The sequence below is a fragment of the Xenopus laevis genome, chromosome 5L, assembly GCF_017654675.1.
Source record: "Xenopus laevis strain J_2021 chromosome 5L, Xenopus_laevis_v10.1, whole genome shotgun sequence".
NCBI classification, from domain to species: domain Eukaryota; kingdom Metazoa; phylum Chordata; class Amphibia; order Anura; family Pipidae; genus Xenopus; species Xenopus laevis.
This window is the reverse complement of record NC_054379.1, coordinates 19,078,777-19,222,955: the sequence shown is the minus strand read 5'-3', so window position 1 is coordinate 19,222,955 and position 144,179 is coordinate 19,078,777. Positions and strand designations below refer to the sequence as shown.

Genomic DNA, 144,179 nt, shown 5'->3' with positions numbered 1-144,179 from the left:
CACTTATCCACCTCTGCCTTAAAGGGTCACTGTAACCACATGCTTTATCGTAGCATTGTATTCATTTAAAATAATTTGAATGTATAATTATTTGCCTGTAGCATTCTTCTCTCTCTTACCCCTTCTCTTGCCTTCATATTATCACTGCTGACTTTATGATGCTTTTACTTCTGATTTGATGGTGTTGAGCGTTTAGCAGATCTTGCTGCGGATATTGTAAGTTGCATTAGTAGATCTTTATAGTCTAAAGGCCTCATACACTGGCCGAGAAAAGCTGAGCTGAGTCAACTGTTTATTGGCCCCTGTGTGGGGCCACCTGACAGGCTTCCCTGATCGATATCTGGACAATATCTATGCGCATATGCAGTCCCACAATCCGACCGCCTATATCAGATCCATTCTAATCCGATCGTTGGGCCCTAGAGCCCACGATCGGATCAGCCCGATATTGCATATCGGGGAGAGATCCTCTCGTTTGGCGACATCGCCAAACGAGTGGATCTCTACGTCTATGAGATCCCAAGCCACATCTCCTTTATATGAGTTCTAAAATCAGTTGATATTAGAAATTGAATTGGCATTGTATTTATCCCACCATGTGTTCTGAGGGTATTATACAGGTATAAGATCTGTTATCCAGAAATCTGTTATCCAGAAAGCTCCAGAATACGGAAAGGCCGTCTCCCATAGGCTCCATTTTATCCAAATAATCCAAATTTTTAAAAATTATTTCCTTTTTCTCTGTAATGAGCAAACAGTACTTTGTACTTCTAGATATAATTACCCCTTAATGGAAGCAAAAACAGCCTATTGGGTTTATTTAACGTTTAAATGATTTTCTAGTAGACTTAAGGTATGAAGTTCCAAATGACGGAAAGATCCGTTATCCGGAAAACTCAGGTCCCAAGCATTCTGGATAATAGGTCCCATACCTGTACATGGAATTAACACTGTTCTAGAGTATTTAACATAGAACTGGCACTGTATTTATCCTGCCATGTTTTCTGGGAAAATGGAATTGGCTCTAAATTTATTTTGCAGTTTTATTATACATGGAATTTCCACTGTATTCATCCTGCCATGTGTTCTTGGTTATTATACATGGAATTGGCGCTGAATTTTTCCCGCCGTGGGTTATTATACATGGAATGGGGCACAGTATTTATCCTGCCATGTGTTCTGGGATATTATTCTGGGATGGCAGTGGATGTGATTTACTTGTGTGAAACCACACAGAGTGATTTGTCTAAGTTGGGAAACTGGGCAGCAATGTTGCCATGTTTTCTGGGGAAATGGAATTGGTGTTGTATTTATCCTGCCGTGTGTTATGGGCTATTAAACATTTTGGTTATACTCCTCCATTATATTATAGTAGATTCACGGTATATAAAATTATGGCAATTAAGGCCCTGCTCCACATCATTGTTCCCCTGCCTTATCTATAAGACAATTCCGCTTTAGTGACCTTATGGTTTCTTAGACCTTGGGGAGCATGCTCAAATAGTCCCTGGCAGACATTCTCCTCTAGAGGTGCTGGTGCATTACCTCCCAATATTTTGTTTTAGGGTGTGCAGTAAATCTGGACTGGATAGGGCTCATGTAAAAAGTGCAGACACACTTATGCTCCTAACCAGCACTTCGTTGGTTAGTAGCACAGAGACCTGTGTTTCCCCCATTAATTCTGCATTGTATTCACTGATGCCCATTATTTTAGTTTCAGTGCTGACAGAAATGTATCATTAATTACTTTCACATTTCTATGACTCCAGTAGAAAGATAAACATGTTGTGTGTGCTGTTGATTCCAAGAAAACAGTGTATCAATACAGTAGTAAATAAGTCCATACATACAGACACAAAGGGATCGGATGAAGCCCACTCTGGGTGAGTAGGAGAATGTAACTGCCCCAGCATAAATCTCCATGCCTTTTCTCCTGTAGCGCATGCTCTAAGAAGGAATAGAAGCCATTAAATGAACATTTTAATGAAGTAGATAACTGACGTCAAGCCCACTCATTGATTGTGGTTTCCAGGTGGCCTAATGAAAATAAAGGCAGTCTTGTTTTCTGCCTGTGATTGAATGTTAATGAGCAGAGAGAGCAGTGTGCAAGCGTGTCTGAAGTCGGTGCTGCAGCGTGCAAATGAAGACACAGTGCATGGTGGATGTGATGCACGGACAAGAACCAATGCACATCTGTCTTCTCTGCCAAAATGGGAATTAATGTGTTCTCCTGCAAACCTGCGAATACTTTCCCCTGTCTGCAATAGCCTCACCCCATCAAATAAAGCTATTTTTATCTACCTGCTGTTGACATATTCACTGCATATAAGTGTATACGGGAAATTTGTTTGGTAGATGGGAAAATTACAGAAATAATTTAAAAAAAATTATTTTTTCTTTCCATTTTGTTTGTAATAATAAAACAGTACCTTGTACGTGACCCCAGCTAAGCTATAATTAATTTGTATTTGAGGCAAAACAATTCTATTGGGTTTATTTAATGTTTTGTTTTTTTTAGTAGACTTGAGGTTTAGAGATCCAGATTATGGAAAGACCTCGTATCCGGGGAAACCCTGGGTCCCAAGCATTCTGGATAACCGGTCCCATACCTGTAGAGAGAGAGCGAGAATGTAGTAATGTAGGAATGGAAATGTATTTAGTAAATGTGAACTTTTAGGCATCAGAATTTTGGAAAGGGTGAGGTGGCACTCTATAAGTTGGGTATATACAGGAAGATCCATTTGTTTGGTGAGGTTAGCAAATGAGCAGATCTTTGCCTGATTTGGCCATTCACATCCTTGTCCAAATACAGCTGTTTGGGTTTGGATCAGATAATAACAGGCCCATCAGAAGGGGCCATGTGAACATGCATGTTCGTTTCATTGTCCAACAGGAATTTCAAACATGACCTTTGGAGGCCAAAGAAGAGCCTAATGCATGGGGTGCCAACCCACATCTGGGTGCATCAGAGACGCATTGGCTTCATTCCTGCCCCGCACCTATCACCTACTGCCTTCTTTGAGTGGATATCAGAGAACTTTATGCAAGATTTTAGTGGAGCAGGTAGCCTAGGTTTCACAGATTTTGATGGACCTGTTGGATCAGCAATTCTCCAATAATCATTGTAGCTATTCTTGGTGCTTATGGTTGCTCTGTGGCCCTAAATACTTCATGTATCTTTAGACTCTAAGGAGTCACTGCCACACCGTCTCCTTGACTGACTGAGAAGAGACTGGCTTGAAATCCTAAGCCCATTACACGTTGCCTAATGCGCCATGAAGAGAATGTTATCCTACAGATTGGCACACACATTTCAGTGCCCCGCGGAGGAGAATGTTCCATCAGACCAATTAATGGCTTTGATATGTTCTGGTCTGACCGTGTGACGTGGAAGCCCTTTGGTGGCCTCAGAATATGTAGAGAAGGGCAGATGACGAAGCCTAAGGGAATAAATGTGTTTCTAGCAGATAATCGCCTACACAACCAACCTGGAGTGGAATTGTTCCTGGTAACAAACATTAACACCACTTGCTGACAGCAAAAGCAAAATGAAAATAAGTTCTGCAATTTAAAAGGAACCATGGGTCTGAAATTAAAATTGATCACTCATGGAAGTACAAATAGCTTCAGTCATGAATGTTTCATTGAGATTGGCTCTGTCTGGAGGACTCACTGGATACCTTGTGTCCCGTTTTGCCCACAGTTGGGCCAAGATTAAGCAAATAATTATATAGTGGGAAGTTTTGCTCTTAGCTTCAGGCCCTTCTGTATTATAGACCTCTGATATCTGGGGCTTAAATTACCATTAAAACCTTCTAGAAGTCCCACAGAGGTGGGTAGGGCCTCATAAACAATTCCATTACATAAAATGATTAGCCTTTGGGATTTTCTCATGCATGCCTGTGCAAGGTGATAGTGATACCATCAAGCTTTTCTCCTTACTGCCCTGCATGGGGGCAAACTAAATGCCTGTTGTTCTAGGCTGTATAAAGCCTGGAACATTATGGGGTAGATACATTAAGGTTCGAATTGGAAATTTGAATTTTCGAGTTGGATTTTTGGTCGAAACTCACATTTAAGCTGGGAATAATTAAAAATCAAATTAGAATTCAAGATTTACCATACTTGGACCCTGGAAACAATAAGCATTCAACTATTCACCACCTTAAACCTGCCAAGTTCATGTAGAAGTCAATGGCAGAGGTCCAGTGACCCATTTGAAGATGTACTAGAAATTAATGTAAATATTAAATAAACACAATAGGCTGGTTTTGCTTGGGGGGCTCTTGTCTTACACCCTAAAATGACGTAGGAGACTTGGCAATGTTATCCTTGGCACTGCATGTACCTTACGGACACCAGGCCCGGACTGGCAATCTGTGGGTTCTGGCAATTTCCAGAGGGGCTGCTATAAGTTGCCATAGACAGTCACTATTTATTGGGCTACCGGGGGCTGCTTGGGCCTCTGTGTACTTGGAATGCCAGGGCCTATTGTGAATCCCAGTCCGGACCTGACGGACACTGTTCAATATATAAATGTAATTACAGTTATGACCTGTTATATCCAGAATGCTCGGGACCTGGAGTTTTCTGGATAACAGATCTTTCCATAATTTGGATCTTCATACCTTAAATCTACTAGCAAAACATGTAAACATTAAATAAACCCAATAGTCTGGTGTTGCTTCCAATAAGGATTAATTATATCTAAGTTGGGATCAAGTACCAAATTGGTCTAAAATAATTTTCTTTTTTGGCATTTTGAGACAAATTAGGAGCAAGTCACGTCATTTTCAGAGTGTGGGTTGCTAGATGCAAGTCTGGTGCACCTACTGATGCATCCAACTGTGAGAACCATGAATCTACTGACAGATCCAGGATGGTGGTAGCTTCCCCAGTGTCAGTAAGCATCAGAAAAATAGCAGAATGGAAGGATTGGCATTATATGGAAGTGCAGAAACATGTTTGGACGCAAATACCTTAATGAATTGTATCAACATGTGCTCTCAGTTGTGTCTATAAAAGAGCACCTGCGTTTGTTGGTGCGTAAATTACCCCCTTTTATCTCTGATGAACATCAATACCAGAGAAGAGTTCTTGTTGGGATTAATCCCATGACCCCCCAGAACCACAATTGCACCACAGCAGTGTTAAGCAGGAAAGGCACTGCTTCTTTAAAGGGATCCTGTCATCGAGAAACATGTTTTTTTCAAAACGCATCAGTTAATAGTGCTACTCCAGCAGAATTCTTCACTGAAATCCATTTCTCAAAAGAGCAAACAGATTTTTTTATATTCAATTTTGAAATCTGACATGGGGATAGACATTTTGTCAATTTCCCAGCTGCCCCCAGTCATGTGACTTTGTGCCTGCACTTTAGGAGAGAAATGCTTTCTTGCAGGCTGCTGTTTTTCCTTCTCAATGTAACTGAATGTGTCTCAGTGAGACATGGGTTTTTACTATTGAGTGTTGTTCTTAGATCTACCAGGCAGCTGTTATCTTGTGTTAGGAAGCTGTTATCTTGTTACCTTCCCATTGTTCTTTTATTTGGCTGCTGGGGGGGAAAAGGGAGGGGGGTGGTATCACTCCAATTTGCAGTACAGCAGTAAAGAGTGATTGAAGTTTATCAGAGCACAAGTCACATGACTTGGGGCAGCTGGGAAATTGACAATATGTCTTTTGAGAAATGGATTTCAGTGCAGAATTCTGCTGGAGCAGCACTATTAACTGATTCATTTTAAAAAAAAAAATTTTCCCATGACAGTATCCCTTTAAGCTGATTATTAGTGAGGCGTTGAGCTAGAGGAGCGACCATAACAGCTCGTTGGCACAGGACACAATTTATAATAGTGCCCATCTTTCACCAAGACAAACAGCTCTGCAGCCATTTCCCAGGGCTATTCATAGCTGGCCGCTCGCTGTCTTGATTCCATTTACATCCCTGGGTCTAGCCACTTAACAAAGGCAATTTTCTGTCTTTGCACTTATGCCGAGTGGCTGCTTTGAAGATTTGCCTGCAATCTGGTTGAGCACGGGGAGGCCACCAGGTCCCCAGCGTCAGTCGTTCCAGGTAGAGGAGCAGATTCTTCTCTTTTCTTTTTTAGCTGTTTAACAGAAATTCCATTGCCCACTCCTCCTCCTCCCCGATGAATCCCTCTAGAGAGGGGAGAGAGGATTGAGAATTAAGTCACGTCGGGCCACTTTTACGTCATCCAGAGATGAACACCTTGATTAATGGCTGCCGGGTGGCAGGCTGAAGATGAACTCTGAATTGTGCTGGGGCCCCGCTGATGCTAAAGAGCAAATGCACATGCAGCGCATTGTTGGGTGTCAAGATTTGTTGTCCCCAAATTTCATACCTCAATAACATCAAAAATCTCAGTTTTTTTTTTATAGTTTAAAGCCACAGGGTACGTGCAATTACTGCACCATCTGACTGATATACAAGGTCTGTACCGAGCAGCAACACAATACATCTTCCGAGAATGTATGTAGTCCGGAGATCATGTTAACTTTAACCTTTAAAGGACATGATATCATTGTGTCATTGCAAATATCTCGACTACAATAATGAAGCCCCATTAACCTTTTGAGCTACTTGATCTGGTGTACCACACACTACTGTATAAACAGAGTACCACAGATCAAAGAGCTGGCTATAGAATGGGGTTGGCAAACGCCATCTTTGGCCACTTGACTTCCTATTCCTGGTTCTTTCATGGCCTGGAACACGTGAAAGTCAGGACCTGATTGGCATGTGATCCCCACTAGAGAGCCAGGGAGAGAAAGTCAAGTGGCTAAAGATGGTGTTTGCCAACCCCACTGCACTATTCTGCTTTTTATCATGATTTACAGAGAGAGGACCCTATTAGGGAGCATAGGTGATGCAGTTCAGGAAGTTTGGGGGGGGGGCTCTGCAGTGGACTGAAGTGGTAGAAACAAGATTTATTCTCCTTTAAAAATCCTCTAGTGATATGCGGGCCTGCCGTGAGTGTTTATTTGTGCCCTGGGTACCTCTGGAACTATAGCAGGGTGACTATTACTCCAGTGTTTCTATATATCTGTAACCTTGTTATGAGCTAAGGGGGCCCAGCCTAAAGGCCAGTTAGGGGGAGATTTGGGGTGAGTGCTTATTTGTGCCCTGGGTACCCCTGGAACTATAGCAGGGTGACTGTTACCCCAATGTTTCTATACTGTATAGCTGTAACCTTGTTATGAGCTAAGGGGACCCAGCCTGAAGGCCATTTAGGGTGAGATTTGGGGTTTATTTGTGCCCTGGGTACCCCTAGAACTATAGCAGTGGCTTTCTTTGGTTTGGAATATATATAGAATATATAACATAAGACATTGTTCTTGTATTAATGAGGACCTATTACTTTGACAGTGTCCCTTTAAACCTAAGAATAGAAGATGTCACTAAGGAAATAAATACAAAAGCTTTGACACAGCAGAACCTTTGTCAGTTCCAGTCCAGACTGGTAATCCATAGGTCTCTTGTTATGTGCCACTCGGATTGAACCTTGCCATATTACGCCCATTAATCATGAATTATCAATTCTTTCATTCCACTACCCGCAAAATATCAACTCTGGGCATTAACGTTTGGGCTTGATAATTGATTGGCTGTTGATGCTTTTAGCACAAATCAGGCACATAACAATGCAGAGATTGCCTCCGCTCAGTCTCTGTTTGACAGCCGCCATTGTAATCTGTTTAAATTAATGGGCTGCATCGAAAACGGTTTGCAGAACATTTTAAACCTATTAGTGCGACTGCAGAGATTGGATCCAGCGCATTGTAGTGCTGTAAATAATCATAAAAAAAAGAGATAAATTTAGCCTTTCAGCAGCCGGCGCACGGCTTGCCAGAGATGGGCCACTTTGATAATTTTTACTGAGAGAGATGAAATAGCCTTCATAGAATATTCGCATAGGGGTCTCATGCGGAGTATTACTGGGATTTACTAAGAAATGCCCCAAAGTCATGTACTCTCTGTGCAAATCATTCTCATTGTTCCTTTAGTTACGTTACTGCCTCCCTGGCGACATTGTATTTGTTTGATGTGAATATAATCTGATATTTCTAATGCACAACTGCTGTGTATTTTATAACAGACTACATAAAATGGTTTGTCATTATAATAGACAAATGCACTGATTGTTTGCTAGAACTGTGTCACTGGGACAGAATGCTCTGTTATACAGACAACTAGAATCTCAGCCATAAAGCAGGACAGGACTGCTGCTTACAATGGGGATCAGATAGGATCTGTGCAGCCACTGGGACAGAATGCTCAGTTATACAGATAGCTAGAATCTCAGCCATAAAGCAGGACAGGACCGCTGCTTACAATAGGGATCAGATAGGATCTGTGCAGCCACTGGGACAGAATGCTCTGTTATACAGATAGCTAGAATCTCAGCCATAAAGCAGGGCAGGACTGCTGCTTACAATGGGGATCAGATAGGATCTGTGCAGCCACTGGGATAGAATGTTCTGTTATACAGATAACTAGAATCTCAGCCATAAAGCAGGGTAGGACTGCTGCTTACAATGGGGATCGGATAGGATCTGTGCAGCCACTGGGACAGAATGTTCTGTTATACAGATAGCTAGAATCTCAGCCATAAAGCGGGGTAGGACTGCTGCTTACAATGGGGGATCGGATAGGATCTGTGCAGCCACTGGGACAGAATGCTCTGTTATACAGATAGCTAGAATCTCAGCCATAAAGCAGGGCATGACTGCTGCTTACGATAGATTTCTTTGACTTTTAGCATCTCATGTGTGCTTGGTGGGCACAGATGGTATGCTTAATGTTTGTATCACCAACTCTGCCGAGTGCTAATGGTGGTCAATGAATTTCCTAAAACTGTGTTTGACTAGATAAAATAGTAAAATATGCCCCCAGAAGGCAAGAACAATTTTATCTGAGCCCTTACACAGAACACATATACGGTAATAATTGCATGGTCCATGCCCAAATTATAACCCATGGGAATTTATTTTTGACTTAGTACATGATTGCCTCGAGGTGGAAGCAAACACCGCAACACTGCGTCATTAAATGGATTCAATGTATATAGAAGAAAGTAATTTTCCTGAGAATGGAACAGTAATTCTGCTGCTCTACTAAACTGCTGAACTTTTTATGAAGTGAAAACTATTTATTGCTCAATATAAAATACTTTTTATTGGAGGAAAAAGTAAAGGCATTGGATCTTCATCCAAATCAGCATCTGTTTTAAGTAAGCAAAATATTACTGGCCAGTAAAGTCCTTGACCTTGCAATGGCATCCAAATACATGTAGGCTGCAGGCCTGGGCTGCTTTAGAAAGTGCACAAAATACTATTTACATTCATGATTGTCCATGTTCATGGATACACACAGCTGAGATCTCCTAAGTATGAATATGGCCTCTACACCATCACATCTATTGGACAAACCAAATTCTACCAAAAACTGCACCCATCCCTTAAGATATCTTTCACTGACAAAATCCAAAATAAAATCATTTAATGATAGTCATTGTGGAGTTTGACCCAGGCTGATCAATATGGAAGACAGTTGAGTTGAGTGGTTCATTATATGATGTAGGATACATTGCAACAAGTAGTAGGATGACAGTGTCCTACTGCGTGTTGTTATGAGTTACCGTAAATGGCCAACAATTGATGTCCTGCTAGGGGGACTTAAGATGGCCATAGATGTAAAGATTTTTAAAAGATCCAATCGGTATCGTGAGACCACGATGATCTCGAAACGATCGTTTAAATGTACGATGTGTCCATCAACTAAAAAGACCATTTCAGGCTACATTGCCAGCAAAACTGAAGGGTAGCTGTCTGCTTGGCCCTGCAAACATAGATAGATTGCATTGGGACCGATAAAGATTTTTTTACCTGGCCTATCAATTTTCTGGCAGATGTCGGACGAAAAATTGTACGGGGTACGATTGTTCGAACCCCACTACCTTCACAATAATTTGACGGATTGGTTGGACTTAGCTAAAATCGGTCTTTGCGTCTATGGGGACCATTAAACTCATAGAGACTGAAGATGAGACCAGGTTTTCATCAAACCAGGGTTGCTGTGTACTCTTTTTTTTTTTTTTTTTTTAGTTCTTTGCTATCAAATCAAAGAGCCCTTTTGACTGAAATGCTTTCATGCTGTCAGACTGACTTGGATTTGGCAGAGTGAAATGGAAGTCTGTATTGAGATTGTGTTCTAATGGTCAATTCAATAGTCCCTAGAGCAATGCATCATTCAGATGTCACTCAAGTCAACACGTACTAAGAATGAAAATTACTCAAATTGGAAATGAGTGTATTCAGTTCTGAAGGAAGGGAATAGCTCATAGAGGCTTGTTTAGGTGACGCTAAAAGAAAGATTTCAATCAAGTACAAGTGCGCTTCTAAGACGTCGAGATTCCTAAAATAATAAAGAAAAAGCAGATGGTGTATTACCCCTTAATAAGAATGGTCTTAATTATAATAGACCTACTTGCATTTGGTAGGAGCAGTGGTCAGCATGTATATATGTCACTCGTATTGGGTGTCGGAATGATGTTACTACCTCTTAGTTAAAGAAGCCACAATGGCGAAATACTACGAGGACCTCCCTCCAATGGCCCAGATACTGGTTATATGCACAGGGCACAGATGGTTTGAAGCGTATCTTTAAATGCGTCAAGCGATCCGGCTGTTCTCCAAGAAGCAGCGTTTCCAGTGCTGATTCCGAAATTGCCGGGTTTTTCTGCTTGATTCTGTCTCTTTTCTTTCTCTTTGGTGGTTTAGAGCAGGGGTCCCCAACCTTTTTTTACCAGTGAGCCACATTAAAAAATAAAGAGAGGGGAGCAACACAGGCATGGAAAAACTTCATGGGGTGCCAAATAAGGGCTGTCAATGGCTATTTGGTGGCCCCTATGTGGACTGGCAGCCTGCAGGAGACTCTGTTTGGCAGTACAACTGGTTTTTATACAACCAAAACTTGTCTCCAAACCTGGAATTCAAAAATAAGCACCTGCTTTGAGGCCACTGGGAGCAACATCCAAGGGGTTGGAGAGCAACATGTTGCTCGCGAGCTACTGGTTGGGGATCACTGGTTTAGAGTCTCTCTGTGGTGGACATGAGTGTTCTCTGAACCCTGCAAAACTTTGGAAATCAATTTGTGCAAGTGGTGTAGGCTTGTTACGCAAAATTAAGAAGGGCGACTTTCCTTAATTTACAATAGTATATAGTATTTATTAGTACCAAAACAGCCCAACGTGTTTCGTATAAAATTTTACTTCATTAGGGACATGAGAAGCGCACTTGTACTTGATTGAATATTTTTCTTACAGATTAGAAAAATCAAAAAAGCTTGACTAAGGTTGCCACCGGAAGTAACATCCTCAGCTATGGCCAAACACTTCTTTTTTTCTTTAGCGTTGAAGAGGTATTAATATAGCAACCACCCCTTTATGAAACTTCACAGCATTCCTTTTTTGTGTCTAAAAGCATTAAAGGGATTTGTAGGAACTCAAATACAGAACTAGATACATTAGGGTAGTTACTGGGGCAACCGTGACCTCTGATCCGCTGACTGCACTTAAACTTCAAACTATAACTGGTTGCTCTGGGATACTGCACTGAGCCAGTTTTGCACAGCGTTAGTCCTAGTAAAGATGTTTGTTGGATTATAGAACCAGAAGAACTGAGGAAAGGAGGAGGGAATCACTGTTCGTTTCGTTTCTTTCCTTTTGGGGCTGATTTCCATAATATTTTTTGTGTGACACTTTGCACGATTCAGGCAAAACAAAAGGATATAAGGAGGATGCTAGGATTTGTAATCAGGGCTGGAGATCCTGAAAAGTAGGGCTGTGGTAATTTGGGAAGGCCGATGACCCCCATTTAAGGGAGATAGGCATGGCATGGCAAAAGTGCCATGCCTAGAATACACCTAGAATGCCTTTGAACCCATGCACTTTCTGCACTACGCTACGGTACACGGAGTAATAATTGAGCGTTTGGCAATTACATTTTTGGAGCACCATTTTCAGTATGTATTGGCTTCAATATACTTAGTGTGCCTTCAGTTACCTGCTGCCTATAAGCTTGTGGTGCAGACTTACTAACCAGATTTACTAATTCGCCATCGTCCGCTTCACACCCATCGCCAGGCGAAAATTCGCTTTTTATTCACGAACATGCAGAGTTTCGTCCTGGGCGCCGAACGCTGGCAAATTTTCGCTAACGTTACTTCGGCAATGCGAGCAAATCAAAGCGAAGATGCGCTAGCGTTCAATTCTGCCCAACGCAAATTCGTTAGAGGTCTTGCACTCAGGCTAATTTGCATTCGGCTGGAAAGTCTTTATGTTACATGTTGCATTTAATACATTACATTGACTTTGATAACTAGACATGTACAGGGAACCTTAATAAAGTCAATAGAGTTGTTTTAATGCCCTACACATGAGCCCACTGTAAAATAGTGTTCCATATGTTAGAAAATATATGGGGGAAACCGGGTACACAAAAAAAAATTTTAAAACTTTTGCGGCCTATCACCCTGAAAAAAGGAAAAGACACTAGCGTTTTTTTTTTAACTTCGAAGTTTTTCCACTCCACTCCACCAGAAAATATGTTGTAAGTAACTGAAGGTTGAGGAAGTTCTATGCACTCCATTGCACTTCGCCTGGTCTGAGCTGGCGAAGGCAAGTCAGGCGAAAGAGGGTAACGTTCAGTAAAATCTTAATTTTAGTGAATTTGCGGAGTAACGTCCATTTGTCAGAGTGAAAAGTCGCCAAGCGATAGTGTGCGAATGACCACTAGCGTCTATCTCTTTCGCTGGTGAAGTGATGTTAGTAAATCGGCAAAGTCCCTGCGGGCGGTAATAATGATGAATTGTCGCCAGCATTAGTCACTTCGCCCTTTAGTAAATCTGCCCCTATGTTCCAGGTGCATTTTGACTGATTATTAACTGAGCCTTTCTGTGAGTTCCCCTCACTGGCTCAACAGAAGAATATATACCAGTATCACATCACATAATAGCCAGCATCACATTGTACACCACATTCTTAGGGCTCTAATGACACTTAAAATACAAGCAGAATGTTAGATAAGATGGTTTAATGTGCCAGCAATGAAGCAAGTTATAGACATTTCAGTATAATAAATTTAGTAGGGATGCACCTAATCCATTATATTAGGATTCGGCCGAATCCCGAACCGAATCCTAATTTGCATAGGGAAATAAAGGGTCATGAGAACCGTGCGCTACGCATATGATTAGAACATTTTTTAATTCCTTGTTTGTGTGATGAAAAATCACGTAATTTTTTGGCTTCGGTTCAACCAGACACTTGGATTCTGGCAAATCCTGCTAAAAAACCCAGAATCTTTACCAAATCCTGGATTTGATGGATCCTTAAAATTTAGTAAAGCTTAGCTGTTTAATTACTACGAGTTTAAAGATATATTGAACATTACATTTATAGTGACATTTTTAATTTGTCAATATATATATATATATATATATATATATATATATGTATATATATATATAATTTTCTTTTTAAGGGTAATTTTTACAAGTTTCTTATAAATGACTAAGCCTTTTTCATTTGAAGTAGGATAATTTCTCATTTTAACTATTTTGAATTCACCTGAATGTGTTATTTTCAAAAATATATGGTTTACTGGGGACAACTTACTGTTAAGGGACTTTTACAATGCATTAAATGCAGACAGTTTATTGTGTTTGCAAAATATTTATAATATTTTGTCTTAGTATCTAAGAACATAAGTGAGATAACTTATTCAAGCTTTGAGGTGAATTCAAGAAGTTTTTACAATACTCTTATTGTCAGCAAAAACTTTCTTTGGTTGTTTCAAGTAGAAAGATATATTTAATAATTTTGAAACTGTTCCAAAACACGTTACTTTCTGGGGTCAACTTAGACATGGGGGCTTTTATCACACACAGAAAGCAAGCAATTTGTTGTTTTTGCAGCGGCAGAAATGTTTGCTGTGTTATTTGTATGAAAATAAAGTTTGGCCTCTGAATCTGAAATCTCAAATATGCGTATTTCTGGTGCTATGATTTGAACATTTGCCTTGTACCACAGGGTGTTTGTTTTCCCTAAGCCAGGAAGACTATACATAAACCTGCCAAATAAGGCCCCTGATCCACTCCAATCCTTGATCCCTTACAACACAACACCTGCCCAATCTGAATAAAAGCAAGCAACTCTAGAGCCAACCAAGGACTGCTCAATGATCACACTCCTAGGTATCACCCTTGAACACAGCTCTTTATCAAATAGAAGAAAGAGTAGATACTGACCCAAATTAAAAATTCAACATATCTGTTCTAATCTCTAGTGAAAATGACAATACAAAATCTGTTACGTTTCACAATGCTCCTTTCCCCAAAGTGGCCCATGGATAAACCAAATTTGTTTATGAATTTGTTTAATTTTATTTCCATTTCCCCTTTTAGGTAACAACCTGGATGCTATCCATGACATCACTGTGGCCTACCCCCACAACATTCCTCAGACCGAGAAACATATCCTAAATGGAAACTTCCCCAAGGAAATCCACTTCCATGTCTGCCGATACCCCGTCAGTAGCCTGCCTGTCTCTAAAGAGGAGCTGCAGCTCTGGTGCCAGCAAAGGTGGAAGGAAAAGGAAGATCGCCTACGTGCCTTCTACCAAGGAGAGCGATACTTTGATGCCACCAGGCGCAGTAGAATACCACCTTGCAAGTCTGAGCTCCGTGTGCACCTAATAAAGTTGGCGTCGCTGCTGTACTGGACGCTGTTTCCCATAGCTATGATTGTACTCTTGTACCTGTACAGCCTGGTGCGATGGTACTTCCTGGTGGTCATTGTCATTTTTGTCCTACAGCAGAAGATTTATGGTGGTCTTGAGCTGATCGAGCTGGCGTGCTACCGATATTACACCAGGAGGTATAAGAGAGTGTGAGCTCTGTGTCTGATGTCACAAGGGCTTTTGCATGGTAATCATGGAAAGTATTTCTGTATTATTCTTTTTTTCCCTAAGGAACACATTCAGCATAGAATTAAACAGACAGAACTATATTCGTACCACCCAGATCAAGAATGGATAACCCAACTCAGTGTTGTCATACTGTTATCACTAAGAAGCTTTTTATTTACACCTGAAATCATGAGGAACCACCATGTCACTAGATGAAGGTCAAGTTCTAGCCACTTTGTAGTCACATATATCTAATTTTATTTGTGTGCCCATCTAATTCATTCCAGCCTCTTGCTGAGTATATTGCTAGCACTAGCTGTTATTACTGTAGAAACTAGTTATGTGTGGGCAGGCCCGAAACCCACGGGTATACCTGCGGGTCTGGTGGGTTCTGGCCGACTCCTGCACAAAATCTTCGGGTCGTGGGCGGGTCCAGGTCAAGCTCTTCTCCTGCTCTCTCCGCCCACAACCTAGCAGTTCCGGCTTCCGGCACCGGAATTTATAGACTTCCACCTGCCCCTTTTGTGACATCACTGCAGAGCAGGCGCTGGTCTATAAATAGAGGGCAGCAGCGGGCCAGGTGCAGATTGGGAGGGGGCGGGTTAGGGTTGGGTGTGGGTCAGGAAATTCTCGACTCCTCACATCACTAGTAGAAACCCTACAGCCCCAAGAGATAAAGCGACTCTGCTCTCATGTTGCCCTTTTTTAAAAAAATTTCATATAATTTTGTATACACCATAAAATGGCTCTGTGTCGCTTCCCGGTGGGTAATCAAGTTTGTATTTATTAAGAAGAAAACCTCAATTGTTCTTTGTTTTCTTACAGTATGGCACCCAGGGGGCAGATTTATCAAAATGTGAATTTAGAGCTTAATAAATAAAAACTTCCCCACGTTCTATTTTTTTAAAGGGATTTTTAGAATTGTATTGTGAAAGTTAGAACTCACCATTTGATAAATACGGTTCTAAAAATCCCATTGGAATGAACAGAACGTGGATGAGTTTTTATTTATTAAGCTCTAAACTCACATTTTGATAAATCTGCCCCTAAGTGTCTGCCTCCTTAGCTGTCACAGCCTGGACTGGCAACTGCCTGTATCTGTGGTTCCAGGAGGATTCCAGGGAATGTGAGTGATAACCATTAGCTCAAGTAGAGACAGGCATTTTCACTGGAGGAGACATTTTATAGAATTCAGGATTGTGGGGGTTTTTTTCAGAAAACACGGTCTAGAATTTTTTCAAATTCTAATTTCCACGCTCCAGTTTTCATGATTTAGCAATCAAAAAAAAAATGAAACATTTCACATTTTCAAACTTTTTATTTAATATAGCTTGAATTTTGAAAAAACACATCCCACTGATTTCTACTGAAGCTCATCGGCTTTTAGATGCTGATGTGATCATTCGATTTTGTTTCGTTTGACAGATCTCAAATTTGAAAAAAATATTGCAATCAACTTTTTTTCACTGTGAAAAATAGAACGCAGAAAAAAAACACAATCTCAAATTGCGATCAATTAACTTCAGAGTGTGTCAATAGCTTGTGAGGATAAAGCGATTTCAGACCACTGACTCTCAGTAGTTAGTTAGATGAGACCGGTACAATCACAGGACTAGATGAAAATATATATGTTTTTTAAAAAAAAAAATTCACTAAACTGTTGACATTGCATTTAGATTTTTTTTTTTTTTTTTTAAATATATTTAAGGATAGTGTTGCTTTAAGCTGGCCATAGATGCAAAGATCCAATCGTTCGAATCCTGGAATGATCGGACTTCCCATCTCCCGACCTGCCACTAACCTTTCAGATCAAATAAAGTACAAAAGAACAGATCAGCCGATGTTCTGCCCCTGACAGCAATCGTACGAAAGTTATGTCCGACCAAAGCTAGTGACAGTCTCCCTCTGAAAATCGTACGATCGGCAATACATGCAGGGAAATTATAGAAATCTTTTAACCTGTCCAATCAACCCCCTCCGTGGGACGAAAAATGTCGGGATTCTCCACACATGGTCCTAAAATCGTACAAATCGAGGATTTGTACGATCGGATCTTTGCGTCTATGGCCAGCTTTAAACTCAAATTCCCAGCATGGGTGTGATGCTGGAAGAGCAATTGGGGGGTTGTAGGTTAAACATACCTTCTCCAAGGGAACCCTGAGATAGCTGTACTGCATCTGGCACTGCCCCAGAAGCAACACGTACAAGTATAATGGTGGGAGGGACTTCTAACAATCAGTTTGTGAGTGGTGTTCTGTGTATCTAGGTGTGTTGTGCCTTCACTGATTCAGTTCTACCACGTGACACCACGCATTACGGGTGGGTGAGTCATATAAAAAGTAGTTTGTATAATGTGTTCCCAGTATGTAGGTGTGTGTTTCTTTTGCAGTTTCATGCACAGAACAGAACTTTGCCTTTGAGGAGATACACACAGACCACTAGAACTGTTGACGACAAAACTTGTATTAGCAATTCACAAAAAAACTATCTTTGCGCATGGTGTTGGTTTATTTTGCCCTTAATACTGTCTTTTGGCTATAGATTAATTTCTACTGTTTTCCTTGTGAAAAATATGAATGTGTTTTAAACAGTTCAGTAGCCCCGTAGCAACCAATCAGAAGTGTGCTTTCAGACTGCATTAGATCAATAAAAGCAAGCTGCTGATTGGCTAGTAGGGGTTAAGCTGGCCATAGATGTTGAGATTTTTAAAAGATCCGATCCTCATCGCGAGACCACAATTTTCTCGGAACAATCGTACGAATTGACCATCAACTAAAAAGACCAATTCTCCAGGAAAACAAAAGGGAGCTGCCTGTTGGGCCCTGCAAACATAGATAGATTGCACTGGGACCGACAGATTTTTTTAACCTGGCCGATCAATTTCCTGATAGATGTCGGCCAAAAAATTATAAGATGTACGATCGTTGGAATCCAACTAACCACACAATAATTTCGAAGGATTGGTCGGACTTCGATAAAATCGGTCGTTCGGCAAGAAGAATCGTCGCATCTATGGGGAGCTTTACTGTTTGAGACAACTTTATCTTCATTCTATGTATATTAAGCTTGCAGCCCTGCACATTTTATGCCACTCTGTTATACACCTAGTCAGTCAATAATATTTCAGCTTCACCTTTTTATATAGTTTCTAATATCCTATATTTTGTGGCAGCATCAGTCACATACATGACAGTAAAGTAAGGCAAGGATGGGCAGTATTGTTCTGCTGGGAGAAACAGGATTCATATCCGCTAATACGTTGTTTCCCTACTTGTCATTTGGAAAAACAGAAATTTACTGTAACAATATTCCAATCTCTCCTTAAAGGGATACTGTCATGGGAAAACATGTTTTTTTCAAAACGCACCAGTTAAAAGTGCTGCTGCAGCAGAATTCTGCACTGAAAAACATTTTTCAAAAGAGCAAACAGATTTTGTTATATTAAATTTTGAAATCAGACATGGGGCTAGACATATTGTCAATTTCCCAGCTGCCTCCAATCATGTGACTTGTGCTCTGATAAACTTCAATCACTCTTTACTGCTGTACTGCAAGTTGGAGTGATATCACCCCCCCCCCCAGCAGCCTAACAACAGAACAATGGGAAGGTAACAAAGATAGCAGCTCCCTAACACAAGATAACAGCTCTCTGGAAGACCTAAGAACAACACTAACTAGTAAACGCTGTCACTGAGCCACATTCAGTTACATTAAGTAGGAGAAATAACAGCCTGCCAGAAAGTAATTCCATCGTAAAGTGCAGGCGCAAGTCACATGACTGGGGCAGCTGGGAAACTGACAAAATGTCTAGCCCCATGTCAGAATTCAAAATTGAATATAAAAAAATCTGTTTGCTCTTTTGAGAAATGGATTTCAGTGCAGAATGTTTTTTTGGAAAAAACATGTTTTTCCATGACAGTATCCCTTTAAGTGTATAGTCAATGCATAGAGAATGTTGCTTACTTTGCCTATTTGCATATAATTTGTGTATTGTCAAGAGTTGACCCAAATGACCCATCAGATACATTTTTAGTAGAGCTTTAATGATCGTTCCATCTTCTGTTCAGAAATACACAACCATTATGGTTGTCAACAACTTTGTGTGGATGCCCTAGGAAGCTATTCACCACCAATTGCAATTCATCTCTACCTATAATTTTACTTTAGTGCTGCTCCAATTAAGGTGTCCAAATAACCTTACAGCAGCAGCCAACTGTTCCACATCTCATGGTGTTCAGCAGAGCTGGCATCACTTAGCACTTTGCATTGCAGGACACCCTACTGTGCTTCCAAGGAATGAGTGAATGGGCCACCTTTCTCTTGTTTTTAAGGTGGCCAGTAAAAGCTCTGTCCATCCAGACTAAGTTGGCATCTTATTGGCCTGTATATGGGGCTATTTAGAAGGACAGTCTGCTCCAAACATTGTCCAGATATCTATCAGGAGGTTTTGAAAATCCCATTAGATCAGGACCACGTTGACATGGTGGTCCTCGTCTGATGGGTCTCCGCTGTGTGACCCATGCCAATGATCCTATCAGCCTAATTTGACTCCATCAGGTGTCAAATCAAGCCGAGATCTATTAATTTGGTGTCCTCACCAAATGAGCGATCTTTACATCTATAGCCAGCTTAGTCCAGGCATAGACCAGAGAGGATCTAAGGGGCTGCAATAAAAGTATAATCTTTAATGGTAGATATCTTTGTCCAAATGTAAGTCAGGCACCATATAGTATTTATAAAGGGTCACCTGATGAGAGAGATTATAAAGTACAGTATGTTCCCCTTTAACTAATGAGTTGCAAGGACAATCTAAGAATATGGTTAGAAATTCTCTCGTATTTCAATCTTTCCATCTTGTTGACAATCAACTTAAAAAGTGTTGCGTTAAAATGCGTGAAGATTTCACTATAAAATCAGTGAGAGAATATTTTTGTATTTGTGCAGGAGGCTGGCACCCTCCTTGAGTAGGGGTCAGTGTCAAGGTAGTAGCTTGACCTTCCCAAATATGTACTGTAAGCACCTGCTGTGGCTCAAGCTGTCCAATCTGAAATGTTCAGTAATGAAAAGGCGCAACTATTGAAACCTTTCCGTCCGTAGAACTAATTCAGACATGGTAGCCGTCTGTAGCAGCTGCGCTTTATTGGCAGAAAAGAAAGTTGTTGCTTTCAGTTTGTTACTTTATGTACCTGTTCGGATAAAGATGTACGCTGCTAAATTGCAATTGCTGTCTCTTTGATACAAATGCTTTTGTTATTCTGGATTGTCATCATTCTCTCTGATGTTCCTGGGCTAGTGCAACCTTGTAGTCATGATTTTAAAGGGATCAAATAAGTTGAAAGTCTTTGAAAGTGCATTATTTGCCTGTACAGTGGCACTGCCTCATAATAATTTGCATAATAAAGCTGGAAAATGTCAGTCTGGCAACATGTCCTCATCTGAAAGTTCTCCCATATAGATACCTCCGTAAAATCCATCTTCCTTAACCTTACAGGGTATTAAAGGTTCAGGGAATTCTATTTTAAAGAGATAATGCCGGCAACGTAAGAACTATGTGTGGAACGTGGCAGTAAAGAATACGTCTTTTTATAAAGACAGTGTTGTTTTGAGGGTAAAAACTTAGATGTGTGTGTTTCCTGGTTTTTGTTGGTCTATCCCTTTAGTAGTTGGCATAAGAGTAGATTAGGGCAAGATCGAGACAACATGGGTAAATGGAGACTGTAGGGTACTGGTTAGTAAACTATGGAGCTTAGGTTTAGTGGGCTCAGCCTGAAGACCTGTTAGAACACAATTTGAACCTTTTCTATCTCTCTTATCTCCTATATACATATGAAAGCCCTGCCTGAAGGTTGGAGTGATTCCATGTTTGATGGCATACGTGCTCGTGGATCCATGGATGAATGACAGATACCCCAATGTTTTCCTGTGATCTTGTTATGATCTAAAGGGGATGTTGCAGACAGGTGTAGACATAGGACTAGAGCCCTGCAGTGAGTTAGGGTATCTGCAGTGGTTCATACCTTAGTGCTATTAAGGGTGGTGCCTACAAAAGTCTATCTAGGTTGGCACAAGGAGATCTCTTTATAGGACTACAGTAGGGTGCTGCAAATTATTGGTAGCATTATTAGACTGGGATGTCAGGGGTTGCACTATAGGAAGGGAAATGGCCAGATATACATCCGCTCCTTAGCCAGGTCCCCAAACAAGAAGATCTTTGGCCACCAAAATGGACATATTAGGACATAGTATGTTGTGTAACTATTAGTGGATATTTTCAGTATAAACAACAATGATGTGAAACTTGCGGACCACCATCTCCTCCTAATTATTGTCTGATTAGGGCTTTTAGGGCCCACTGGATTACCCAATACCCAGGGCCCCCTGTAAGAACTGTATCTGTTTATGTTGGCAGTAGGTTGGTGGAAATAGTCCTACATTGTGGCCCTCCAAGAGATTCCATTGCATCTTGGCATGCCAGCCTGACTGCCTGTATGTTCGGGTGCAATTCATGATGCATATGTTTATTTCCCCTTGTTGTGGGGGCTAATCTACCCAAAAAGGGGCAGCTGTTGGTATGTTTTAGTGTGATGAAGTCAGTGGTATTTTAAGAAACATTGCAGTTGATTTATGTTCTACATTTAATATGTTCTTCAGCAGCTCTCAAATACAGAATTGAAACGATTACCTGGTTGCTAGACAAGACTACTCTAGCAACAGTACAATGGTATGAATGCTATCACTGTCTATGTATTGCTAAAACTATATTTTAATGGTAAACTACACCTTTAAGCTATAGCACCAGTTAAACTTTGTCCGCACACATTTGGATTCCGCAGGGACACACGCTCTCCGTCCAATCAACGGCCACAGAACCGTCCCTTAAATAAGTTCCACTATGGAATAACTACCTCTTTCCTTGCTTGGGTAGGGCAGGTATTCTGGCTTGTATTTACTGTGAGTCACTTGATCAGTGTAGTACTGTTCTTGTAGTGTCGGACTGGAGACCAAGGACCCACCGGAGGACCTGGCATCTCATTAAAGCCGGGGGCCCACCGGGATTTCTCTTGGTGTCCTGATGGACCAGTCCGATGCTGTATTCCTGAACCCCCTGGTGTATATTCTCTGCCAGAGATGCTAGAGGGGGAAACTATCACCAAAAACTTGCAAAACTGTCTTCAAACATTTATTATTATTTAATAAATATGTTTTATTCTCCTGGTCTCTAATTCATTTAATTACGTATGGATTCTTGCAGGGAATTTCTGCTGTGGCTTATGACAATATGAAGGTGGCACAGTGGGTAGCTTGCAGGAGTAGGGCTCAATGTTGGATTCTATCCAGGGCGCTCTCTGTAAGGTTTTTGCATGGGTTTCCTCCAGCTCCCAGGCCTCAAGCACACTTGATACAATATTGGTCACTCCATCAGCTCATAAATAAATCTGTATGTGAATCTTTGCTGGGGCCACAGAACATTTACACCTTACATTGAAATCACCCTGATGCCACATACACAAACACCCTATTTGGAGTCTACAATTTGGGACAATTCCATGGAAATAGAGACCATAGGACATTATGAACTCTAGAGGCCAAACCCATCAAGTTTAATGTAACATAATGAATATTCCTTGTTCTACTGACTCAGTACCTGAAATACTGTCTGTTATTCTCCTCTTATCCAACTATTTCATGAATAACTAATCCTTTGGTTATTGAGCCATTCCAGTCCCTGTTGCTCTGATTAATATCACCGCTGATCTAATTTCGGCATCTGACCCCCAAACCGCAAGTGTCTCCGGCTTCCGCCATTAGTCTCCATATGTAGTGAGAGAGACTTGTTTCTTAGCAATAAATACACAAAATAATGTTAGAATAACCAATATCTCAGCAATCTGTGCTTAATTATCTCTTCAGCCCTTTGTGCCCTCCTGTTCAGTGATTCTAGTTATTATCACGTAACGAAAATGGAAAAAAATATTGGGTAGAAACCTGCTGTTCCCACTGGGAAGGTAAATACGTTACTGGCCCCTAGCAAAATTTTGTTAGGCCCCCTAAACACTGGGAACAGAACCTTTTCGTGCACCTTTTAATAATAATGTGCAGCCAAATTGGTCTTTTGCCACCAACCTGATTCAAAGCTCACCCACTTTCTACCAATTCCCACCACTTTTTGGGTGCATGATTGATTGTGGGGTGAATGTATAGATGAATGTTGTTATTCAATACATAAATTTTATATTGGGCCATGACTGTGTCACACATCTTCTAGAAATAAATATGAGATTCAATAGAATCACACATAATATTCACTTCCCTCAATGCACATCAGAAACGTTTCCACTAACTAAAAAACATTTTTATGCCCCACCACTTTCTTCCTGGTCCCACCTCACCCTGAGTCTCATTCTATTCACCCCACCTAATCCAATGTGCTGCTCTCCAGAGACAGACCAAGGAGCTTTGGCACCAAAGGCAAGGGAGCTCTGTGCCCCCCACCCCATGATCCCACCACACATTTCTCCTGGTGGACACAGTCAAGGTTGAGGAAAGACAGGGAGGTGGTCTAATGATCAGCTGCTCAAATAGTGTGCCACTCAGCATTCCATAATAGATATAATTTTATGAATTGTGTCCCCCTGTTTTCCAAAATAGTTGCGCCATAGGCAGGTTCCTTCTTACCTATTGTTCCAGTCCTACTGCTCTCCCTCAGTCACTTCTTGGCCTAAGTGCCATTTTCCTCTAATCCATCCTTAATCTGATGCCACTCTCGCACCTACTCACCCCAAGTGCCGCTATAATCCATACCTCTTTGCGCTCCCTCCTTGTCTAAAGTACGACTTTTGTCTGATCCCAGTTGTTGCCCCTCAAATTCTGCTTTCCTAGACTGCTTATGTCACCCAAGCCCTTCTTGCCCACCCCAGTGTCTTCCCACATCTTTTCCTCATTGCTCTAAGTGCCACTTCTACTGATCCCTATTTGGCCTGGGTGCATTCTTGCAGAGTTCTTATTTGACTTCAGTGCTTATTTTCTTTGATCCCTATATTCCCCCTATTGAAGATCTCCAGCTAACCACTGTTTGTCCAATTGCCCCACTTTCCCACTCTCTGTGAAAACACTCTGTGAATGTGAGAATAAAGCAATGAGCCATTGTCAACTCTAACACTCACTTGCGCTCCAGTTCAGCTGACAGGTCAGTTTTGCATTAAAGTCCATTTAAACCTCTCTCCGTCTGAAAGAATTTCTGGAACTATTTCACATTTTCCCTAGTGTTCCAGAGTATGTTTTTATTGTTCATTTCATCCTGTTTTCTATTAATGGGATTGTTTTATTTAATTAATCCCACATCCCCCAAGACTCGTTCTACTTTCTATGGAATCACATTATGGATTTTGATATTAAAATCATTTTATATAATGAACACAATCTGGCAGCGCCTTTTGCTTGCGGTGATCTGCAATTGGGAGCACATGTTCTGTTATTTGCTGACTCATTCGCTTTCCACTGGTTTATATATTTAGTGGGAAAAGTTTATCCTTATTATAAATAACAGATTTTATTTATGGACTCCCAGGCTAATTTTAAAACACAAAGAAATACTTGGGGACCCAAGTGGCAAATCTTAGCAAAGTTTGTGGTACAAGATCTGGACACGGCTGTTTCCAGTTGGTGTCAGACAGGATCTGTGCAGCCAATGGGACAGAATGCTCTGTTATACAGATAGCTAGAATCTCAGCCATAAAGCAGGACAGGACTGCTGCTTACAATGGGGATCAGATAGGATCTGTGCAGCCACAGGGACAGAATCCTCTGTTATAAATATAGCTAGAATCTCAGGATGGGGTCTTCAGCCGGGGCAGCAGCAGAAGGACCCCTGATTCGGGAGGAGTCACCTTGGCTAATTCAATCATTATTCTGTTTGTTGCCCATTTTAATTGTATAGCTTATCATTGAGAAAAGTAAACATTAATAGCCCGAGGGAAACAGAGATTCTCTATAAAAATGCAAAGTTCTAACTAAGGTCAGTAACAAAATTAATTGTGTTTATGAGGGCACATCTGTTCCTAGAATCATCTCATTTAAAGAGAAAACATGATTAGATTTATTTAATAATCTTTCACACTTCTAAATCCCATGGAAATATTTCTGCTCTGTAATGCGTTCCCGTCCGTGGAAAACTCTCAGCACAGCAAATGTTTTGTGGAATGGAAAATCTATTAATGTTTCATGTAATATTACCTTGTTTTTTTTTTCTAACTTCTATGTTTTCACTTCCTTTCCGCCTTTCATACCTTCTTTTTGCCCCTTTCCCTTTTGCTTTTGTCCTGTCATTTACTGTGGGAGCCCCATTTCCTTTCTTTTGTATTTTCTCATTATTTCTCCTGTTCTATTTCTTATTTAGCCAGAGCAGGGCTTTAGTGTGTTAATGGGGCTTAACCCATCAAGAAAGATTGCCACCTTTTCTGAAAAATGATACCGGCCATTGGGGGGCAGGAACAAAAGGGGGCTGTCGGTGATGCAAAAAGGGCAGAGCAACATTGTGCAATGACCAGAAGGTAAGTTCTGACCGAATTGGGGACGGACTAAGGGCTTCTTTTTTTTTTAGGGTAGGACTACACAGACGTTTTCAATGACAAAACGCATGCAACAGAAGCAGGCCCGGACTGCCAATCTATGGGTTCTGGCAAATGCCAGAGTGCCTGCTATAAGGTCCCATAGAAAGTCACTATTTAGTGGGCTGATTGGGCCTCTGTGTACCTGAAATGCCAGGGCCTATTTTAATTCTCAGTCCGGACCTGGACGGAAGTAAGGGAGGAGATACCTACTTTTAAGTGCCACAGTTCGTAGAATCTACGATCTGCAGCACTTCCGGCTTGAGGGGAGGAGGATCGGCTCTTCATGCCATTTATTCTGTCCCCGCTCGTTCCCCTGCCCCTAGGCAACAAGCAGAGTGGGGGAACGAGTGGCCCCTGGAGGTGAAATTGCCCAGGGGCACCAAGGCAGCAGCATGTATGTGGAATCTACATGTCCTGCTGCTGTACAATCTTCTTGGACCCCCAGCATTCCCCCCCCCCGACCGAATCCTGGGTGAAGACTGCTTCGTCCTCTTCGTGGGACCCCCTCCAGCTCCTCCAGAGGATTTTCAGCCTCTACCCCTGGTCAGTATTACATTCACTCTTACACACACACGTGTTTTTGGGGATCGTGGGTCACACGCTTCACAACACTCACAAACACTTGCACATAATTGTACACATGCATATGTACTTTTTTCTTATCACATTGTCTTTTTAGCCGGAAAAATATGTTTTATTGCCATTGCGAATAGCGTATTATCTAACCATACTGCACAATATGTTATGTATGTTATTATGGTGATAATTTTGCAATTTTGGTGCTGATGCATTTTAACGATTTTATTGCATTTTCAGCGTTGCATAGTTGTTATACACTTGTTTCTGTCTATAAAATCTTTTTGGCAAAGCTAAAATATTCAAACCGTGATTCCTGTGGCCCAAGGGCCCCAAGACCAGACCCAGCATCTTCCCCCCCCCAACCAGATAAATAAATAAATGTAAAAAATATACGCATCAAAATAATTGAACCAATTACGTGCCACAGATTTTTAGAATTACGGCACTCAATGAGTTTTGAGGTCGTGCCCACCAAAAGTGTTAACCTAAAGAATGCAGAATACATATATTTGAAACCTTTAGGCTTTTGGTGCATAAAAATGATTGCTTTCTCTTCTTCTTCTTTATGGACCAGTTCAAGTCTCTAGTGTTGGAGATGGAATTTTTCCAGCCATGAGTTTGGCGGGAGTGGAGATCCGCACCCCACTGATTCTCTTCCTCAAATTATAATAATCCCTAGCTAGAAGAATAATAAAGAATGTTAATCACTTGGCTAATCGCTTTATCTTAATCCAGTGGAATTTGCCTTTCTCCCCCCGCCATAACTCCCAGGCACCCACAGGTCTAACTAATAACAAGTGCACAGAACAATCCGCCCCGTGACTTTACAAGCATTACAGAAATAGCTCCGGTGCCTAAAATAGTGATGCTAATCCCATGAGTCTATTAGCTCAGGATGATGAGTCTCGTTCAATAGGGGGGAATCAGGATGATCAAGTTTATGTTAATTGTTTTGTTGAATGAACTCTGTAAGGCAGAGATTCCTAGTAGGTGGGGTCTTGAAACAGTGGGAGAGAGTCCCAGCCACAGTTGCGGGTAGGGTTGCCACCTTTTCTAGAAAAAAATACCGACCTTCCTATGTATTTATCTTTTTTCCCTATTAATAACATTGGGATCAGCCATCATTTTTACCAGCCAGGCCGGTAAAATACCGGCCAGGTGGCAACCCTAGTTGAGGGTGAGGCTTGGGGAGAATGACCATCAACATGTATTTGCTGTGATATATATTCTTGAAGCTATGACTAAATGACTAGTACATCAATATCTTCCTATATATGTCCTTTTTGCATGAGCTAATTGGGGTTCTAATCAAAGGTTGGACCTTCAAGGGGAGACTTGGCCAAAGATTGGACCTTCTAGTGGGACTGTAAAGGGAAACCACTGCTGTAGGGATACATTAAACCTGATAGGTTCCAAAATATGCCCCCTATTTGGTAGGTTGCACCAACCTACCTGCAGGAGGGGTGTTTCCTTGGGACAGAAGTGGACAAATTGAGGATAGTTCCACTTACGACCACAACTGCAGGGTGTAAAGTGTACGTTTTGGACACAAATATCAATGGTTTTTACCCACATTGCAGCATTTTCTTGCACTATTGTCATTGTGGTCTCGTGCAAAGTTGCCTTTGCCGCAAATGTCAAAAATTTACACATGAGCAGTTGCTGTGGGAACCCTGAAATGACTTCCACATTTGGATACTGGTAGCTCCAGGGTTCCCTTGTGTCAACAGGCACACTTTCACACAAGTCTTCAGGCACACGTCAATGTTACATTTCAAAGTATGGCAGACTGTATCTGAAGGCGGTGAGTTATAGTTTAACCACGTATCAAAGGAGGCCAGTCCTTTTACTCAAGAGTTCTTTGTAAAAGCTGAAATTGAGTGCAAATGTTCTTTCGGGTTTCTTTGCTCTGTGATCTGAAATTCTCTTTGTGAAGATTTATCCTGCAAATTCCCTGATGACCGACTCGCTGTGCAAGTAAATAATGGTAGAAATAACAAAGATCTGATTAATTATACATGACGAGGAGATCTGAGCACCCCGGGACCTATAGATTTTTCTCTGATAGAACCAAATCAAATGCAAACCCAGAGCACCTACCTACATCATACTCCTATCTGATCATATGTGCTGTGTTTACACGGAGAGCATCGTATTCGTCTCTGTGATCTCAATGATTGTTTCCTTTAGCCATTGGTTTCTGGGAAACATTTACATTAAAATACTCCAAACGAACCAGATATTTATCTGAAATGTAAGCTCAGAGCAGGTAAAACACATTTAACCCTATGGAGCAAATCCAATATCTGTATATATCTCCAAATGGCATCAGACTGGACGGTCGGATGCCCACTGGGCCTTCCGCCACAGGGCCCCCCTGCTCCAGCCACAACCCCCCTACAGGCCCCCCACCACAGCCACAACCCCCTATAGGCGCCTGCACCAGCCACAACCCTCCTGCACCAGCCACAAAGCCCCTCCGAGCCCCCAAGTGTACCTGTCCTCTAGTTGCCACTGCAATCAGGGCCAGGGGGAGATCAGGGTCAGCGTAGGCCTGGGCCAAGCCAAAGGCAACCCAAGAAGCCACTTTGCCGATCCCTGAGCCAGATGTAGTGATGACTGCTTGGGGGGGAGCTCGCACACAGGAACATGCTGAGCGCCAGTGGGTGCCAGCGTATATTAAAGTGATTATATTGTATAATAAATCAATGGATTGTTGCACATACATACTTACACTTAGACTAAAACAATATTTACAATATTAAATTATACAAGTCTACATTGTTGTTACCACCATAGCTACGGAATAGAGGTTCCGTTTCATTATGGCTTCCCACTGGTCTGCAGTCCTCACATACTGTTTTGTCCCAGCCTCCTCTGTATCTTCCTCAGGCTTCTCTCTCCTCCAGCTCTTCTTCCTCTCCTGTCCAGGGTTCTTTTATCCTGGTTAGTGACACCCACAGCTCACCTTCCAATTGATAAGATGCCAAGATAAACCCCCCAATTTGCCCACATCCTGTTGAGGGAGTTTTGAATACAAAATCAGTTTAAGGGCAGAGACAGACGAGAAGATTTGGGGAGATTTAGTCACCCAGCGACAAATCACCTCTTCTTCGGGGACTAATCTCCCTGTACTGACTCCCCGCCGGCTAGAATCTAAATCGTCGGTGGGATGGCACTAAGAGCGCTGTATTTTCTGAAGTCGCCCGAAGTTGTCTCACAAGGAAACTTCGGAAAACAGATTGCTCCGACTGCCATCCCGCCGGCGGGGAGGCAGTTCGGGGAGATTAGTCGTCTGAAGAAGAGGCGATTTGTCACCGGGCAACTTATCTCCCCGAATCTTCTCGCCTGTCTCTGCCACACTACTGTAGAAACCAACTACAATTCCAAGGAAACCCTTTAATATGTTTGTGATTTGAAATTCAAGCTCCCCAGAAGACTCACTTTGCAGACAATGTATAACACAAGAATATGCACAAGGCCACAAACAAATGTATATGTAATAAAACATAATGGCATATGCAAACGACATCTTCTTCCACGCGATCTTCCTGCTTTGAACGGCGTTTTGGCGCATGCGGAGTAGGAGCATTTCGCCGGTATTGATCTAATGCGCATGCACCAAAAGTCACAATGTACTTTTGGCGCATGCGCAGTAGATCGTACCGGCGAAATGCTCCTACTGCGCATGCGCCGGTCAAAGCAGGAAGAAGATCGCGTGGAAGAAGATGTCGTCTGTGAACTCCCTGGACTGGACCTGCGCAGAAGGGTAAGTAACAAGTTAGGGGCATTTGCCCAGCGGAACGGGTAGGCCAGGGGGAGGAGGGAGGGTGGGCAACACACGGGAGGGGGGAGGGTTTTTGCGCCAACTAGGTTTCCTCCCCCTTTAAGGCAAGTTTATTTTTATCCCAAAATCTTGTGTATTTGCCAGAAAGATGGTCCATGCCCCTGCACAGGCTAGACAATTATAGAGCTTGTGAAGGGAGGGGAATATTTGAGGATGATGTGTAAAACCCAGACCTGGCCTCCCTCAACCCACCCAAGCCCGACTTCTGGGTCCCTTTTATAGATCCATGCCGACTGACCTGATGATGTCACAAAAGGGGCGGGGCGAGCAGACGTGAGGCTATAAAACCGTGCCACCCGCAAATTGTGGTGCGAGATTGGCCTGAACCCGACCCATGGGTCCTGCGGGTATTGGGATGGCCTACACACCACTAGAGAAGAATGTGATGGAAAAGCTAAATGGCAAGCGAAAGTAATTGCTGCTCCGCCTCTATGCTTAAGGGACAGACAATATATGATTGACAGCTCAAAATTTAAATACAATATAAAACAAAAAAAACACAAAATATAATAGAAAAGCACTTTTTGGGATTCTGCCAAATCCTTTGTGAAAGATTCGGCCGAATAATGAATCTAAATCCTAATTTGCATACGCAAATTAGGGACGGGAAAGAAAAACGTGGAAAAATTTGTTTTACGTCTTTGTTTTGGGACAAAAAAGTCATGTGCTTTCCCTCCCCGCCCCTAATTTACATATGCAAATTAGGATTCGGATTCAGTTCGGCCAGGCATAAGAATTCGGCCAAATTTGAATCCTGCTGAAAAAGGACGAATCCCGAACCGAATCCTGGATTCGGTGCATCCCTAATTTATTACGGGTATGGAAGTTTTAAGAAGAAAAAAAATTTGGGTCTCATGTTTAATTTGCAAAGGACTTTTATTGTACAGCTGTTTATGTGTGGGTGACAGGTCCCCTTTAATTCACATTACATTACATTTCCTGTACAGTTCATTGCTGGCAGCAGAAAATTACCTTTTTAACCCACAGAAATTATATACATTCAGATCCTCATTCAGCAATTAGGTGGAAACAATAAGGACTGTGAGCCAATTTGATGGCACCAATTTAGAAAAATAAGGTTTTGCACTAAATGAAACAATAGCAATCAAGATCATTTGCTGCCACATTCCTGCTGATTAAACTGCAAACTAGCAAAGCATTTCCTCCAGCATTAGGAGGTCCTTTTTATTCCAATCATCTTATGTATTATTCAATCATCATACTGTTTGTGCTGTACCATCAATTAAAGCATTGCTAATTGGTTCATTTTTCAAAAGGTGCAAACCCCAACATAGCAAACAAACACTGATTTTCAATAACAACCTTCCCATGAGCCAATTACAAATCACAAAATCGTCACTGATAATATGGCCTGATTAGAATAAACTCCTGCGCTGGTTCATGGAGAGCAAATAATATTTTTCCCATAGGTTGCTGATATCTTAAAGGGGTTGATCACCTTTAAATTAACTTTTAGTATGACGTAGAGAGTGATATTCTGAGACAATTTGCAATTAGTTTTCATTTTTTATTATTTGTATATTTTGAGTTATTTAGCTTTTTATTCAGCAGCTCTCCAGTTTGCAATTTCAGCAATCTGTTTGGAAGGGTCCAAATTCCCCTAGCAACCATGCACTGATATGAATAAGAGACTGGAACATGAATAGGAGAGGCCTGAATAGACAGATCAGTAATAAAAAGTAGCAATAACAATACATGTGTAGCCTTACAGAGCATTTATTTATTAGATGGGGTCACTGACCCCCATTTGAAAGCTGGAAAGGGTCAGAAGAAGAAGTCAAATAATTAAAAAACTCTAGAAAAGAAAAAATTAAGGCCCATTGAAAAGTTGTTTAGAATTGGTCATTCTATAACATAGTAAAAGTTCACTGAAAGGTGAACCACCCCTTTATTAAATTGCGCTACGGAATGTTTGGTCTGAATTTAAAGATTTACACCATTTAGATCAGAAATAGAAATGAAGGTTCTTGAGTTTAGGAACGCGACTGTGTTGATGGAAGTTGAAGTTCACAGCAGTTGTTGTCAAGGCTCGGCTTTCAGATGGGGTTGAAATGTGGGGAGTGTGGTGGCATATTGCTTAGAACTTCTTCCTTACAACATATGGTTTTAAGGGAATAATTGATTCTAAGGCCCACTGTGACGTTTGTGAGTCCTCCTTGTGTTTGGTGTGGGGGTCCTTGGCCTCCTGTTATACTCCAAATATACGATTAGGTCAGTTCATTCCTCTTTAATCTGGTATTTGAGGTGGATACTATTCTTAATTAAAGGGCATGTAAAGGCAAAAAAATAAAATCCCATTTTTAATTTCTTTAACGAAAAAGTATACTATCTCCAATATACTTTAATTAAAAATGTGTACTGTATTTATAAGAAACCTTACTGTATGCTGTGAAATTCTCCCTTCGTTTACTGCTATGGATAGGAATTGTCAGACGGTCCCTAACTGCTGAGCATGGAAACAATCATACTTATGAACAGCAGGGGGAGCCCCCGCCTTACTTCCCAGCCATGCAGAATTCAAGCAGCTTTGTTTGTTTCTCTGTAGAGCAGTCGGCGACTGTGAAGAGATTTGTATTGGATTTTATTTTTGCCTTTACATCCCCTTTACTGTTTTCAACTCCAGCTGCTGGGACAAAGATCATGGAGCCAGATTTAAACAGATTAACTGGGATTCTATTTGGAGGATTATTTTGCTGCAGCCACTGGTTTTGCAGAGTTGGAGAAAGTTTGCATTAAACAATACAAAAACTATAAAATCCACATTAGATTACATGACAACACAGGACCCAGTGCAGTCTGTATATTCTGATTATTAATCAGTGTTGCTGTATTGGCTACTGGAAGATCTTATTTGACTTGTGGTTTTTTGATCATTTATGACGATCCCTAAGCAGCCCAGACCACACTGAGCATGTGCACAGTCTTAGTCTTGCAAAGATGAATAACAAGATGGTGACCCCCTGTGGCCAACTTTGAAAGCATAAATTATTTGTTTTATTAGGCTTGTGGTGCAGTAAGTTCATGTTTATGTTTAGTATACAAAATACAGCATTTCTAGCATTATTCTATTTTAGACTTTACTTCCCCTTTAACATTGTAATCTATATGACCTGCTGTACTCATTTGAGTGATTGATCCTTCTGCACTGTGCCAATTGTAATTGATACATTTGCTGTTAATATGTGATTGCAATCAATGTCTTGTCTTGTATATCAAATAGGACTTCTAAATCTCATCCTTACATTAGGAGCATCTCCATAGTTAGATGCAGAACCAAGGATAAAGGTCCCCAGAACAAGGATAAAGGTCCCCATATACAGAACTGAACTGGTACTAAGTGCATAGTTAAGTCTAGCATAGAGTGAGATGCTTCCCAGTCACTGTCAATAGAGTAATGGCCCATACTGTACATATGAGTGCAGGGCACAATAAACATCATAATTTAATATTCAGGGCCACCATCAGGGATACAACTGTCCCTGGCCTGAAGGGGGGCCTAGCTGTGCTGCACTTTTCGAAAGAGCCAGGCCCCCCTTGAGAGCTCCGAAGTCGTGCCGCCCTTCAGAATTCTCGAACCGCTGAAAAGGCGAAGTTAAAGTCCTGAAGCCACGAGTTCAATTCTACTGAGCACTAATGTATGGTTTTTTTTATTTTTTTAATCCCCTGGCCACCAATGTATTATTTAATACTCTATAGGCCCCTATCACCAATGTTTTTTTAAAAAAATACGGGGCCCCAATTTTTTCTTAACTTGTAAGGGGGGCCCTGGCCCCAATGTTTTTTTAAAAAAAAATCTTCTCTGGGGCCCCAATTTTTTTTTTAACTTGTAAGGGGGGCCCTGTCACCAAAGTTTTTTTAAAAAAATCTAGGGTGGGGCTTGGGGGTTGCGGTGGGGTTTTTTGAATGGGGCCCCATGATTTCAGATTGCAGCCCTTTTTACAGTGCTTTTACACCCCCTGCTTCAATTTAAATCTAAAGTAGAATAGAAAAGGCTTAACATTAGTGTCAGACTGGAGCAGAGAACCTGACTTCCACCAGAGAACCTGACCTCAAGGACCCCCATATACTGAGCTTCTTTAGTTTGGACCATTTCTGTCCACACCTCCTCACATACCTCTCCTACCATGTGAAGGCCAGTCGGATAAGTGAGCACAACTTGAGTTGGTGTCAGGCCTGGCTGCTGCCTTCAGAATGTTCAGTGGCAAATCAGTTGGGCAGTGATGCACCAGTTCAAATAGGAAAGTTTATGGGGCCACAATGAACAGACGAGCCTGGGGCCCACCTGAATATTTCCCGTTATCCCGGTGGGCCAGTCAAACCCTGCAGTTCTATTATATTAAAAGGCATAATTTATCTAGTGATGAGTGATTTTTTGCACCAGCCATGGATTTGCAGCGAAATTCTGCGTTTCGCCCTCTGTGAATTTTGTCGTGCAACTGTGGCAAAAATTTGCCGTGGGAAAATTTGCCACAACAAAACAGTTACTGAAACAAATATGTCACCGAGACAAAAAAGTCGCCATAAGAAAAAACGTCCATTGACTTTAATGCATTAGGACAAAAAAGTTGACATAAGAAAAACACCACCATAAAAGTCGCCACAAGAAAAATGTCCATTGACTTTAATGTATTTGGAGCGAGAAAAATTTTCACACGCGTCGTGTGTCAAAAAAGTTGACGCCCTTTGACTTCAATGCGTTTTGCAATTTTTTTCGCAGTTTCGCTAATTTTTTTGTGAAGCAAAACGGGACAGATTCGCTCACCACTAAATAGGACTTGTCTTGGCCACAGCTAGTTATAGTCACAGTGACAACGTTCATTTGACTCTTTACAGTAACCTAAAATAAATCTGTAACCACTCAAACCTCAAATCTCTGTTCCTACTCTGAGAGAACCACAAGCAGTTCAAATTCTGGAAATAAGCAGCAAATTAACAAAAACATGATCTTGCTGCGGGGAGTTTATTTTTAATTCCATGAGTATCCCCCCCCCCCACACACACACATCTTGGCTTGGTCTATGGAGAAAGAAGCTGGAAATGCTGATCTAAATCTGCACATCATTATTATATGGTTACAAGTAGTGTATAACCCCACACCATTCTGCTCCGATATTCAAGGCCAACATTCTTGTGTTTTTTTGAAGTCCTAAATATCTGAGCTTGTTCTTTGTGACTCTTATTCTTGCTGTATGGCATTAAATAAATGGTAGAAGGTGGGTCGAGTCCCACAAAAATCACTTTCAGCTCTCAGAAGATATTTCCAGAGCCAGAGCTCGTCCTTTGAAGTGAATCCAGTGTTCCTCATCTGTTTGGAAGAAATTGGAAAGTACAGTTCCCACTTTAGTGCAATGAAGCTTCACAGTCTCATTCCAGAGACTTCTTACAGTCAGGGGGAGCGAACATCTGGAGGCAAGGAACCGGCTGATATATATAGACAGATATATATATATATATATATATATATATATATATATATATATATATATATATATATATATATATATATATATAGAGAAGAACGGTAGCGCACTCCAGGGACTTGAATAGAAATATATTTTATTTAGACATGGTACAAAATCGGGTCGATTTTGTACCATGTCTAACTAAAATATATTTCTATTCAAGTCCCTGGAGTGCGCTACCGTTCTTCTCTATATTTATCTGGATCCCAGGAGCGGCACCCGGGCGGACCACGGAAGGGTTAACTAAGTGAGTGCGGACCTGCTTGGCCTTTTTCTCCGTAAAAATAAAACAGTAGCTTGTACTTGATCCCAACTAAGATATAATTAATCCTTATTAGAGGCAAAACCAGCCTATTGGGTTTATTTAATGTTTACGTGATTTTCTAGTAGACTTATAGGGGCAGATTTACTAAAGGGCGAAGTGACAAATGCTGGCGACGATTCGTCAGCATTACCGCTTACAGGCACTTTGCCGATTTACTAACAAACGCAGGTGTAACGTCGCTAGCAAAAGAGACAGACGGTAGCGGTCATTCGCAGATTCACTAAACGCCGAATATGCGCTACCGTCCACTTACATCGCAACACTTCGCCAGACATAATTTCGCCAGGACAACGCTAATTCACTAAAATCCGAAGTTGCGTCCAAAGCACGGAACACTGGTGATGTAGCAATAGCGTTATTGCGGCAAGCAAAGTTTCGCTAGCTAGCGTATATGTTGCAGCCAATACATTACACTACACAAGTCTCTAAAATAAAATAGAGTTGTTATATTGCCCTACACATGAGCCCAGTGTATAGTTTATGTGCCGTATGTTAGGAAATGTAGGGGGGAAGCCGGGTACCCCCGAAAAAATGTACGATATTTTGCAGCCTATAAACCTTGAAAAATGAAAAGTCACCAGCGTTTTTTGGAAAAAAAATTCAACTATTTGTTTAGGAAGTCCTATCTACTCTATTGCACTTCGCCTGGTCTGAGGTGGCGAAGGCAAGTCTGGCGCAAGAGGTAACGTTCAGTAAAATCCGCATCTTATTGAATTTGCGCAGTTACATCCATTTGCCAGAGCGCAAATTCGCCAGGCTCCTTCGCTAGCGAAGTTACGCTTGCTCCCGTTAGTAAATCGGTGAAGTAACGAAATGACGTGACGCTGGGCGAATTGTAGTTACTTCGCACTTTAGTAAATCTGCCATGAAGTGCGCTGGAATGCATAGATCTTCCTCAATCTTCTGTCACTTACATCATATTTTTAGTGGAAAAAGTTTAGAGGTCCCAAAAAACCCTGGTGTTTTCAGAGTGATAGCCTGGAAAAGTCCTTAAATTATTTTTGGGTAACCGGGTTCCCCCATACATTTCCTAACATACGGCACCTAAACTATACTGTGGGCTCATGTGTAGGGAATTATAACAACTCTATTTTCTTTATTAAAGTTCCCTGGTAATGTATTTGCTGCAACATATAAGTCCATTCAACTTTATAATTTCCCGCTGTATGCAAATTAGCCTGAGCGAAGACCTCTAATGAAGTTACGCTAAGAATAATTGAACGCTAGCTTATCTTCACTTTGATTGTTGAAGTAACGCAAGTGAAAATTCGCCAGCGTTCGGTGCCCTGGACGCAACTTCGCATTTTAGTAAATTAGCGTTGTCTGAGCGAATTTTCGCCTGGCGAATTGTTGGCTGCGAAGCCTTCGCTGGTGAATTTTCGCCGCTTAGTTAATTTACCCCAAGGTATAAAGAATGGGACCTGGGGTTTTTCACGGATCTAGAATGAAACATTAAGGTTTGTAGACTCTACTTTACTCATGATTGATGTGAGGATGTTTTCGATGGGGGTCCTCAACCTTGGTGGAAGAAGATAAAGAACCATTGGTTCCTTTATCTCCTGTGCTTTGTTTTTTTACATTCCTCCATTACATTTACTGCCATTTCTTCACTGTTAATGAGATCCAGGGACCCCTCTTCCTCCTGTGTCTCTGAACATGTGGCACCTAATCCTGGTAACTATTTATTTTTTGCACTATTAATGTTCTGTACTATTAATGAATTGTACAAATATACAGAGCTGTGTATACAAGTCATGCTATATAAAGATATCCAACAATCCACACAAACACACACACACGTACTCATACACTGTCACTCACACAAATTGCAGGTCGCGGGGTCATTTGTTGGAATAATAAGTCGCATAATTAAGGTCATTTTCATGATTATCTCGTTTAATTGAACCTCATCAGTTTTGCACATAGAGATAATATATTATCATAGAGGTCTTCTCATGGCCAAGTTTGGCTCTCCTGGAAGGAATAATATACAGTATATATATAACATTTATTATTCAACATGAATACTTTCTGGTCACAACATAATCTGCCTCCTCTACTAAATTCCGTGCACTTTATTAGGGGCATTTGGTTATTTCTAATCTCAAAAGACAAGAGTCAAAACAAGGATCCATAATAGTAGTCATTGTGCTGGAATGGAAGGATAGAGAATGGCACTACAATTCTGCTGTGCTTAATGGCAGCTATTAAATGTGATTAGCAAAAAATGGACAGTGAATATGATGGGAAATGAAAACATCTTGGGTTGCCCATTCCTTAACTGTGTCCAGGAGATGCTGAATTCTGTATCACTGGTAGAGCTTGTGCTCCTTTTCCATTTATGCTTATGTTTAACACTTCCGACCTTTGGAACTACTAGAATGTCACATTTTAGCCTATTGGTTGAGTTACAGACTTCCTGTGTCCTTTCCCCTCTAAGCTGCCATCAGTGTGTTCTAGAGCCGCTCTCTGTACAGGAGCAAATGAGGGGCTCTTGGTCAGTGCTGGGAGTTATACTTCAATAACAAAGAATGGGCAGCACGTTGAGTAAAATTCAGTGATTGATGTGGCTCAAAAATGGTGCAGGAATGGTATGCAAGATATATAACACACAAGGGCTAATGAAATTTGCTGTGCACTATGGAAAGTTTCCTGAGGTCATGTCCACTTTTGAAGGCCACACCCACTTCTGCAAAAACCACTCCCACTTTTAATACACACGTGAATCACTTAAAATTGACAGTGATCACTTGACAGTGATCTCCCCGACTATCAAAAGGCTCAGTTACTCCCAACATAGGAGAGCATTGTGGCCCCTGCAGCACAGAACAACTCTGCAACTCTCTCTTGCAGTGGCCCCAGCATTTCATGACACGGTACTCCCAGCAATATACTTTCTTCTTTGTTACAGGACAGAGCAGATTATGTGATCGAAAATTGTATTTCCCCCGTTTCGTCACATGCTCTTGTCTGTCCAATGACAAGAAGGACATGCAGAGAAGAAGCTCTAGAATGCAAAATACAAAGCTCTGGGAACTATCACTGAATCCTGCCTGGTGGAATGCTGTGACCCTGAGAAAAATGTGGTGGGATGACAACCCTTCCTCCAAATCCTGCCCTTCTAACACTGGCAACACTGATGTAAAGAGTTGAACCTTGCCCAACGGTAACCATTAGTATTGCAATTCTCCACTTGTCCTGCTATCACCATTCAGCACTACAGTCCCCATCTTGTCCTACTGATTCCATGTCACCCTACTGTCACCATGTCAATATTTCTACTTTCCACATCTTGCCCTACTTTATTCACTTTATATTACTGTCTATAACTTTCTTTACATCTTGTCCTACTGTCCCCATGTTGTCCTGTCTTGAGCTTGCCTTGCTGCCTCCATCTTGACCTACTGTCTCCATCTGTCTCTACTATATCCATCTTGCCCTGCTGCCTCCATCTTGCCCTACTGGATCCACCTTGCCCTGCTGTCTCCATCTTACCCTACTGTCTCCACCTTACCCTACTGTCTCCATATTGCCTATTGTCATTATCTTACCTTATTGTCTTGATCTTGCCCTACTCTGTCCATCTTGCCCCATTGTCTTCATCTTACACTACTGCCTCCATCATGCTCTACTATACACATCCTTCACTTTTCCTACTTACAAACAATGCTCTCTGCGGGGCCCAGAGCTCTCCTATCTCCCTGATTTTTGAAAAAGTGAGTTTAGTGAGTAAAAATGTAAATTGTGGACATCCTAAAACCAATATTAATAAGAGATTACGTCAAACATTTGGGTTTCATTTTCCATTTGGGTATTGACTTGCTCAGAACACAAATTAACAGACATCAGCTTGTTCAACTCTGACAAGAGTCCAATCCTCTCCAGAAGGAAAGAGACTCCTCCTGCTCATTGAGCCATGGAATGAAGCAAGTCAGTGAGTGAGTGCTTAGGTGATGAGGTTATAACATCTGAAAATTCATTAACAGAAGCAGAAATATCACAATCTAAAAATACTTACTCGGTAATTGATGGAGAATCTCGTGTCATCTCTTTCAGGAACCTTTACACCAGTGTAATTAACGCGGGATTTATCAGAAATGCTTGTTTGCTCATCTACAAGTCATGATTGGCAGTTTTTATTCACATGCTCGTAACTGTGCTGGGTCTGGTGAAATAGGTCCTGTTGTCTTTTTATTCTACCCATAGTATGAAATTTAAAGGGAACCACGCCTTTGAGTTTAAGGGGATGATCTTTTAGCCCTATTTCGAGTAATAAGTGTGGCAAAAATCCTAAATTTGAATTATAATTTTCAGAACTCAAATTTTTGATTTATCAGCCAACAAAAACTCAAATATAAATGTTTGCCAACGATGTATATTATTAATTTATAAGCTATTTTATATTTGGAGTTTTTAAACTGTCAGTTTTTCCAATGAATTCAAGTGATGTTTCTCTTTTTTACACAATCAGTTTTTTGCTATTTGAATTTTTTCTTCAATAAGCTATCAATATTTTTAAGATATTGAGTTTTATCGGAAATATTTTCATAACACTCTTAAATACTTGATTTTGAATTTTTAGAAATCAGTCTCCAAGCCTATACAGGTATGGGACCTGTTGTCCAGAATGCTCGGGACCTGGAGTTTTCCGGATAACAGATCTTTCCATAATTTGGATCTTCACACCTTAAGTCTACTAGAAAATCTTGTAAACATTAAATAAACCCAATAGGCTGGTTTTTGCTTCCAATAAGGATTAATTATATCTTAGTTGGGATCAAGTACAAGCTACTGTTTTATGATTACAGAGAAAAGGGAAATCATTTTTAAAATGTTGGATTATTTGGATATAATGGAGTCTAGGGGAGAAGGCCTTAACGTAATTCAGAGCTTTCTGGATAACAGGTTTCCGGAGAATGGGTCCAATACCTGTACTAGGAAAAAGGAAATACAGGAACCCCAAAAATAAAATTCCTTCAGTACTTTTCTATTATTTGAAATTAATTTGTCATTTAAAAAATATTTTAATTTACTATTTTCCAAGAAAGACAAAGTAGATTATTTTTCACTTCTCATTCTCCCCTTTTCTGACCTGTTGTGATCCCATTAAATTTAGGGGAAAACAGTAAGTTTTAACATTTATTTTAAGATTTAACTGATATATTACATACAGTATTATAAAAGTGCTTATTTTATAAATATATAGCAGTAAAAATAAACAAAATAATTATAAACATTACATTTTTCAACCGTTTTTTTTAATGTATTTAAGATGCGCTATGCTATAGAAGAGATGAATTTCCATTCCTTAAAGGGATACTGTCATGGGAGAATTTTTTACCCCAAAATGCAACAGTTAATAGTGCTGCTCCAGCAGAATTCTGCACTGAAATCCATTTCTCAAAAGGGCAAACTGATTTTTTTTATATTTAATTTTGAAATCTGGCATTGGGTTAGACATATTGTCAGTTTCCCAGCTGCCCCCAGTCATGTGACTTGTGCTCTGATAAACTTCAGTCACTCTTTACTGCAAGTTGTAGTGATATCACTCCCTCCCTTCCCCCCCAGCAGCCAAACAACAGAACATTGGGAAGGTAACCAGATAACTGCTCCCTAACACAAGATAACAGCTGCCTGGTAGATATAAGAACAACACTCAATAGTAAAATCCAGGTCCTGCTGAGACACATTCAGTTACATTGAGAAGGAGAAACAACAGCCTGCCAGAAAGCAGTTCCATCCTAAAGTGCTGGCTCTTTCTGAAAGCACATGACCAGGCAAAATGACCTGAGATGCACCTACACACCAATATTACAACTAAAAAAAATACACTTGCTGGTTCAGGAATGAAATTTAAAAAATGAAAAAAAATGAAGCCCAATTGAAAAGTTGCTTAGAATGGGCCATTCTATAACTTATTAAAAGTTAAAGCAAAGATAAGCCACCCCTTAAACATATTCAACACATCTCAAACACCCCTTTACAGATCTACAGGTGCCTGCAAGCATTACTGTTTCACCCAGATATCCCCATAGAACTCTAATTGAAATGAATATTTTGGCAATTTAAATCTAATCCTTTGCAAAACTAGTGCTGAGAAACCCCTGTCTATTCTCTAAACTCAGTTAATGTCATGTTACACCCAGATTATCCACCAGAAACAGGGGTATAACTACAGAGAAAGCAGACCCTGCGGCTGCAAGGGGCCCCAGTCAAGGGCGATCCTGGCCATTTTGCTGCCCGAGGTGGCCTTCATTCTGCTGCCCCCCCTCCCCACGGCACTCACATTTTCAGCACTAGAGGGGGTCGGGGGCATCTGCACAATTGCGATCTATGCAATAGAAGAGCCGAATTCCCGGGTTTAAAAAATGGAAATTCAGCTCTTAGTTACCAGGAGCTGAGTTTCTGAACTCGCCTCATTGGCGACGCGCCCCTGGCCCCAAGAGGTATAGGGGGCCCCATGATGCCCTAATAAATGAGCAATTTCAAAATATATTGGTAAATCAGGACAACCTCTGGATATGTTGGGGGCTTTAAAATTAATTTGCTGTGGGGCCCAGTGTGATTTATCCTATCACTGTAGCCTTGTCTGCTACGTATGGTCTAAATGCCGTGACTGTTCACCTACTGGGAGGAAAAAGGGACAGGCAAGGGCATTTTCCTGGGTGAAGAGAGCAGCATCTGCAAACAGGGCCGGATTCGGATCGCGGGGCCCCTATTGCCTGACTGCGGGCCCGCTCCTCAGCAAGTGGCCAGGCGGAATTCTGCCCCTAATAATTTGCCGCCCTAAACCCGGGCCTTTGTGGCCTCTCCACAAATCCAGGCCTGTCTGCAAATGCCTATTGTCAGGCTACTCACCATGAATTCCGCAGATAACCTATAGAGGAGTAATAAGACTCACGGGAAATGTATTTTTCCTTGTAATATTTGCATTGAGTGTATTTTCTGTTTCTAACTCCTGAGGAATCTTCATGATCAGCAATATTTATAGTGACCCCACCACCAGGCCGTGGCATTGAATGCAAAGAGAAGATATTTGGCAAAAGAATCCGGCCAGAAAGTTGCTGCCAAGGCTCCCATCCCTATAACAGCTGCCGGCTGCCGGAATGAAAATACAAACAGACAGCTTTCATAGCTTCTTATTGTGTTGCTTGACTGATTTCTCAAGGTTTCCTATCGGCCGTGCATATGATTATTTGTAAAGAGGAGTAAACTCATTCAGACTGGTGCTTCGGTCTGCTGACTTTTATTTGGGCTGCGGAATTATGGAGTCTGGCCGCCCGCTGCTCCGAGTACATTGAGATGGGTAAAAGCTTTTTCTCTCACAAGGTCCCTTCACTGTCACTGGCAAATAAATAGATATTTTAAAATCAAATTGTAACAGTCACAGCTGCCTCTCTTCTCTATAGGAATATATCATATGGGGAGTCAGACTCTGTATGGGAAAGCTCTCCTGGAAGATACATCCCCAATTAGAAATAGAAAGAAAAGTTTGTTGGCACAAAGGGAAATTCTGCGCAGGAGAATAAGCCCAAACGTGTCCGGAAATTCTTTCACCAAAACATTAAGTTCAGTGTTCGTAACGTTTGAGTTTTTGGGGCCTGTTAATTATTGTTTTGCAAAGGAACATTTTCAAATACATGATGATGTCCAGACACAGTATCAGGCCTCAGCAGGGAAGGGATGCAGAACATCAATGGGAAGAAGAGGAGAAAGGGTGGGAGTAAAAACTGCCTGCTAGGTTTTCCAATTTAGGGAAACTGGTCAGGATTCCCTATGATTGATGTGACAATTGGCCAATTACAGAAATTTATTTTGCATTCCCCTAAAGTTTAGCCACTGAAGGGCCCCTTAGAAGGGAGCAATACTTCTCTTCCTGGGTCAAAGCATGACCCCAAGCTTTCCCTAGTTTAGCCACAAGGTGGCAGTGTGTAATAAAATATAATCTGAGCACCCATGTGTTCAGGGCCCATTTTGCCAGTCCCTTTACCTGAGTAGGCAGAAAGGGTGCAGTGGAACCTAGAGAGGTCAGGTCTAGCTAATGATAGGCTACTCACCTTAATAGATCATTCTAGGATTGATGGATAGTCAGGGCTATTTAGCCAAGCAGCACGTTGTGGGGCAACGTCCCAGAGTACCAGGAAGTTGGAAACCTGAAGACTGGGTAACCCCGGGTGTAACCATACACAGCATTACGGAAATCAGAATCCATGATAATGGTGAAGGAATATTTTAATAAATTCAGAGAAGTGATAACAACTCATGGTGCTCACAATGTATGTACAAACTTGAATTTGTAGAAAGCAGCAGGCAGAGACACGGTCCAGAATCAGGCCAAAGAGTCAAGGCAGGCAGCAGACAAACAAAGTCGAGGTACAAGCCAGGAATCAGAACTGGGGAATCCAAAAGCAGAGCAAGCAGCCTAACAACAAAACAATGGGAAGGTAACCAGATAACAGCTCCCTAACACAAGATAACAGCTGCCTGGTAGATCTAAGACCAACACTCAATAGTAAAATCCAGGTCCCACTGTGACACATTCAGTTACATTGAGTAGGAGAAACAACAGCCTGCCAGAAAGCAGTTCCATCCTAAAGTTCTGGCTCTTTCTGAAAGCACATGACCAGGCAAAATGACCTGAGATGCACCTACACACTAATATTACAACTAAAAAATATACACTTGCTGGTTCAGGAATGACATTTTATATTGTAGAGTGAATTATTTGCAGTGTAAACAGTGTAATTTAGAAATAAAAAATACATCATAAAAATCATGACAGAATCCCGTTAAGGTATGAAGATCCAAATTATGGAAAGACGTGTTATCCGGAAAACCCCAGGTTCCAAGAATTTCGGAAGACAGGTCTCATACCTGTATAAACCAACTTGTTTAATATGCTTCTTAGAACAATTAACAAAACTCTTACAGTTCTTCCAACTGCCTTTATTTATTATTCAGTGTCTTTCTGATCTTCTGCATTGTTCAACCATAACACCAGCAAATGTACCAGATCCAATCTGGGCTTCTGTGAATTGCTGTCGGTTTATGTGAAATTTGTGTGAACTTCCAAGAAGGAAAAATATATATATTTTCTGACTAATCAGAATGTATAGATTTCAGAACAGAGGGCATGTTACTTATATATAACTATGGCCGGAAGCTACTATTAAAGCTATATGAGCCCTCAAGGGTTTTGCTGTCCCTAGTGATTAGCTCTCGTATCTCTTTGTTTCAGATAAATAATGGCAGGAAACGATTTTCTTTATTCACATATTTATGCTTCTATTTGAGTGAAATATTTGCCTTTTTATAAATATTTGTTTGTTTTAGTGACTCATAGTGTGTAGCAAAGAAGAGAAATCTCTAGATAGTGTCTAGATGCTATTGATTAGGGAGGATGAGCTACTTTTTAGAGTTAATCTCTTTACAACATGAAATTACAAAACAAAGTTTTACCAGAGACCTATGTATTTAATAAGGGACAATTTTTGTGTTTTTTTTTTATTTTTTTTATATATATATTTACAGGAATGGGATCTGTTATCCAGAAACCTGTTATCCAGAAAGTTCCGAAATTCAGAATGGCCATCTCCCATAGACTTCATTTTATTTAATTAATCCAAGTGTTTAAAAATGATTTCCCTTTTCTCTGTAATAATAAAACAGTAGCTTGTACTTGATCCCAACTAAGATATAATTAATCCTTATTGGAAGCAAAACCAGCCTATTGGGTTTATTTAATGTTTTATAGTAGACTTGAGGTATGTAGATTCATATTACAGAGAGATCTGTTATCCAGATAACCTCGGGTCCCGAGCATTCTGGATAATGGGTCCCATAGTTGTAACATTTTTTTTTATTACATACTGCTGTCATTTGCCTTAATACAACAGGTAGCAATGCAGAGGTATATGCTATTTATTGTTTTTTATTTTATTTATTTGTTTTACCTTGAGCTGCTGAGCATTAATAACTACATAGCATATTCATTGGGAGTTATTTACTAAAATCCCACTTTATCTCATATTTCATTAAAAAAAACATGACCGAACCTGCATGCTCGATATGACCTGATATATTAATAAAATAACCAGAAATAATCAGATCGTGGAAAACTCAATAAAATCAAGTGAAAATACAAAGCTCGAGTTTTTTCCCTGAAAACCCTGAAAAAGTCGGATTTTCAGGCTAAAACCACTGAAGACCCTGGTAACTTTAATTTGGGATAGGTGCCCATTGACTTTAGGGATGCACCGAATCCAGGATTCAGTTTGGGATTTTGGCCAGGATTTGGCCTTTTTCAGCAGGATTCAGATTTGGCCAAATCTGAATTTGCATATGCAAATTAGGGGTGGGGGTTCGAATTTGGGGGTTTGGCCGAATCCAAAATAGTTGGTGCGTCCCTAATTGACTTATACAGGACCTTGACTGTTCTGAGACGGCGAATTTTCTGATTCAAGCTTTTTGCAGCATTGGGGTATAATAAATGTTGAAAAAAAAATTTCCTCTAAAAATTCTAGTTTTCTAGTGAAATATATCTAAAATTTTTCAAGATTTTACTATTTGGACCCCCTAGATGTCTAATTTTGTGCATCCGCATTTTTTTATTTTAATTGTACCGATCTAATGCCTAGTTATGATCATTACAATGGTTTGTTCAGTGGCTGAAGCCGTGAAGCAGAGAATCAAGGCCTTATTTTATAATTAATTCTCATGTAATTGTCAAAGGGAGCTGCCATTTGTATTCCTGCGAGCTTCTCCGTATCAGAGCTCCTCTGGCTTGTCATTCCCGTGCAAATGTTTTGTGCCTCGGTACGTGGACAGCAATTAATCACAAGGAATCATAATCTCTCTGTGTCGCGAGCTCTTATTAAGCAGAGTCAGAGCTGTTTGTTAGAGTTCTGCCAGCTTCACTGAATATCAGAATAAAAGCAATAAAAGCCGAGCCTTGTTAGATAATCACATCTCACCCAGCGACACTATTACAGTTGTCACAGAGATAGACTGGGCTAATATACAGAGAGATTTGTAATGAAGACATTTTATTACTATAGGGGGGACAAAAACCCATAGCTGCGGGAGGGGGAGCCATGGAGAGACCACTTAGACAACTGTGTCTGCAGACCCCCTACACCCCAAATGCAGCCCAAGAGGGACTGAGGATGAAATTTTATACCTCTTTTTTCAATTGAAGCCTCTATTGAAGGTCCAACTTTTGGTGGAGGCCCCTTTTAGACTGTGACATGTACAGATATAGAAATATATCAGCCTTCAGCCATAATTTGGAAATGATGTAGTGCAGCAAATACATATTTACTCAATGTGCCCTTTAAACAGGATTTTTGGAGTGTATCTAGAAGATCAAATGGCCATTCTCCCTAGTTCTTAAAGTGGTTGTTCACCTTTGAGTTAACTTTTAGTACGATGTAGACAGGGTCGGACTGGGGGCCCAGGCCCAACGGGACCGATGTCCAGGGCCCCTTCTGCCCCCCCCCCACCCCCCTACTGCATGAATGCGCACCTGGCATGCACAGATGGCGCTGCGCGGCGCAAAAAACATTTTTTTTGTGGCATTCCTATATCGGAAGAGGATCGGGGGCCCACCAGGTTTTTTCCCGGTTTGCCGCCAGGCCAGTCCGACACTGGATGTAGAGAGTGATATTCTGAGACAATTTGCAATTGGTTTTTATTTTTTATTGTTTGTGGTTTTTGAGTCATTTAGCTTTTTATTCAGCAGCTCTCCAGTTTGCAATTTCAGCAATCTGGTTGCAATGGTCCAAATTACCCTAGCAACCATGCATTGAATTGAATGAGAATTGGGAATATTAATAAGGGAGAGTCGGAACAGAAAGACGAGTAACAAAAAGTAGCAATAACAATAGGTCAGTGACCCCCTTTTGAAAGCTGGAAAGAGTCAGGAGAAGAAGGCAAATAATTCATAAACTATAACAAATAAATAATGAAGACCAATGGAAAAGTTGCTTAGAATTGACCATTCTATAACATACTAAAAGTTAAATTTTATATAAATGATATATTACAGAGAAAGGGATGTTCTGGGTGCTCAGCAAATGATTCCTCTGACTTTATTTAAGGAAAACTAAATTATAATCCTTCTTGTTCTTCCTTTTCTTTCCCTGAAAGGTCAGAAGCCCAAGAAGGGTAAATGCCAGCGCTTCTCCGGTTTTGATTTCATTAAAGCTCCTACTCAGCACCCACCTGCAGTGAGAATGATCTTTCCGTTCTTCCCAGGCCTCTGCTTTTCATAAAATATTTAATGATAGCGGCTTGTGGCCTGGCCCCCGGGGGGCGCCAAATTGCTCCTGCTGGAAGATAAATGATACATCAGAAGTTAATAAAGTTGGGTCGTTTAGGTGAGCATATGGGCACAGTCTGGGCACAACAGGGTTTGGCAGCCTGTCCATCTATTATGGATGTAACTTGTTCAGAGCTCAGGAGGGGCTTCTGTCTCTTAATTAGTGAGAAGTCAGTCTACTGTAATTGTAATATATATCATGTTTTGCATTAATGAGAGATGCATTGAGCCAGGATCTTATCGCTGCTGATGGTATATTTATACAGGCTAAAATGGATAAAAATAATAGCAATGCACTGAATCCACTATTTTGGCGAAAGATACCAAACCAAATCTGCAAATTACAGGTGGGAAGGGGAAAACATTTTTTACTTCCTTGTTTTGTGACAAAAAGTCTCGCAATTTCCCTACGGCCCTTAATTTGCATTTGCATATGCAAATTAGGATTCAGATTCGATCCAGCCAAATCCTGCTGAAAAAGGGCCGATTCCTGGCCAAATCCCGAACCGAATCCTGGATTCAGAGCATCAGGGCTTAACTACAGAGGAAGCAGACCCTGCGGCTGCAGGGGGCCCAGGAAGTGTAGGGCCCCAAGTGACCCTAATAAGTATGGGACCTGTTATCCAGAATGCTCGGGACCTGGGGTTGTCTGCATAAGGGATCTTTCTGTAATTTGGATCTTCATTCACTCACCTTGGGTATACTAGAAAATCATGTAAACATTTAATAAATCCAATAGGCTGGTTCTTACTCCAATAATGATAAATGATATATTTTTTTGGATTTTTAGGATATTGCTATCTGCCATGTACTACAAAGTGAGGCTCTGGCCTCCACCCCTTCTGGAGGCCTAGATTTATAAGAAGAAGGCAAATAACTTATTAAAGAGTAACTTAAAGGTGAACCACTCCTTTAATATGTATAAATCCCTTTCTCTTTTGGTGTTACTGGCTTTTTACATGATTTCCTAACCCATGAGTCTAAGCCCCAATTCAGTGGCGTAACTAGATATTCCTGGGCCCCATAGCAAATTATTTTCCAGGCCCCCAAAATGGCTAGAGGTTGACCTGTTTTATCAGTATTTATTGAAATGATATAGTAATTAGGGTCATATTGGGCCCCTATATCTCCTGGCCCCCCTGCAGCCGCAGGGTCTGCTTCCTCTGTAGTTACGCCCCTGCCCCAATTCTATTTCTCTAATATTTTAACTCTGTAGTGGGAGTGGGAAAGACGTGCAAGAACCACACTGAGCACAAATATATCTGAATATTTTATTAAAACAAACTCGACCTAATGCCCATCCTCGATTTTAACTTATTTATCAATAAAATAACTCTAAAAATTCAGTGCGGGAAAAGATTTGATTGTACTAATTTTTTCGGATTTGCTAGGTTTTTTCTTGTTATTGCTCGAAAACCCCACATTTTTCGGATTATCTCACAAAGCCCAGCTCAAATCACGATATTTTCAAATTGTAAAAGGGAAATCTGCCATTGACTTGTACATGACCTCAACAGGTTTGAGATATTTTCAAATTCTGACTTTTAGCAGTTTGAACAATTTGAGTTTTTTTTTCCTTCTAAAAATTTGAATTTTCCCCTTTAAAAGTACGGGAGGGGGTCGCGGACCCTGTAAACTTTTCTAAATTGATACCTTTAGTTGATCCATTTCTTATCTTTATCTCTACTGAGCAGAATCTCCAGGTTTCATTACAGGCAGCTGTTAGAAATGATACAATAGTTACTAATACTCCAGAGATGCTGCTGAGAAATGGATCAACTAAATGTTGCAAAATTGTAACAGTTCAGAATCTGCACCTGAATTACTGAGCTGCCAGACTCAAACACCACAGACACGAACATTCAACTTTAAACTTAGATTTTGGGAAAACGATAAAAAAGAAATAATGGAAAGTAATTGAAAAAAGTCTTTATTTCTGGGGAACAATCTGAAAACAACTGAACTGAAAAAAGTGCTTGGATGGTGAAGAACCCCTTTAAAGGAGAACTAAAGCCTAACTAAAGAAGTAGCTAGAAATGTTGTACATTATGTTTTGTGCTTCTGTCCAAGGCAACCACAGCCCTTTAGCAGTAAAGATCTGTGTCTCCAAAGATGCCCCAGTAGCTCCCCATCTTCTTTTCTGCTGATTCACTGCACATGCTCTGTGCTGCTGTCACTTACTGAGCTTAGGGACCCACTCACAATATACAGTACACATAGAATAGAAATGTCACAATATAAGGCTGATTAGTAATTAATACAGATAATTACTACATGGCAGCACAGAAACCAGTGCAATTAGCATCAGAATTTAATAATCAGCCCTGTAGCATCAGCTTATATTACAGACCAACCTCATTTTCTGCTGGATAATTAGTGACGAGCCCTAAGCTTAGCTTCTCAACAGCCAATCAGAGCCCACTGAGCATGTGAGTGTCACAGACACTTTCCAAGATGGTGACCCCCTGTGACAAGTTTGAAGTCCTGGATCATTGCTGCTATTGACAAGCTGAAATTTTTGTTGGCAGACGTGGTCTTATTGATGATCACGCAGGGAATATACACTGGTGCAATAACTTAGTATATAAAATATGACATTTTTAGCCATATTCATATTTAGGTTTTAGATCTCCTTTAAAGGTGAACTATCCCATAACACATTTTTCCTGTTCTGGGGAAGTGATACTGGGATCGGCATTCCAGGTTTAGGCATTTGCAGATTATAAATAAATAAAGAATAGTACAACAGGGTTGTTAGGAAAACCCTGAAGCTAACATTCATTTGACGGCAGGAGCTGGTGTCCTCTTGCGACTATAAGTGCGTCACGCCCAATGGGATTGAAGAGATTGACTCACTTCACTGGGTGAGACCGTCCGTTCCAATTTAGCATCTCCCCAAGAGCCCGGACAGACGCACAGCTAGTGATGTCTCTGCCCTTGAATGCCAAATGCTGTCAGGGGATTTACATTGTCATACAAACCATCCCAAGCTGCCTACGTATTGTACATTCGCTACAGCAATGAGGCTGCTAACGGCTTTGCCTGCTAATTACTTACACTCAGTATGAAACCAGACACTTGTTCCCTAGTTATTTAATCAAATCACATAAAGCAAATAAATGAAATAATAACATGTCTTTTACTTCAGCATTGGCAAACAATGGATGCCAACGGAAAGGAAAAATCAGCCTATTTAGGGTTTGTCATCCAACGTACCCACAATGCAACATTCTGTCCTAGAATTCCAGCATTATTTCCCTCTTAAGGTGGCCATACACGGGCCGATAAAAGCTGCCGACAGACCAAGTCGGCAGCTTATTGGCCCGTGTATGGGGGCCCCCGACGGGCTTCCCCGATCGAGATCTGGCCGAAAGTCGGCCAGATCTCGATCGGATGGGATTAAAAATCCCGTCGGATCGCGGGTGCATCTGTTCGTTGATGCGGTCCCGCAATCCGACTGCCCGTTTGCGAATGCTAGGATCCGATCATTGGGCCCTAGGGCCCTTGATCGGATCTGCCCGATATTGCCCACCTCAAGGTGGGCATATCGGAGGGAGATCCGCTCGTTTGGCGACATCGGCAAATGAGCGGATCTATCCATGTATGGCCACCTTTACTTTGTATTCTCTAACTTCTGTGATGCCGTTATTGACTCTGTAGATTTATTCTGGCATAAGGCTCCATTATTTAAGGGCTGACAGGCAGACTATAATCGATTTTGTTCCTTCCATAGCCTTCCTGTCCTATTATCACCCTCTTCAAATAACTTTTCATTCCGAAAACACACCCCCTACTTCTGATCCAGTTTTTGGCCAAGGCCCCTGTTGTAACCTTACCCTCTGCTGTAGTTTTAACAATATCTAGGGCTGCAGGTAACTGTTGACATTAAATTTCACCTTAACTGACCTACAGACTGGATTTCCTAAAATATCTGCTTTATATGACCGGTCTGTCCAAAGTTCTCCTTAACCAGAATTCCAACCGGGTACAACTGATTTGCCCCAGCCTCCCCCTTTAAAGAAACAAACTTCATGACCTGGGGACCTCGGCCTCACAAGAAGCCAGGAGAAGGGGTGACCCTTCAGTCAATAGGGGTTCATCTGATGTAACCAGGAGGACATGGACAACTGATAGGACCATTTATGGAGATAACTTCCTAGGTTTTCTTCTAGACTGTACAGATAGATGCTATAAGCAGTTATTTTCTGTAGCCCTTTTAGAGCTGATGGTGAACCCTCCTACCCCATCCCCTTGTCTTCTACACTGTCTTATGGACAAAAGTTGCTGTTGAACCTCAGTTCCTTCTTCTGCTGACAGAAGAAGTGTTAATTACAGCTTACCTACAGCTCGGGGTGCAGACATGAAGGCCCCTAATAGCCATGATGTAGGCAGGACTTGACAGTGAGTAGGGTTCTAGGTTGATGGGGCATGTCCAAGCAAAACTACATGTGATCAGGAACATTGCCTAGAAATTAGAATCGACGGAGCACCAATTCTTATCCCACTGGTTGCCTATGTCCCTTGGGTTGTAGACCCTGCCCTGAGGTCCCAATTGAAAAAAAATACTCCTTACATGCATGGAGCTTGATAAAGGGCTGGAATAGCCCGAAACGTCGCTCTGCTAATGGCATGAATAAATAATCTTTGATTCACACATCGGAGTGCTGCTGGAATTATTGCTTTACAGTGGAATTTTTCCTCGGGCAGAGAGGAACACAGCTGTGCACCCGACGCTACAAAAGGCGGTTTAGTGTAAGTGTGGCACCTTATTGATTTGATTGGCCTTACATGCATGGACACACCTGAATTGCCCTGCTAAACTCAAACCTTGATCTCCCTGGCCACACCCCTTGGATTATACCAAACTCCACCTATGATCCTTCTAAATCCCACCCACTCATTGCAAGCCCTGTCCCCTTTGTGAACAGCTAATTAAGCTTTCAATCTTGAGGCCAGGCCAGGACTGGCAATCTGTGGGTTCTGGCAAATGCCAGAGGGGCTGCTATAAGGTGCCATAAAAAGTCAATATTTAGTGGGCTGGTGAGGCTGTTTGGGCCTCTGTGTGGGCTGATTGGGCCTCTGTGTACCTGAAATGCCAGGGCCTATTTAAATTCTCAGTCCGGACCTGCTTGAGGTCCCCTCACTGCCAAGGGGCCCCTGATAGTTGCAGGCTCATTCAAATATGCACATCAAGTTTTTGGAATCTTTGATGGATGTTTTGGAATTTGGCCAAATCCAAAAATGGTAAATTAAACAGTAAAATAGGGGTAATTTATCACCAGGGCCACAGTAACAGTCTCACAATAATGGACTTGTGTTCATAAATGACCCCCTATGTCTTCTCTACTTATATCTAACTTTTTCCTCTGCCAGGGACCCTTGGGATGTTGGGGGCATATGCTGTCTGCCTACCCTAATGTCTGTTGTAATGTGATATATGTTTATATGATTGGCACCAATAATAATGAAGCTATTTCATCAGATTACGGTTCTGTGCTGCTATTTATCCTCGCCCATTGGCCGAGGCCGTCAGAATAAAATGAGCTGCTTCTGATTTTATGTATTTGAAATCAGCAGAAACGGGGAACGTGAAAATATAAAAATGTAAAAATAATTTTGTGGCCCAACGTTTTGCTTTTGTCGTTTGCGGCGGCGGCGAGATAGGGCAAACGTAATTACAGGGACAGCGGCGACACTCACAGCTGAGCCACAATTTGGAGCAATGTTAAATTCAATAACACAAAGGGAGATGGGACTCGAGCGGCACCGCTGAAAGCTTCTTGTTCCCGAGGATTAGAATAATTCTGCACACAAATGCAATTATGAGAATGTTGCTCAGCAAATGAAATTGAATCTGAAACAGAGGATTAGGTGGGAGATTTAGGTAAATTCACGATAAATCAATTTTAGCCACTGTCAGGAGATTAGGGGAATTCTAAAGGTCTGGAGAAGGTCCAACACATGCTGACGGCGCAGAACCACTTCCAAACTATTTCCATGGGGTGTTTCTTAAAGGGGTTGTTTGCTTTTAAATGAACTTTTAGTATGATCTAGAGAGTGATATTCAGAGACAATTTGCAATTGGTTTTCATTTTTTATTATTAGTGTTTTTTGACAAATTTCGCTTTTTATTCAACAGCTCTCCAGTTTGCATTTTCAGTAATCTGGTTTCTGGAGTTCAAATTCCCCTAGCAACCATGCACTAATTTGAATACAAGACTGGAATATGAATAGGAGAGGCCTGAAAATAAAGATGAGTAATAAAAAGTAACAATAACAATACATTTGTAGCCTTACAGAGCATTTGTTTTTAAATAGGGTCAGTGACCCCCATTTTTGACAGCTGGAAAGAGTCAGAAGAAAAAGGCAAATAATGCAAAAGCTATGAAAAAGAATAAGTGAAGACCAAATGAAAAGTTGCTTAGAATTAGCCATTCTATAACAAACTAAAAGTTAATTTAAAGGTAAACAACCCCTTAAAAGTCTTCAAATACATCATACACCTAAACTGTATGGACATAATCCAACAGATCACTGGCATTTCCACTGCTGGTTCAAAAAAATGTGGCATAGTATCAATCAAGTATCAATCAAGTAAAGATGCCCATACTGGGGCATCGGACCCATCAGAACTGGGACTTCAAGAGCCCTCCATGAACTGAAGGGCAAGACGTCCAAACTTGCACAGTCCCCCACCCCCCCACATACATGCACTGCATGCTTCAATCCTTGCAGATGTGATCTGGGGAGAGGGGATGGTGTGGGCGGGGAAGTTGGCCTGGGTTTGGTGAAGTTCACCGGGGTTTTTCCCAGTGTCCCTCTGACCCAGTCTGGCATTGCCCATACATCAGCTGTTAATGGTGCTGACCCAGTCTTGGTCAGGTCCTGTGTATGGGTCCAAAATTATGTCCTTCCCTATTTATATCTGACTGGGACAGGTCATAGATTGGTGGGTCCAGGTGAAAACCCCTGCCAGCCAAGGAGCACATCAGACATAGTCAACTAAGAGGTCTACACTGGCTGCCCATGGGATCCAATCATTGGCTTGAGGACTGTATTGGTCTTCACGATGCTCAAATGGGGCAAATACCTCATTTACCTCTCAATATTGCTGATTTGACTCAACCCCAAAAAGCATCACATAGGAGTATAGCCTGTAGCAACCAATCCATAGTTAGTTTTTAATGGTCAGTCACATTTTGGATACAGAAAGCAAACATCTGATTGGTTACCATGAGTTACAGAACCAGGATAAACGTTGCTGTGAAATATAGGTAGTGCTGGTTAACGATACAGACTTTGTGCTGATTTACACTACAGATTTTCTGAATTTTTCTCCACCCCAAATTCCATTGGTCACTTGCAGTGCTGGACTCACCTCCTCTTCTCACAGCTCAGGTCTATAGGTTCCTACATTCCTCTATACGGCTCTGGTGTAAATACTGAGAGTAGGAGCCCATACTGACCCCCACGTGCATTTTCTCTTGATTTATGAAAGGAAGCTAATTTTGTGCCAGTGTTGATTAGCGAAGAGCAAAAAATTTGCAAAACTGCGGTAAAATTTTGAAACACATTGGATATTTGAGATTTGATGTTTATTCACTGCAGCTTTTTTATGTGCAAAATACACGTTTACCGACATTTGTTTCAGGCAAACTTTCCACTGGTCTCCTGAAAATATTTGACGATGGCAAAATGGGGAATTTCGATGCACATCCATCCATACATGCCAAAAATGTCACCAGTGTTGATACATAGCATGTAATAGCAGCAGGTACAACCCGCAGCCCCCATAGCACATTGAAAGCTGAAATAAACGTTAAATAGAAAATATCCAAACATTTATTTCTTTTCTACATCAATCAAAAGAAATTGAAATAAAAACCAGAAGTGGAGTTTTTATACTCGTCGCTGTGATTATAACATGAATGTGAGTTATAGAAAGCTCAGTATTAATTCTCTTACACACGGCCGTTTTTGCCTGCGTTCCCCTGCGTTGCGCTTTCTTCTGTTCAGCCGCAGGAGAGCGCAGGAGTAGACGCACTCAGTTATTGTGAAGGGGGCTGTATTCACACAGATGCATGTAAGCGGCAAATTCAAGTGAAATGCAACATGCTGCGTCCCAACCTGCGTTTGTAGCTTACATGCGTCTGTGTGAGTGCAGCCCCCTTCAAAATAATTGAGTGCGTCTACTCCTGCGCTCCCCTGCGGCTGAACAGAAGAAAGCGAAACGCAGGGGAGCGCAGGCAAAAACGGCCGTGTGTAAGAGCCCTTAGAGAAGACACTGCTTTGTGTTTCCATAGCTGAAGGCTGACATCTATTGGCCAAACAAATGCAGAGGCTACATATAAAAGCCTCAGATACAGCACATAATCAACATTTTAGCCATTAAACTATGTCCCCTGAATATATATATTTTTAACCCTTTATTTTAGGGTGGGTTAATAGTGTGATGTCTGCAATGCCACTCAAGGCTCACTCAAGGCTCACTCAAGGCTCACTCAATGCTCATTCAGGGCTCACTCAAGGCTCATTCAGGGCTCACTCAAGGCATAGACAGATCTGGTTGTCGGGTTCAATGCTGGGGGGGGCATGTAACTTGTTCACCATTTAATTGCACTGGGCATTCAGATAAAGGACAATAGGGTGTCATATGTTCCCCATAGACTTGGGGAATATGGGGAGTTCAATACCCCCAGACAAGGATGAACTGTTTGAGGACTGGCTTACTCCTCTACTGATCCATATTCTCTCTAAGCTCCAGCAAGTATGTAATCGACAAAAACATACTAAGGGGTCATTTACAAACACAGTTGCAGTTGTGCTATAATACACACAAATGTTGCACATACCATTCCCATAGAGCAGGGGTCCCCAATCTTTAAGGCTTCCCATCTAATACGACTAATATTAAAAATTAAAAAAAATATGCAAAAAAATCTTTGGTTTAATTAATCCACTGCAATCAAGGCAAGCAGGAAAGCAACCGTCCGGATAGTTGCTATGGGTTACTAGACCTGGTGCAAGTTGTATTATAGTTATTAAAAAATTTCACTGATTCCAAAACGACAGACAGACATGTCTCTGCATGGGATGTACGTACATGATATGATTGACAAACGTTTATAGTTAGTGCTTAAAAAAAGCTTTTCCAAGCAAATGAAATGGTCATTATTAAGATCGATTGACCTGGGGAATTCTGCCTGTGCTTCAATAGAGAATATGATCAGGTGCAGCAAGTGCTAATCAATGGCTCATTATCTAATTAAATTAAGCCGAGGGACCTCGTCTATTTCATTTGGTCAATAAAGACTTGGCCAGTGAAAGTAATGATTCTGAGTCTGATGGCAACACAAGGCGGTGTAGATCAATAGTATTCTAAGCATGTAGTATCATTGCAGGGGGCAATAGGCAGCAACGGGAATAACTTCAGACGATTTGGGGTACTTCATCATACAGAAGAGCAAACAAGCTACTGTCTGTTCATCTTTCTCATGTTCCACAGTCATGTTCCACAATCATGCAGAAAAAGGTAAAAGTACCAGAGTCTTCTACACCCATAGATCAATACCAGCTCAAGGGCAAGTTGACTGAAGTTATTGGTCTTTGGCTCCAGGTCTCAAAGGCACCATCCTGTCTACCTGGTGCCTATAGTAACAGTAGGATAATAGTATCTGGGAAGGGGAGTGTGACTGTGGGATAGCAGGTATAGTAGGGAGAGATGGTGCCTATAGTAACAGTGGATAATAGTATCTGGGAAGGGAGTGTGACTGTAGGATAGCAGGTATAGTAGGGAGAGATGGTGTCTATAGTAACAGTGGGATAATAGTCTCTGGGAAGGGAGTGTGACTGTGGGATAGCAGGTATAGTAGGGAGAGATGGTGCCTATAGTAACAGTGGATAATAGTATCTGGGAAGGGAGTGGTGACTGTGGATAGCAGGTATAGTAGGGAGAGATGGTGCCTATAGTAACAGTGGGATAATAGTCTCTGGGAAGGGACTGTGACTGTGGGATAGAAGGTATAGTAGGGAGAGATGGTGCCTATAGTACAGTGGGATAATAGTCTCTGGGAAGGAGTGTGACTGTGGATAGAGGTATAGTAGGGAGAGATGTGATAGTACAGTGGGATAATAGTCTCTGGGAAGTGTGACTGTGGGATAGAAGGTATAGTAGGGAGAGATGGGTAACAGTGGGATAATAGTCCTCTGGGAAGGGAGGTTGACTGTGGGATAGCAGATATAGTAGGGAGAGATGGTGTCTATAGTAACAGTGGATAATAGTCTCTGGGAAGGGAGTGTGACTGTGGATAGCAGGTATAGTAGGGAGAGATGGTGTCTATAGTAACAGTGATAATAGTCTCTGGGAAGGGAGTGTGACTGTGGGATAGCAGGTATAGAGATGGTGATATAGCTCATATATAGTAGGTGGGATGGTATCTGGTGCCTATAGTAACAGTGGATAATAGTCTCTGGGAAGGGAGTGTGACTGTGGGATAGCAGGTATAGTAGGGAGAGATGGTGCTATAGTAACAGTGGGATAATAGTCTCTGGAAGGGACTGTGACTGTGGGATAGAAGGTATAGTAGGGAGAGATGGTGCCTATAGTAACAGTGGGATAATAGTCTCTGGGAAGGGAGTGTGACTGGGGATAGAAAGGTATAGTAGGAGAGATGGTGCCTATAGTAACAGTGGGATAATAGTCTCTGGGAAGGGACTGTGACTGTGGGATGCAGGTATAGTAGGAGAGATGTCTATAGTACAGTGGATAATAGTCTCTGGGAGGGAGTGTGACTGTGGATATCAGCATATAGTAGGGAGAGATGGTTATAGTAACAGTGGATAATAGTCTCTGGGAAGGGAGTGTGACTGTGGGATAGCAGGATTAGTAGGAGAGATGGTGTCTATAGTAACAGTGGATAATAGTGAAGGAGTGTGACTGTGGGATAGCAGAGAATGGTAGTAACAGTGATAAAGTCCTCTGGTGTGTGGGATAGCAGGTATAGTAGGGATGGTGTCTAAGTAACATGGATAATAGTCTCTGGGAAGGGAGTGTGACTGTGGGATAGCAGGTATAGTAGGGAGAGATGGTGTCTATAGTAACAGTGAGATAAATAGTCTCTGGGAAGGGAGTGTGGCTGTGGGATAGCAGGTATAGTAGGGAGAGATGGTGCCTATAGTACAGTGGGATAATAGTCTCTGGGAAGGGAGTGTGGCTGTGGGATAGCAGGTATAGTAGGGAGATGTGGTGCTTATAGTAACATTTTGGTATTAAGAGCCTCTTGTGCTTAGATTCTACTCCATAAAAATATGCCGCAGCCCCTATAGACTGTAAATTCCATCACTATGAAACTCAGAGCCGACGCACAGATCAGACTGTTCAGCACACAGTTTGACTGGCAAATTCATGAAGTACAAGTCAGTGGATGAGATGTGCCTGTAATTTGCGCTAATGTTGGAACATGACACATAATTGCCGTTATCTTCCAGCCCTTCCTTGCGGGTTTTGTAAAGATAATGGACAGAAAAAGCTTCCAGAACCTGGAATAACTTTGACCTTTCCATTCTCGTGTGTTAAACACATGTTCTGCCTGCCATTATCCTGAATTAGCAAGTGAATGGAGCGGAGCTGACAATCAAACTCCTTTCATTGTGGAATAGAAAGGTTGACGCCTGCGATGAACAGGTTCTGTAAATACGTTATTGCTGCTGACATGAGAGCTGCCTTCAAACACTTTGTACAGCAAAATTAGCTGAAATGTTTTTTTTTTTAGCTCAGGTAATTTGTGGCCCAAAAATTGTCAGAAATAAAAAATTTCTAGAAATATACCATTGTGTTTATATCCAGTCAGTGGGAAGATCCTGTATGCACAGAGATGGCGGAACCAGCAGCAGGAGAATGAGCAGATAGTATTGAGAACTGTTATGAGGTTATTGAAACAGATGATTAGGCATGAGCGTTTTTTGTGCCGCGTTTCGCTGTGGAAATGATGCCTATAGACTTCAACGTGAGAAAAAACATGTTGCGCGTCAAAAAAATTCCCTGCGCGTCCAAAAAAAATTTGTCATCCTCAGATTTTAATGCATTTCAGTGAATTTTTGCCGGTGGTGAATTTTTGGCAAAAAGGGTTAAATTCGATGATGACATAAGAGTTCTGGGCAGGAGCATTGCTGTAGGTCCTACTTACAGTCCCAAATCCTTTGTGGCCAAAAAAAGAGACTCACCCCACTCAATGGAACAAGGATCAGGATTACTACTCTGTGTCTATAGAAGTCAGACGTGACCCACTTTGTTCCATTCTATTAATAGGGTTGTAGAGCTTAATATTTTGGGCACGTCAGAAGGGAATGGCAGTTGTGATAATAAAATAAAAATCCAAATAACTGCTGTGTTTTTCTAATATATATGTTTTCTATCTGATATACAATTTCCTCATGCAATCAACTCACCGTGGGATTCAGACTGATAGCAGAAACAAATCCCAATTCAAACAAAAGAATATAAAAGGGAGATAGAGAAAAGGTAGTCACCGAGGTACAGTAGATGTAGAGCTCTGCCCAGACCCTCCCTCTGCTGAGAGAAAGGCATGATGGGTGCACTATATTGTAAAATGTTGGGGTAAGTAGGGTCGTCTGTCATGAAATGTTGGGGCTGGGGTCACTGTGCCATGAAATGGAGGGTTAATGTGTCATATATTGCGAGGGGCTGGGGCCACTGTGTTATGAAATACTGGGATCATTGTGTCATACATTGCTAGGGGCTGGGGCCACTGTGATATTGCTGGGACCATTGTGTTATTATGACAACTGGGGCTATTGTGTCATATGTTGCTTGGGTCACTGTATTAATGCTGGGGCCACTGTGTCATAAAATTCAGGGGTAACTGTGTCATATATTGGTAGGTGCTGGGGCCATTGTGTTATTGCTGGGGCCACTCGGTCATAAAATACTGGGGTTAATATGTAATTTATTACTAGGGGCTGGGGCCACTGTGTTATGAAATACCTGGGACCATTGTGTCATATATAATATATGGGGCTGCGGCCTCTGTGTTATTATTGAAACTGGGACCATTGTGTTATATGTTGCTAGGGTATGGGGCCACTGTGTTATTGCTGGGGCCACTGTGTCATGAAATGCAGGTGTAAGTGTGTCATATATTGCTAGTGGCTGGGGCCATTGTGTTAGTGCTGGCGCAACTGTGACATGAAATGTTGGGCCAGTTACTATCACCTAATTAAAAAACGTTTCAATTCAAGTAGGGGTGACAGTTAGGGTTGCCACCTGGCCGGTATTTTACAGGCCTGGCCGTTAAAAATGATGGTTGGTCCCAATTTTCTTAAAGGACAAGGAAAGGCAAAAAAATAAAATCCCATTTTTACTTTCTTTCATGAAAAACAAACCTATCTCCAATATACTTTAATTGAAAAATGTGTACTGTTTTTATAAGAAACCTGACTGTATGCAGTGAAATTCTCCCTTCATTTACTGCTGTGGATAGGAATTGTCAGATGGTCCCTAACTACTGAGCAGGGAAACAATCATACTTATGAACAGCAGGGGGAGCCCCCGCCTTACTTCCCAGCCATGCAGAACTCAAGCAGCTTTGTTTATGACGATCCCTAAGCAGCCCAGACCACACTGAGCATGTGCACAGTCTTAGTCTTGCAAAGATGTATAACAAAGTTACAAGATGGTGACCCCCTGTGGCCAACTTTGAAAGCATAAGTCATTTGTTTGATTAGGCTTGTGGTGCAGTAAGTTCATGTTTATATTTAGTATACAAAATACAGCATTTCTAGCCTTATACTATTTTAGACTTTCCTTGTCCTTTAATAGGGAAAAAAGATAAATATATAGGAAGGCCGGTATTTTTTTCCAGAAAAGGTGGCAACCCTAGTGACAGTGGGAGGTGAGCCATGAGCGGAGTCTTGTGACTCTTTAGGCAGGACACATACATCGCTTGCTGTGACCACTGGACTCAGTACAGCTTTTATGTTACAGCTGCAACACTTCTAATTCAGAATTTCTCTAGCCTTCGCCATTGAGATATTTGCTTTATTGTTCTGTAAGGACCCTCTGCTCAGGGCACATAAGGTAAAGTACTTGAGTGCTCGTAGTCAGTCCGACAATCCCCCACCATTTCTGTGAGTCACACGGCTTTTATTTAAGTGCACAATGTTCTCATACAGCTCTGACTCCCATTAGCACCCGGGCTCAAGAGCTCGCACATAAGAGCCAACAATAGAGGCTGTGATTTGATGCAAAATAGACAACCCTGAAGGAGATGCGAAGTCATGTGATGAGTAGCAGCCATTCACTTGTTTGATTCTGATACTGTCTTTTTTAATTAGCTCTGGTTGATTAGCGACTGACATGGATTTGGCTAAATGGAAGCGCGACTGGAAATTTAGATTAATCTAAACCTATTCAAAGCCAGTCCTGGTGTTGGGAGGCTAATCAGCAGCGATTGTGACGGCGCCTCGGGGTGGGGAGACTGAATTTACCTTTCCCGACCTTGTGCTGCAACATTATTCATTCCTTGTAGGGCAGAGACACACGCTGCAATTTGGGGAGATAAGTCGCCCCACGACAAATCTCTTCTTCTCCCCGAACTGACTCCCCTGCCTTCCCGCCGGCTAGAATGTAAATCTCCGGTGGGATAAGACTTCCTAATAAGGCAACTTCGGGCGACTTCGGAAAACGAAGCACACCGTTTTATTCAAAAGTCATGTTAAAAAATAGGCAAACAGACCACATGGTATTCTGCCTTGCACATTTCATACCCCCAGGTACTTATTCACAGGCATGCCTATGAATAAGTACTAGGGGGTATGAAACGCGTATGGCGGAATACCATGTGGTCTGTTTGCCTATTTTTTAATATGATGTTTGAATAAAGAGTATATTTTTAATTTTAAGATTGAGTTTTGTTATAACTTTTCTTGTTTTGCATAAGTTATTTACACCCCTTTGATTTATTCACCTTACTAGTTTATATAGCAGCAATTGAGATTAAATATGGCGATAATTATTGACTTTACACCGCTGATCCACTCTGTGTATTTTTACTAACTGTTGTTTTATGGACACGGCCCAGCGCTACTCACGATGAGGCATTATAGTAGTGAGCCTCTTGTATTTGTCAGCGTGTTTTTTAGTGAAGTTTTATCATACTGAGTTTGTCTGCCATCTGAACTGGTTAACTTGAGGTGCACAAAGTGGATGCAAAAGCTACAACGTATTCAACTTTGTAACAATTCAGTTGTAATTATTATTGGATACATATACTTTAACCTGCAGGTGTTTGAATTGACATTAAATTGTTTAATTCGGGAGCTCCGGTGGTCCAGTTCAAGACTGTCCATGGCCCGGTACTGGGCCGCAACCCGGCAGTGGGGGACCCCTGGTTTAAAGCTCTGTTATACAGTAGATCCCCATTTTACATCCCGATTTAAAGGGATACTGTCATGGGAAAAAAATTTTTTCAAAATGAATCAGTTAATAGTGCTACTCCAGCAGAATTCTGCACTGAAATCCATTTCTCAAAAGAGCAGATTTTTTTATATTCATTTTTGAAATCTGACATGGGGCTAGACATATTGTCAATTTCCCAGCTGCCCCTGGTCATGTGACTTGTGCCTGCACTTCAGGAGAGAAATGCTTTCTGGCAGGCTGCTGTTTTTCCTTCTCAATGTAACTGAATGTGTCTCAGTGAGACATGGGTTTTTACTATTAGTGTTTTCTTAGATCTACCAGGCAGCTGTTATCTTGTGTTAGGGAGCTGCTACCTGGTTACCTTCCCATTGTTCTTTTGTTTGGCTGCTGGGGGGGGGGGAGGGAGGGGGTGATATCACTCCAACTTGCAGTACAGCAGTAAAGAGTAATTGAAGTTTATCAGAGAACAAGTCACATGACTTGGGACAGATTTCAAAATTGAATATAAAAAAATCTGTTTGCTCTTTTGAGAAATGGATTTCAGTGCAGAATTCTGCTGGAGCAGCACTATTAACTGATTCATTTGAAAAAAAAATGTTTTTCCCATGACAGTATCCCTGTTTTCCCTCATTTTACATTGTTGTTTTGTGACCCACCTATGTATTATGCGTAATACATTTCCCTGATTTTTCTGGACTTTACACCATTTTTTTCTGGTCCCTGAAAAACGTAAAATGGGCATTCTACTGTAGGTGAGTAAATATGGCCTTGCTCACAATATTCAGTATATATACAATATAACACTCACAATACAATGCTGATTAGGAATGAATTCATTCACATTACATGGCAACATAGAAACCAGTGCAGACTGCATCAGAATTGAATCATAATTCCTCTATGATTCTTCCTTTATTCTTTAATCCCCTAAACTTTGCTTCTCCCCAGCAGCCCAGAGCTCACTGAGCATGTGCAGTGTCACTGACACACAAAAGATGCCCAACAAGATCCAAGATGGGGAACTGCTGGGGGCAACATTAAAGTGCTGAATCATTATAAGGCTGCTGAATCTTTGGGCTGGTGCAGTACATTCTGGGGTAGATTTACATATGGTCGAATATCGATATTCGACTTCCGAATGTAAATCCTTCGACTTCGAATATCGTAGTCGAAGGATTTACCGCAAATAGTTTGATCGAACAAAAAATCAATTAAATCCTTCGATTCATAGGATTTTAATCCATCGATCGCACGATTTTTCTTTGACCCAAAAATTGTTAGAAAGCCTATCGGGACCTTCCCCATAAGCTAACATTGCACCTCAGTAGGTTTTAGGTGGCGAAGTAGGGGGTCAAAGTTTTTTTTAAAGAGACAGTACTTCGACTATCGAATGGTTGAATAGTCGAAGATTTTAAGTTCGAATTCAAATTCAAAGTCGTAGTCGAAGTAGCCAATTCGATGGTCGAAGTAGCCCAAAAAAAGTTCGAAATTCAACGTTTTTTTCTTCTATTCCTTCATTCGAGCAAAGTAAATGTGCCCCTCTGTTTTAGATGCTTTTCTTGCCACATTATTTTTAAAGGTTTTAGTTCCCCTTTAAAAAATTGCAGGGTATCTGCACATACTCTAATACAATGGCTGTAGTTGTGGGTTCCCAGCAAACAGCAGGGCCCAGGGTAGAAGCTCCGGTTCAAATATATCCCTTTAGACTGCTCTTTTTGCTTGTATATAAAAGGAAGAAAGGACAGATTGAGTGCCAGCCTCCCAAATTTCAGATATGGGAACATTTAAGGCAATTTTCAGATGCCTGTAATGAAACAATTTAATTCTTAGAAAAATGCAATTACAGGTACAGGATCCGTTATACGGAAACCCATTATCCAGAAAGCTCTGAATTACGTAAAGACTGTCTCCCATAGACTCCATTGTATCCAAATTATCCAAATGATTTCCCTTTTCTCTGTAATAATAAAACAGTAGCTTGTACTTGATCCCAACTAAGATATAATTCATCCTTATTGGAAGCAAAACCAGCCTATTGGGTTTATTTAATGTTGACATGATTTTCTAGTAGACTTAAGGTATGAAGATCCGAATTATGGAAAGAACTGTTATCCGGAAAACCCTTGAGCATTCTGGATAACAGGTCCCATACCTGTATTAGTATTATTACTTGAATTATCTGATGCTGGAGCTCACAGAGACCCAATGTTTGAGTGTCCAGCTTTTAACTGCAGGCTGTGTCCATACAGCTGGTCACTAGAGGGCAGTATTGCTCTATCACAGCTCTATGCAGTCTGAGCACAAACAGCTAAAAGACTGGACACCAATGTTCATCGGTTTCTAAAGGGTGTGAGTGAGTGGAAAGCAGTGAGTGTGCCCCAAGTGTGTGCAAAACAGTGAATTAGACTTATTTACAACCAACAAAATGATTTTGTGCCCACAGCAACTTCTCTTTTAGATATAACTAATGCAGAATCGGATTCAGTCTTCTCTTCCTTCTGTCAAGCTGAACTGGTGAACATTGCCATCTGCTGGCAGCTGGTGCTATTGCAGCAAATCTTTAATATTTACCTGAAATAGGGGGTCCATTACCCCTTATACAAATAACACACGATGGAGAGGCCCAGTGACTGATCCAGAGACCAAACTACAAAAGCAAACAGCAATTTTTTTAAATTGAATTTATAGTTTACAGTTAATTCCGTGTATTTAACCCTGCTCATTTAACCCTGAAATTGGCCCTGAAATTGACTTTCACAGTGAGCGCATATGTGCAGATAAAATGTCCAGCAAGCCAGGCACACGCTGTAATCTTAAGAACCCAACTATAATTGTCATGTTTCATCCTGACGCTGCACAGAACAAGGGGAAAAAATCCCCCCCAAGTATCTTTCCTAAAAATTCTCCGTCGTCCGTTGTTATGTGAGTGGATATGTGTCACCATGAGATCATCATAAATCTGTTCCAAATTCCAAAAATTCTAACCAGCTACAAGGGGCTTCGATTGATGTCAACTGGACATTATTATCTGCATCCACTGGAACATAAGAAAAGAGTAAAAATCAATAATAATCCCAACAATTCCCAAAATTCCAATGTATCCTCTGTACAGGCATAGTGAGACTTGAAATCACATTAGAATGAAAATTTACATAACGTTTCACTCATTTGCAAAAACAACCCTTACGCCTCCCATGGAACATTTAAATAAATATATATTTTACCAATATATATTTTAAATTAACATTTAAATAATCAGAAATTAAATAATGAAAACAGAAATGGTTCAAAACTGATGGAAATTAACCTTTTAGTATGATGTAGAGAGTGATATTCTGAGACAATTTGCAATTGGTTTTCATTTTTTATTATTTGTGGTTGTTGAGTTATTTCGCTTTTTATTCAGCAGCTCTCCAGTTTGCAAATTGCGGCAATCTGGTTGCTAGGGTCCAAATTACCCTAGCAACCATGTATTGATTTGAATAAGAGACTGGAATATGAATAGGAGAGGCCTGAATAGAACGCTGAGTAATAAAAAGAAGCAATAACAATACATTTGTAAACATACAGAACATTTGTTTTTTAGATGGGGTCAGTGACCCCCCATTTGAAAGCTGGAAAGAGTCAGAAGAAAAGGGCAAATAATTTTAAAAAAAACTATGAAATAAATAAATAATTAAGACCAACTGAAAGGATGCTTACAATTGGTCATTCTATAACATACTAAAAGTAAACTTAAAGGTGAAACACCCCTTTAAGAATTTTCATCCAAATAGGGTTTTTAGAAAGAGTCAAAGTGGAAAAAAAATAGAATCTGACCAAATTTTACAGAAAATCTGTGCATAGGACCTGCAGACAACCCAAGTGAACTGCCACGGTGAGATCTGATGGAGAAATGCTAATTTGCTGCCCAATGCAGAGGTTTACAGTATATGATAAACACTGACCATTGGTTTTGGTTGTTCCCATTGGCTGAACTACTGTAATGAATATCTGCCCAGGTAGGGTAAACACTGGCATGTTGTAGTGTAGAATTCTCTTCCCTCTCAGAGTTGTAACTTTAAAGTTCTTTCTACTCAAAGAAAAATGCCCACAGCATATTTGGGATAGAGACTGACACTAGTCCATATTAAAGAGATAAGTAAACCTTTAAAATAAGTGAATGTCCAATTGATGAGGGGGCTATTCTAATAAATTGTGTCATTTACATTCATAATTTTTTTTGTTTTTATACAAAGATATTAAAGGGATCCTGTCATCGGAAAACATGTTTTTTCCAAAACGCATCAGTAATAGTGCTACTCCAGCAGAATTCTGCACTGAAATCCATTTCTCAAAAGAGCAAACAGATTTTTTTATATTCATTTTGAAATCTGACATGGGGCTAGACATTTTGTGCCCAGCTGCCCCCAGTCATGTGACTTGTGCCTGCACTTTAGGAGAGAAATGCTTTCTGGCAGGCTGCTGTTTTTCCTTCTCAATGTAACTGAATGTGTCTCAGTGAGACATGGGTTTTTACTATTGAGTGTTGTTCTTAGATCTACCAGGCAGCTGTTATCTTGTGTTAGGGAGCTGCTATCTGGTTACCTTCCCATTGTTCTTTTGTTTGGCTGCTGGGGGGGGGGAAGGGAGGGGGGTGATATCACTAACTTGTAGTACAGCAGTAAAGAGTGATTGAAGTTTATCAGAGCACAAGTCACATGACATGGGGCAGCTGGGAAATTGACAATATGTCTAGCCCCATGTCAGATTTCAAAATTGAATATAAAAAATCTGTTTGCTCTTTTGAGAAATGGATTTCAGTGCAGAATTCTGCTGGAGCAGCACTATTAACTGATTCATTTTGAAAAAAATTTTTTTCCCAAGACAGTATCCCTTTAAGGGATACGTGTACTGTTAATATGAATGCATTTTGTTACAACAGCACCACCTGCTGGTCAATTTCCAACCAGTCTCACTACCAAATAGTCAAGGAAGTTGTCAGGACAAAGAAAGAGGTCTGGTTTGATGTTCTTTTTCTGTCAAGACCGCCGGGAGCGCGAGGAGTCGCGTCCGCTCCCGGCGGCGAAGAATTCAAGATGGCGGCGCCCAGTCAACCCACGTGGGTTCCGACGCCGGCGACGTGACGTCAGCGCGGCGCGACGGTCGCAGGCGCGCTGACGCTGGCGCAAGGGCGCCAAATTCAAACATAAAAGGACGCCTGAGACGCCAAGATGGCGCCCGAAAATAGGATTCTGTTCCCTGAGAGTTTCCTGGGTTCCCTTGCTGTTTTCCCTACTTATATCTGCCTGATTCCTTGTTGTGACCCTTTGCCTGGACCTGGACTTCGCTGATACTCTGCCTGCTATTGACCCCCTGCCTGGACTTTGGACTTTGATTATATTCTGCCTGCCTTGTGACCTGTTGCCTGAACCCGATTACCCTTTCTGCTTAATCCCTGTATACCACGATCCTGATCCCTCCTGAGGGGCTTCCTCCTAGATCCGGACTACTCCCCAGAGGGGGCTCCCGGCTCCCTGACATTATTTTCGGGCCATGGATCCTTCTGAGGAAGCCACACCTCATGTCGGACGAGCGCTCCGCGGACTGGCATCCCGCATGGAGGACTACGAAAACCAGCAGGTTCGCATTGGGCAAGCACTCGATGTCCTGCTAGCTCAAGTGCCTTCTGAGCCTTCCACTGCTCCACCTACTGGAGATCCCCCCATGGCGGCAGCCCCTACGAACGCAAGCTACCCGACAGGTGAGCCTCGCATTCCACCTCCCCCTCGCTTCAGTGGGGACCCACAAGCCTGCAGGGGGTTTGCCACGCAATGCCAAATTCAATTTGAGTTCCAACCCACACAGTTTCCAAGTGAGCTTTCCAAGGTGGGGTATGTGATGTCTCGATTGGAAGGCAAGCCACTAGAGTGGGCAACGTCTCTTTGGGAGAAGAATTCCCCGCTGACTTTTGATGTTAAAGACTTTCTCCAAGCTTTTCGTTTAATCTTTGATGCTCCAGGTCGGGTTACGAACGCCCCTGCCCGTCTCTTGCAGCTCCGGCAGGGAAGCCGCAGTGTCAATGACTATGCTATAGACTTCCGAACACTGATGGCGGAGACTTCCTGGTGTGATGACGCTTACAAGGCTGTATACTACCAAGGCCTATCCATCCGCATCAAAGATGATCTCGTCTCCAGAGAGACTCCTGACACCCTGGAAGGGCTGATCGCTCTATCCATTAAAGTGGACACTCGTCTCAGAGAGCACCAGGTGGAGAGAGAGCGCAGCAGACGATTTTCTCCCTTGTTGGCCCCTCGCTTTCAAAGGCCGATTCTGCAAACACCCGCTGTTCCTGTGACTCATGTGTCGACGTCCCCCTTGGAGGAACCTATGCAAGTAGGAAAGACTCGCCTCTCCGAGCAGGAAAGACTCCGAAGACGTATGGCAGGTCTCTGTTTATACTGTGGTGGGCATTCCCATTTTGCCAACGCCTGTCCTGCCAAAGCCAAGAGTTTTGTACCCCGAGGTATGTCTCAGGTTTCTCATGTAGGGGGCATCACTCGAGGTCCTCTGGAGAAGTATCAAGAAAGTTCACGCAGACTTCTTCTTCCTTTGCAGATTCACCTGGCAAGTAGGTCTATCTTCGAAAGGGCCTTCCTCGACTCCGGAGCGGATGGCAATTTCATGGATGCCTTTTTTGCCGAACGCATGAAGATTCCCCTGCTTCCATTATCTTCACCCCTGCGAATTACCGCCATAGATGACAAACCCCTGGAGTTTGAATTCGTCACAAAGTTCACGGCGGAACTATCTGTACAAGTTGGGGCGCTGCATCAAGAAAAACTTTCATTCTTCATCATCCCCTGTCCTTCTACTCCAGTAATATTGGGTCTTCCGTGGTTACGTCTGCATAACCCCACCATAGACTGGTCCACTGGGCAGATCTCTCGTTGGAGTTTATTTTGCCTGCAACATTGCCTTCCGTCAAAACCCCTCGAGAAGGTGAATGTCTCCTCTGCGGAATTAAAGACTTTGCCCTCCACTTACAAGGGATTTTCCGATGTGTTTTGTAAAAAGTCGGCAGAGTTCCTTCCCCCACATCGCTCCTACGATTGTCCGGTTGAACTCCTGCCAGGAGCTATGCCCCCCAGAGGGCGCACCTACCCTCTCTCTCCTGCAGAGACTACCGCTATGAAGGAGTACATCCAAGAAAATCTCCAGCGGGGGTTTATCCGCCCTTCTACCTCTCCTGCAGGGGCTGGGTTCTTCTTTGTGGAGAAGAAGGACGGAGGCCTTCGGCCTTGTATAGACTATCGGGGTCTGAATAAGATCACCGTGAAGAACAGGTACCCCCTGCCCCTGATTGCCGAGCTCTTTGACCAGCTGAAAGGGGCAAAGATTTTCTCCAAGTTGGATCTCCGGGGGGCCTACAACCTCATTCGCATCCGGGAGGGTGACGAATGGAAGACGGCATTCAACACTCGGGATGGGCACTATGAATATCTCGTTATGCCCTTCGGCCTATGCAATGCCCCTGCCGTCTTCCAGGAGTTTGTTAATGATGTGTTCCGAGATCTCCTAGGAAGGTTCGTAGTCGTATACTTGGACGACATCCTGATCTTTTCCAAGGACCTTGAAAGTCATCGCTCCCAGGTGAAGGAGGTACTCTCTCGTCTGAGGAAGAACTCTCTCTTCGCCAAGTTGGAGAAGTGTGTCTTCGAGGTATCCAAGATCCCCTTCCTAGGATACATTATCTCTCCAGAGGGATTTGAGATGGACCCCGTGAAGGTGTCGGCCATCCAGGAGTGGCCTCTCCCACTGAGTACCAAGGCAATCCAGAGGTTCATCGGATTTGCTAATTATTATCGACAGTTCATCCGGGGGTTCTCTTCCCGCATTTCACCTATCCTGGCCCTCATCCGGAAAGGGGGTAAACCCAGCCTGTGGCCTCAATCCGCCATAGAAGCCTTTCAGTCCTTGAAAGAGGCCTTCACGTCCGCTCCTGTTCTCCGACATCCCAATCCTGCACTTCCCTTCTGCATCGAAGTCGATGCTTCTGAAGTCGGAGCCGGAGCTATCCTGTCTCAGAGACACTCCACTGATGGAAAATTGCACCCCTGTGCGTTTTTCTCCAAGAAGTTCTCATCCGCAGAGCAGAACTATGATGTCGGAAATCGAGAACTCTTAGCAGTCAAGCTTGCCCTTGAAGAATGGCGTCACCTCCTGGAGGGCTCTGAAATTCCTGTCCAGATTTTCACTGATCACAAGAATCTGGAGTTTATACAGTCCCTCAAGAGGCTAAATCCCAGACAAGCCAGGTGGGCCCTTTTCTTTTCCCGTTTTAACTTTGTTTTGACTTATCGCCCAGGTTCCAAGAATCTGAAAGCCGATGCCTTGTCTCGTAGCTTCACTCCGGTGGATCGTGACCCTGAGAGGCAGGAGCCAATCATTCCACCAGTCAAGATCATTGCCTCTTTGTATCCCCAATTTGCCGACCAGATTCTGGCTGGGCAGTCCTCGGCTCCTCAAGATACTCCGATTGGCATGGCCTTCGTCCCTCCAGAACTTCGCCTGGCCATCCTGCAACAAACCCACTGCTCCAGACAAGCTGGACATCCTGGTCCGGCCAAGACCCTTGAACTCTTGAGGCGCCTAGTCTGGTGGCCTGATATCCGCAAGGATGTAAAGGACTTTGTGGCTGCTTGTAATGTCTGTGCCACTTCTAAGCCTAGCCATTCCCGCCCCAGCGGGTTGTTACAGCCTTTGCCGGTTCCCTCTCGTCCGTGGACGCACCTCTCTATGGACTTTATTGTCGAACTTCCTCCCTCCGGTGGGAATACTGTGATCTGGGTTGTCATTGACCGCTTCAGCAAAATGGCCCATTTCATCCCTTTGAAGAAGTTACCCTCTGCGGTGGAATTATCCCAACTCTTTATTAAGTACATCTTCCGCCTGCATGGTTTCCCGGTGGAGATCGTCTCCGACAGAGGCACCCAGTTTACCGCCAAGTTCTGGCGTTCTCTATGTAAAGACTTGGGAATAACACTTAAATTTTCATCTGCCTACCACCCGCAGACGAATGGGGCAGCTGAACGTGTGAACCAAGCCTTAGAACAGTTCCTGAGGAACCACGTGTCTCTTTGCCAGGACGATTGGTCTGACCTCCTCCCGTGGGCAGAGTTTGCTCATAATAATGCATGTCATTCCTCCACAGGAAGGTCTCCATTTATGGTGGTGTATGGACAGCACCCTCAAGCCTTTCCTCAGGACTTCGTGTTGTCGGACGTCCCGGCTGCAGATGATCTGACAGCCCATATGCTTGCTATTTGGGCTGCAACCAAGTCTAATCTGGAGAAGTGTGCTCTAGTCCACAAGACTTTCGCGGATCGCCGTAGAAGGCCCTCTCCTCCCTACAAGGTGGGTGATAATGTCTGGCTCTCTTCCAGGAATATTCGCTTGAAGGTGCCATCTCCCAAGTTGGGTCCGAAGTTCCTGGGTCCGTTCCCCATCTTAGAGATAATTAACCCCGTAGCCATCAGACTTCAACTCCCACCAGAGATGAGAATCCCCAACGTGTTCCACGTCTCCCTGGTGAAGCCCACCGTCTCCAACCGTTTCTCTGGTGTCCAATCTCCTCCTCCTGCTGTCTCTGTGGAGGGTCAACAAGAATTCGAGGTGGAGAGAATCCTTGATTCCAGAATCTCCAGAGGGTCCCTTCAGTACCTCATCCATTGGAAGGGCTTTGGCCCCGAAGAATGCTCTTGGGAGGGACATCGTGATGTGCATGCTCCTCGTTTGGTAAGAGACTTCCACTCCAAGTTTCCCCAGAAACCAAGTCCCGGTGGTCCTGAGGCCCCCCGTGAGGGGGGGGTACTGTCAAGACCGCCGGGAGCGCGAGGAGTCGCGTCCGCTCCCGGCGGCGAAGAATTCAAGATGGCGGCGCCCAGTCAACCCACGTGGGTTCCGACGCTGGCGACGTGACGTCAGCGCGGCGCGACGGTCGCAGGCGCGCTGACGCTGGCGCAAGGGCGCCAAATTCAAACATAAAAGGACGCCTGAGACGCCAAGATGGCGCCCGAAAATAGGATTCTGTTCCCTGAGAGTTTCCTGGGTTCCCTTGCTGTTTTCCCTACTTATATCTGCCTGATTCCTTGTTGTGACCCTTTGCCTGGACCTGGACTTCGCTGATACTCTGCCTGCTATTGACCCCCTGCCTGGACTTTGGACTTTGATTATATTCTGCCTGCCTTGTGACCTGTTGCCTGAACCCGATTACCCTTTCTGCTTAATCCCTGTATACCACGATCCTGATCCCTCCTGAGGGGCTTCCTCCTAGATCCGGACTACTCCCCAGAGGGGGCTCCCGGCTCCCTGACATTTTCTTAGGAAAGATGTTAGAAAGGTTGCTATTTTTTTTCCTAAGCAGAAGAACATCAGAGCAGCCTCTTTCTTTCTCCTGACAACTTCCTTGACTACTTGGTGGTCAGACTGGTGGGAAATTGACCAGCAGGTGGTGCTGTTGTAATAAAATTCATTAATATAAACAGTACATGTATCACTTAACATATTTGAATAAAAAAATATACATAATGAATGTAAATGACAAAAGTGCTTAGAATACCACCCTCATCAATTGTACATTCACTTATTTTAAAGGTTTACACTGTCCCGAGGGTGGTACATTTTCCCACCTCCCCCTGAACCTGTAGGCCACAGTCAGTCCACTGCGTCCATGAAGCACTGGGAGTTCGATATCTGCTCATTCTTATCTATGGGAACGTAGAGCATGCTGCCATCTTAAACCGCCTCTTATACAGTTTCATTTGTGTCAGTAGCCGTTTAAGAACTTGAAAGAAAAATGTAGTCTCTGAGTTATGGGCACATAGGTGAAGGGACCTGAAGCACTCGTTGGGATTCAATTACGTGGCAGAAAAAGTAATGTTTCAGGCGTTACACCAGCTCTGTATCAAGCCTGCCAGGCCAACTTTTTATTAAAGGAGCAGGTTTTGTGGTTGCACTTTGTGTTTAAACGGTAAAAACTGCCATACCCTACTGTAGATAATTCCATAATCAAGATGATAAAAATCCTCTCAAATGATGAACAAAGAAAAACTCATCACTATTAGTGATGGGCGAATTTGCGCCGTTTCGCTTCGGCGCCCGGTTTTTTTTTACGCCGGCGAATTTTTTCGGGTGAATTTTCACGGGCGTTTCGCAAATTTATTCGCTGGCGGCAAATCGCGCAAATTCGACGCGAATCCGCGTCGGCCGAATAAATTCGCCCATCACTCATCACTATACTTTTGTCTCAATAGACCATGCCAGTAGAAGGCAGGAGACCTGCTAGAGACTACATGGGGAACATTCCCTTTGCTATTGATACTCTATATTACTTTGTTCAAGAGTCTTTGATAATCTCTTACTCTGCAACCTACCACCACGACCCTGTTCCCTTTCTTCTATAGTTTCTGACCTCCCTGGGTGTTTAGATATATTTTGGGAACTTTATACAAATTACTGCCTTACCTCTTCTCCACTTAGGTAAACCCCTCTGCCATCCTTTGAAAGGTTCTTAAATACCTCTAGAAAATATGAAAACAACATTAAAGAACGGATATACACAGGGCCGGATTTACATAGCAGGCCCCCCTAGGCCCACTGCCGTTTGTCCCCCCTGTCCCCTCCCCTTTATTCATGCAAATTTTCATGGAGATTGTATCTCCTGCGCATCCCCAGTGTTTTTGAACCAATGTGGGTGTGGTTGGGCAGCATGCCGCCCCCCTAAAATCCTGTCACCCTAGGCCCTGGCCTAGGTGGCCTTCCCACAAATCCGGGCCTGGATATACAAATGCAGGGAAAGATCAGCTTCTCTAGGGGTAGTTATACACATTGGGGTTTAACTGCTCCCCTTTGTAGTTATCCAGTCCCATCAACATGATCAACACTCCCCAGTAATGACAGAACATCACATGTACCATAACAAATCGTAAATCTATATTATATATATATATAAAATATATATATACAGAACTAAAGAGACAATTAAATTCAAGGTGCCATTTATCCTCCCTAATGGTGTAGGTGCAGTGAACGAACTGCAAACACAGCATCTAGGTCTCCCTTATTGGCATTTTTCTGCCATAGACTATGGAGAAAATCTGATAGAAAGTATTGTAATTTATCTACAGGGACGTAACAAGAATTCTGGAATGAACAATGCAATTAAAAATGAAACTTTTTTTTAGTTGGATCCTGTTCAGAAAAATGATATTGTGTACTTAGCAATATTAGTTGATAAATAATAATTTTTTTAGAAAAATACATTTTCTTATTGTATTGTACGATAGGGCCCATAATCATTATCTATGTATATAAAAGAGATAGGAGCAGGGGCTTAACTATATAGGAAGCAGACCCTGCAGCTGCAGGGGGGCCCAGGAGGTATAGGGGCCCCATTAGGCCCTAATTCATAAACATATTTCAATAAATATTGGCAACCTCTAGACATTATTGGGGCCTGAAAAACTATTTGCTGTGGGCCCAGTAATATCTAGTTACACCACTGGATAGGAGACACCAGAATGTTATTATTTCTACAGGACAATGGAGATGTAGAGATAATGTGACACTTGGAGAACATACTTGTTACAGTTTCCAGGCGTATAATGCAGCAGACAAAATCGGCAAAGTTGAGCTTTTCTGAGGAGTTGGCGTATCTCAGGACCATGACGTTAATAACAGCGTTGCTGATTGGCAGCCCTGAAGGGTGAAAAGATTGGCCATGTTTAAGCTGAGATACAGTCACATTATGGGAGAGTTTATTTAACAGTGGTCCCCAACCAACGGCTCATGAGTAACATGTTGCTCTCCAACCCCTTGGATGTTGCTCCCAATGGCCTCAAAGCAGGAGCTTATTTTAGAATTCCAGTCTTGGAGGCAAGTTTAGTTGTATAAATATCAGATGTACTGACAAACAGTCTCCTGTAGCTGCCAGTCCATATAGGGGCTGCCAGATAGCCAATCTCTGCCCTTATTTTGCACCACCCAGGAAGATTTTTCATGCTTGTGTTGCTCCCCAACTCTTTTTACATCTGAATGTTGCTCCCGGGTATAAAAGTTTGGGGACCCCTGATCTACATACACAGCATCAAAGAGGAGCAACAAAAAAATGACTCTCCCAGTGTGTCCCCACCAATACTCTAATTGGAAATATATATTTGGTATTGATTGTAGCATCTTGCAGGGGTGTTAGTTTGAATCCCTCCATCACCCCTCTGGGGGTGCAGTTGGTCAAGTCCCCAGACTAAAGGTCAGTTAGTGGATAATTGTCCTGTAGATACTAATGGAAAACCAATTTTAAGGTGAAGACAAGTGAGATTTAGTCATGAAAACTTAGTTGCTGTCAGGTATTTGTGGAATTATGGCTGATACAGTGACGTGTCAATATGACTGTTACCTTTCTTGCTCACAAGCACATCTCCCTCCCTTCTTACTACTAGTCTAGTCCAACAATCACTCAGAATACCTTGTACTGTACCTGTAAGTTGAGCTGCTTTCCTCAAACCGGAGGCATCAACGAATCCTGTCTGGTTCAGATCTATGGATCTGAATATGTCCTGCAAAAATACATTTCGGTTTCATGAACAATGCTCCCCATATGAAATCAGCAAGGACAAGAACTGTAAATACTACTTTTTGTCTCTTAACCTATAATAAAGAGTCTCATGACATGAATGCAACAACCTGCAGTGCTCACTGATATCCAGTATTTTCCTTCTGTCTTCCTCTTACTTATGGGGGGATCTATTCTTCTCAGTCAGAGGGTGGGACCTGGCTAGGATATTGTTAGGTCTGACATGGAATATCATGGATTCTCATAGTTCGCTGGTTTCTACATTTACAACAGGAGAACAGGAGCCCATGTAGCACACAACAGGATTGACATTCAAAGTTTAGGGTGACAATCTTACAAAAATACTCCATGTGGGCTTGGTAAAATAGAATTTATGAGCAGGGCAGAAACGAATAAATAAATCATTGACTTACTTTGCACATACTGAGTCGTTTCCAGAGGCGCTCAAATTCTTGCAGATTAAGCCTGCCGTTGGCATTAAGCTGTGGGTATTTCTTAAGGTCATAAGTATCCAAGAGAATTATACTAGAATGGCTGCTCCATCAATACCCACAGATCCCAGCTTTATTGGTCTAACCCAGTGATCCCCAACCAGTAGCTCGTGAGCAACATGTTGCTCTCCAACCCCTTGGATGTTGCTCCCTGTAGCCTCAAAGCAGGGGCTTATTTTTGAATTCATGGCTTGGAGGCAAGTTTTGGTTGCATAAAAATCAGGTGTACTGCCAAACACAGCCTCAGGAGGTAGGTTGACAAAACACATGAGGCTACCAAATGGCCAATCACAGCACTTACTTGGCACCCCAAGAACATTTTTTCGTGCTAGTGTTGCTCCCCATCTCCTTTTACTTCGGGAATGTTGCTCACGGGTTCAAAAGGTTGGGGATCCCTGGTCTAACCCAATAAACATTCCAATGCAAGTTACCTATAAGTTGGTCTACTGTGGACATTCCATTGCTTATACTTGCTTCCACCCACCCAGTTGCTTCCTATAAGAGAAAACCCCATAAAGAGACATGTACAGCATATGTTACTATTGGTGTCCCTCTAATCCCCTCTCATATTAAAGAAGACATTCTGTAGTTATTATTGTAATTATTGATAAGTATTGATAAGTATTAAGGCCTCTTCATGAAATGTATTGCTTGGTGTTTAACATGCACCCAACGAGCAGAGAATGAGGCTGCTAAGGAGCCGCCCAGACAGATGGGAATTTCATTAAGAAAGATACATCCATCAACATTAGGATCCCCCGGCAGGCATCCAAGGTGAAGTCTCCTCTGCTGGCATTGAAAGTCTGATCTGTAAGTGAGAAGAAGGAAAGACATGCTTAATCAGTATACTCCATTTAAAGGGGAACTCTTCCCAATGACATGTTGTTGTCTAATGGAAGAAAAACAAATTATTTTATTCAGACTAGTACCCGACAAACTTACCTTTAATTAACACCTCATTCAGGAGTTTCTGTAGCTGTTCTGCGTATAATTCCGAGCTCTGATAACGACACAAGCAGAAAAGTGATATCTTATTGGCTGATGATGAAGGCCACAGAAACCCAATGGGAAATTAGCAGCTTTTTAGTAGTTTTACAGCCCCATCTAGGTCAAACTGTGTATAGGAGTATGAATGTGCCGTTTAATTTATATTATTATTGGGCTAAATACACCATAAAGGCTTCTGTCCTACAGGCTTCTGCTAAGTAGACAATAAGGTCTGTGCCCAAAATATATTGTGCGTGTATATGTCATTTCTGATTTTAAAGGGCATGTAAAGGAAAAAAAATAAAATACCATTTACTTTCTTTAATGAAAAAGAAACCTATCTCCAATATACTTTAATTAAAACATGTGTACCGTTTTTAGAAGAAACCTGACTGTATGCAGTGAAATTCCACCTTCATTTACTGCTGTGGATAGGAATTGTCAGATGGTCCATAACTGCTCTGGAAACAATCATATTTATGAACAGCAGGGGGAGCCCCCACCTTACTTCCCAGCCATGCAGAACTCAAGCAGCTTTGTTTGTTTCCCTGTAGAGCAGTCGGCGACTGTGTAGAGATTTGTATTGGATTTTATTTTTGCCTTTACATCCCCTTTAATGTTTCCAACTCCAGTTGCTGGGACAAAGATCATGGAGCCAGATTTAAACAGATAAACTGGAATTCTATTTGGAGGATTATTTTGCTGCAGCCACTGGTTCTGCAGAGTTGGAGAAGGTTTGTATTAAACAATAGAAAAACTATAAAATCCACATTAGATTACATGACAACACAGGACCCAGTGCAGTCTGTATATTCTGATTATTAATCAGTCTTTTTGTATCGGCTTCTGGCAGATATTATTTGACTTGTGCTGTTTTGATCATTTATGACGATCCCTAAGCAGCCCAGACCACACTGAGCATGTGCACAGTCTTAGTCTTGCAAAGATGTTTAACAAGGTTAGAAGATGGTGACCCCCTGTGGCCAACTTTGAAAGCATAAATCATTTGTTTGATTAGGCTTGTGGTGCAGTAAGTTCATGTTTATGTTTAGTATACAAAATACAGCATTTCTAGCCTTATTCTATTTTAGACGTTAAAAATGCACCCAAATCAGCTTGTTTTTACCATGCAGTATTTCCCACAAAATTCCACTGTAATAGCAGTGCAATAAATGCCATAGCGCTTAATTCAGGGACTGAGTACTGCACTAAATACAAGGATAAAAGATATGATAGAAGAATAAGGAGCTTGGGAAAATGGGCCCTAATAATGGGCCCTGATGGTGCCAGGCCCCCACACCAATCATTAATAGGTGTTTGCCAGCATCACTTTAACTGTCTGTCAACTTTCATAGAGCCTTAATATATCAATACATTCGTTTTAATAAAGTATTCATTTTTACCTTATTACAGTAACGGATAAAAACTTTTTCATAGCCGTCATCTTGATATTTCTTCAGCACAGCCTGGGGGGAACAATGATATTGGGGAGTATCCAGCAATTGGAAATATATTGAATACACAGTAACAAGGTCAATAACTGCCCCCACATTACGAGTGACTATCGCCTACACAATGTGATTGTCACCACCCATTAACCACCCTGAGATGAGAGGTGCTTGGAGGTTTCTCCCAAGTTGCTTATTGGCCTCTTAGTGTCAATCAGTTCATTCAAAAACAAAGAGGTACCAGATGTCCTGCCAAAGGCACCTTGTTCCCAAGGGTCTTGGGTTTAGTTGGGACAGTCCCAATTGGTTGACCTCAAAAGAGGTTGGGCTTACCACAAAGTGGGTGTGGTTTTGGCAAGGCTGGTTGGGGTATGACTAGGGTTACCAACTTCTATAAAGAATAAAAAAGGCTTACCCATCTATTAGATTTCTCTTCTATTAATAATGTTGGAATGAATGAAGCTTTTAGTTTATAAATATAGCTCCTTTGGCCGTAGCCTTATCGGGGTAATTGCCCTAAGCCTTCCATATTCAGTTAATATGTTAAATAATCGACAGTAGCGATCCTAGAGGGGGGCAGGCCCTGGTGCCCCACCCCCCTCCGTACGGCCACATTTGGCCGCATTTGTCAGTGACGCACAGACTGCAGGGGGGCCCTGAGGGGGTGCGGGCCCTGGCCCGCTCGCACCCCCTGCTCCCCCGGTAGTTCCGCGACTGATAATCAATGTTTTTGCCTTTTATTACAAAAAGGGCTAAAGAATAAATGATTAAATATGATTCTGCAATCATAAATGCTACTTATCTCATAGTAATTGATCACAGGGTGACGGACTAATGAAAGTTTCCTATTTCAGCATGATGAAGCGTATATTACATTTTCATTTTCTGGATAGTTCCCCTTAAAGTTAAACGTTAGTGACCGATACATGTTACATAAACTGAATAACCAAAAACATGTGTTTACCTTGGGAATCTGGGAGTTCATGCTGAGGCTGGAGCTAAACTCACTGAAAGACACAACAGATTTTATGCAAACAATGAAAAGTCTGTTTTATCTATATCTATTAATTCTTTCTTTTACCTCCTCCACCCCAAACATACACTGTGACATTCCGACCCATTCAGGTTCCAATTTTCACAAGTAATATTCCCGTACTATAACATACACACACCTTAACATTTCCAGGGTTGCTGGGAGTTCTTCAAAAAAGATCAGACTTTATGTAATTAGTGATGCCCACAGAAAGTCTTAAACCCCACAGCAATTAAAGAATACCCAGGTATCTATATGATATTTACCTTAAGCCGGCATCACTCGCATACTGGTACTGGTTCTCTTCTCTGGGGAGTGAACTGTTGCTCTGGTTCCTGCAATAAAAGCAAATGAACAGGAGGCTCAAGCTGCATTAGAGGAGATCCCATGTCCAGGGGTGGCCAGGGGAGAGGGGGCTGCTTTATGCTCTACTGGTAACGTAAGTTTGGGTCACTGTGCAGCTAGTTGTGTCAGACACTCCTGACCCCCAAAGTGGGGCCTAGGAAACTTTTCTGCTGTGGGGCCCGGCCTTCATTTATTATTCAACTGTAAGTGCCTACTGCCTCTCCCTGTATATAATGCCCTTGCAGTGCCAGTACCCACTTCGACTCACTGTAAATAATGTGTTTGGGGTGCCAGTACCCACTGACTCTTTATAAAGTTTATGGGGTGCCAATATCACCTTTTTCTCTCTGTATATAATGTGTTTGGGTTGTCTATATTTACTGCCTCTCACTGTTTACAACATGCTAGGCTTGTCTTTACCCAGTGTCTCTCACTGTACGTTATATATAATGGTTCAACCCATTTTGTTTTTGGGTGCCAGTACCCACTGACTGTTTATAAAGTATATGGGGTAATGACGTGCTTAGCTGTAGGCTGGCACAAACCAGACTTCACTCCAAAAACTTGATGCAATTAAAAAAGCAGTTTTATTTAACAAAAGAGAAACATCTCAAGCGATAGCCTTACGCGTTTCATGCCTTGTGGTCACATAGTCACAGCCTATGACTAAGTGGTCACAAGGCACAAACGCGTCAGTCTATCGCTTGAGATGTTCCTTTTTTATTAAATAAAACTACTTTTTTAATTGCATCAAGTTTTTGGAGTGAAGTCTGGTTTGTGCCAGCCTACAACTAAACACATCATTGCCAAATTGCCCCCCCCCGAGCTGAAGGTCTTGAGCACCTGGGCCCCCTGTTATTTATGGTAAGTGTACCTTACTATCCACCCCAAGAAAATACTGGATATTCACCCTTTTCCTCCCTCTCCTTATTTCCTTCCTTCCCACGAATAGACCAAAGTATATGGGATGCCAATATCAGCTTTTTCTCTCTGTATTTAATGTGTTTGGGTTGTCTATACTCACTGCCTCACTGTTAACAACACGATAGGCTTGTCTTTATATATATATATATATATATATATATATATATATATATATATATATATATAATTATATAATAAATTATAATTATAGTTTAGCTCAACTAAGTGCCTTGCCACAGAGCAGAATAGGGTTCACCCTTTGATTGGCTGACATGTATTTCGCTCACCTTGCTCTGATTTCATTAGGGTTAAATATTTGTTTTTCATCCCTGGGCTTAGGTTTTGTGTCTTGGTACCTGAAAAGGCAAATGCAATGAACAGATGTATAACAACAGCATTTGATTTATGCTAAAAAGAAATAAACCCACCTACAAGGGTCAGTGATCAATAAGATTACGCTAAGGTGTGTTTTTTGCATTCCTTTAAATAGGAAATCCAAGGTACCCACCTTAATCTAGAATCACTGGGGTACGTTTGGTTCCCTTCCCTTGGAACCAATGTAGTGTCTTGAAATCTAAAATGACATAATGAGAGACATTATAATAATTCTGATATTCAAATTCCAGCTGGTTTACTGTCTCAATCTCCCAATTAAAGGCAAGTGGTTGTCAGAAACAGCATACTTGAGGCCCACATTATATTGATATGATAATATAATGCTAAGCAATCTATGGAGCCCATAGGAGGCCTGTGGGCTCCTAGTTGGACAACTCTGCTTTAGGGTAAGGACCATCAAATTTGCCATTGAAGAATTATAGAATTACTTATAAGGCACAAGGGAACTGTTTTCTGTTATGTTTTTTTGAAATTCATTCCTCCATGTAGACTTGACCAGCAGAGACCCCCAGTGAGAACACGACTAAACTCCCAGAAAGTCAAGAGAAAGAGCCTTACTTATCAATCTCTTTTGTTTTCAAGAAGATCCGTAAGAGAAATTCGGACTCCAGGCCTTTACTTTGGGTGAAGGGGATAACAACATACGTCCCGGGAGGAGCCCTAAATGAGCGAGTGATTTCACGGCTTATTTGTATCTCTGTATTGATGACATCCACAGCTTGGTTTGGAGAATAATTCTGCTGAGATAAACTCTTCACACCCTATATAGATGTGCACAAATTAAATATGTATTACAGCAGTCTGGGGTAGCATTGCCCAAGCTGACTCAGATAAATGATCTTTATTCTATTGCATTTTTCACTTAAAAAGAAATTGTCATTTTTCGTACTTTTTTTTACCAGTCTGTATCCAGGTTCTGAATCCTGACACTAGAGTGTATCAACCTAGGGCCCCTCATGTTAATGACACGTATGATAGGGTTGGATAAGTAACTACTGTTTGTGTGGAGCTCAGGAGGATCAAGCAGAACATATTAGAAGCCTGCAGGTCTACACTGGGTCTACACACCTTGAAGTTCTTATTATTACTTCTTTATATATTTATGGGTTCTACTAATGAAGGTTTGAAAATGCAATTTTCCACCAAGGGTTCCTATGGGGTTGATATTGAATTTCCTTTATCTGCAAATATGTTTTCACATTTTCTGAAATACGTATTTAGTGAAGTCATCAAATTGGTATAAAGTACATTCTGTAGTGTGTTTGGATCTGGAAAATATAGGAAAATATGTCATGTCAACCTTATATACAGAGTCTTCTAGTTCCATTTGTGTGCTTCATTATGAATGAAGGTGTAATGAGGACATTTTATTGTATTTTATAGCACTGTGTTATACTGAGTTATTTTGCTCTATGAGTCCTAAACTGTTTAGATTATGGGATAAGAGGATGACTTTGCTTTAGTCTCCGCCTCAAGTCTATCAGCTGAAGACAGAACAGACAAGACTTACCTTGGATGCCACCTGTGTAAAGAAAAGAGACAGCGTTATTACATTTACCAATTATTATTAATTATTAATAAACCAAATAAGAGTGACAGAAGCTTAATTATCGTACAAAATCTAAAATAACATTGACATTGGACCTAGGTATCCTACAAAGAAAATGAAGAGGTTCAAGTAAAGAAAAGGAAGGAAGGCAGGAAGGGAAAGAAGATATAGAAAAAAGGAATTTAGGTATAAAAGGAAAAGAAGGAAGGAAGGAAGGAAAGAAGGAAGGAAGGAATGAAGGAAGGAAGGAAGGAAGGAAGGAAGGAAGGAAGGAAGGAAGGAAGGAAGGAAGGAAGGAAGGAAAATATAGAAAAAAGGAAGGTATAAAGGAAAAATATATAGAAAACTAAGAAGAAAGAAAGGTAGGTATAAAGAGAAAAAGGAAGATATAGAAAAAAGGAAATAAAGTATAAAGAAAAAGGAAGGAAGATATAGCGAAAGAAGGAAAGATAGAAAGAAAGAAAGAAAGAAAGAAAGAAAGAAAGAGAAAGAAAGAAAGAAAGAAAGAAAGAAAGAAAAAGAAAGAAAGAAAGAAAGAAAGAAAGAAAGAAAGAAAGAAAGAAAGAAAGAAAGAAAGAAAGAAAGAAAGAAAGAAAGAAAGAAAGGTAGTAAGGTATAAAGAGAAAGGAAAGAAGATGGATGGAAGAAGGGATGGAAGGAAGGAAGGTATAAAGATAAAGGAAGGAAGATATAGTTAATCTTAAAGAGGACAGAAAAAGAAAGCTAAAGAAAGAATGAAATATCATTACTGACCACAACTCTTTATAGGAATTAAATGTGGATCTCCAGTTAAATGCCCCTTTGCTGTGATACCCCACTGACTGTGCCACTGACTGCCCCTCAGATCTTTGCTATGAATCCCCTGCACCCCAATTTCTTCCACATTCTACTTACCTTGCAAAATGCAAAGCCAATGCCCATCCATTCCTGGTTGTACTTATTCTGATTCTCCAGGCTCTGCATTAGCGCCACAGTCACATTATACCCCCTATTCATCCCTTCAGAGTCCGACACTGATATCACAAATTGGGGGTTCCTCCACAGGTCCTCTGTGACAATCCAATGAGGGACACACAGGAATTAAAGAGGAAGTTACATAAGTTTCCTGTATTTCTGTCAATGACTTTCATTACAGCTTATGTTTAACTATGTCAAAGTTTCCTCTTGGGTCTGGTCTCTAGCAGCTTGAGCATCTCGTGAACCAACCCCACCTCTGGTATCTTCTCTATATCCTCATTAGAGATGCACCTAATCTATCACTCTTAATTCCAACAGCAAGTGCAATAACTTGGTTGGAATCTGAACTGGATTCTAATGAAATCGGCAAAACATTGGTCCTGGCATTGTCCCAAGTAGTGACCACAACCAGCAATATGGTTGACACTTGTGATTTGAGTGGTAAATTTGTGGTTCCTCAGTTACTCTGGCAGGGTTAGTTGCTTTGTAATTCAAAATACCACCAGTCAGAATGGTCTGGGTGAATAGGTTCTAGAATACACAGAGGTTCTCAAGTGCACTACTTGCCACTTGTGTATAGATTTGGCACAATGATACAGTAGAAACCAACACCAAGTATGTGAGTTTTTCCAAAAAGTATTCAGGCAGCAAGTAAAAAATACAAAAATTTAATAGGACATAATAAGACAGGCAAACAGGCCTGGGGTACCTTAAAGGGGGTTTTGACCTTTGCGTTAACTTAACGTATGATGTAGAGGGTGATATTCTGAGACAATTTGCAATTGGTTTTCATTTTTTATTATTTGTAGTTTTTTCATTATTTCACTTTTTTATTCAGAAGATCTCAAGATTGGAGTTTCAGCATCAATCTGGTTGCTACAGTCTAAATTATCTTAGCAACCAGGGAGTGGTTTGAATGAGAGACCGGTATATGAATAGGAGAGGACCTGAATATAAAAATAAGTTATAAAAAGTAAAAAGAACACTTAAATTGTATGCTCACAGAGTAATATTAATTTGGCTATTGTGGTCAGTGAAGACCAATTGAAACATTGCCTTGAATTGTCCATTTTTTTAACAAACTAAAAGTTAATTTCAACTTATCAAAATGAAAATAAAATCTACTAGTAACTAGTAAAATAAATGGGAATAAAGTAAAATGTACCTGAGGTGCTGCAGCCGGCGGCCGTGCTTCCTTTCACCCAGCGGTCAAAGTACGTGAGCTCCTGCCAAGCGCGTTTTGGGTTCTCAAAGTCAAAATACGCCGGAGTGTGATTACAAATACTCACAAAGCTGAAATTCTGCAGGAAATCTTGGCAGGAGATCCTGTTGGGACGGGACATGTGTCAGTGTTAAGGGTCAGTAGCTGTCTGGCTTCCCTACTCACAAGGGCTGGATAAATTGTCTCAGTCGCTCAGAACCAGTGCCCCCTAGAGTCCATAAGAAGGAGACTCAACTTGAGTGTTTCATCTTTGTGTTAAAGGAACAGTACCACCAAAAAATGAAAGTGTTAAAGTAATGAAAATATCATGTAGTGTTGCCCTGCACTGGTAAAACTGATCTGTTTGCTTCAAAAACACTATTGTTTATATAAACAAGCTGCTGTGTAGCAATGGTGGAAATTGAAAAAAGGCTATATGACACAGGTTAAATAGTGGATAACAGATAACACCTGCTGTGTAACCTGAGCCTTTTCTCCTTTGAATGGCTGCCCCCTTTGCTACACAGCATCTTATTAAAGGGATCCTGTCATCGGAAAACACATTTTTTCAAAACACATCAGTTAATAGTGCTACTCCAGCAGAATTCTGCACTGAAATCCATTTCTCAAAAGAGCAAACAGATTTTGTTTATATTCAATTTTGAAATCTGACATGGGGCTAGACATTTTGTCAACTTCCCAGCTGCCCCATGTCATGTGACTTGTGCCTGCACTTTAGGAGAGAAATGCTTTCTGGCAGGCTGCTGTTTTTCCTTCTCAATGTAACTGAATGTGTCTCAGTGGGACATGGGTTTTTACTATTGAGTGTTGTTCTTAGATCTACCAGGCAGCTGTTATCTTGTGTTAGGGAGCTGTTATCTGGTTACCTTCCCATTGTTCTTTTGTTTGGCTGCTGGGGGGGGGAAGGGAGGGGGGAGATATCACTCCAACTTGCAGTACAGCAGTAAAGAGTGATTGAAGTTTATCAGAGCACAAGTCACATGACTTGGGGCAACTGGGAAATTGACAATATATCTAGCCCCATGTCAGATTTCAAAATTGAATATAAAATAATCTGTTTGCTCTTTTGAGAAATGGATTTCAGTGCAGAATTCTGCTGGAGCAGCACTATTAACTGATTCATTTTGAAAAAAAAAAATTTCCCATGACAGTATCCCTTTAAGCAACTTTTCAATTGGCCTTTGTTTTTTTTCTTTTGTTTTTTTAGATTTTTGAGTTATTTGCCTTCTTTGTTCTTTTCACCCGCAGCAAACTGCCCACAAGATATTTGGGATAGAGTCTGACACCAGTTAAACCTCCATTTCAGTATTTAAGGTACTAAGGGTGGTACATTTTCCCATCTCTCCCTGAACTTGTAGGCCACAGTCAGTCCCCAGCGCCCATGAAGCACTGGGAATTAGATAGCTGCTCATTCTTATCTATGGGAACGTAGAGCATGCTGCGTTCTTAAATTGCCTCTTATACAGTTTCATTTGTGTCAGTGGCCCTTTAAGAACTTGAAAGAAACATTCAGTCTCTGAGTTATGGACACATAGGTGAAGAGACCGGAAGCACTGATTCAATTAAGTGCCAGAAAAGGTAATGTTTCAGATTTTACACCAGCTCTGTATCAAGCTTGTGGGTATCTTTATCTATAATATGTTATGTCCTGATAAAGTTACCTAGAGCAGGTTTTGTGGTTCTACTTTGTGCTTAAAAGTGTAGTTCACTTTTAAATTAAATTTTAGTACAGTGCTGTCCAACTTCTGTGGTTCCGAAGACCGGAATTGTTCTGGCCTACGTGGTTTCTCAGAATATCACTCTCTGTATCACACTCAAAGTTAACTCAAAGGTGAACAACCCCTTTAAATTGTACAAACTTCTTTATGACCAAGTACAACTTATAGCTGTTCATATTTACAGAGCGGTACCGATCTATAAAATAGGACTATGCTTTAGAATTAGCCATTTATTTTCTAAGCTGGAACTGTTCAAAAGGCTATTAATTTGTTGCTGTAGAAAAAGAAATGTTTTTAAAAAATATATGTAATTACCAAAATTCTCCGTCGTTCTTTTGAACATTTAGCTTGTGTCTTATATCGGCTCTGACCTGGTCCCACTGAGGTGAACTGAGACAAGAACAAGTCAAAGTGAGGATAATGGAAGTTTTTTTTTATAAACAATCCATGCGTCAAATCCTAACAATATGTTACTGATGCTGACAGGTGTAATGTCCCCTATAATGAAAGCTCTTTAAATATTGCCCTACTGTCTCCATCTTGCCGCACTGTCTATATCTTCCCCAGCTCTCTCCATCTTGCCATACTCTCTCCATCTTGCTCTAATGTCTCCATCTTCACCTACTGTCTCCATCTTCCCCAGCTGTGTCCATTTTCTCCAGCTGTCTCCATCTTGTCCTACTGCCTCCATCATCCCCAGCTGTCTACATCTTGCCCTACTGCCTCTATCTTCACCTACTGTCTCCATTTTGCCCTACAGTCTCCATCTTCCCCAGCTGTCTCCATCTTGCCCTGCTGTCTCCACCTTGCCCTACTTTCTCCATCGTTCTCTACTTTCTCCATCTTACTCTACTGTCTTCATCTTGACCAGCTGTCTCCATATTCACCTACTGTCTCCATCTTGCCCTACTGCCTCCATCTTCCCCAGCTGTCTCCATCTTCCCAAGCTGTCTCCATCTTCCTCAGCTGTCTCCATCTTCCTCAGCTGTCTCCATCTTGCCTTACTGTCTCGATCTTCCCCAGCTGTCTCCATCTTCACCTACTGTCTCCATCAAGCCACACTGTCTCCATCTTCCCCAGCTGTCTCCATCTTGCCCTACTTTCTCCATCTTCCTCAGCTGTCTCCATCTTCCTCAGCTGTCTCCATCTTGCCTTACTGTCTCGATCTTCCCCAGCTGTCTCCATCTTCACCTACTGTCTCCATCAAGCCACACTGTCTCCATCTTCCCCAGCTGTCTCCATCTTGCCCTACTTTCTCCATTTTCCCTACTGTCTCCATCTTGCCCAGCTGTCTCCATCTTTACCTACTTTCTCCATCTCTTCCTTGCCCTACAGCCCTAAATCCCATTGTCATAATTTGAGCCTGAAGCAGGTAAATAACTGTGTGTACAGAACTCCTCTGTCCATACTTATCGCTCCATCGTCCATTCCATTCTCCCTTCCCCCAGGGATTCCAAATACGGATCAAATCTTCTGTACCATTCTTGTACTCCACCTAAAAGTGCATTGAAAAAAACTGGATCATTTCATTCAGGGCCTTTCAACTCCATAGGATGGATGTTGCTTTTTGTGGTATAGGTTTATATAGCTTTTCAACACACCCAAGAACGCTGTATTATAATTCAAGGACAGATGTGTGCTCTTCCCATGTTTCCATCTATCTTTATATGGAACCCCATTTTCCTCAGGGCCAAGGTTAGTGTACTCTATTTGACCCACTCCTGTCAAAGACAGTGTTGCAAATAATTGAAGCAATGTGTCCCTGGCTCTGTATCGACACTGTGCCTCCCCATTCTCTTGCCTATAATGAGACCCTGGTACAGAGCAGAAAATATGGCACAGATGCGGACAAATCCAACATCTACTGGTTGGCTGCATTCTGTTTTATAACCAGTAGGTGTCAGCACAGGCACAATGTTAAAAAAGTGTTCCCTGCTGATTTCTAGGAAGCTGGAGGTTAACTATTTAACTGCCAACAACATATAACCCCTATTTTGTTGACACTAAGGTTACAGAATGCTGGGGAAATGATTTTATCCCAAGTGTCGCTATACAATGTGTCATCTTGTTTGTGGCTGACGAAAGATTAAACAGCAAGAAATATCAAATAACATTCAGGCATCAGGTATAGAAGGAATATCTGTTCCCCATAACTTTACTTCTATACTAATGGATCCGGTTGGCTGTGATCAGTCACAGTAAATGTAAATCCCTTACCTTTGTAGCATCAGTCACGGTGTAGGCATGACCCTGCACAAGCCCATTTTTCAACTCTGGATTTCCAGATCGTTTCTATTCAAGTTAAATGGAACACTTTAGATTTTAAAAAATTAGCTCAAGTCTGTAAATAACAAAACATTTTTGAGTACAACTCATTTAGAGTTACAGACTCCCTGCCCCACCCTCTGTAAGTTTCCATCAGAATGTTTAGCCCCGCCCAATACTTAATGACTCCTTGCTCCTCCCCCTTTAAGCTCCCATTAGAGTGTTCTAGTCCCACCCACTGCTTGAGTTACAAATTCCCTCCTCCTCCCCCATAAATTTCAGTGTGAGTGTTCTGGTCCAGTTGGGCACGTATCATACTTTTATACTTACATTGCCAGGAGTGATACAGCCCAAAAGTGAACCCGTTTTGGCAGCTGCTATAACAATGTCCCTCAGATCTTGTGGGGGCCTCATTAGATCAAACTCCACTTGCACCCCTCCTGAGAAATCTACCAGGGCTTCTGATATGTAACCCCAATGCAGGTTCTGGTAGGAGCCATGAAGTCTGCAATCAGTGTAACAATGGGTTAAGTCTCTGAGCCAGGAACACACTTTTTAGTTCAACTATTGCTTTTGTCCTTGCGTTTATATATCTATATCTATAATTTATCTTTCATCTATCTATCTTTGGTCTATCTATGTATCTATATCAGGGGTGTCCAAACTTTTTGCAACGAGAGCCAGATTTGATGAGGTGAAAATGTGTGGGGGCCAACCAGTCAGCCTGACATTCTTTGAACCATTAACACCATTTAACTCATTTAAACAAGGAATCGCGTAGCCATAGCAGTAATATTTGGGCACATTAGTGAAATGATCTGCCACTTGATCTATACTGCTGCCTGTGTGCTGAAGGTGTTATTAATAGACACGTACTGGCACGTAGTGACGCGCCGCTCTCTCACATACTTATTTAGTTTACTGTACTGGCACATCACTACGTCTATTGCACCTTCAGCCCTAAAGAAGTAGCGCGTCACATCATCTATCTATCAATCTATCTATCTATCTATCTATCATCTATCTATATTATCTGTCTCATGATGACACAGCCTGGAGTATAGGTTAGTTAGGGCTAGTGAGCAAGAGCAGCCTTGTGCGCCACCAAGGAGAAGCAGTGGGGTTAGTATTCCCCAGGCGACATCCACCATAGTGTAGGGACCACAGCTGGAAAGGACACAGATTCTTACATATCTCTGAGAATCTCCCACTGGAGGGGATCCCAAAGCATTGTGGCTCCCACCCGATTGGTGAAACTAAACTACCATCCTATCAATTCTCCAATTAGGCTGCAGAAACACCAACCAGTTCTATTATAAACCAGGTGCTTCTTAACCTTGCCCCCCCCCATCATTCCCGACCTGTCTGTTTCCCAGGCTTGTTGGTGTGGCCAATGATTTTATTATGGTGGGTAAGTGAGAGGGAGGCATATATGGGTGATTCATAGAATATTAGGATGACTTACCTGCATCTGTGGGTCTGAGTACTTTATACTGTCTGTTACTGTTCTCTTGGATCATTTTGTCTCATTTGTTAATATGCTACACTGCTCTGCAGCTGGATATTTTGCCTCTTGCCCCCCCATATTCCATCCTTCACTTTCACAGCCCATTGGGTGGGACACTTACTTGGCGTAGGCTTTCTCCAGCAGGCCGGGCCAGAATTCATTGCCACTGCGTGGCTGGACAGACAGGTACTTTCCATTCAGCATCGGCAGCCGGTCATCTATAACCACATCCACCCACTCACCAAACTGCCAGAACTGCAGGACAAATGGACCAGTCATTTCTGGAGGGGTTATATCTATCTATCTATATATATATATATATATATATATATATATATATATATATATATATATATATATATATATATATATATATATATATATATATATATATATATATATATATAAATATATTGGGTTGGAAACCTTAAGGGTTGGCCAATGGGCATCATGGGTGGGTATATTCCATGAATGGGATATATATATATTTTATATATATATATATATATATATATATACAGTATATATATATATATATATATATATATATTTATATATATATATATATATATATATATATATATATATATATATATATATATATATATATATATATATATATACATACAATTCCCATTCATGGAATATACCCACCCATGATGCCCATTGGCCAACCCTTAAGGTTTCCAACCCACTGGCACAAATATTATTGTACAGATCAGATCAGGACAAGGAAGCAAAATCGAACTCACCCTAAAGTGGAAGACACCTGCGTATTTGTAATTAAACTCCTGATCTTTGGGGATGACATTATCTAGAAATTTCTGGTGCAAAGTCAAAGACCCGACAGCAGACAGAACCCAGCAGTCACCTGTGTTATAGACAATAAAGTGAGCAATGAACATAGCATGTGGTGTATGTCACAGGTACCTGGAGATATTTGCCTCCTAGAAATTCTATTAAAAATGGCAATTATATTATAGAGAATACGGTCATGCAGTAATAACAATCAATAATTAAAAGTCATTCTAAGCAACTTCCCAATATTCATTCATTCATTCAGCATTTACACTAGATGTATATACTGTAATATAACAATAAAGCTACAGGCTCTATCAGTAGTGATGGGCGAATTTATTTGCCAGGTGTGAATTTGCAGCGAATTTGCTTGTTTCACCACCGACGAATAAATTTGCGAAATTGCTATGAAAATTCACCGGTGAAAATGCGTCTGTGTCAATTCTGACGCCGACGAGAACACCAACGCCAGCGACAATTATTAGGTGCCCATTGACTTTAATTTGCGTCTGAATTGCTGCCGGCATCAGAATTGTCGCCGGCGTCATATTAACTTTGACACAGGCATCAAAATTCGCCTTTCGTTAAGTTTACAATGTTTTCCGAATTTCGCAGGAAATTGCAAATTTTTCGGCGAAGCAAAACGGGAGAAATTCGCCCATCACTGTCTATCAGTTTATTTCTTGTAACAATGTAACAGAAGCCAGCTGATTAACAGACCTGGAGGAGAACTGACTACATTGTTTCAAGAAATGTAAGATAGTTGCAGTTTGGCATACATGGCTGATATAAAGAATTTGGACCAACAGTGTCCCCTGCTGTTCCTTTTGGCTGCAGTTGGCAGAAAATTAAGTTCACGAGAAGGGAAAAGCCTTGTGATGTTGCTCTGCTTAGAAGTGGGCAGGAAAATGTCAGAGGACTCTGTTCATAACCAAAAAGTCCACTCCACTTAATTTTGTGCACTTCCTTAGACTACCTCTAGTTCCAACATCCAATGTTCCAGAATGCATTGCAGATTCTAGATGAGCCCTTGCTAGCACTCTAGGAAGAGCCATATTTATGCTTTCAAGTACATTTTCTTACCTATTTGACCCTGGACAATATCAAAGATACTCGCCCCATCCACCAAGAGCCGGGCATCTCTCTGAATTTCCTAAAAGGAGAAGGAAAAGGCAATACACATATTAATTTTGGGACTCAAAAACATTTGTCTGTGAGGCCGAATATTTCAATAAATGTTATGTCAAGAAATTCTGTGTTTTATATACTGTACTTACTGTACCAGCCCAGAGAGTCAACAACCCTATAGCAGTAATGAGGTCTTCAAAGTTATCCCCAGCAGTTCCCCATCTTGGATCTTGTTAGGCATCTTTTATGTGTCAGTGACACTGCACATGCTCAGTGAGCTCTGGGCTGCTTGGGAGAAGCTAAGCTTCGGGATTTGGGAAAATCAGATTCATCTGAGGCAGATGCTTCTGATTATGAATCAATTCTGATGCAGACTGCACTGATTTCTATGAACCTTATTAATCAGCCTTGTATAGTGACTGTTATATTGTATATATACTGTATATTGTGAGTGGGTCCCTAAGCTCAGTAAGCGACAGCAGCACAGAGCATGTGCTGGGAATCAGCAGAAAAGGAGATCTTCCCTGCTAAAGGCTGTGAGGGCCTTGGTCTGATACAGAATAAAATGCAGTATTTCTGCCTTAATTCTTTGATGAGCTATAGTTCTCCTTTAAGAAGAGAGAGAGATTGCTGCACAGCTCATTTTAATGAGGAATATCATCCCATTACTGCCAGGGGTAATTATAGCACTTGAAATCAAGATCTATTATAGAATGAAAGAAATGCAGAAATAATAATATGTGTCAGTGGAGTTGCCCCTGCGTCTAATGACAGCGATCCTTCTTCTTCCATTAATTCCGTCTTCCATAATCTTCTGCTTTATGTTCCTTCCATAGATAAAGCCCTGTAATGTCGCTTTGATGCTGCCCTTACTAAAGATCTAATGTCTTCCATCTCTCTCTCTCTCAATTAAGGGAAAGCTGCTCATCACCGCTCTTTCAGACTTTCTGAAACTGTAATTATTTCGTTTTGATTCTCGCAAGATGATTCCAGTTAATCACGGAACAACATGGAACCAGTCCCTTCTATCTCTCTACAGGGAAACCAACTCTCTGATTATCTGCTTTACCAGTTTTCCTGCATCTGATGCAAGTACTTTAACAAACATACTATATATATAATTTGTGTGTATATGTATGCAATGCTCTGTTATACTGATAGCTAGAATCTCAGCCATAAAGCAGAGCAGGACTGCTGCTTCCAATGGGGATCAGATAGAATCTGTGCAGCCACTGGGACAGAATGTTCTGTTATACAGATAGCTAGAATCTCAGCTGCCATAAAGCAGGACAGGACTGCTGCTTATAATGGGGATCAGATAGAATCTGTGCAGCCACTGGGACAGAATGCTCTGTTATACAGATAGCTAGAATCTCAGCTGCCATAAAGCAGGGCAGGACTGCTGCTTACAATGGGGATCAGATAGAATCTGTGCAGCCACTGGGACAGAATGCTCTGTTATACAGATAGCTAGAATCTCAGCTGCCATAAAGCAGGGCAGAACTGCTGCTTACAATGGGGATCAGATAGAATCTGTGCAGCCACTGGGACAGAATGCTCTGTTATACAGATAGCTAGAATCTCAGCCATAAAGCAGGGCAGGACTGTTGCTTACAATGGGGATCAGATAGGATCTGTGCAGCCACTGGGGGGGGGGGGTGCTCTGTTATACAGATAGCTAGAATCTCAGCTGCCATAAAGCAGGGCAGGACTGCTGCTTACAATGGGGATCAGATAGGATCTGTGCAGCCACTGGGACAGAATGCTCTGTTATACAGACAGCTAGAATCTCAGCCATAAAGCAGGGCCTGATTCAGACCTATCAGAATCTAAAATGTATAAAAAATTCAGTTTCAGGCATATTTTTTCCCTTTAATACTGAGTGCAATCACTTTATTTCGCTAATCTCGTCTTTAAATCCAGGGAGATATTAACATTCAGTCGGCGCAGGAGTCTAAATCCCTGAAACTGTCAGTGTTTCATTATAACACAATCCCTCCCTGAAACTTAATGAACAGTTTCACTCGCTGCCGACTTCCGAACGGAAAACAAAACAATAAAAGCAGAATTCCGCACCTTATTTTTAAGAGCTCAATCGTGTCACACGGCATTAATTCTGCTGATTCGCTCCTGCCGCTTATATTGCATTTCATTCACTGAATATATCAGCTCTGAGTCTCGGCAGAGTGAATGGAAGATACACACACTATGGGGCCCATTTACTTAGCTTGAGTGAATGAATAGAATAAAAAAAACTTCGAACTTCGAATTATTTTTTTGGCTACTTCGACCATCGAATTGGCTACTTCGACCTTCGTCTACGACTTTGAATTGAACGATTCAAACTAAAAATCGTTCGACTATTCGACCATTCGATAGTCGAAGTACTACTAATGCTACTAATATTATATAATACTACTAATATTATGGCCACACCCCCTACTTACCATGTGCATTTTACATGGTAGTTTTAGTGCAATGTTTTATGAGTTATAATGTTTTATGAGTTATAATGGTTTTACTAATGAAATTGAATTGCCCTTTTAGCTGCTTATCTTAAATAGTTACAATTGTTTCTTTGCTTATCTGAAATTGTTACAAAAGTATCCAAGTGCAGCTGCTGAGTGTTCTGGGCTCTCTGCCAAAAGCCTCTCATTTTAATTAAGTTTCAGAAATTTGTGGGGCTTATTTATAAACACTGGGCAAATTTGCACCTGGGTAGTGACCCATAGCAACCGATCAGTGATTAGCTTTTTTCAGCCAACTGCAGGTTAAACAGTGAAAACAATCATCTGATCGTCATGGGTTACTGCCCAGGTGCAAATTTGCCCAGTGTTTATAAATGAGCCCCGGTATCTTTTTCTGGCGTCAGTGCAGGGGATTAAAGAGAAAGTCAGGACATTTCAGTAAGAAACCTGGGAGTGCGGCCTGAGCTGTCAAAATTTGGACTGTCCCACAAAAAAACAGTTGGGAGTAGTGATGGGCGAATTTATTCGGCAGGTGTGAATTGTGGTAAATTGCCGCCGGCGAATAAATTCACGAAATTGCAGCGAAAATTCATTCAAATTTTTTTTACGCCAGCGACAATTAAAGGCACCCATTGACTTTTAATGCACGTCAAATTGATGCTGGCGTGAAAAAAATTTGACGCCTCAAATTGCTGTTTGCGAATTTCGGGAGAAATTTTCCCATCACTAGTTGGGAGGTATGATAAGATGTTTTCTTTTAAACAGGTGACCAGAAAATGCTTCCTTTCTACTTGGGCCTCTCCTATTCATATTTCAGTCTCTTATTGAAAGCAATGCATGGTTGCTAGGGTAGGTTGGCCCTAGCAACCAGATTGTTGAAATTGCAAACTGGAGAGTAAATAGCGAAATAACTCAAAAACCTCAAATAAAAAATGAAAACCAATTGCAAATTGTTTCAGAATATCACTCTCTATATAATACTAAAAACGAATTTAAAGGAACAGTAACACCAAAAAATGTAAGTGTTTCAAAGTAATGAAAATATCATGTAGTGTTGCCCTGCACTGGTAAAACTGATGTGTTTGCTTCACAACCACTACTATAGTTCATATAAACAAGCTGCTGTGTAGCAATGGCGGAAATTGAAAAACGGCTTTGTGGCACAGGTTAACAAATGGATAACAGATAACAACGTTAGACAGACAGAGCTTATCTGCTGTGTAACTTGAGCTTTTTCTCCTTTGAATGGCTGACACCTTTGCTACACAGCAGCTTAATTATATAAACAATAGTAGTGTTTCTGAAGCAAACACACCAGTTTTACCAGTGCAGGGCAACACTTGCGTTATATTTTCATTACTTTAAAACACTTTTGACGTTACTGTTCCTTTAAAGGTGAACCAAGAGTAAACTAAACAGTCAGCTGACTCATGCTTCTAATCCCATTGTGGATTCTGTATTGTACGTATCCAGAAAATACATTTCTTTGAACTATAGAACCTTGGACAGGCCCTGTGTGCAAGTGATGAAGTGAGCCAAAGGCACAATACATATTACCGGTGTGTTTAACTTTGCCGTGATACTCCACCCGGGCAAACAGGAGTTCAGGTTACAGAGTGATATGCTGGTTACCTTCTTAAAGGGATTCTGTCATGATTTTTATGATGTAGTTTTTATTTCTAAATGACACTGTTTACACTGCAAATAATTCACTCTACAATATAAAATTTAATTCCTGAACCAACAAGTGTATTTTTTTAGTTGTAATATTGGTGTGTAGGTGCATCTCAGGTCATTTTGCCTGGTCATGTGATTTCAGAAAGAGCCAGCACTTTAGGATGGAACTGCTTTCTGGCAGGCTGTTGCAGTGGGACCTGGATTTTACTATTGAGCGTTGTTCCTAGATCTACCAGGCAGCTGTTATCTTGTGTTAGGGAGCTGCTATCTGGTTACCTTCCCATTGTTCTTTTGTTAGGGTGCTGGGGGGGGAAGGGAGGGGGTGATATCACTCCAACTTGCAGTACAGCAGTAAAGAGTGACTTAAGTTTATCAGAGCACAAGTCACATGACTGGGGGCAGCTGGGAAACTGGCAATATGTCCAGCCCCCCATGAAAATGTTTTCTTTTGTAACCTAAACATAATAAATATCTGAATGAAAAGAATGAAACAGGAGGGTGATATAGACAAGCTGTTTGCTGACAGTGTAAAGGTCTACTGGTAGATCCCAAATCTTTTGGGTATCCCTGATCTAGTCTGATAAAGGGTGTTCCACAAGACCCACCAACCCCTCTGATACAGTGCTGCCAAATGCAACAAGTGCAATATTTAGGTCTCAGGCTTTTACCATACGATCAGCACCCAAGCACTCCACCTCCGGACACAACTCATGATGAAATGTACAAGAAACCCATTGCTGTGTGTCCATTTTTTGCACTTTGCACCTTTGTATCTAAACCCATTAATCTTTAAGGCAGCCTGTAACATTAACTTTTATGATTCTACAGCACAAGCTGTGTAATAACCTGACTTTCCATCTCAATAATTACATCTGATTAGTGTGTGATGGCTGGAAAGTCAACAGTGTTGGAAGATAACAAATGAAAAGAATATTTACTTTTTTACAGATATGTGAACTATTATTCAGAATGCTCTGGACCTGGTGCTTTCTGAACAAGGGATCTTTTGTTTGTCTGATTTGCATAACCATACCTTATCTCTGCTGAAGATCATATAAACATTAAATAAACCCAATAGGCTGGTTTTGCCTCCAATAAGGATTAATTATATCTTAGTTTGGATCAAATACAACCTACTGTTTTATTATTACAGAGAGAAAGGAAATCACATTTCAAAAAGAAAAGTATTTGTTTCAAATAGAGTCTATCGGAGATGGCCATTCTGTAATTCAAAGCTTTCTGGATACAAGTATGGGACCTGGGGTATTCCAGATAAGGGATATTTCTGTAATTTGGATCTTCATACCTTAAGTCTACTAGAAAATCATGTAAACATTAAATAGGTCAGGTTTGCTTCCAATAAAGATTAAATATATCTTAGTTTGGATCAAATACAAAGTATTCGGAAACCCAATATCCAGAAAGCTCTGAAATACAGAAAGGCAGTCTCCCATAGACTCCATTTTATCCAAATAATCTAGATTTTTAAAATGATTTCCTTTTTATTTGTAATAATAAAACAGTAGCTTGTACTTGATCCCAACTAAGATATAATTAATCCTGATTGGAGGCAAAACCAGCCTATTGGTAATGTTTACTTGATTTAAGGTATGAAGATCCGAATTACAGAAACCATTATCTGGAAAAACCCCGGTCCCGAGTATTCTGGATGATGGGTCCCATACCTGTACTGTTTTATTATTACAGAGAAAATGCAAATATTTTTTTAAAAATGGGGATTATTTGGATAAAATTGAGTCTATAGGTGATGGCCTTTCTGTAATTCAGAGCTTTCCGGATGGCGGGTCCCATGGCTGTAATGGTTTTCCGAATAACAGATCCCATACCTGTATTATAAAGGATTTGCACCAGACAGCACACACCTCCCTTGACACTTTTGTATCACTGATCGATATCCCCCTTGCAACAAAGTCTATGAATTACTGTTATCAGGTCCCGACTGCTTGTAGCCCAAGTCTGTTTGTCACCTGCTGGTAAACAGGAGTCACTGATGCATAAACAACAAACAGTCCCTTTTAATCCTGACCATAGAATTCAGCTCACAAGACAAGTACAGTTCATATCACACCGGCCCCACCATTGTTCCCCGGGCAGAATGAAGCAGCTCCCTGTGTCAACTACAACATTCACAAGCAATGCGCCAGGGTGTCAGCGTGCAGCTAAATAAAACCCTGTGCATCACGGAGCAGAAACAACTCATGACTTTACTCACTCGTAACCATTCAAGCCATTTATGAGAGTTGATTTGAAGTATCAGGGATCAGGGCTTGTGTATTCACAAAGCAAAAGAGTATTTTTTGTTATTGTTTGATTTTTGTGAACCAAGAAGAGCACAAAGTGTTTTTCTATATTGTTTCGGAACAATGATTCCCAACCAGTGGCTCATGAGCAACATGTCCCAGTGGCCTCAAAGCAGGAGCTTTTTTTTGAATTCCAGGCTTGGAGGCAAGTTTTGGTTGTATAAAAACCAGGTGTAGGCTGCCAGTCCTCATCAAATTAACCAATCACAGCCCTTATTTAGCACTCTGTCCCAGGGACTATATGATGCTTGTGTTGCTCCCCAAATCCTTTTACATTTTACATTTTTTCAAAACACATCAGTTAATAGTGCTACTCCAGCAGAATTCTGCACTGAAATCCATTTCTCAAAAGAGCAAACAGAATTTTTTATATTCAATTTTGAAATCTGACATGGGGCTAGACATTTTGTCAATTTCCCAGCTGCCCCAGTCATGTGACTTGTGCCTGCATGTGACTTGTGCTTTTTGGCAGGCTGTTGTTTTTCCTTCTCAATGTAACTGAATGTGTCTCAGTGGGACATGGGTTTTTACTATTGAGTGTGTTCTTAGATCTACCAGGCAGCTGTTATCTTGTGTTAGGGAGCTGCTATCTGGTTACCTTCCCATTGTTCTTTTGTTTGGCTGCTGGGGGGGAAAAGGGAGGGGGATGATATCACTCCAACTTGCAGTACAGCAGTAAAGAGTAATTTAAGTTTATCAGAGCACAAGTCACATGACTGGGGCAGCTGGGAAATTGACAAAATGTCTAGCCCCATGTCAGATTTCAAAATTGAATATAAAAAAATCTGTTTGCTCTTTTGAGAAATGGATTTCAGTGCAGAATTCTGCTGGAGCAGCACTTTTAACTGATTCAGTTTGAAAAAAATGTTTTTTGCCATGACAGTATCCCTTTAACATGCCCTTTAAAGGGTTCGTTTACCTTTTAGTATGATGTAGAGAGTGCTATTCTGAAATAATTTGCAATTGATTTTTATTTGTGGTTTTTTAGCTTTTTATTCAGCAGCTCTCCAGTTTGCAATTTCAGCAGTCTGGTTGCTAGAGTTCAAATTACCCTAGAGACTGGAATATGAACAGGAGAGGACCTGAAGATTAGTAGTTAAAAGTAGCAATAACAATAAACGTGTAGCCTTACAGATCATTAGTTGGGGATCAGTGGCCCCCCCAAAATCTGGAAAGAGTCAGGAGAAGAAGGCAAATAATTTAAAAACTATAAAAAATAAAAAATATAAAGTCCAGTTGAAAAGCTGCTTAGAATTAGCCTTTCTATAACATACTAAAAGTTTACTAAAAGGTGAGCCAGCCCTTTAAGATGTTGTCAGCCACTCCTGGTCTGAGTTGGTGTCACAAATGCAGATCATAAAGTAAAACACAAGGAATTGCAGGGAAAGACCATGGCTACTCCCTTTATGGCTTACACTGGCAGAATTTGACTTGCTCTCCAGATCTTTACTTATACAAATATACCACAACTTTTCTATCTAAAATATATGCCTACTAAATAAATCAGTTCCATATATTTAGCTCTGGTTTCCCTGTAACTTACTTTTGGCCTCTCCCACTGTACGCTGAGCAGCTGGTCTTTGGGCAGCACTTTTTGGCCGATGGAGTTCATGTGCGCGGGAAACGTTTCATCCTCAAACAGTTGCCTCCTGCTGTAGCAGGTTTCCCTGATTGAGTCAAAGTCTTGCCCTTTAAATTTCTTGGGATTTTCCACTGTTCCAATCCTCCTTTGGACCTGCTGGCCTTCTGCTATCTTCTGGTACACCCCCGGCATTGGCATGGCCACGCTGTTCTGAGTAAGACAAAAAAACAATATTTAAATCACTTTGAGGTCAAATGAAAGATAACTGACAGTTAGGGCGAAGGCACATTGCATTATTTATAGTGTTTTTCTGCCTTTCCCCAGCTTCTAGTTTGGTGGGTGGGAGCAGAGCCGCCAGCAGGGGGGCACAGGGGGTTCTATTGTAATGGGCCCAGGCCTATAGGGGCTGTGCTCCACTTAATATAAAAATAGCAGGGCCCCCCTTGACAGCGCCAAAGCCTAGCCGCACCTACCGAAGTCCTGAAGAACCAAAGTCCCGAAGAGCCGAATTCCCGAAGAACCGAACTCCCAAAGAGTCGAAGTCAGGAAGAGTCGAAGTCACGAAGAGCCGAAGCTGCGAAAAAACCCGAATCGACAAAAGGAGCCGAAGTCCCGAAGCCGCAAAAACACCCGAAGCCACGAAAGCAGCCGAAGTCCAGAAGCCGCGAGTTCAGTTTTACTGAACACCAAAGCTGAAGTCCCAAAACTCCGAAAAGACCCGAACAGGGCCGGATTTACATAGTGGGCACCCCTAGGCCCACTCCCTTTCGTCACCCCTGTCCCCTCCAGGGGGACAAGAGCAATGGGGATTGGCGCATGGGAAATTTAAAAAATGATTGTATCTCTGGCGCATCCCCAGTGTTTTTGAACCAATGTGGGTGTGGTTGGGCAGCATGCCGCCCCCTAAAATCCTGCTGCCCTAGGCCTGGGCCTAGGTGGCCTTTCCACAAATCCGGGCCTGGACCCGAAGCCACAAACGAAGCCGAAATTGAAGTCCCAAAGCCGCGAAAAGACCCGAAGCCACAAAAGGAGCCGAAGTCCTGAAGCCGCGAGTTCAGTTTTACTGAACACCAATGTGTTTTTTTTTTTTATTTAATTAAAACCCCTGGCCACCAATGTATTATTTTAATACCCTTAATGCCCCTGCCACCAATGTTTTTTTTAAAAAATATTATTTGGGGCCCCAATGTTTCTTTAAAAAAATATTATTTGTGGCCCCAATTTTTCTTTTTAACTTATACGGGTGGGCTCTGGCGCCAATGTTTTTTTTAACTTGTAGGGGGGCCCTGGCACCACAATTTTTTTTTTAACTTATAAGGGGGCCCTCACCATCAATGGCTTTTTATAACTTGTGTGGGGGGTTACAGTTTTTAGAACTGATGTCTGTGTGGTCATTTAACTGTGGTGTGGGGTGGGCGGGATCTGGGGTGGGGCTTGGGTAGGCGGGGCCCAGGGCGCCCAGAAAATGTTGTTGTATCTGGCTCCATGATTTCCCTGGGTAGGAGGCAAAACATTTGAAATTGCCCCTACATTTACTTAACTGGTAATTGTGAGGGCGCTCCCAGTGCATTCATGGATCAGGCAGTTCAACACTATTAATAATCATCTGACCCATTTATGTCAATAGCGAAGATATTCCGAGCATTTTGCCTTCGACTCACTGAGCTGGAAATCACACGCAATCATCATCATCATCATCATTTATTTATATAGCGCTGTCAAGATACGCAGTGCTTCGCAATAGGGTGCAAACTGCCCCATGTGCCATTGCCCTGTTTATATATTGAATAAAGTACTCCATCTTGTAAAAAAAAAAGGCTATTCTTTGTGATGAGCGAATCGCATTAACATCAATGGGCGTCAAAATTATTTTATGTGCAACAATTTTTACGTGCGACAATTTTTTATGCGCACAACAATTTTTCTGCATTAAAGTCAATGGGAGTTTTTTCCTTATTTACTTTTTTCTTCATGTACTTTTTTTGTTGCGGTGAATTTTTGCTGCAGTTTTAAAAAAAAAATTTGGTGCCGAAATGCGGAATTCTGCAGCGAATCCATGGCTGGTGAAAAAATGTGCTCATCACTAGATATTATTAGTTACAGAGGAGTTCCATGACCATTTAAAAACACGAGGCCGAAGGCCCAATGTTTTTAAACAAGTCATGGCACTCCGAGGTAACTTCTAATATCCTTATATTTTGCAACAGGGGGTACTTTGTTTATTACAATACACAAGTTTCAATGAGTCATGTGATGGAAATTACATCACGAAGCTCCAATTACATCCAATGACATCACTGAGCACCGTTTATAAGGATATCATTTACAGGAAATTCATGGCTCTTGTGTATTATATTACAATTAATTATAATAAAAAACAGCAAACAATCTAGTAACCAAAAGCAACTAATCAGTTGATTGCTTTCAAACACTTACCATAAAATGCTCCCTGCTGATTAGCTATTATGGATTTCATGTTCTGCACTTTAATTAATAATTAACATATTTGCACTCAGGGTCGGACTGGGGGCCCAGGGCCCACCGGGGCTGCTGTCCAGGGCCCCCCTCCTTACTCACCTGCCCCCCCCCCCACTGCCATTGTGTGCTCTTGTTCACAGGCTGGCTCACACACACACAGCGTTTCCCGGGCGGCCGCAGCAGGAAGGAGCCTGGAGATTGCACATCTGGGTGCGGATCTGGGCAGGCGGGGCTCACAAGAGCCGAGAACCTACCGCGTTTTTTCCCGGTCCAGTCTGACCCTGTTTGCACTGAGGAAGTGCCGGGTATTTAGGCAAAAAATGCGTAAGTCCTGCACACCCACTGCACAATATTTGTACCACTTATTGTGTTTAAATAAAGCCGCTCTTATGAAGTAATATTGGTTCTCCATGGAGGTCCAGAACAGCGCCAGTGAATGTGGGAATCCTTTGTGCTAATGAACATATTTGCACTGGCCTGTAACATTTGGGATTATCTCTATTTTCAGTAAGGGGCTTAGTTGATTTGTTAATGGCACACAGGCACACAAAAAACACAATTTTTGAGACATAATGCTTCTGTTGTGTAGCATTCCACAAATAAACATTTCCCTCTCCTCCGCTGCAGAATACTATATTTGTAATGAGTGTCAATGCAGCTGAAGCTACCCTATAGTAGTACTCCTGGCTATGCCAAATAGAAATCTATTCAGCCATTTTCTGCATTGCATTCCTACTTGTATTAGAGATAAATTAGTATAAGGTCACTTACAGTAACCTCAGCGTTGAGCCTCATTTCTATAAACAAACAAGCACAGCACCAAATAACATTTCCATTAATGACGGATTAATTATTACTGCCTTGTATTGAGTCAATGTGTTGCTAATGATAAGGGAACGGCTCTGGAGTGTGACAGTCGACTGACAGATGAGGCTCAAGGCTAGACACTTATTGTAGGCTGATCTATGTATTTATTATAATCCAGATACACACCTATATAATAATCCTAGTTTGTTTGTGCTTAAATCTTTCCACTGATGCATATCGTTACCCACAATCCCTTAGTGCAGGTCAGGCATATCAGTCATTGTTGAAGGGTGCAGTTGGCATGTGGGAGCACTGGGTCATACATTCCTTCTGAAAGGAGTTACTTTGGGTATTTAGGGCATTATTATTAGGACCTATGTTATTGCACATGAAATTATATGGAAGGGGCTGCATTGTGCCACTATCTTATTATACTGTACCGCATGCAAAGCTGCCAAATTAAAGGAAACATATGAAAATGAGCCAAAATGGTGCATCCTCACTTTATTTGTTGCAATGAACATCCCATCATGCACAGGGCCACATATAAACATACTGATCAGGTGACCAAAATTGTGCCTAGGGTCCAAATTACCCTAGCAACCATGAGACTGGAATATGAATAGGAAAGGTCTGAATAGAAAGGTGAGTAATACAAAGTAGCAAGAACAATAAATGTGTAGCCTTAAAGAGCATTTGTTTTTAGATGGGGTCGGTGACCTCCATTTCCAATCTGGGAAGAGTCAGAAGAAGAAGGCAAATAATTCAAAAACTGCAGAAATTAAAAAATGAAGGCCAATTGAAAAGTTGCTCAGAATTAGCCATTCTATAACACTCAAAGTTTAAAGGTGAAACACTCCTTTAACCTAGGACAATCTAGTCATTTAGAACTACAACTCATTATTTTCCTCATTACAATGGACCGCCCTGTTTTCATGCTCACAAAATCAGCCAAATATGATTGGAATGGATCCGAGCCCTGTGGGGTGAGGAGCAGCAGGAACAATAGGATCGTGGCTCTAGGCACTTGTTTGTAAATACTTGTGTGTGTGCACTCAAACAGTAGCAGACTTTATTATGCAAATGAAATTGATATACTCTTACCCATATGTGATAAAATGCACCAAGTTTGCCCAGGAGCAGTAGCCCATAGCAACCAATAAGATATTTGCTTTAAAACAGGTGACCAGTACATAATTTCTTGCTATGAGTTACTGCTCCTGGGCAAACGTAGTGCCTTTTATTACATATCCCCAATAATGTTCAGAGGCAAAACATAAGGGAGAAGCTGCATTCTGCTTAATATAATGGGTGGAATTGCAGCAATGATGCCACATACATAGAAGGGGCACTAAACACACCCACCAATAAAAGTTGGCCATAATTTATAATTAATCTAGCTGGGTTCATGGGAAGGAATTCTACCCCACTGTTTCCTTTGATCCTTTGACTATTCAGACCCTAGTGCAGGGAACCCCAACCTTTTGAACCTGTGACCAACATTCAAAATTAAGAGGAGTTGGGGAGCAACACAAGCATGGAAAAATGTTCTTGGGGTGCCATATAAGGGCTGTGATTGCCCATTTGGTAGCACCTATGTGGATTGTCAACCTCCATTTAGACTCTGTTTGGCAGTACACCTGGTTTTTATACAACCAAAAATTGCCTCCAAGCCTGGAATTCAAAAATAAGCACCTGCTTTGAGGCCACTGGGAGCAACATCCAAGGGGTTGGAGAGCATCATGCTACTCACGAGCTACTGGTTGGGAAACACTGCCCTAGTGTGTCAGTCTGTCTCTGCACAAACCCTGACCTATGTGTTCTATCACTGCCTTATCTGCCTGTACTGTCTCTGTCCACTCTTTGTACCAACTCTGCCATGTCTGGTCTCACTATAACATCTCTCCCCTCTATGTACAATCTCTGTACTCTCTGTACAATCTCTGCCATGTCTGTCTGTACCCTCACCACTCTAGGTACAATTTCTACCCTCTTGGTGCCATGTCTGTCAGTGTAATCTCTGCCTTGTCTTGATGTACTATCTTTGCCCACTCTCTACCATCTCTGCCATGTTTGTCTGTACCATCTCTGCCCTTTTTACACCACTGCCTTGTCTGTTTGTACAGTTTCCACCACCTCAGTCTTCTCTGTACCATCTCTGCCTTGTCTGTCTCTGCCATCTCTGTACTGTTTCTGCATTCTCTGCCTGCTATCTCATCCTTTTTGCCCCTCTATCATCTTTGCCTTGACTTTTAAATATACTCTGTTGCTGATTTTGTTCATATAAGTGATATTTATCCAAGGGAAGCTGTTTCTACAAATTGCTCTACTTTGCACTCTGCATATAATTATTATAACATTTAAATTAGAGGCTCTAATCTTAGGTCCACTAGGCATAGAGCATAAACTATTATATTTGTCAATAAACATGTTAAACTTATTAAGTAAAGTTATGCAAGCTATAATCCATACCCCGTTATCAATAAAGCACAAATATACAGCATTGCTATTAAATTGCCATTATTTCTTATTGAGACCATTCTTCTCTGTGATAGTTGGAACCTTTCCTTGTTCTTTATTGTAACCCAGCTGCATCAAAGTTTTGGTGCAACAATTATATTTAGTTTCTACATGTTTTATTAGTCTTTAGTCATTGTAGTCCAAATTTAAGGACACCCCATGTTGAGAAAACCCAAGGTCCCAAATATTCCATACAGGGGCGTAACTATAGAGGAAGCAGACCCTGCGACTGCAGGGGGGCCCAGGAGGTATAGGGGCCCCATGAGGCCATAATTCATATACAATTTCAATAAATATTGGAGAAACAAGTCAACCTCTAAACATTTTGGGGGCCTGAAAAATAATTTGCTGTGGGGCCCAGTAATATCTAGTTACGCCACTGATTCCATATACTAAATCCCATACCTCTTACAATGAGAGTGTCACTAGTTCAGCTTACAGTTTCAGCCTTCAAAAACTTGCCTTTGCCTCTGGCTTTCTTGCTAACTATTTCTTTATCCCCTTCCAAAGCCCTTTTATTTGTGCTATATTCCTCTTAGCTTAGGAATCACTTGCCCAGGTTGTATCCTTGCAGTGCAAGTTACTTTACTGAAACATACTATAAAACTATGCCTATACAGGTGTTTCATAGTAATAAAGCAGAATTCTGTAGACGTTCACCTGTATTAAGCATAATTCAGCAGGGACAGCCATAAAGCTAATTGCTGGTTATGGTTTACTGCCTTGGCAAAAAGTTGCTCAGTGTTTTGTGCCTCTATCATATAATTAGGGACTGAACTATGCTCCTTAGGAAAAAGAAATAGGTGGTAACTACACTAAGCTAACATTTGCCATGTCTAGTAACCCAAATCAAAAATTCAGCAGGCACATTATCATTTTTAGCCATCTGTTTGAATGGAAAGATCTGCTTGGTATGTAAAGATTTAACAGTGACCCTTCTACAAATCCAGGGGTACCCGGGGCACAAATAATCACTCACTCCAAATCTCACCCTAACTGGCCTTCAAGCTGGGCCCCCTTAGCTCATAACAAGGTTACAGATATATAGAAACATTGGGGTAACAGTCACCCTGCTATAGTTCCAGGGGTATCCAGGGCACAAATAATCACTCACCCCAAATCTCACCCTAACTGGCCTTCAGGCTGGGTCCCCTTAGCTCATAACAAGGTTACAGATATATAGAAACATTGGGGTAACAGTCACCCTGCTATAGTTCCAGGGGTACCCAGGGCACAAATAAGCATTCACCCCAAATCTCCCCCTAGCTGGCCTTCAGGCTGGGCCCCCTTAGCTCATAACAAGGTTATAGATATATAGAAACATTGGGGTAACAATCACCCTGCTATATTTCCAGGGGTACCCAGGGAACAAATAAGTTCTCACCCCAAATATCAACCCAACCAGCATTCAGAAGGGCCCCATAACTGATAACAAGGTTACTGGTACATAGAATCATTGACGTATAACCCTGCTACAGTTGGGGAGGGGATGGCATATCCACAATTTGGGAACCTCTGCCTTAAATACTGTATATAGAATATTCCAGGGATTACAAAGACATATGGGTGAGCGGTCAGATCCTCCTCAATTACCATAGACATCTTGCAATATACAAACACTACAGGATGTCAATGGGACATGGCAATAAAGTTTAACATCCCTACATTTGTATTCTTGCCGTTATCATACTCATCTTTCTGCCCATTATGTTTTCTAATGTGTCTTGAAAGTTGGGCTTGTAGATCTATTCCCCTTTGCACTGTTCCTGCACAAATGATTTCTAATTAATTGAAATCTGATTAGAACTAACAGACCTTGAAGAGGAGAGAGCTGTCAAGAATCACTTTCCTGTTGCTTTAATTGGATTATTTAGAACATCAGAATAAATGGACTGTGTCTGCCATGGCAAAAATCAATGTGGGAAAGAGGTGTTTGGCCTCCAGAAGGAATCACTAGGTGACAGTATGAGGAGTTCACTGAGGGTGGGAACCATAAAGTACTTTGCCTAAATGCCATGTATGACTCTTGAGGTTATACACAATGAGTTTATGGTATGAGATGACATTTGATGACAAACAGACACTCGTGTTTATGCTGACTCACAGTATCTACACTGAGATGTTTGTTTTAAGCATTTCACTCTTTTGGATGTGAAAGCTTTAAAACATTCTTGAGGTGGCCAGGATGATGAATGATTTAGACATATTTTGAGAAGCTCTTTCACAATGAACCAGACGGGGGGGAAAAAACATCAGTTAACCATATTGGTAGAGACTCACCACAGTTGGGAGGGTCCCACCACACTGAGAGTCTGGAAGTGATTATCAGGGACTTGTTCAGAGGCAACTGCAGAGAAAACCCATGAGCTTCAGGAGGTGAAATTGAAAAATTCACAGCAAATGATAACTGACAAAAGAAAATCATCACAACAGGAATTCTTTGACAGGGCAGACTTGTAACCGTAGACTGCCTTTTTTTTACAATGATACTAAACACATTCCTATTGTTAGTCTCACCAGTATCACTAACTATAAACTGAGACTTTGTGATTTATTGCCCTTTAAACAAACTCCAGCCAAACATTACCCAACCTTCCTGGCAATCCAACACTGTGAACTGTGCAGGTAATGATAAGTCAGATATCGGTCATGTTGGCTATAGGTGGGAATTTTGATAAGTGATAAAATACTATAACAAAGTAACAAGAGCAAAACAAAATAAACATTGCACAGAACACGGGATAGTCAAAACTTAGAAATAACAGCAACAAAACAGATGGAATCAAATAAGTATCTGTAACCTTCAATATTATAATAAACGTTAATTTTCTATACATCAATTAATTTACTTTGAGTGCAGGGGTTGTACTTTAGCTGCTGATGTTCCATCTTTTTCTGATCTTTCCCCCTAAACCCCACTTGTTCCTGGGGATCCCTCATCCTCTTCTAGGACACTTTTGCCCCTGGCTTAAAACCTCCAACTTTCCCTTTCTTTTCTTCCCAGAATACTCTTCCAACTTCTTACAGTCACATGAGACCTGTTGTTTCGCATGGGGGATGTAAAGTGTCCCCAACGGCCCATCTTCCTTTCTTTCCTCCCCAGAAGCCCCCAGAAGGTTTCCCATTCTCTCTCCCCACTACTTATTTCCTCCTGTCCCTCCTGCACTTCCTCCTGAGCATTGGGCACTTGCTGTTGTGACTCCTTAGACTGTGTTGGTGGGACCCGTCTCTAGGTCAGAGTACTGATAACGTTGGGGAGATCTTTATTAGAAGTAAGAACCTAGAGGTTATACGTGATATTAATTCATCCCCTGTAAGTAAAAGGAATGTGTCAATATGTGACACTTACTAATTGCCTTGGCGAGGTTCTTGTCCTTCCTAATAACAATTCTGTTTAGCAAATAAGCAGCAGGTAGTACCAGAGTAACTGGAAATGTAGCCTATAGTAAGGATACTATGGATCTGTCCTATCGATAGTAGCAGCAGTGATCAGTACTATATTGTATGTGACTGAAGATTATATATGATAGAAGATGATATGTGCTCCCTACTCTCTAGAGGGATTTTCTACAGGCAACGTAGGCTTCTTGAGTGCACCTTGAGCCTCCATCTTACAGGCAGCCATCAAATCTCCAAAAATGGACAAGACTTGGGTAAAATGCAGTGGATATCCATGTAATACATTCACCCAGGGGTGCCTGAGGTTTATCTCCTGTTTTATGGATTTTTAGCACTAAATCAGTATTGAGGGACAAAGCAAGCAATTTCAGGATTTTTGAAGGCTTCACAAATTCCTGTGTCTGTGGTTGGTTTCCAGTGTGAGCTTAGGGGCCACAGGACTGTACATTGACTGGTTACAGATTATCAGCGATACAGTGATCATATATTTTACTACAAGATTAAATATCTATCCAGGCTACCTGTTTTTGGGAAATACCATATAAGGACATTTCTGTATAAAATTTTGAGTGCTCATGGGTGACTTTTGGCTTTTTTTTTTTTTTTTGATAAATTGTCACTTGAGACAAGGTTGTCACCTTAGCTCATTACTAATAGCCAAGCACAGTTTAGAATACACAAGATACGACCTAATGACCACAAAGACTGGAATTACCTGTCAAGCAAGACTTGACTTGCCCTATCAACATAATCAGCGTTGTCAACTATTCGGCTCCCATTATTCCCGTCAACATGTGAGGTCAAGTAAAAAGGAGACACATTTGGGAGTTATAACCATACAGAAGCAAATGACAGGTTAAAGGTTCTTTAGGTCCCTTTAAGAAAGCATGGTGAAAGCTAAAGGATCCAGATGAGTGGGTAGAGGACTGACCAGGCCAGGGATGACTATGGGCAGCTTTAATGCTGTATGTTGCAATATGTGGACTATATGTGTTTTTGTTTAAAAGGAGAGGGTGGATTTTTATAAACTTATTAAAAAACATTAACATTTCATTCCACAACTACAAAATAGAAAGCACAGGCATTAGTTGAAGTGCTATTATTATGTCTGAAGGATGCCTCTAAAAAAGCATGAAATAAAAGCATTAAATACCATAGAGATAGTCATTCAGAAGCCACAGAAAATTATGATTTACATTTCCCAGCAATGGAACAGGCGTCTATCCTTCTGGGCCTGTAGCTACAGAACCCTATGTACTGATCCAGAGAAATATGCAGAATCAGTGGTACTAAAAGCAAAATAACAAAGGTCCTGGTTTGATTCCTATTTAAGCTTCTTGGAAGCTTGGGACCATGGGAATGTCATTTTATATAAACAGACATGTGATTCCTTGGGATGTATTTGCTGATCCTGCCCAACTGAATAGGTGACACTATCCAATATGTTTTTATTATCAACCCCTAGGGTAATGTTACACCTGGTAGAGTCCTGCGCGGGTCCATTTTTGGGACCCGAACCCGACCCGTACCTGCAATCCGCAACCCGCATTCTTACCCACTTGGACCCGCAAGTACCTTATCCACAACCCGGACCCGCGACCCACTGACCATCAAGAATCAGGAAGTGCTGTCATTGTAAACCGGAAGTGACATCATCGGAAGTAGACGTGATCGGGGGGGGGAAGGTGTGAAACAGGAAGTGCTGTCATTGTAAACCGGAAGTGACGTCATCGGAAGTAGACGTGAGCAGAAGAGGGAGAGGGAATATCAATATTGAGAAGACCTGCGGCCCGACCCGCAAACCCACAGAACCGCCAACCCGCGGGTATACCCACACCTGGAACTTCTAAACGCAACCCGCAGGGTTTTTGCGGGTAACCCGTGGGTACCCGACCCGCTGCAGGACTCTAACACCTGGTGTTTGCTCCCCCACAAGCTGAGAATGTCTGCCTCCAGCCAGGCTGCCTACGATAGCACTCTTTGCTGACTGAGAATGCTCAAATGCCATTTACTTCTCTAACGAAGCATTGGCCTGGTGTGATAGTGGCTCAAACTTTGTGCCGATTAAAGTAATAACTTGGGTCCTTTGCAACAATCTGTCCATTGTGTTTGGTCTCTCTCAGCTGAGGCTGAATGTTAATGAAAAGAATATTCCCTGCTCACTATATGCAGGAAGGTTGGAATGGTGCTCTCTGGATGCTTGGCCGGCAGTTGGGTGCTTAACCCATATATTAGTTGCCACACACTGTGACTAAACTCTTAAAATTTAGGGGGAATTGCTCTGACAAAAGAGCAGAGACATATTTATCTAAAGCTGTTAATGGGATGAGATATTATCCTACACAGGCGATAATATTATAGTGTGTCACTAGTGATGGGCGAATCTGTCACATTACTCTTCCCCAAAAAAATTTGCAAAATTTTCGAAAAATTTGCAAAACACATTGAAATAAATGTACATCAAAATAATTTAGCGATTTTTATATTCCTTTAAATGTTTTATAGTGCTGTTCTTACTGTCCCTGGGTTTAGTGTTCTTTTCTGCCATACAAACTCTCCACTCCCCTCGCCATTTGTTTGTCTCGCAGACCCTTTACAAAAAACTATTTTCATTAAAATGCTCTGATTGGTACGTGATCAGTTAATTCAGTACATTTTCCACAACAGCTTCCATTTATCCTATGTTCCTTATAGTGATGCACCGAATCCAGGATTTGGTTCGGGATTCGGCCAGGATTCGAGCTTTTTCTGCAGGATTCAGATTCGGCCGAATACTTCTGCCCAGCCGGGTCGATGCCTAATTTGCATATGCAAATTAGGTGCAGGTGGGAAATCACGGAAGTAAAACATGTTTTCCCCTCATTTCCATATGCATATTTGCATATGGAAATTAGGATTCAATTCTGTATTTGGCTGAAAATTTTGCAAATCCAAAATCTTTTATGGCTGATAATGTTATAGGAGTTGACAACACTTTGTGAGATATTGTTAGTACTCATTCAGTTTGATGTCATTTTGATCTTTACTATTCTAGTCAAACAAACAAAGAATAAAAAAAGGGAAAATTACCTTTTAAAAACAATCTTTACAAGGTTTGGTACAAGTGTTAAGCTGGCCACAGACGCAAAGATCCGATCATACGAATCAATGTACGAACGGACTTTCCCATCTCGCGACCTGCCACTAACCATTCAGATCAAAGTCTTACCATTCAGATCAAATAAAGTAGTTAAAGAACAGATCAGCCGATGTTCTGCCCCTGACAGCAATTGTACGATAGACAAAGCTAGTGACAGTCTCCCACTGAAAATCGTACAATTGGCAATACACGCAGAGATATTATCGGCAGCCGACAGAAATGTTCTAACCTGTCCGATCAACCAAACGACTGATCTCCGCCAGACGAAAAATGTCGGGACTTTCCACACACGTTCCGAAAATCGTACGAATCCTTGATTCGTACAATGAGATCTTTGCATCTATGGCCGGCTTAGGGCTGCTGCAGTATTGTAACTAGGGTCACATTACTAAACAAGTATTCCTGGCTGAGCCATTTAACCATTGTTTTCAGTTGGCGCTGAACATGCTGAGGGCTAGGAGCTGGGACATGGCCTGTCAGTTTAAAGGAACAGTAACATCAAAAAATAAAAGTGTTTTAAAGTAATAAAAATATAATGCAGTGTTGCCCTGCACTGGTAAAACTGTGCTTGCTTCAGAAACACTACTATTGTTTATATAAATAAGCTGCTGTGTAGCAATGGAGGCAGCCATTTAAAGGAGAAAAGGCTCAGGTTACACAGCAGATAAGCTCTGTAGAACATAATGGTGTTATCTGTTATCCACTGTTTAACCTGTGCCATAAAGACTTTTTTCAATTTCCGCCATTGCTACACAGCAGCTTGTTTATATGAACTATAGTCGAGTTTCTGAAGCAAACACATCAGTTTTACCAGTGCAGGGCAACACTACATGATATTTTCATTTACACATGTGAACTGAGGGGAGCGAGGTGACCAGCCGGGTTGCATAGGGGACCTGGTCGGCTTGGCCTGCCCAAGAGTTGGAGAGCAATGCAAGCATGCAAAAAGTTCCTGGGGGTGTCAAATAAGGGCTGTGATTGGCTATTTGGTAACGCCTATATGGACCGGTAGCCTACAAGAGGATCTGTTTGGCTATAAACCTATTTTTTTTTACAAATAAAACTTGGCCGCAAGCCTGGAATTCCAAAATACGCACCTGCTTTGAGGCCACTGGGAGCAACATCCAAGGGGTCGGAGAGTAACATGTTACTCACGAGCCGCTGGTTTAACTGGTAACTGAAGGCTGCAAAGAAACTGTAGTATCTACACCAGCAAAAGGGGTGTGATTTAAAGGGATTGTTCACCTTCCAACACTTTTTTTCAGTTCAGCAGGTTTCAGATAGTTCACCAGAAATAAAGACTTTTTTCCCATTACTTTCTGTTTTATCTGTGTGACTGTTTTTCTAATATTGAAGTGTAAATTTACAATTTTAACCTCTTTTTCTTTCTAAAGCAGCCCGGGGGGGGGGGGCGCCGACTCGTTAAACTGTTCTAAATTGATACATTTAGTTGATACATTTCTTATCTTTGTCCCTGCTGAGCAGAATCATTACAGGCAGCTGTTAGACCTGATACAATAGTTACTGATACTCCACAAATACAAAATTGTAACAGACTCTGCACCTGAAATACTGAGCTGCCAGACTCAAACACCAGAGACAGGAACATTCAACTTTAAACGTAGATATTAAAAAAAACTGTTAAAAATGGAAATCTCTAAAATCTGAAAACAATTGAACTGAAAAAAGTGAACAACCCCTTTAACAGACGTCCCCATTTCCAACCACACTGACCCCCCGAAATCCAGCCGCCACTCTAGCACCGAGATTCACTGTAGCCAGTTTTATGGTTAAGAACATCATTCTTCAGAGTCTGGAAATTGGGGGCATTCAAAAGATTTAAATTTGCTGTGGGGTAAGGGTTATAGTAAAAAATGTAACATTCAAATAGGAGTCAAATATATATATATATATATATATATATATATATATATATATATATATATATATATATATATATATATATATATATATAGTGAATAAAGTACCCCCTCTTGTAAAATATGAGGATATTATAAGTTACAGAGGAGTTTCATGACCATATAAAAACACGAGGCTGAAGGCAGAGTGTTTTTATACAGGTCATGGAACTCCGAGGTAACTCCTAATATCCTCATATTTTACAACTGGGGGTACTTTATTTATTATAATACACAAGTTTCATATATATATATATATATATATATATATATATATATATATATATATATATATAATACACAAAAGCCATGAATATCCTGTAAATTATATCCTTATAAATGGTGAGTTCTCATGTTATCAGTTATAAACAGTGAGTTCTGATGTCATTTCTGTCACATGACTCACTGAAACTTGTGTATTATAATAAATAAAGTACCCCCTCTTGTAAAATATGAGGATATTATAAGTTACCGAGGAGTTTCATGACCATATAAAAACACGAGGCTGAAGGCCGAGTGTTTTTATACAGGCCATAACAAACTTTCCCTTGTTTGTTATAGTTTATACAGGAGCAGTGACCAGCTTCCATGTTGTAGCTCCCACCCTTCCCAGCTATAGTCAGGTGATCCCACTGGTGTCTAATAAAAGGGCAGCCAAGTATGGAGGTTTACTTTGAAAGCAGCAAGTTAAGTTGCAGGTAATACCTAGTCCCTTTGTAAAATGTATAATGAAGCAATAGAATTCTTAATGAATCAGATAAAATTGAGCGTAGGACTGGCCAGATATGGGATGACTTTGACGTAGTTGGCCAGCTTAAATATATTGCAATATATGGACAAACAATCCCTGTTTTGTTTAAAGGGTAAGGCATTTTTTAGTAGCAGTATGCACAAAATGTCGCTGTCTTAAATATATTGATAATGGGTTGAGTGCAGAGGACTCTTGTATTTGACTATATTTACATATTAAGTGGGAAATGCTTTTCACAGGGTTAAACACAGAACAAAAATGGGAAGTCTTTAAAATGCTGCTTAATAAATATACTTGTCAGTATATTCCACTTGTAAGCAAGGAACGTCGTTGCAAAGCAAAACCTTTTTGGTTCAATAGAAGCGTTGGTGTTGAGGTGGGTAAGAAAAGACGTGCTTTTAAGGCTTTCAAGTTAGCTGGTACAGCCGAAACATTTATAAGGTACAAGGAGGCCAATAAATCATGCAAAGAAGCTATAAGGCAAGCTAAAATTGCTATAGAAAATGATATTGCAGCAAGCAGTAAAAAAAATCCCAAATTATTTTTTAAATATGTCAATAGTAAAAAAATGAAGCAGGAAGGGGTGGGACCCTTACTATCAGAGGGGGATCAGCTGGTTGATGAAAACAAAATAAAAGCGCAGATTCTGAACTCGTATTTTTCATCTGTTTACACAAATGAAGAACCAGTAAGTGAAGGTTTCCTTCTTAACACTCCCAATTCTAGTAATACAACTAATGATGCATGGTTCACACAAGAAGAAATTCAAAAGAGACTTGAACAGGTTAAGATTAACAAAGGTCCAGGGCCAGATGGTATTCATCCCAGGGTAATTAGCGAGCTTAGCTCTGTGATTGCCAAACCTCTTTACTTAATTTTTCAGGATTCATTGAGATCTGGTATTGTGCCAAGAGACTGGCGAATTGCTAATGTGGTGCCTCTATTCAAAAAAGGATCCCGTTCTCAGCCTCAAAACTATAGGCCAGTTAGTCTGACGTCAGTATTAGGAAAGCTTTTCGAAGGGTTAATAAAGGATAAGATACTGGACTTCATAGCAAATCATAATACTATGAGTTTGTGCCAGCATGGTTTTATGCGTAATAGATCTTGCCAGACTAACTTAATTTCTTTTTACGAGAATGTAAGTAGAGACCTCGATTCTGGGATGGCAGTGGATGTGATTTACTTAGACTTTGCTAAAGCATTTGATACAGTGCCACACAAAAGGTTACTGGTTAAATTAAGGAATGTTGGCCTGGAACATAGTATTTGTACCTGGATAGCGAACTGGCTAAAAGATAGACTACAAAGAGTGGTGGTAAATGGAACATTTTCTAATTGGACCAGTGTTGTTAGTGGAGTACCGCAGGGCTCTGTACTAGGTCCCTTGCTTTTCAACTTGTTTATTAATGACCTGGAGGTGGGCATTGAAAGTACTGTTTCTATTTTTGCAGATGATACTAAATTGTGCAGAACTATAGGTTCCATGCAGGATGCTGCCACTTTGCAAAGTGATCTGTCTAAACTGGAAAACTGGGCAGCAAACTGGAAAATGAGGTTCAATGTTGATAAATGCAAGGTTATGCACTTTGGCAAAAATAATATAAATGCAAGTTATACACTAAATGGCAATGTGTTGGGAGTTTCCTTAAATGAAAAGGATCTAGGGGTCTTTGTAGATAACACGTTGTCTAATTCTGGGCAGTGTCATTCTGTGGCTACTAAAGCAAATAAAGTTCTGTCTTGCATAAAAAAGGGCATTAACTCAAGGGATGAAAACATTATTATGCCTCTTTATAGGTCCCTGGTAAGGCCTCATCTGGAGTATGCAGTTCAGTTTTGGACTCCAGTCCTTAAGAGGGATATAAATGAGCTGGAGAGAGTGCAGAGACGTGCAACTAAATTGGTTAGAGGGACGGAAGACTTAAATTATGAGGGTAGACTGTCAAGGTTGGGGTTGTTTTCTCTGGAAAAAAGGCGCTTGCGAGGGGACATGATTACACTTTACAAGTACATTAGAGGACATTATAGACAAATGGCAGGGGACCTTTTTACCCATAAAGTGGATCACCGTACCAGAGGCCTCCCCTTTAGACTAGAAGAAAAGAACTTTCATTTGAAGCAACGTAGAGGGTTCTTCACAGTCAGGACAGTGAGGTTGTGGAATGCACTGCCGGGTGATGTTGTGATGCTGATTCAGTTAATGCCTTTAAGAATGGCTTGGATGATTTTTTGGACAGACATAATATTAAAGGCTATTGTGATACTAAACTCTATAGTTAATATAGGTATGGGTATATAGAATTTTAATTAAAAGTAGGGAGGGGTGTGTGTATGGATGCTGGGTTTTCATTTGGAGGGGTTGAACTTGATGGACTTTGTCTTTTTTCAACCCAATTTAACTATGTAACTATATATATATATATATATATATATATATATATATATATATATATATATATATATATATATATATATTAGGGATGCACCGAATCCAGGATTCGGTTCGGGATTTGGCCTTTTTCAGCAGGATTTGGATTCGGCCGAATCCTTCTGCCCGGCTGAACCGAATCTGAACCCTAATTTACATATGTAAATTGTGGGCGGGGAGGGAAATCGCATGGCTTTTTGTCACAAAACAAGGAAATAAAAAATGTTTTTCCCCTTCCCACCCCTAATTTGCATATGCAAATTAGGATTCGAAATCGGTTCGGTATTCGGCCGAATCTCTCGCAAAGGATTCAGGGGTTCGACTGAATCCAAAATAGTGGATGCGGTGCATCCCTAATATATATCCCTAATATATATATATACATTGGTATGGGACCTGTTATCCAGGAGTGCTCCGGACCTGGGATTTTCCAGATAATGGATCACTCCTGAATTTGAATCTACCTAAAGTTTACTAGAAAATCATGTAAACATTAAAGGGATACTGTCATGGGAATAAATGTTTTTTTCAAAACACATCAGTTAATAGTGCTGCTCCAGCAGAATTCTGCACTGAAATCCATTTCTCAAAAGAGCAAACTAATTTTTTTATATTTAATTTTGAAATCTGACATGGGGCTAGACAAATTGTCAGTTTTCCCAGCTGACCCCAGTCATGTGACTTGTGCTCTGATAAACTTCAGTCACTCTTTACTGCTGTACTGCAAGTTGGAGTGATATCACCCTCCCCCCCCAGCAGCCAAACAAAAAAACAATGGGAAGGTAACCAGATAGCAGCTCCCTAACACAAGATAACAGCTGCCTGGTAGATCTAAGAACAACCCTCAATAGTAAAATCCAGGTCCCACTGCGACACATTCAGTTTCATTGAGAAGGAGAAACAACAGCCTGCCAAAAAGCAGTTCCATCCTAAAGTGCTGGCTCTTTCTGAAATCACATGACCAGGCAAAATGACCTGAGATGCACCTACACACCAATATTACAACTAAAAAAATACACATGTTGGTTCAGGAAATAAATTTTATATTGTAGAGTGAATTATCTGCAGTGTAAACAGTGTAATTTAGAAATCAATTAACCATTAATGCAAGATTCTGGTGAAACATTTTAGAGCCATGAATTGAACATTGTGTTGAAAATTCTCTGGATAAGCTTCAATACTCTGCTTTGATTCCTACAAGCAATAGCACAGCTTCCAGCTATTTACTACAGAACTCTTACTCAAGCACGTGAAAGGGAGGATCTCAGAATTCACAGTAATGTTATTTTAACAGCCTGAAGATACAAAGTACAAGAGCGGAAATAGCTTGATTCTTAGCAACACATGAAATAAATCAGATAAAGCCAAGCACTTCTGTCGCAGAACTACATTTCCCAGCAGCATCTACAGGGGTGTGCCTATATAAGCAAAGCATAGATCCTAAACGTTCATTCTCTTGTTATTCCAACATCCAGACACATAGAAGGGTCATAATTTAACTTGACTACTAAGACCATCAATATACAGTGATGGATTTGGGGTTCTGCATGGACAACAGTTAGCCATGGTGGTTTATTTGCTGAATTGAATCCATAATTACACATAAAAATGTCAGTTCCAGGCTATGGGTGCTGCTGCTGTGTATGTAACCATGCCCAGTAGTCTATAGAGAGTTTACCTGTGCACGGTCCCAAGCTGGAGATCTCAGTTCCACTTGAAGTCTCTCTCTTTCTTGTCAGACTTGTCCCCCGGGCTCTCGCCTTAGTTAACGATTAAATCTTTTTTTGATAATCAAATTGCGTAAAAAAGGAACATTTCTAATCCTGCTGAGCTCACACGGTGCCCTGATGAGTGCAGGGAGGCGGCTCACCTGTATGTGTGTGTGTCCCTGTAGCTGCTGCCTATTGTTAGGCAAATGAGATGCACTTTATTCTCACGTTACAGTCAGTCCTGCTGGGGATACAGCCAACAAGGAAGCACTAGGGCAGCTGACGTACACCATTTACACATTTACACCTGGATCAGATTCACTTAATCATACAAGGGCTGAATGTACTTCATATATAAAGTATTGTTTTCAAGTGAAAGCCTTTAATGTTATGCAGATACAACTCTCTCTCTCTCTCTCTCTCTCTCTCTCTCTCTCACACTCTCTCTCTCTCTCTCTCTCTCTCTCTCTCTCTCTCTCTCTCTATATATATATATTATACATGCATGTATTAAGTTACACCAAGTGGTGTAACTATCAGGGGGGCCTGGGAGTACAACTGCACAAGGACCCTCCAACCAGGCCCGGACTGACAATCTGTGGGTTCTGGCAAATGCCAGAGGGGCTGCTGTAAAGTCCCATAGACAGTTACTATTCAGTGGGCTGGTGGAGGACTATTTGGGCCTCTGTGTACTTGGAATGCCAGGGCCTATTTTGACTCCCAGTCCGGACCTGCCACTAACCCACTGGGCCCTCAATTTTATTGACTCTTTTATTGTCGCTGGGAGTGAAGTAAGTCTGACTGCTTTATAATTACAGTTCATAAGGTGCATTCACACAAAACCAGTTCCCTTGTCCTGGGGGCAGGCAGTGCTGGGAAGGGGCAGTATTAGGCCTTTGAATGCTGGGAAACAGCTCTGTAGGTTAATTTTATTAGTAGGTAACACATCGACATTCCCTGTGCCTGGTCCCAGGATATATTATTATTATTAGTAATACTAATATGATATATACTTAGGAATGTAACGACACATTTCACTAGGCTGTACAATAGGAAGGGTATGTACAGGAAACATAACATTTACACAATATACTGATCAATATGGTCCTCTAAAATGATATATTGCTGTAAAGTGCAAGACATTTATCATCGGCTGGGCAGCTGTGAGGGGGCTTATGGAGCAAATTTACCTGCTTGGAAGTGTCACTAATAGTAGCAGTTGAGGGTGCCTACCATATTTCCCCTGAAACACCCCAGCGTGTCCCACCTTAAAATAGTCGTTGGGCTGATGCAGAGGGACCTAAGCCTGAAGGCCAGTTAGGGTGATGCACCTATAAGCTAGGTCAGATAGAGTGAAAGAGTGAAATTTAGGATAAAAAATATTACTGCAATTAAGGCTGAGTGACTATTCCACCAATGAGTTCCTATATCTTCAACCTTGTTGTGAGCTAAAGAAGGTTCTGTCCAGAATCTGAACCTTCAATGAGGTGTAAACAGAAAAAGTCTGACAACCACAGTAAACTACATAAAACAACACTAGTAACCTCAATAACATTCAGTAGGAGGATACACCCTGCAGCTATATCCATGCCATTATCTCTGGCTCCTGCAAGATATTACATAACCCAACACAAAAACTGGCTTAAAACTCACCTGTTTCACCTGTTTTTCCGGCCCTGATCCTCTTGGCTTTAATTTGCTTTTGTATTGTCCATTGTGGTTGAATTTTATTTTATATTTTGCACACAGAGCCTTTTTTAAACAAAAATATTTGTATACCAGATATATTTACTTTGCATAACTTGCACAAACTCCAACTAAACCAAGTCTTCAGTTTCTATGGATTATTGTAAATATGGTTGACAGGAGGTGGAGATTCTGCACTGTGCTGTATACTGTAGCAGCCCCCTAGCAGTAACACTTGAAGGAATGCACAGCTGAAATAACAAATATTGTCACAAGCGGAGATGAGCCAAAGGCCCTTAGTTTGTTTCACTGAGACATTCAGTTTGATTTGACTTGAGCTACAAGTTTCTGTATAATTTCTAATGTCAGACTGTAGCTGTCATACTGAAATTGTTATTCTATTTCTATCCTACTGTAATAGTACTACTGTGACGGTTGTAATGTAATTACTCTATTGTAACTGTTGTACAGTAAGTGTTCTACTTCTAATGTAACTATTGTACTGTAATGGTACTACTGTAACTGTTCTGCAGTAACTGTTGTAATGAAACTGTACGACTGTAATTGTACTATGGTAACCACCCTACTGTAACTGTGCTACTGTAATAATCCTAATGTAGCTGTACTGCTGTAACTGTTTTACTGTAATTGTGCTACTGTAACTGTTCTAATGTAACTGTTTTACTGTAACTGTACTAATGTAACTGTTCTACTGTTGTATGGAAACTACACCACTGTAACAATCCTACTTTAACTGTATTACTGTAATTATACTACTGTAACTTTTCTGCTGTAACTGTACTACTATAACTATCCTACTGTAACTGTTGTACTATAACTGTATTACTGTAACTGTTCTACTGTAACTGTCATACTGTAACTGTTCTACTGTAAGACTGTAACTGTTCAACTGTAACTGTAACACTGTAACTGTTGTACTCGAATTGATGTACTGTAACTTTACTACTATTGTAATTGTTCTAATGTAACTGTTGTACCATAATTGTACTACTGTAACTATCCTACTGTAACTGGTCTACTGTAAGACTTTTACTATTCTACTGTAACTGTACCACTGTAACTGTACTACTGTAACTGTTATAATGTAACTAACCTACTGTAACTATTCTACTGTAACATGAATTATTTTTCTTTCTTTCCAAGACAGTGATGTAATCATAACCTTATACAATACATTATTTTTGTTGTTTTTTTCCTAAATGGAAAACAAAGGCACCATTCAGATGTTAAGTAGTTAAATGACACCAAGTCTTTCTTGATTGAGAAATGAATGAATAATCTGCCTCCAGTAAACATCAATAAAGGAGAAGGGGTTTGTTTATTAAGGGGACTTAGCCTAGCCATGTTCCCCATATAAGCACAGTTTAGTTGATTTTATAGAGAATATTGCCAACAATCCTGCCCTGTAGAAGCTATTGAATACATACAAGAGGAGCTGAAACTATAACATAAGCTTATTTAAGAGGAAACCGTTTTCAGAAAAGACCTCAATAGGCTGCAGAAGCAAAAAGATGATTCAGTGAGTAAATTTGGCCATAAACACAAAGATACTATCGTTCTCTTTACTACAGGTATGGTATCCATTATCTGGAAACCCATTATCCACAAAGCTTAGAATTACGGAACAACCATCTCCCATAGACTCCATTATAATCAAATGATCCAATTTTTTGATCCAAAAATGTGCTCTCCTCTGCAGAAAATGTGACAGGACGACGATCCATTGTGCGGCACTCAATTTCTCCTCCCTGGCTATCTCCTATAGAAGTCAGGAAGGAGAATCTTTATTGATATATAATGAACTAGAGGTTCAAATACATATAAAAATCTGAAAGTTGACATGGCTGCTAAACAGATTATTTATTGCCCCATTCTGCCACCAACAGGTTTGGACAAATTGCTGTTATGCAAGCCTTTAGCCACAAGCCAACCATGAAAAACTTAAGGGTAGGCCTTTCCAATGCGATGGCTGGATGGCCACACCAGTACAGTATCAGCAGAAAGTCAACCTTTTCCCAGTCCTGTTCCCCATGGAAACTTGTTACCATGGTTACCTTGTATTGATCCACTTAAATTATGAACATAAATAGATCACTGGTTGCTATGGGCTGGTGTATAACCTTGAAGTGCAGAGCATCTACATGAGGCAGGAGGATAAAGCTGTAAAGATCTCCCTAAACGTCTGGGGCCCCAAAAACATGTAATTACCACCAATCAGTATATCAGAGCCCAAAGGAAAAAGTCATCGATACCCCTCACTAAATCAGGGCAGTAGATTTAATAGCCCCCATTTAAAGGGACAGCTCATAAGAAAGAAAATGTTGTTAAAATTACATTCTCTCTCCTCCAGTAATTAGCTACTGCTAAATCCCGCATTGTCCAGCTGGTTGCACAGGGAATATCACACCAGCCGATCCCTACTTCCTATTTCAGATGTAACGCTAGCATTTAGCATTCAGCTCGGATTCTTTCCAGATCATTTGGCAGAACAAGCACAATACAGAGGGTGTAATCATTTTAATAGCAGCAATCATTTATACTGCCACTAAATTCCTTATTATTAAGGGCTGGCATCTACATTTACTTGCTTAACTGAAAATAATTCCTTGTTTCCAATAAGAAATGACAGGAATCTTACAGCAGTTGTCAGAAGCTTAGTACTTACCTATTTATTAGTAGCAGAAGGCCTATTCATCCCATGCCTTCCTAAATACTGGAACCACAGCACATTAGTTACTGGTTCCGCTGGCCAAATATTGGTATAGGTGTGGTGCATGTATTGGATTAGCAAAGGTATGGGATCTGTTATCCCCAAACCAGTTATCCACAAAACTCCAAATTACAGAAAGGCTGTCTCCCATAGACTCCATTTCATCCAAATAATCCAGATTTTTAAAGATGATTTCCTTTTTCTCTGTAATAATAAAACAGTAACTTGTTCTTAATCCCAACTAAAATATAATTAATCCTTATTGGAGGCAAAACCGGCCTATTGGGTTTATTTAATGATTACATGATTTTCTAGTAGACTTAAGGTATGAAGATCCAAATTTCGGAAAGATCCGTTATCCAGAAAACTCCAGGTCTTGAGCATTCTGGATGACAGGTATAGGAATGGTCTCCAGCATTCACTTACCCATCTGGCCAACCAGAAAGCGGATTGGCTGTGAGGTTAGATTTTAATCATAATCATTATTTTTATATGTGTATTTATGTGCCTACAAATTGTCATTCAATCACTGCCTGGCTGCTAAAGTCACTGATAAATAATGAAATGAAGGCCATTTGCAAAATTTCTCAAAACACCGCTGCCTGTTTTTGGTATTTGTCATAATGTGAGGCTCTGTTCTGGTAAAGTCTAAGAGGAGGGCTTGGTGATGATGGTTGGGGGCTGGAGGTTGAGGTGGATCGGGGACAGATCAGGGATGCAGGGGTTAGTATTGGGTCATATTGCTGACACCAACCTTTTTTACCCATGAGCCACATTAAAATGGAAGAAAGAGTTGGGGAGCAAGCATGAAAAAGGTTCCTGGGGGTGCAAAATAAAGGCTCTGATTGGCTATTTGATAGCCCTTGTGTTTAATGACAGCCTATATGGAGCTCTGTTTAGCAGTACATTTGGTTTTATGCAATTAAAGCTTGCCTCCAAGCTAGAAATTAAAGAACCTGTTTTGAGGCGTCTGAGCAGGCCTGGATTTGTGGTGAGGCCACAAAGGCCCGGCCCTAGGGCGGCAAAAAATTAGAGGCGGCATGCCGCCCAGCCGCAATATGAGGACCTGTGCCTCCCCATTCAACTGCGCCGTTTGCCGGTGCTTACACGCATGTGCTCATGGCGGCATCGGCGGGGTTGGGGGCTGGGGTTGCGGGCAATCTGACTGCGAGGCCTAGGGGCCCAGCCCAAGGAATCCGGCCCTGCCTCTGAGAGCAACATCCATGGGAGTTGTTGAGCAACATGTTGCTCTCAAGCCGCTGGTTGGGGATCACTGGGTAAGATCATGGGCATAGTTAGGAGAAACAAAGGCAGGCATTGGACTGGATCATGGCCATAACTGGGTCGGAGTAATATATGGTGGTTTTCAAGTTAGACCACCAAAATATCAGCCAGGTGGTAACCCTATTCTTGGTAGTATGTACCTGAAGGGACTTCATTGAGTTCATTGGCTGCAGCAAAACAGTTCCTGGGTCCATTTACTTTGCATTGGATCCATATGATAGAACACTGCTTTTAATATATATTACAAGAATGTCTGCTGACTTCCGTAACCCTAGATTCTATTTCACTAAATGGGCGAGACCTGCACGTTACCTGATAACTTCAACCCTTGTTAAAAAAAAGATTATGACACATCCCCCCCCATTGTGTGTCACACAAAAAGTTCATTCTAAAGCAAACTTCCACTTAAAGGAGAACTAAAGCCTAACTAAAGTAGTAGCTAGAGATGTTGTGCATTATATTTTGGGTTTCTGTACCAACCCAAAGTAACCAAAGCCCTTCAGCAGTAAAGATCTGTGTCTCCAAAAATGCCCCAGTAGCCGCTATTGCTGCTATTGATGCTATTGACAAGCCAAAACTTTAGGCTGGTGCAGTAAGTTTAGTATATAAAATATGGCATTTTTAGTCATATTTATTTTTAGGGTTTAAGAATTCCCATTGTCTAAGACCTTAATCTCCCCCATTGGGAAACAGATTTCCCCAGATCGGTTGGCACACACATTTCAATCATATGTTTGTTGAAGTCGTTGTTGAACCCCTTTAAAGGGGTGGCAGTGTGAGAAGGATAAAGTTGACGTTTTTGTTAAAAATAGAGATTTGAACATTAACAAATTTGGAGAAATTGAAATCTGCATCCAATCTTGTTACTGTGATGCCATGATGCAATTCAACAATAGGATTCGTTATCCAGACACCAGTTATCCAGAAAGCTCAGAATGACTGAATGGTGCTCTCCCATAAACTCCATTTTTATCAAATAATTCACATTTTGTAAAATTGATTTCCCTTTTCTCTGTAATAATAAAACAGTAGCTTGTACTTGATCCCAAGTAAGATATAATTAATCCTTATTGGAAGCAAAACCAGCCTATTGGGTTTATTTAATGTTTACATGATTTTCTAGTAGACTTAAGGGTTGAAGATCCAAATTACAGAAAAATTCCCTATCCAGAAAACCCCAGGTCCCAAGCATTCTGGATAACAGGTCCCATACCTGTACTGACGTTGTAGTTCTCATGCCCCAAATGTCAGTTCTGCACGAGAATTTCAATGCAAAAAAGTGATGAATTTTTCAGAAGTGTATGTTTTGGTTCAGTTATGGGGAAGCTGAGAGATGGTAAGAAGAATACTTTACCTCTACTGATGAAAGATATGGTAGATCCAGCTAATGGTAACTTATTAAACTGACCTGAGTTTAAATGTCATAACAACCTAAAGCCTGGTGATCACTTCAAGTACATATTCATTAAGAGTGGTTTGATTGAAGTCCAAAATAAAGAATATTTTGCTCTTCAGAAATACAGGCTAGTGAAGTCTATGAATGATTTTATTGAGATTCAGTTAATATTGATCTCATTTCCGAAAAATGTTGGTCGTCAGGATACAAGAAAAAACATCCTCTTAAAATAGTGGCAGAAAAGTGGTCTGGTTACTTACATACTGCAATTACTCCTTCCCAACTCATTTCATTAGTAAATATAATTTGTATTGAGTATTTGGTGTCCGAAAACTGGGGAGTACAACACTTTAAATAGGTCCATCTGGGCTTTGGGAAATTGTACAAAGTCTTTTTGTCCAAAATGTACCCAACAAAATGTACATAGATTTCACTACCTTTAGGGGCCCATTCACTAAGCTCGAGTGAAGGAATAGAGGAAAATAGAGGAAAAAAAATTAGATATTTTTTTTCGACCATCAAATTGGCTACTTCGACTACGACCTTCGACTTCGAATCGAACGATTCGAACTAAAAATCGTTCGAATATTCAAACATTCGATAATCGAAGTACAGTCTCTTTAAAAAAAAACTTCGACCACCTACTTCGCCACCTAAAACCTACCGAGGCCAATGTTAGCCTATGGGGAAGGTCCCTATAGGCTTTCCAAGGTTTTTCTGATCGAAGGATAATCCTTCGATCGATGGATTAAAATCCTTTGAATTGTTCGTTTCGAAGGATTTAATAATTCGATCGAACGATTATTCCTTCGATCGAACGAATTGCGCTAAATCCTTCGACAGTCGAATATCGAGGGTTAATTAACCCTCGATATTCGACCCTAAGCAAATGTGCCCCTAAGTGTTGTTCTAAAGTATGCATGGTATGGGCAAACTCAGGATTTGTGGAAAGGCCACCAAGGCCCGGGTCTAGGGCTGCAGGATTTTAGGGGGTGGCATGCTGCCCAACCACAGCCACATTGGATCAGAAGCACTGGGCATGTGCAGGAGATTCAATAACAATCCCCATTGCTCAGGTCCCAATGATGAATATTTGCCCAAATAAAAGGGAGGGGACGGGGGTGACGAACTGGAGCGGACGTAGGGACGCTCGCTATGTAAATCCGTCCCTGGTCAACCTTGGAGAAGTTTCTGATTCTCAAATTCAAACTTCAAAATAAATGAAGCCCAAAATTTGCACTTTTGCATGTGGACTCTCCCGGATTCAGGAGCAACCCAAATCCCAGAGTGATTTATTGTTAAGCCTAATTTTAAGAACGTTTCAAGAAAGATTTTTTAATCTTTTTCCTAAGCAGAAGAACATCAGACCAGACCTTTCTTTCTCCTGACAACTTCCTTGACTACTTGGTGGTCAGACTGGTTGAAAAATGACCAGCAGGTGGCGCTGTTGTAACAAAATTCATTCATATTAACAGTACACGTATCCCTTAATATCTTGGAATAAAAAAAAAAAAAATAATGAATACAAATTCTTAGAATAGCACCCTCATCAGTTTTACATTCACTTATTTTAAAGGCTTACTTATCCTTTAAAATCTTGCTTGTTTAAATTTGGAAAACATAAAAACATTAAAAACATTTTGAAGAAAAAATGGAAACATGATCATTAATGAGTTCAATGTTTTGGGGTTTTTTTTTTTGGCTTTTCATTGTGTCTGACAGCCTCAGAGAAAGGTTGAACTTGATAAATATCCATTTTCCCATTAGAATGACAAATATTTCATTTTCTTTTATCATTACGAGAGGAAAAGCTGAGAATAATGGATGAAGGTCTGTCTCTATTCCCCTAATGGCTTTGATTGATGAACGATGTTTCACTGTGTAACAAGGTTAGAGTTTTGGAAAAAGCTAAAATATATTTTGTGAGGAAAACTATGCTCTGAAGTAAAATTGCCTGTTAATTACTTTCTTTGGTGGAGGTATGGGACTTGTTATCCAGAATGCTCGGGGTCTTTCTGTAGTTTGAACCTTTATACCTTACTAGAAAATAAATTAAACATTAAATAAACCCAATAGGCTGGTTTTGCTTCCAATAAGGATTAATTATATCTTAGTTGGGGTTAAGTATAAGCTTCTGTTTTATTATTACAGAGGAAAAGGAAATCATTTTTTGAGTCTATGGGAGCTTTCTGGAAAACGGATTTCCGGATAATGGTTCCAATACCTGTATAGAGCTTCCCATGACCTGCTGCCCAAGGCCACATACACTATAGCCCCCTGAGCAGCCACATCTTACCTTCCATTAGCCCTCCGTGTTCTTCTCTTCCAGGACTAATGGTACATGTGGTTCACCACCCTTAGGGGGTTTATTTATCAAAGTCTGAATTTATATCAATATTTTCTGAAAAAACTCCGACCAAATCCGCACAGGTTTTTTGCGCTTATTTATTAATACACTTTCCCGAAAATTTTGTTTGCGGAAAAAAAATCCTGAAAAATCAGATTTTCACGATTTTTCACCAAATTTTCATGATTTTCCATCCGATTTTCACAAGTTTTTCTGGATTGTTCACCTGAAAACGTTGGGGTATTGCCAAAAACCCAGCGCACATCAAAAAATCATTGAGACTTCTCCCATTGAGTTATATGCAACCTCGACAGGTCTGAGATGCCGGATTTTCAGATTCAGAGTTTTCCATCCTCTGGGTTTAATAAATTCCGAAAAATTCATGATTTTTTTCTGTTTTTATATAAAAAAAAAATCACGAATTTTTCGTGATTTTTGCATTCGGAGTTTAGTAAATAACCCCTTTAAAGTTTTGGGTAAACAGGGTGGGGGTCTGCTGGCAACTGAAGGTGTCACACCAGTTCTATTGCATGAATACTAATAGAGGCAATATGTTGGGACATGATGGGGCACATTTACTAAGCTCGAGTGAAGGATTAGAATGATAAAAACTTCGAATTTAGAATTTTTTTTTTGGGTACTTTGACCATCGAATAGGCTACTTCAACCTTCGACTAAGACTTCGAATCAAATGATTCGAACTAAAAATCGTTCGACTATTGTCTCTTTAAAAAAAACTTAGACTACCTACTTCGGCACTTTAAACCTACCGAGCATCAATGTTAGCCTATGGGGACCTTCCCCATAAACTTTCTATCGATCGAAAATCCTTTGATCGATGGATTAAAATCCTTCGAATAGTTCGATTCGAAGGATTTAATCGTTCGATTGAACTATTTTTCCTTCGATCCTTCGATCTAAGTATTTGCGGTAAATCCGCATATCGAATATCGAAGTCGAAGGATTTTACTTCGATGGTCGAATATCGAGGGTTAATTAACCACCAATATTTGACCCTTAGTAAATGTGCCCCTACATATTGAGGAATTAGTTCCCTATAAGCGACACCGATACACTTGAATCAAGGAAAGAAATGATCTGCATCTCATCTCTAGAAACCGTGCCAGTTGCTATATTATTTAAAGGGGTAGTTCACCGTTAAGTTATCTTTTCATTTGGCCTTCATTTTTAATTTTTTTTAGTTTATTATTTGCCTTTTTCTTCTCACTCTTTTCCAGCTTTCAAATGAGGGTCACTGACCCCATCTACAGACAAATGTTCTGTAAGGCTACAAATGTATTGTTATTGCAGCTTTTTATTACTCATCTTTCAATCCAGGCCTCTCCTATTCATATTCCAGTCTCTTTTTCAAATCAATGCACAGTTGTTAGGGGAATTTGGATAAAACAAAAAAGCTAAATACCTCAAAAAACAAAAAATTAAAAATGAAAACCAGTTGCAAATTGTCTCAGAATATCACTCTCTACATCATACTAAAAGTTAATTTAAAGGTGAACAACCCCTTTAAGCCCTGAATTATATTATATTTAATTTTAGGGATGCACCGCATCCACTATTTTGGATTCTTCTGAACCCCTGAATCCTTTGCGAGAGATCCGGCGGAATACTGAGCTGAAACCGAATCCTAATTTGCATATGCAAATTGGGGTGGGAAGGAGAAAAAAATTTTACTTCCTTGTTTTGTGACAAGTCACGGGATGCATATGCAAATTAGGATTCAGATTCAATTTGCCCAGGCAGAAGGATTCGGCCGAATCCGAATCCTGCTGAAAAAAGCAGAATCCTGGCCGAATCCCGAATCCTGGATTCGGTGCATCCCTATTTAATTTAAAAAAATATATGGTTCTCTGGCTTCAACTCACTGCTGGGGCCTTTTGGCCCTGTATTCTTCATAAACTATACATATTTGGTATTGGTGCAATGGGGGGATATGGGCATCCTTTTTTCACCTGGCATTAATGCAAAGGAAGGGCAACACTCAGAATTGGAATTATTGGTAGCACACTTTTATTTGTGGTGCTTTTAATGCAAGAATAAATCTCTTTAATACAACTGACACTGTTACATTCTGTGTCATCTCTATGAGATTCACAATGATAACACAATTTATATTACACTGCATCATACATCATCAGATCTCACTAGTATTATATACCGTATGATTTATAAACCACCACCATATTTCCCAGCATGTAAAGGAGGACGAAAATAGAAACACTCTTTGGTCCTTCTTATTGGAACTCACAATCACAAGAAAATATTGGAAAGGAATGAAAAAAATCATATAGACACCAGTATGTGGAGTTGAGTGACCCAGCCACCAGCCAACTCAGAACATGATGGAATTTTTGTCCAACCTATCGATTTAATCAGATGCAATTTGATCACATGTTTGCTTTGAAACAGCTGACCAGTAAATAATTCATGATAGTGGTTTGATTTGAGTTCTGTAATTTTTATTACATTAGCCCTTTTAAGAATGCAGATAGGGTGGGACTGGCCAGCTGGGGCACTGGGAACAAACCCGGGGGACCCCAGCTTTGGTGGATGCTAGGCCTTCTGGTTACATTGGTGGGAGACTAAGGAAGGAGGTCGGAGAGAGGCAGCTAGCCAATAAGGACGCCAGTGCCCTGCTAGAGGCAGTGGTGTGGACGTGGAACGCGTCACCTTCATTTGATGCTCACAGCTGGCCTTCTGCATGGCTCCATCTTACCTGTCCCCTCCAGCACACATGCACAAGAATAGGTGCATAGGATTGGACTGAGCCCTGGTCCTCAGGGGCCCTGCAGGCCCAAACCCACTCCCACAGCGCCTGAGGAACTCAGTGACCTCCCTAAGGTCCAGCATCGAACTGGTGGGTGCAGGGTGCCACCCCAGGGGCCCCACACCCCACAAGGGGATGCCGCTGGACCCCCACAACCCATTACAGGGACCACTGCAAAATTTTAGGATACATCAAGTCAAGCACTGGGTGAATACAGGGGAGAACCAATGTGCTCCAAACCCTCATCTGTACAATCCCAAATTGGTGTTTAATCACTAGGGCCTTAAGCTGCCCATAGACGCAAAGATCCTATCGTTCTAATGCTCGCCCAATCGGACTTCCACATCTCCCGACCTGCCACCAACCTTCAGTTTAAATAAAGTAGTAGAAGAACAGATCAGCCGATGTTCTGCCCCTGACAGACAGATAAAACACTAATACTGTTGCGCTAAAGATCAGACCAGCCAGGCCCACCATCCTACTATATTTTGGTTTTGGTGAAGAAGATGTAGATTTTGGTAGCTGTTTGGTTTTGGGAACACTAGTTTTGGGAGAAAGATACAATAATGCTCAAAGTTAATTGACAAAAATCCACAAGATGGGTGAAATGTAGATAAATGTTCTGTTATGAAGGTTCCAATATGGAGTTTGCTGCAATGTCTTCAGTATGAACCACATCTAGCAGGACATCATTATTTTCAGCCACTGAAAAAAAAATAAAGAACGATTTTTGTTATAATGTAACGGATGCTGACCTTAACGTTGTTCACCCTTCATTTAACTTTTAGTATGATGTGATATTCTGAGACAATCTGCAATTGGTTTCATTTTTATTTCTTTTTAGCTTCAGTTATTTTACTTTTTATTCAGCAGCTCTCCAATTTCAGCAATCTGATTGCTAAATAATTAAATAATAAAAAAACTAAAAAAAAAAAAAAAATGATGAAGACCAATTGAAATGTTGCTTAGAATTAGCCATTCTATAATATACTAAAAGTTAACTTAAAGGTGAACCACCCCTTTAAAAAAGACCATGAAACATTGAATTGATCTAAATGAAGCCGGTTTCAAAGAAAACCCAGAGCGAGTTGCCGTGTTCGCTAATTATAATGCACCGAACTGCTGAAAATGTTTATTACACAAATATGAAAGTGATACTGCTTCCTGGAGAGGTAAGTGTTTAACTGTAATATCTGTTCTCTTATGCTTTATGCCGGACAACACGACACATCAGCGTCCCACAGAGCTTGCATTCTACGGCTGGTGCCCACAGCGCAAGCTGATCCGGAATATTTATAATGATGTCGGCCTTAAACTGGGAGCTACAATATTCCTTCTCTCATTCTGCTAATATCTCCACATTAATATAATGCACTAATATGAACTGGATATTCTAGCAAGGCAGTTTAAGTACAATTTTATATACAAAACCATTAGGAAATGCTGTGAGTGAGGGACTTGCCCAAGGTTACTGGGAGTTTACACTCGTCACAGGCCTATTTATCATGCTGTGTAAAAGTATTTAAGGTACAAAACCAGTGTAAAAAGCAGTGTTAGGGTAAGGCCACACAAGGAGATTCAGGGAGATTTTGTCGCCTGGCGACTAACCGTCTCGTCTTCTGAGCGACAATCTCCCCGAACTGCCTCAGCGTTTTTTCCCATAGGCTATAATGAAAAGTCGCCTGCGCTAATGCACACGTGGCGATGCGTTTTCTATAGTCGCCCGAAGTTGCCTCACTGAGATAGTCACTCAGAAGACGAGGCGATTAGTCGCCAGGCGACAAAATCTCCCCGAATCTCCTTGTGTGGGCTAACCCTTAAACTGCAAATTTATAAAGATGTGTATTTCTTAAACACCACCCAGGTGCCATATTTTAATGCGGTAACTTACACCATTATTTTTATGGCGTAACCCAAGTCGACTGAAAAAAAATTAAATGGCAAGTAAATTTCTACGGTAAAAAAAACATTAAGAAATATATATATATATATAATTCCGCATGATGAAGTGTTGTACATTCCACAAAAACAGAAGGGTTACACATTGGGCATGAATTTTTTCCAGTGTCTCAACCTTCTTTTTATTAACCCACAGCTTTGTAATAAGCAGCCACTGGACACCAAAACAGTCATTCCAAATCCTGAATGTCTATTACCTTGTCGTGGGAAAGATAAACTCCTTTTCCATCACTTGTCAGCATCTGAAACCTTTCTGGATAGAAAACAAGGACACAGGTTTAGTTACAGGACTTTTTGGGTACATTCATTTCAATAGTGCCACAGTCTGTCCAATGACTATTGATTTCTAATACTATATATTTAGCAAAACTTGAAGTCTGAAATGGAACATAAATATATAGGACAAGGAACATGATGGGAGTTATTTATCAAGGCCTGAATTTATCTCAGTATTTCTAATATCCAACTCCGAATTCGCGAATAGACCATATTTATGGAAAAAACGGCCGAAAAAATAGTGTCCGGTAAAATTCCGAAAACGTCGAAGCTTTCCCCCGAAAACTCCAAAAACTAAAATTTTTCCAGAGTTTTCTGAGTTTTGTGCTCCAAAACTCCTTTCATTGGATATCGGTACAGACATCAGTGCAGACACTAGAACCTTCCCCATTGACTTATACAGGACCTCGAGGGCTTTTAGATTCAGAGTTTTTAGACCATCGTACTTTAATAAATCTCGAAAAATTCATCGTTTTTTTTTTGCTTTCGAAAACTACAAATTATTCAAGGTTCAGATATTTGGAGCTTGATAAATAATCCCCGATGAGTGTTAACAAAAAAAAAACCTCAAGTGAAATTCCAATTAAATTAACCAATTGAATATTTGCTTTCGGCATTCAAATGGCTCTAGACAGTGATTCCCAACTAGTGGCTCACAAGCAACATGTTGCTCACTAACCCTTTGGATGTTGCTCCAAATGGTCTCAAAGCAGGAGCTTATTTTTGAATTTCAGGCTTGGAGGTAAGTTTTGGTTACATAAAAACAGGTGCGCTGTCAAATAGAGTCTCCTGTAGTCTGTCAGTCCACATAGGGGCTACCAAATAGCCAATCACAGCCCTTATTTGGCACCCAGAGGCTTTTTTTCATGCTTGTGTTTCTCCCCAACTCTTTTTACATTTGATTTGTTTACATTACCTTAGACTAAAGCAATAGAATGAATCTAGATTCTGATTGGTTGCAATGGGTTGCCCTACACAGGCCGAACTCTATTCACATTGTAACCTAAACCAGTATGTTGCAGCATGTTTACAGTCAGTTCTTCCTAAAAGCACAATTGGAGGGAAAAAAACCAAAACACCCTTCCTCTTCAATATCCCCAAATCCCATAGATGCCTAAAAATAGAATCAATTTTTTTCATCCATCACGTATTGCTATTATTCTACTACTCACCTAAGCAAAATGTGCTCGGACAATATCTGTGTCTGTCTATTTCTTTATCCTACAAATCCAGGCAATATCCAAGTACAGTTGCCTCCCCTCCATACGGCATCTGCAGAGGACATACTTTTCTCGCTTTTTCTCGCTTTTTTATCCCATCGTTTGTCTGAACTTCTCCTTGTTCTACATCAAGACATCCCCCTAACATGATTATGGCTGATACATTTCTGACTTCCAGTGTCCAACTCTACATTACAACAGCTATTTGCTAATATTAAGAGATTGGACAAGCCCAGCAATTCTTAGGCTAGGGTCCGATTATTTATAACACTGTGGACTCTCCAAAGGTGGGGAATTCGCTGCCCTGCTGCCCCTTGCCTTTTCAACTTGGCACGAAATGCAAAATGTTGCCTTTCGGTAATTGGACGAGATTCAATTTGAGATTCAATTCAGAAAAACTTCTTATCACACAGTTTATCATGTGAAGACTCTATGGCGAAAAACTGGAACTGAATTTAAAGATTAGTTTTTTCTCCTCGGATTGAATCTCATCCATGAGTTTTCACTTGATAAATCGTGACTTTTTCTCATTGTATTGAACCTGGCCCATTGTCTGACCGTGGCCTTATACAGGTATGGGTTCCATTATCCAGAAATCCGTTATCCAGAAAGCGCTGAATTACGGGAATGCCATCTCCCATTGACTCCATTTTTGTCAATTTATTTACATTTTTAAAAATGATTTCCTTTTTCCCTGTAATAATCAAACAGTACCTTAAACTTGATCACAACTAAGATATAATTAATCCTTATTGGAGGCAAAACAATTCTATTGGGTTTAACCTTTAAATTAATTTTGAGTAGAATGAATGGATGGAGCTCCAAATTACAGAGAAATCCTTTATCTAGAAAACTTCAGATCCAGTCTTGCTTTAGATAGTGCTCTCTCCGATATCTAGGGCCTAACGATTGGATCATAACGATGGGTAAACGGGAGGTCGGATTGAGGGACCACATCAACGAACAGATGCGGTCCACAATCCAATGGGATTTTTAGTCCAGTCCGATCGACATCTGGCCGGCTTTCGAGCAGCTATCGATCAGGGAAGCCCGTCAGAGGGCCCCATACACGGGCCATTAAGCTACTGACTCGGTCTGTCGGCAGGTTTTATCCCCCTGTCTCTGGCCACCCTAAGGGCAGAGACACACGCTCAGATTTGGGGAGCGAATCCAGCTATAAATCGCCTCTTTTTTGGTGTGACTAATCTCCCCAAACTGCCTCCTGCCAGCTAGGATTTAAATCATAGGTGAAATGGCACTCAGAGTGATTCGAAAAACGAAACGCATCGATTGCCATCTTGCCGGCGATTTACATTCTAGCCGGTGGGAGGCAGTTCGGGGAGATTAGTCGCACCAAAGAAGAGGAGATTTGTCACTGGGCAAATAATCTCCCCGAATATGAGCGTTTGTCTCTGCCCTAAAACCAATCCAGAGATGTTTATTTTCCATGGTTTTGGGTCTCCCCATAGCAGCACTGAAGTTTTGCAATGAGCCAAACTGCTTTGAATTCCCCTGGTCTATTAATTAAAAGTCAAACTTACTGAAGGCTGATTTCAGTCGCACCATGCAGCACAAATAATCTTCAAAGTTGAGTTTCATTTCATAATCTCCGTATCTTAAGAGCAAGATGGTAAGTTGATCACTGCTAACTGCTATTCCTGAGAATAGAAACATAAATACGTTACATGTATATTGGTAGGTACATTGATTGGTACCCTAAATTGTAGCATTTGTCAGTGGTCAGGATAGAGGACACAAAGAACAATATAAGCGGCATATAGTAGTGTCTAAAGCAGGAGTCTTGCCTTGTCTAGGGGCTCAGATTGGTGGTTGAGGGACAGTTAGTAATGGTGTAACTACAGAGGAAGCAGAGCCTGCGGCTACAGGGGGTCCCAGGAGGTATAGGGGGCCTCACGAGGACCTAATTAATGAGCAATTTACACATATATTGGTAAAAAAGAACAACCTCTGGATATGTTGGGAGCCCCTAAAACTAATTTGCTGTGGGGCTCAGTAACATCTAGTTAAGCCATTGACAGTTAGAGAAAGATTTGTTAAAGGAGAAGGAAACCCCATGGCCGCAAAAACCCTCCCCCTCCCCTGTGTTGCTTCCCCTCCCTCCTCCCCCTTGGCCTACCTGTCCCGCTGGGCAAATTCCCCTAACTTGTTACTTACCCCTCTGCGCAGGTCCAGTCCACGGAGTTCACAGACGCCATCTTCTTCCACGCGATCTTCTTCCTGCTTTGACTGGCATTTTTGGCGCATGCGCAGTAGGAGCATTTCGACGGTACGGATCTACTGTGCATGCGCCAAAAGTCGCTACCAGCGAAATGCTCCTACTGCGCATGCGCCGGTCAAAGCAGGAAGAAGATTGGGTGGAAGAAGATGTCATCTGTGAACTCCGTGGACTGGACCTGCGCAGAAGGGTAAGTAACAAGTTAGGGTCATTTGCCCAGCGGTACAGGTAGGCCAAGGGGGAGGAGGGAGGGGGAGCAACACAGGGGAGGGGGGAGGGTTTTTGCGCCCAGGGGGGTTTCCTTCTCCTTCAAGTATGCATAATTCTTCTCCAAGAAACACCTACAAGCCCAATCTGAAGGTCCGTTTTTCTGAGATCTGTAGTGAACACTTATTTCCTTTCATAGATATTCTCAGAACATTGTGAATGACTGAAACAGGGTGTTTTCTTGTGTCTGGGACTTTTTTATGAGATAAAGGGGGCAGTGACCAAAGTCAAATGGGGACTTAAAGCCTGAAAACAATTGGCCTAAAGCAGTGAAGCCCATCCAGTGGCTTGTAAGCAACAGGTTGATCCTAGTGGCCTAAAAGCAGTTGCTTATTTTTGGATAAGGCAGACTTTAGTTGCTAAAAACCATGTGTACTCTCAACCAGATCCTTCTGTAGACCACATAGGTGCACAGGCCCGGATTTGCGGCAAGGCCGCATAGGCCCGGGCCTAGGGCGGCAAAGAAATAGGGGCGGCATGCCGCCCAGCCGCACTATGGGTACGCGTGCGTCCCAATTCAATTACAGCAGCTGCGCCGGCGTTTTTTCGCCGGTGCGCTGGGAAGGGGAGGTGAGGTGGGCGCCTGGTCGGACCGCGCGGCCTAGGGGCGCCCAACATTGAAATCCGGCGCTGTAGGTGCAACCAATAGCCAATCACACAGCCCATATTTGGCACCCGCAGGAACTTTTTGCATTCTTATTAAGCAATTTTTCTTTGCATCCACATTTGGCTCATGGATAAGAAATGTTGGGGACCTAAAAGAACACAAGTATATAGGAACCCTTAATATCCATATTTGAAATATTTTTCGCAGACCTGCAGTTTTCACAGCTTTACTTAATTCTTCAAGGCCAATAAATCCACTTCCATCGACATCAGCATCAGTGAATATCGCCTTAACGAGAAACAGTTTGTAACTTCACAAAAATGTTTACATTAACCTTTGAAAATGTCGTTCAAAAGGGAAATTTTAACGTACAGGTGCTTTACCCACAAAATACAAATTAAGACTATACCGATTTACAGTTCCTGTCTAAAGCAAGGGACCTTCAGCCAATTATGATATGGGGGGGGTTACAGTGATTTTGGTTTTAGAATTTAGATTTCTTTGGTTCTTGTAAAATTCTACAGGGTTGCTGTACGTATCTTTCAAATATCAATATCATGTCATTATCACTGAGAATTTTGAGTTTAGAATAAAAGACAGTCCAATCTAGGTTATAAATAGGGACAAAATAATAATAATACTAGTAAGAGGAATATTGGATGAATTGATACTGATATTGAGTAAACACATATCCCATACTTGTTCAAGTGATCATTACTAGCAGGACACAGACATAATATAATTGTTTTACCTTAAAGTAGTCGAGGTACCTCCAGAGCCGCTTAAAGAAATCACATTCCAACTTTCCATTGCAAGTGAACTGTGCAGGCAGTTAGGGGAATTAGATAAAAATGTTGGACAGAAATATTGTTGTTGAAAACAGAGTAAAGTGAATAATTTGGATTTATGTACAGTATAGAAGAACAGGATGAGCAAACTAAAGATTGACTTGTGATTGGCAGTGGTTGCTGTATACATACAGTATAAGCTGGTATATAACCTGGTGGATGGCTTTTTTTCTCTTTGAGAGATTTTAGGGGCCTAAAGCTGGCCATAGACGCAAAGATCCGATCGTACGAATCAACGTACGATCGGACTTTCCCATCTCCCAACCCTCCACTAACCATTCAGATCAAAGTCTTTACCATTCCGATCAAATAAGAACAGGTCACCCAATGTTCTGCCCCTGACAGCAATCGTACGATACTTATGTCTGACAACACTAGTGACAGTCTTCCCTCTGAAAATCGTACGATCGGCAATACACGCAGAGATATTATCGGCAGCCGACAGAAATTTTCTAACCTGTCCGATCGACCAAACGACCGATCTCCGACGGACGAAAAATGTCGGGACTCTCCACACATGGTCCGAAAATCGTACGAATCCACGATTCGTACGATCGGATCGTTGCGTCTATGGCCAGCTTTAGGCTTAAAACCGTGGTTCACCTATAAGTTAACTTTTAGTATATTATAGAAGGACTCATTCTAAGCAACTTTTCAATTGGCCTTCATTTTTTCTTTGGTTTCTTTCCAACTTTTAAATGGGGGGTCACTGACTCAAAAAAACACATTCTCTTTAAGGCTTCAAAAATATTGCTATTGCTACTTTTTATTACTCATCTTTTTATTCAGACCCTCTCCTATTCATATTCTGCACTCTTATTTAAATCAGTGAATGGTTGCTAGGGCAATTTGGACCCTAGCAACTAGATTGCTGAAATTGCAAACTGGAGAGCTGCTGAATAAAAAGCTAAATAGCTCAAAAAACACAAATAGTAGCACATAAAAAACAATTGCAAATTGTCTCAGAATATCACCATCCACATCATACTAAAAGTTAATTTAAAGGTGAACAATCCCTTTAAGGCACACAGCCAGGGTTGGACTGGGGGGGTCAGGGCCCACTGGGGCCAGGGCAGCCATCAGGGGGGGACAGGGGGGAGAGTTGTAGGGGGCCCCGAGGGTAAGGGGGGCCCTACCACGCCACACTTACTTGATTAGCCGGGCCCCCCATCTTTCTGAGAGCTGCTGACTTCGGGAAGGCATGGATGTTTAAGGGGTCCTGGCTACCACTTTTATCATAATGTGGGGGGGGGGCTGGCCACCAATTTTTTTTCTCATGTGGGGTCCTAGCCACCAATATTTTTTAATGGGGGGCCCTGACCACCAATATCTTTTTATTTTTATTAACATGTGGGAACCCTACCCACCAATTTTTTTTTGTTTTTTTTTACTGTGGGGTGGGGAGGGCGGACCTGTAGGTGGGGCTTGCGATGGGTGCAGCCCAGGGGGCCCAAGAAATTTTGTCGTATGGGGCCCTGCGATTTCTGATGGCGGTCCTGACTGGGGCTGCCACATCAGGGCCCCCGCACCCCCAGGGGTCCCCTCCCCAGTCGCAGGCCTCCCGCCCCAGCAAAACCCCCCTCTGCCCTCTCTCCCGCCCCCTCACGGCACGTACCTACTTCACCAGTGGCAGAACTACCGGGGGAGCACCCCTTCAGGGCCCGCACCCCCTCAGGGCGCCCCGGCAGTCCGTTCGCCGCTGAAAATGCGGCCAAATGCGGTGGTACGGAGGGGGCGGGGCCCGCCCCCCTCAACGAACGCTACTGTACTTCACGCTCATTTGTGGATGGAGCAGGCGGGGCAAGTGGGCAGATCAGGCAGGGCGAGAGGGTGGAGTGGGCGGAGGTCAGAAGGGGAAGGAGGTCACACTATGTGGAGCGTCTCTTGGCCGGGACCCACCGGGTTTTTTCCCGGCATTCCCGCTGGCCCAGGCCAACTCTGTACAGCATTTTCCCAACAGGCAGAGAAGTGCCTGAAACTGACCCTTCCTCCTTCAATTGACTGCAGAGTCACTGGTGTAATTCCATGAGAGCAGACCCTGCAGCTGGGGGGCCAGCAGACAAAGAGGGTTAGGACCCATGACCCCCATCCCATGATCTGTGTTCCCTGCCCTGGACCCACACAACAAGACCCTATCTAAGCCCTGTGCCACCTAAGCCAAGTTTTGCCCCCACAATTTACATATATCATGGGGGTCCTGCAGGTCATGGGCCATAAGTACCCCCTTGTGTCTTGCAACTTGCTGCCTACCCAGTATATTATGTCAAAATCACTCATCAATAATTCTACATTGTTTATTATAATCTAATTATATTCCAAGACAAAATTCTTTCAATCCCTTTCAAAGAGCGTTTTAATTATTGTATTTTCGTCTTTTTCTACATTCAAGGATACGTCCATTGATGCCAACATGGATCGACTGGCCTCTATACTGAATCTGATCCCTCCATGGGGAGCAAAGCCTAGAAGGAAGAGAATGCATATTATATCAGAATTGCATCTTTGTCGTTATTAGTAACTACCGCTACTTTACATCATCCTATCCATTCATCTTACCTTTTGAAATTACATCATTCAGAAACTTTTGTAGATCCCGGGCATTCATTTTGCCTCCCTAATGTCAGGATAAGAGAAAGGGAATTAGCAGGTAGAGATGTCGCGAACTGTTCGCCGGCGAACTTGTTCGCGCGAACATCGGGTGTTCGCGCTCGCCGGAAGTTCGCGAACGTCGCGCGACGTTCGCCATTTTGGGTTCGCCATTGTTGGCGCTTTTTTTTGCCCTCTCACCCCAGACCAGCAGGTACATGGCAGCCAATCAGGAAGCTCTCCCCTGGACCACTCCCCTTCCCTATAAAAACCGAAGCCCTGCAGCGTTTTTTCACTCTGCCTGTGTGTGCTGAAGAGATAGTGTAGGGAGAGAGCTGCTGCCTGTTAGTGATTTCAGGGACAGTTGAAAGTTTGCTGGCTAGTAATCGTTTTGATACTGCTCTGTTATTGGAGGGACAGAAGTCTGCAGGGGTTTGAGGGACATTTAAGCTTAGGTAGCTTTGCTGGCTAGTAATCTACCTTCTACTGCAGTGCTCTGTATGTAGCTGCAGTGGGCAGCTGTCCTGCTTCTGATCTCATCTGCTGACTGCTGCAATAACAGTAGTCCTTGTAAGGACTGCTTTTATTTATTTTTTTGTTGTTTTACTACTACTACTACTACTACTACTATAAGAGCCCAGTGCTATTAGTCTAGCAGTGTTGGGGAGTGGGACTGGTGTGCTAATCTGCTGCTCCTAGTAGTTCAGCAGCACCAACTTTAATTTTTTTTTTAATATTCATTTTTTTTTTATTTTACTTTTTTTTATTTTACTACCGCTGTAG

The 144,179-nt window shown here is 41.3% G+C and overlaps 3 protein-coding genes across 9 annotated transcripts in view; 1 reads left to right on the top strand and 2 right to left on the bottom strand.

The window, feature by feature from the left end:
• LOC108716497 (lysocardiolipin acyltransferase 1) overlaps window positions 1-16,552 on the top strand; it is a 98,529-nt gene extending 81,977 nt beyond the window's left edge. Inside the window, exon 6 of the mRNA XM_041562583.1 lies at window positions 14,483-16,552. Within this exon, the coding sequence (XP_041418517.1) occupies window positions 14,483-14,970 (488 nt within the window). The 3' untranslated portion in view covers window positions 14,971-16,552. The remainder of the gene's footprint in view (window positions 1-14,482) is intronic.
• A 49,143-nt stretch (window positions 16,553-65,695) lies between these two features.
• Window positions 65,696-121,360, bottom strand: capn13.L (calpain 13 L homeolog). Of its 3 annotated transcripts, XM_041562066.1 has the most exons (26): window positions 121,138-121,360; window positions 110,101-110,167; window positions 101,977-102,225; window positions 93,923-93,992; window positions 92,794-92,912; window positions 92,163-92,296; window positions 90,865-91,039; window positions 90,487-90,561; window positions 89,679-89,764; window positions 88,585-88,659; window positions 86,495-86,655; window positions 85,267-85,421; window positions 84,334-84,345; window positions 83,382-83,584; window positions 82,936-83,001; window positions 82,715-82,783; window positions 81,425-81,493; window positions 81,090-81,132; window positions 80,081-80,143; window positions 78,633-78,690; window positions 78,428-78,498; window positions 77,613-77,681; window positions 77,104-77,182; window positions 76,209-76,325; window positions 75,093-75,148; window positions 65,696-66,621 (listed from the first exon to the last, which is right to left on the bottom strand). In XM_041562066.1, the coding sequence occupies exons 3-26, from the start codon at window positions 102,211-102,213 to the stop codon at window positions 66,595-66,597; spliced, it is 2,289 nt and encodes a 762-aa protein (XP_041418000.1). In that variant the 5' UTR covers window positions 102,214-102,225; window positions 110,101-110,167; window positions 121,138-121,360; the 3' UTR covers window positions 65,696-66,594.
• Window positions 121,361-132,617: 11,257 nt separating this feature from the next.
• The window catches only part of capn10l.L (calpain 10-like L homeolog), a 46,512-nt gene continuing 34,950 nt past the window's right edge, over window positions 132,618-144,179 (bottom strand). For 4 of the 5 annotated variants that reach the window (XM_041562221.1, XM_018261976.2, XM_018261975.2 and 1 more), the window contains 7 exon segments: window positions 143,367-143,424; window positions 143,205-143,272; window positions 140,714-140,782; window positions 140,172-140,250; window positions 138,394-138,510; window positions 135,554-135,609; window positions 132,618-134,102 (listed from right to left, as the gene is read on the bottom strand). In XM_041562221.1, coding sequence (XP_041418155.1) covers window positions 134,076-134,102; window positions 135,554-135,609; window positions 138,394-138,510; window positions 140,172-140,250; window positions 140,714-140,782; window positions 143,205-143,272; window positions 143,367-143,424 — 474 coding nt within the window. In that variant the 3' untranslated portion in view covers window positions 132,618-134,075. 5 annotated transcript variants of the gene reach the window in all.

Coding starts and splice junctions, on each gene's coding strand:
- capn13.L (XM_041562066.1), bottom strand. CDS start 102,213: ATGCCAATGCCGGGGGTGTACCAGAAGATAGCAGAAGGCCAGCAGGTC. Junction 91,040..92,162: donor CTGGAGAAAGCCTACGCCAA/GTAAGTGTCCCA, acceptor CACTGATTGCAG/ACTTCATGGCTCCTACCAGA. Junction 77,682..78,427: donor GGATCCTAATGTTGATGGAT/GTATCTTTCTTA, acceptor AAATACCCACAG/CTTAATGCCAACGGCAGGCT.